This window comes from Mercenaria mercenaria, chromosome 14 (assembly GCF_021730395.1).
Source record: "Mercenaria mercenaria strain notata chromosome 14, MADL_Memer_1, whole genome shotgun sequence".
NCBI lineage: Eukaryota > Metazoa > Mollusca > Bivalvia > Venerida > Veneridae > Mercenaria > Mercenaria mercenaria.
In genome coordinates, this window is record NC_069374.1 from 2,186,575 (window position 1) to 2,316,299 (window position 129,725).

General features: G+C 35.6%; 6 protein-coding genes across 15 annotated transcripts; 2 read left to right on the forward strand and 4 right to left on the reverse strand.

The window, feature by feature from the left end:
* Positions 1-12,118: 12,118 nt before the first annotated feature.
* On the reverse strand, positions 12,119-19,415 carry LOC123528314 (uncharacterized). 3 transcript variants are annotated; one of them, XR_006681959.2, is made up of 2 exons: positions 18,842-19,415; positions 12,119-13,151 (listed from the first exon to the last, which is right to left on the reverse strand). XR_006681959.2 is itself a non-coding variant. In XM_045308049.2 (2 exons), the coding sequence occupies exons 1-2, from the start codon at positions 18,286-18,288 to the stop codon at positions 12,450-12,452; spliced, it is 711 nt and encodes a 236-aa protein (XP_045163984.2). In that variant the 5' UTR covers positions 18,289-18,303; the 3' UTR covers positions 12,119-12,449. The 3 variants fall into 3 exon arrangements, 2 of the variants coding, with proteins under 2 accessions (XP_045163984.2, XP_045163983.2); XM_045308049.2 differs by lacking the exon at positions 18,842-19,415 and adding an exon at positions 18,280-18,303; XM_045308048.2 differs by lacking the exon at positions 18,842-19,415 and adding an exon at positions 17,217-18,243.
* Positions 19,416-19,638: 223 nt separating this feature from the next.
* On the forward strand, positions 19,639-20,715 carry LOC123528067 (histidine-rich glycoprotein-like). Its single transcript, XM_045307810.2, has one exon. The coding sequence runs from the start codon at positions 19,639-19,641 to the stop codon at positions 20,713-20,715; it is 1,077 nt and encodes a 358-aa protein (XP_045163745.2).
* A 15,452-nt stretch (positions 20,716-36,167) lies between these two features.
* LOC128548616 (uncharacterized) lies at positions 36,168-78,811 on the reverse strand. Its single transcript, XM_053523978.1, has 7 exons — positions 78,646-78,811; positions 70,360-70,633; positions 65,280-65,436; positions 65,119-65,210; positions 61,862-62,123; positions 40,811-42,333; positions 36,168-38,473 (listed from the first exon to the last, which is right to left on the reverse strand). The coding sequence occupies exons 2-6, from the start codon at positions 70,453-70,455 to the stop codon at positions 41,171-41,173; spliced, it is 1,770 nt and encodes a 589-aa protein (XP_053379953.1). The 5' UTR covers positions 70,456-70,633; positions 78,646-78,811; the 3' UTR covers positions 36,168-38,473; positions 40,811-41,170.
* Positions 78,812-87,495: 8,684 nt separating this feature from the next.
* On the forward strand, positions 87,496-126,592 carry LOC123526138 (uncharacterized). Of its 8 annotated transcripts, XM_053522817.1 has the most exons (9): positions 96,228-96,353; positions 96,644-96,813; positions 99,700-99,788; positions 104,470-104,584; positions 120,807-121,621; positions 121,880-122,049; positions 122,773-122,862; positions 123,320-123,434; positions 125,408-126,592. In XM_053522817.1, exons 5-9 carry the CDS (start codon positions 121,606-121,608, stop codon positions 125,908-125,910), a joined length of 894 nt encoding a protein of 297 aa, XP_053378792.1. In that variant the 5' UTR covers positions 96,228-96,353; positions 96,644-96,813; positions 99,700-99,788; positions 104,470-104,584; positions 120,807-121,605; the 3' UTR covers positions 125,911-126,592. The 8 variants fall into 8 exon arrangements, with proteins under 8 accessions (XP_053378796.1, XP_053378794.1, XP_045161090.1 ...); XM_053522818.1 differs by lacking the exon at positions 99,700-99,788; XM_053522821.1 differs by lacking the exons at positions 96,644-96,813; positions 99,700-99,788; positions 104,470-104,584; positions 120,807-121,621 and adding an exon at positions 87,496-87,541 and having other exon boundaries at positions 96,224-96,353.
* Positions 89,115-90,944, reverse strand: LOC128548617 (uncharacterized protein K02A2.6-like). The gene has a single exon (XM_053523979.1). It carries the CDS (start codon positions 90,942-90,944, stop codon positions 89,115-89,117), a length of 1,830 nt encoding a protein of 609 aa, XP_053379954.1.
* LOC123555933 (uncharacterized) lies at positions 91,005-93,110 on the reverse strand. Its single transcript, XM_053523980.1, has 2 exons — positions 92,048-93,110; positions 91,005-91,837 (listed from the first exon to the last, which is right to left on the reverse strand). The coding sequence occupies exons 1-2, from the start codon at positions 93,108-93,110 to the stop codon at positions 91,005-91,007; spliced, it is 1,896 nt and encodes a 631-aa protein (XP_053379955.1).
* Positions 126,593-129,725: the final 3,133 nt, after the last annotated feature.

The following is a 129,725-nucleotide window of genomic DNA, read 5'->3' on the forward strand; positions in this document are numbered from 1 at the left end:
TTACCACAGATATTCCAAGAACCGCAACCAATTACAGGGTCTCCTGGAAAAGTTGAAAAATCTAAAAGACAACAAGAATATATACCAGTAGATTGGGGAGATGAACCTGTTAGATGGATACCAGGAGATAAATTAAAAGAATTAGAAGATTATGGAAGAGAAAAGATGGGAATAACTGAAACAACTGATGATACAACTGAAGAATCAGAAGAAGAATTGGGAGCAAGACCAAAAGAATTTACAGTTAATTTTAATAAAGATATTGATTTAACACTTTTAGGTGAAAAATATAATACACCACAAGAAGTGTTTGAATTTTTTCACAGCAAATCTAAAGATCCAGATGAAAAAATGACTAGAGAAGAAGTAGAAAATATCATAGAAAAGGCATCAAAGGATATAAAAAAATTGGGTAATGATTCTGGTTCAATAACTAGAAAGAAAAACAAAACAAATTTCGATCTGAAGCAAAAGGAAATAATTATAGCCAAGTCGGATAATTTAAGAAAATATAGAGAAACGATTAAAGATATTCTTAATCAAGGAAAAAAGGAATAAAATATCATAATCCATATAAAGTTTCACCAAAAGGACAATATGGTAATTTAATTATTAACTTAAATAAACTTTATGGTCAAAACAAATTGGTTGCTCAGGATAGAATAACTGGAAAAGAAGTAATTAACACTAAAGTAGATGATGATTTAATTGATTTGATTAATAAAAGATATAACAATAATAAAAAACATTCAATTCATTCTAGAAAAATATTTAAAGAGTTAACAGAAAAATCAGGATTGCCTATCAATAAAAGATCTATGAAATTCAAAAAAGTAATTAGAGGACAAGGTTATGACGTTTGTCCGTGTAATCCGGAAGAATTGGTTAATGACTTTGAGTTAATTTGTGGTTAAATTAATGCTGGAAATAATAATGAAGAACTAAAAAGTGAAGGTATTAGCATAATTGATAAACTATTAAAAATGAATTCACTATTAACAAAAGAACATGAAATGTTATATAAAAATTATTTTTCTTGAATTTAAACTTTAATTATATATGAATGGAACAAAAAATAGTATTAAGTTCTGAAACAGTTAAAGATAATAACAAAAATACTCCGAGTGATTTTACAATCAGATTTAGTCGTTCTTTAATTTTAGATAAAAATAAAACTTATGTTGTTGGTTTGGATAGTATTAACACTATGACCTATTCTTGGCATAATATTAGTGATGAATATGACAATAAAAAAATTCGTTATAATAATGGTAAGGATTGGAAAAATATTATATTTACAAATGGTTCTTACAGTTACACAGATATTAATAATTATATTAGGGAAACATTAATAAGTAATGGCGATTATGAATTTGATAAATCAGACATTGTTCCAATAAGTTTGGAATTTGATTTAAGTAGTTTTAAGATTTTGATTTCAATTAAAGATAATTTTATGTTTGATTTAGAAAAATCAAATTTTCATACATTGCTTGGATTTGAGAAAAAAATTGTAAACAAAACTGAATGGGGAACTACAACATCAAATATAACTAACTCTGTGGATACAATTTACATTCATTGTGATCTTATTGATAATTCACTTGTTGATGGTAATTTCAGTGATATTATTTATGCTTTAAGTACTGCAGATTTAACAAGAGCTTATCCATTTACAAAAGAACCACAAAGAGTTGGATATTCTGAAATTAATAAATATATTGTAAATTCAATTAGAATATATATTACGGATGTATTTGGTAGAATAATTAATTTTAATGAGGTTGAAACAAGTTTTACACTAATTTTAAAAGAAATTAATTAAATAATTAAATAATTAATAAATTTTAGTTTTATATAATGTACAAAAAAGTTTATGACAAAAATAAAGGAATATTTATTTATGTTGATGCTCAGACTGAAGAAGAAATCATACACGGAACAGGAACAGGTATCTTTGACACTTTAACGAAATCAGCCGCATCTTCAATTAGCACAGCTGGAAAAAAAGCTTTGGAAACAGCAGGAAAAGCCGCACTAGAAAGTGGAACAAAAAAGGTTGGAACAGAAGTTGGAAATTTAGCTGCTAATAAAATTGTTGAAAAATTTAAAAAGAAACCTGCTCCGGCAGTTGGTAATTTAAGTGCCAAGGAATTACAAGAAAAGAATAACAGTAAAAATAATAATAAAAATAATAATGATAAAGAGGAGGATATTCATATGAGAATAAATAGAATATTGTCAGGATCTGGAACTTCAACTCAGCGTAAACGTATTAACAGATTAATTTATAAAAAATAAAATAATATATAATATATACATGTTTAGAACAAAACAATATTGTGAAAGATATGAATTAACTCCTATTCAATTAGATAGAGCCTTAATATCTGTCTTGGGAAATAATGTTAAGCAACAAAAAAAAAAACGGATATCATTTTACAATTAATGATAGAAGCTCACATTTTGATTGGTTTAATGCTTATTTTGAAGTAAGTTTTAAAGTAAATAAGCTTGCTAATGGTAATAATTATGGTGCCGATGGAAATGATAATCAAATTGCCCTAATTAATAATGCTGCTTCATTAATTGATCAGTTAGTGGTTAAACAAAATGGAAAAATTGTATATGATTGTAATAATTTATACAAAGTAACAAATGTAAAGAGTTTGGTTGAATTCTCTGAAGATTATGCAAAAACAACTGGAACAAACGAATATATTTATTTAGATACTACTGATACTGCTGAGAGCAGGAATGGTCAAGCTGGATATAATAGTTGTTTTGCTTCTAGGAAGTTATCAATCCAGGGTGGTAAAGAGGTAAATGCTAAAATTCCATTAAATAATTATTCATTTTTTCAGGGTTTAGAAACTAATATTATACCTCCAAGTCAAATTCAAATAACACTGCAGCTGACAGATGCTGACGAATTAATTTTTAGAGCTAATGCTGCTGATGCTGGTAGAGTAATTGTAACAAAATTAATTCTATGGGTTCCACGTTTGGTTTTTAATGAATTTGGACTTAATTTAATTTCTGAAAGATTTACAAAAGCAAGATGGTCATACCTACGGGAAATGGTGACGCAATCAACTGATACACAACAAACTAATATAACCTTTAGAATAACGGTTGGTGTAACAAAACCACAACATGTATTTGTTTATTTACAACGGCCTGATAAAAGTAATTCACAAGAACATAATCCACATTTATTAGATACATTTAAAGTTAATAAATATAATGAAAATTGCACTTTGAGCTCTTGTCGTCTTGAAGTAGGTAATGGTGTTTTTTATCCAGAAACAGAATACACAAGTATATCAAGAATATATGATGATGTAATTAATTATTATTATAAACAAAATAATAAGACTACTGGAAGTCTTTTAAATCGATCAAACGTTTATAGTTTATTTGGATTTGTTCATTTTAACTTAGAATATAAAAAGGAAGTAACTACAGAAGATCCTAAGCATATTACATTAACAGCTAAATTAAATATTCCACCGGCAGCTAATATTCGTGTTTACGCAATTGTATTGTATGAAGAAACAGTCGAAATAAATACTATTGGAAATGAACTTGTTATTGTTTAGAAATAAATTAGATATAAATAATATATAATGACATCAAATTATATTGAATATAAAGTTAACCTAACAGATGGACAAAAGAAAAAATTAGCACAAGCTTATAATAATAAAATTCCACATACTTTTAGATTAAAACATGAACAATTACATGGAAACTTCCCTTTACTATTAACAAAAACACAAATTAATCAAATTAAAAAAGCTGTTGCAAATAAGAAGGGATTAGAAATTAAAATTTCAAAAAAACAAATGTTCAGTCAAGGTCAAAATGGTTGATTTTTAGGAGCTTTGGTTGGTTTGTTAGGAAAAACAATTCTTCCAATGGCAGCGAAAATAGTTCCAAAAATATTAGCCCCTCTAGGCATCGGCGCTTTGTCTGGGCTGGCCAGTACTGGTGTTAGTAAAATACTTGGAAATGGTATGATTTCAGTAGCTAATGATAAGAGAAATATGATATCACCATATCTTACACCTAATCAAAGAAAGCAACTAGTAGGATCTGGAGTGATTAAATTAACACAAAAACAGAAACAAAATGGTGGGTTCCTGGGTATGCTGGCTGCTAGTCTAGGGATACCTTTGATTACATCTTTGTTAAGTGGTAAGGGACATGGTCAGGGTATACAGATTGATTCTCAGAGAAGACCTTACAGACGAATTCCTATAGTAAAAAAAAAAATAAAATTTATAAACAAACCAATTTCTAACTTTGAAATTGAACAATGGATTAAACAATTAAAAATTAAAAACTTTAGGGGTGTATTTAGTAGAAATAATTTACTAAAATTAAAAGTAAAGGACGAGTGTGGAAAAATCAATTTAGATGACTCTGTTGGGTCTGGAACACATTGGGTTTGTTACTTAAATAATATGTACTTTGATTCATTTGGACTTCCTCCACCAAAGGAAGTAATTAATTATATACCTGGGGTCAAGTATAACAGCATACAATATCAAGACAAAACAAGAACACTCTGTGGTTATTATTGTTTTTTTTTTCATTAAAATGTTACAAGATAAAATACCGTTGTATGATTTATTGTATAAAATACTAAAAGTAAACAATCAAAGAGTAAATGAACAAACAATTATAAATTATTTTAATAAAATGAGTTAAAATGTATTAAAATGTATCAAGAACGTAATATTCTTTACTACTAACAAAAATGTATCATAAGCGTTATATTCCATACTACTCCCAAAAGCGTATACGGAAGTGACGTGCGTTTACACTGTAAACGTTACTATAAATAGAAGTATAGATATATAAAAATAAACTTGAACGGAAGTGACGTGCGTTTACAGTGTAAACGTTACTATAAATAAATGTATAGATATATAGAAATTCCACTAATGTTAAAAATAAAATTGAACATGGTATACGGAAGTGACGTGCGTTTACAGTGTAAACGTTACTATAAATAAATGTGAACATTGTACATGGAAATTCCACTAATGTGAAAAATAAACTTGAACGGAAGTGACGTGCGTTTACAGTGTAAACGTAACTATAAATAAATGTGAACATTGTACATGGAATCCTTACATAGATTTCTACTGTTAAAAGCTGATTTTGTTACCAATTCAACTCTGTACATATTTCTTCGATTAATTTCCTATTTTTGATTAAAGTTCCAGTGTTTAAAGCACACTTCAATAAATTCTTATGTTTCTCAATTAATTCATAAACTAAAGCCAGGTTTCGACAGTAGGAATCTGTGTAATGTACACCTCTGAGATGAAAATAAAGTCCCAGATCACAATCCTTTGGGCAAACTGATCTTAAATTTTTAATAATAAATCCAATATGATGTGTACAATAAACAATATTCCGTTTGTTTCTGTATATCTGCTTGTCTAAATTTCTAATGCTTTCAATACATTTGTCCTCGCTTGAAATATCCACATTAAAATTTTCTAAAACCTCCTCTTGTCCGAATGATTTCGTAATTTCTTCTTTAAGCTTTGCTTTTAACGTACTCCTTGTTTGTCGCTTTGTTGGCTTACATGTATCAACCAATTTCTTGTAATACTTTGAACTGAATGTTGTAGCTCATTCTTGGCATACAAAATCTTCTTTGTAATTATCTTTTAAATGGGTTGTTAATTCCGTCAAATCTTTTAACAGGTCTGCTGTTGTATTTTTATCCCTAAAAAGAAACACAATCTAAAGAAATACATAAGTATAAGCAGGTAAAAATAAATTTATCTCTAAGAAACACAAAATAATATTTCTAAAGTTAGTGAATGAGATCCGTCAAAGATCTGCTAAAGCTTGAACATAGTGGTGCAAATGTGTTTTAAAAAGTAACTTACATTGTAATCGTTTTCCTTGTTTCTGTTCTATCGTTGTATGTATTATAAGTCAGCAAAGAATGTTCTGGTGCTAATCAGTTAGGTTTGTGTTGCAAAATACGACCATTTTTCAGAAAATATCACGTAAATCCCATATAACATTTTCAGATAATACGTCAGTTATTTATAACCAGATTTTCCGAAAATACGATAAAACGAAAATAAAGGAAATATGTCAGTTATTTATAACCAGGTTTTCCGAAAATACGGGAAAACGAAAGTAAAGTTAAAACCTGTGGATTTTAAATTGTCCGGCATTAGTTGGTTCGGACCGGGGACTGAATGTTAAATTAGGTGAAACTGTTTCCGCACAAACAATTATTATACTACTGATCTTTTTTGTCTGGTTTCGAACCTCTTTGATCTGCGAATATACCAATTATATACATTGACGTGCGTACACCTTGGCTACACTTGAAAGTCTTAGTAATTTCGGGTACCTTGGTAGACAGGACATACATTGATGTACTGGTATAGTTATCTTGAATTAATTAAAGCATAGTAATGATATTGTGACCTTTGATCGAATTCGTTGAAGCCAGATATCAACAAACATACTAATTATGCCTTTGTATGAAGAGGTACACGCCTAAAATAGTCATGTAATGTGACCAAATCAGTAACAAGTCAGTGCTAGTCACGACTACTAAGCTTGCTCGAACAGAATGGCTACAGCGGTGTTTTAGGGATCAGCTATAATAGTAGTAGTACCTTCATTCAGAAGGCACTTCTTTCCTACCTATCATCGGACACTAAACCAAGTGCTTGGAGGATGACCGCGGGGGTGGCTTAAAACTTGGTTATTGACACGAATGTCAAAATCAAAGGCCTGAATGGCCTGAGTCGGCTAATGATTGATGTACTGACAGTATAGTCTACCAGTTTCAGTTTGTTTTTAGTTTTTTTCTTAAAATTTCTTAACACAGCTCGATATTTACCCAAAATATTATATCCGGATACGATTACACTTTTCTCCAGTTTGAACAATATATTTTACAAATTGTGATGATACGAAGACATTTAGCAGCAATTGGCAGTATCTGACATTGAAGTTTACGGTTAAATTACCTCTTATTCAAATTTTTTCATAAAAAAAGTTATTTCGTTTCGTGAAAGCAGCCAAACATAGACGATCTACTTTCGATTTCAAAACTACAAGAAAATACAATTTAATGTTTCGCCGATTTGTTTATTTCTCGAAAAATAAGAATTAAAATCATTTTTAATATCAGTAGTAACTAAACAAACCAGTAAGAGCTTCTTCTTCCGATAATTTATCCGTTTACTGACTGCAAAATTCAACCCACGCAAAGTTTATAGAAATCATACGATGCGTGTTTACGTGTAATGTGGGAGAATTAAGGCTGATCGGCTCTGTTACCTAACGCATCCAGACGATTCAGATTTTGTTTTTAAAAAAGCATTGTGTGCATTTCTGTAATTTTATATACGTTTTTATACGCTTAGAAATTATTAGACATGCGTATTTGCATTATTTCTATACGTAATTTACGCTAATACGCATCTTATCTGGAGCCCTGTGGAACTATTTTTTGTCTTTCGCTGGATGTTACCCAAGCTTTGTAAGCCTGCGCAATTCTTAAAATGCACATTTATGCTTAATGAGTTACATTCGAGAATTGCACAATTACAAGTCATAAATATGACAGATTACATCGTATATTGGTCATAGCAAAGGGAATTGACACAACTTAACTTCATTCATGCAGTGAACTGTTTGCAGTTTGAGAAATCTAATGGAACTACATCCCTTCACTGTGTTATTTGGTCCATTTAGAGAATCGTTGAATAGCAAGGACTCGTCAAAAGGCTTTCAGCCTTTAACCGACTCAAAAAGCATAAAACTTGTTCAGAACCATCTTATATCGAATTAAGCAGATACGATTTTTTAAAATAAGCTGAAACATTGATAATTAAGCCTACTGTAGAGTTCCTGGGTTCTGTACCAGTACAAACATGTTCTCTGCAAGTAACTGTCAACTTTCCTGCATGAATATGAGGCCCCTGGATGGAGTTTGTTCTTCAGTTTCAGTTTGTATTTATATGCTTCTGAAATGTTCACAAAAAGTTTAATTATCGGGCATTGGATGAGACTACTGCTGTTTTACGCTTTTCAAAATTTTCCAGTAGTCACGTGGTTTATTTATACTGATTTCACGTAATTTTCGTTCGTTACTAGATTCATATTGCCTTACGTAAGTGTTCATTGTTTGCTTGTAAAATTTGCTAGTTCTCGCAAGCTCTTGTTTATATAGGTCATCTTTTATTTAGATTATATTTCTTGCTAGACTTACAAAGTCTGCTGAGATCAAATACTATGTAATAATAATCATAGAAAGAAAGAGTTGTTTGACGTGAAAATTGAACAGCATGTAAAACATGTATATTACTTTACGAAACAAATGTCAGTATTCTGATATAAACTTTGAATTCCGGAAAATGACTGCCTATAGGGGCCGCACTTCCGGACAGTCAAACGCCTTTAAAAACTCACCATTTTCAAAGAACTGTTACACATGTTCGTTTTGATGCATTTGCAGTAGCGTGCGAGTGGTGAAATTTCACATAACAAGGTGGAACATAATTTTCAGCAATTGTTTATCTTTTTTTCTTTACAAATGACATTTATTTTCAAAATGAGACAATTTTTTCTCGACGATTACTTATAATAATCGGAAAAGTTGCCTCCCTTTGAAAATGAATGCCATTTGTACTTAAAATAATCGGGAAAAGTTGTCTCCCTTTGAAAATGAACACCATTTGTAAAGAAATAACATTTTAGTAAAAAATGGTATGACCCGATTATCTTAAGACATGCTGCATGTTTTACGTTTAGGCCATGAACAGTCGCACGTTATGTTTTTCTTCTTGACAGTACCTGGTGGGAATTATGCAGTACAGATTACTATTTAGCGTGACTGTTGGAATGTTATTCAATGAAATATTTGAATGATTTGAATGATCTGATTGATCACTAATTCAATAACATCTGATTTTGTTGGGTTCTAACTTCAGTCCAACACAATTATAAGTCATACGGTGACGTAACAGTTTCTGATAGTGGAGAAAGCCCTTGGTGCCCTCAGGACCGAGGTAGTATCACCGACTTTCACAAACCAGCTTTTAAAACTTCTCTCAAAATGATAATCATTCTGTATCAATTGATAAATGTATTACCAAATAGGCTGCGAGTGCCCTACCACAGCTGGCATTTTAGAAAACTCATTCATGTCCCAATTTCAAGAAAAAACATAAGTAATTGCTGAGCTGAGTCTGTAATGTAATGACCGTTCAGGACATAGTTATAAAGTAACATAGTAACAGTCCAGTATTCTAAAATATTGCTCTCCGAAATATTGTTCTCTCTGTTTCATACACATGTATAATTGTATATTGCTTATCCTAAGGTTAACAAAGTACAGTTCTTCTCTGTACCAGGCATACAGGTAGCCAACTGGACGCTGGCATATTTCCTTTATACATTGCAGTTTCATGCAGATTCAGCAGTCCGCAGAATGTCGTATCACCATATTTGTAATAACGCTCGGACATGATAGCTAATTACCAACAATGCTCTTGGGTGTATTTCCTATATAACCCCTGATTAACCATGAAAAGCGCAGAACGGCACGGGGAACCGTATTGAATAGACTCTTTTAGTTATTTGGGCTAAAACACCTTGGGTTAGCTATCATTGTCCGTGCGTCTCACTTTTCCTTAAGAACCTGGGTTTAACTTTAAATAAAAACTGTTGACTTACAAAGTGTTGTTTACTACTCCTTGTCACCGGAGTTTATTACGTGACAAGTCCTTCTTTTGGCCTTTTATTTGTCTCCAATGTTTACTTTTTCGTCTTTATAAGAACCGTATATGACTATTTTATAGATCAAAACACAACGAAGGGGAAGTGGGACAGTTGCCCTGTATGTATATAGGCAAAACGTTTCCTACGAGCAGAATTCCTTTAAACTTTATGTACTGACTGAGAATCAAGTTTAAAACGAAAATATGTATTAAAAATCAAAGGTACCCAGGCTTGATCTTGAATTATCTGCCCTTGAAAATACTAAAAAGTCCAATTTTCAAGGGCAGATAATTCAAGATCAAGGCAAGAGAAGTTTGTATTTTAATTTTTATTTCTGCTTCAGACTTTTATTTGCAGTCAGTATACAAAGTTTAAAGAAATTCGGTCCCTGGGAAAGACTAGGACTTTGCGGTATCATTTTGTTATGTTCGTAGCTAAGGACATTTGCAACAGTCTCTATATTGACATCCAAGGGGCAAATATTTTCTACAGAAGGAATTTCTTCTTAAAACTTTTTTACTGACAGAGAATCAAAACGAGAAAAGAAATATGAAATAAAAAAAAAACAACATAGGAACCCAGCCGTCATCATGAATTATCTGCCCTTGAAAGTCGGAAAATACTGAAAAATCTACTTTCAAGGGCAGATAATTAAAGATCAAGCCTGGGTACCTAAGAATTTTTATATATATTTCCGTTTGAAACTTGATTCTCAGTCAGTACACAAAGTTTAAAGAAATTCTGCCCGTAGGAAAATTTTCGCCCTATATACATATAGGCAACTATCCCATTTCCCCTTGCGCGACAGGACAAATACCATTTACCATAGTATAACTTAGTTATAAATACAAAATTAAATAACAACAAGTTAAGCAAAAGCACGATTTTAAAATAACATACCTTACTAAGAAATTACTTATTATAAGTTTTCCCGTGAAAAGTACTATCAAATGGAAAGTAAATCATTTTAAAGCGGAGCAAATGAAATAACTAAAAAAAGGTACTTGAAACATCTGAACCACCTATGTTTTTTTTCACAGGAGATACTCCTTAGGCGATTTGAATTTTGCATAATCATTCCCTTTTCATCTCAAAACATTGGAGAATTAGAGCCAGAATTGGCCAACATATATGAATTATGACTGAAAAAAAATACTTAAAAAGTATATTCTAGTAGGTGGCCAGACTACGTTTGAACTGAGGATATTTGAAGACTGAAACAGATCGAATAATCAAAACAGACCTTAAACGATTACAGATATACATATAACATAAATTGAATATAGCATTTTTCACAGTTTATGATGGAACAGCATCGATGAACGATTATCATAACCTTGGAATACATTAGTGGCATCGACTAATCGCAAAGGATTCCGCAGGTTTTAAAACACGTAACCAAAACTAATGTTGTCACTACAACCAAATTTGTTTTATCACAAAAAATACTTTGCAAGATTTCCTATTAAAAGCTTCCTCGTTTTAAGCTGTCTAATTCTCTTAACATTCGATTTTCCAGGGTTGGTTAAACTATTATTGTGTTGCAAAGTGTATTTTAGATTCAACTGATATGTTAAATATCATAATTATAGCCCATTCGTTAGAAACGAATGTTCAGCCAATACTTGTAGTATGTGAACAACTGCGACTGAAACTTTCTTTTAAATCTAAAGCATAAAAACAGGCCAATTAATTCCAAAAAAAAATTTGCTAAAACTAATAAAAAACGAGCTGTCTCCATAGGATGACACATGCCCCCGATGGCACTTTGAATGAAGAGTTATGGCCGATGTTAGAGTTAAAGACCTTTGACCTACGGACCTGGGTCTTGCGCGTGACACGTCGTCTTACTGTGGTACACATTCATGCCAAGTTATTTGAAAATCCATCCATGGATGACAAAGATATGGACCGGACACGCCCATAAAAGCACTATTCTTAGTCTAAGTGACTTGACCTTTGACTACGACCGGTCTGCGCGCGACACGTCGTCTAGTGGACACATATGCCATTATTGAAAATCCATCATGATGACAATGTGACGACATGCCCATATGCACTATCCTTACGTCAAGTGTGACCTTGACTTGACTACGACGGCTGCGCGACACGTCGTCTTACTGTGGTACACATTCATGCCAAGTTATTTGAAAATCCGTCCATGGATGACAAAGATATGGACCGGACACGCCCATCAATGCACTATCCTTTAACGTCTAAGTGTGACCTTGACCTTTGAGCTACGGACCTGGGTCTTGCGCGCGACACGTCGTCTTACTGTGGTACACATTCATACCAAGTTATTTGAAAATCCATCCATGGATGACAAAGATATGGACCGGACACGGCCATGAATGCACTATCCTTTAACGTCTAGGTGTGACCTTGACCTTTGAGCTACGGACCTGGGTCTTGCGCGCGACACGTCGTCTTACTGTGGTACACATTCTTGCCAAGTTATTTGAAAATCCATCCATCGATGACAAAGATATGGACCGGACACGAAAATTGCGGACAGACTGACAGACCGACAGACCGACAGACGGTTCAAAAACTATATGCCTCCCTTCGGGGGCATAATAAAGAATAAATCTCTTTTTATCAGCAATCTCGTTGTCCTTGTAAACGGTGCTGTGTAACAACACAAATATAGACATTACAACAGTCTTTTAGTTGCATGCATTGCAGATTCTTTGGAAATAAGAAGAATATGTATTTCCGCATGCATAGATGCACATTGTGTCAGTTATTGGCGGACTCATTACACAACGATCACAAATTCTTCGGAAATAAGAAGATCTTGAAACAGTATTTCCGCAAGCATGGATGCACATTGTGTCAGTGACCGGTGGGTTATCTACACAACGATCACAAATTCTTCGGAAATTAGAAGAAATAGTATTTCCGCAGGCATGAATACACATTGTGTCAGTGACTGGCGGACTTTCTACACAACGATGGCACATTCTTTGAAAATTAGAAGAAACAGTATTTCCGCAAGCATGTATACACATCGTTTCGGTGACCGGCGGATTCACTACACAACGACCACATATTTGTAGATACCGACTGGATAAGGTATTTCCGCAAGCTTGTATACACATCAGATCCGATGTAGGTACACGTGATACACATATGTTACATATTTGTCGGGGGTAGCTATAATAAGTGTTTCCACAGGCATAACGGCACATTTCGTAGTCGACTGGTGGATCGGCAGCGCATGACTGGCACATACGTCTGAACCCGGATGAAAACGTGTTTCCACAAGCGTTTATACAAACTGTGGACGAATACGCTGCTCCTTCTGTTCGGATAAAAACAATCTGCAGGAGGACAAGTGCAAGGGTATTTGCCGCAGTTAGCCTCATCTGAAAAATAAAATGCTTTACAGGCGAAGCTAAACAAACTCATAGATAAAATCATTCTTTGCATTCAGGTAAAATAACTTTTGCGTTCTTCAACAATACTATACGGTCACGAACAAGTAATTAGGCCTTGAACATTGTTTGTTTGCTGTTGTCCAAGAAACACTTTTTTCAATGAATAGGTAACTGGTAGGGACTCTTTTTATACAAGCTGAAGATGACTAAATACTAAATATGAAAACATTGCCAGTTGGACTATCATACAATTGTAAAACCTGTATTATATATAGGTCTAGGCAGTAAGCCAAGAAAACGGCACAATCTGGATGTTTTTGGCAGATGATTTCATAAGACAAGTTGAAACTGGAACCAAATTTTTATTTGGGAAATTAGTTGAACTGCTGCTAAAGGGAAGTGACTGCTTAATACAGGTGGCATATAAGGCATGTTCAACTGTTAATCTAATTTAGATCGAGAAAAAGATCCATTTATGGCATTTGAATTGGATTATGTTTATCAATATATTTAGTTACAATTGACAAGCAATGTCAATTCCAAGACAGTTTTTTTCAAAGTTTGTTAAATCTTTGGTTTATGGGTTTTTATTTGTCCTTGCACATGGACAAATTAGCTCTTAATCGAGCGAGCGAAAAAACACCATTGTTTGGTCAATCCAGATGGAAAGACAACAAAACGGAACAAAACCTCTCTAATGAAAGCATGGTCTTTTTTACTAACAAAAGTTTTAGCAAAAATGTTTTAAGTTGAAAACAGGACATACGTTTGCCAATATGTAAGCCCGGTTTACGAAACTTGTGATGGCGCTTCGTCTTATTATGCCAAGAATGTGTGAAAAATCTAAAAACAGTTGGTGAGTGATTTCTGAGAAAAAAAAAGTATGAGGGGTGTACACTAGATACCAAGAAAAGTGCTCTCATTTCTTCACATATCTAGGTGGTAATTTCTAAACTAAAAAAATTCTTTGGACAAATAATAAATTATGTACATAATAATCCCATTGACAACATCATGTGAAATTATCGGCCCAACAGCGTCTCTTTTTTCTTTTTGCACTAGTAAAAAACAACAACATTTATTTTGCAATTTATTTATATCCCAAACTTTGTTTTTCTACTAGCATAAATATCTATGTGAAATGTAAGCGTTACGCCGATAAAGTCATGTGCTTCATTAATGTGTTAAGCAGTCATATTGTTTTTAAAACGAGTCTTGAATGGAGATCATAGATCATAAGAGTGTGGCTCTCACACTGATATATTTGGCTCGACTGGATGGTAACTGTTTAAGCGGTAGTTCCCGCCAAGAGCCAGATATTTCCATCCACACCTTTTCTTACATACCGTATTCTTCGAATATTTGAAGAAATGAAATTAAACGAATGCTTTTCATTTAAGCACTATTTGATTATATTAATTATGAATTTGCACATTCATCCATCAACTACAACATCTCCAGCAGCGACAAACACGGAAATATCCTGCTCAGGATGCAAGTATTGGAGAGTGTGTTTGTATGTGCGCTGGAGGGGGGGGGGGGGGGGGGGGGTGAAAGTGACCGGGAGAGTATTCTGACGAATTGCCTATCAGATTTCGGAAGACATGGCGAGCAGTGGCATTTTGAAAATTAAAGAACGATCAATGAATAACGGTTATGTTCTGAAATTTGTTATTTTAGAATTCCTACTTACGATGTTCTTATTCGTAATTTTCAATTTTCATCACAATAAGACCTAGAATAAAATTTTAACGGCACTTTCCATGGTATTTATGAACACCCCTCGTTAACAATTTGCAGTTATTTTTTAGAGTTTTAGACTTGTTGAAGATGCATCCTGTATGTTACATGGTCTAGATGATATTTCGATAGAACATGTTACATGCTCACGTACTGAAAATGTAAGTGTTTCTAACAGTGAAATTTTTTTGCAAGTGTAACGTTTGATGAAAGGAAATAAAAACTACGTAAGACAGTTTGAATATTTAATATGGTTGTAAAAGGACATTCATAAGTACAAACATACATTAACTATTTACACTACATTCAAAGCTTGCAAATTTTACTTACTAGATAATTTATTTTGCTATGTTTGTAGTAACTGCTACCCTGTTTAGAGAATTACTATTCATCCTGATTTAAAAAAAAATAATAATAATGCCCTCTTTTTCAACACCTGTAATACTTCTATAGCTGTAACATTTAGACATATTTAAAGCTGTAACTGTTTCATTTTTAATCCCCCGTCATGAGTGGTGGGGGTTATAGGAATGGTCTCCGTCCGTCCTTACGTCTGTCCGTAACATTTTGTGTTCGCTCTGTATCTCCTAAACCCCTTGAAGGATTTTCATGAAACTTGAATCAAATGATCAACTCATCAAGACGATGTGCAGAACCAATAAGTCAGCCATGTCGGCTCAAGGTCAAGGTCACAACTCAAGGTCAAAGGTTTGAGCCTTCCATTTCGTGTCCGCTCTGTATCTCCTAAACCCCTTGAAGGATAACCATGAAACTTAAATCAAATGATCACCTCATCAAGACAATGTGCAGAACCCATGCGTCAGCCATGTTGGCTTAAGGTCCAGGTCACAACTCAGGGTCAAATGTTTGAGCCACTATCCATAACAGCGGCTGGGGATATAGTTGTCTTTCAGACTGCCTTGTTACAACTGTTTCTCATTTGCATAATTCGGACTGTTTTACAGTCGTTCAACAGCTGTAAACTGAAGTATATAGCTGTGAAACTAATGTTGTTATATAAAATCTTCAGTTGTAAATTTGAAATATTCATGACTGAAATTTTGAACAAGAATATAGGTCTTTTACAGCTGTAAAATTTCGTACAGGAATAATTAAATTAAGTTTTCCTGCGGAAACGTTTCATGCTCCTGACCCCACAGGAGCTCGGTGTCATGATCGTATTTTTACTGCGCGGTTTTGCCTGTATACCGTGGCCGAAGGACTAAATTCAAAAGAGTATGGTCTTATTTTGCCCAAATCGTAACTTCATAAATTACCGTCAAGGTGACGGTAGACTGAAAAAAGTATACCCGACTTTGTGAGTAATTTTTAAAAGTTGAGACTATGGAAACTTTGGATTATATTCGTGAAGGCCGTAAGCTCCGCCAATACATAAAGGCCGGATAAGGCCGAAAAATCTGCGTTCCCGACCTCGAGCTCCAGTGCATGGCCCTCCTGAACAACGGACGTATTCCTTTCTAAGAACTAGATTGTTTCGAAAACCTGATTAAAATGTATACTTTTTTTTTAATTAACCAAAAAACAACGTCTTTCCAACGTTGTTGAAAAGACGTCTGTCTAACGTTGTTAAAAAGACGTCTTTTCAACATTGCAAAAAAGACGCCAACGCACCATTCATTATCAACCAAAAAACAACGTCTTCACAATGTTGGAGAAAGACGTCATAACAACGTTGGAACAACGTGGTGTGTTTGCTGGGTTATAACAAGCAAGTAAAGTATTATTCAAAATAATATGAAACAAATGATGTTAATGGCTAAGAAAATGTAAAAATTATTTTTTTTTACTGATGTCTTTTTACATGTTTTATATAATATTGGAATAGGATCCCTGTTATAATACGAAACATCATGTGTTATAAGAAACAGATATTCAGACACCCTCCCTATACATGTTTGTACATGCGAATTCACTTATCTCAGAGATTGTGCAATTTTATTTAAAAGATTATTACCAGTTTTCTATATTCTTATGCTTGGAGTCAGTTGAAACAATTTTAACGCAACCACCAAGACACAATAGTATAGTTGGGTGCCAAAAATAAGTACAGTCGTCGGATTTCTTCGTTGTTAATTTATATCACAATGCTAATCAGTAATTTAAATGTTCGCAAGAACATTCTGGTATGTGAATGTCTGACGGAATTAGAATTATGCGCTCTAAATAGTTTAACCACATCATCAAACAATGTATATGTGTAAATCCCAAAATAAAATGTACACATATAAACCCTTTCGGGGTTCAATATTGTGAGAATATTTTCTATGCTGACAAGCAATACAACTGCATTACCTTTTCTAATCTTATCATCTGTTGTTTTGTGTTTGTTGGGTTTAACATCGCATCGACACAGTTATAGGTCATATGGCGACTTTCCAGATTTGATAGTACCTCAGGTGCCCTTCAGTGCATTATTTCATCACGAGCGGGCACCTGGGTAGAACCACCGACCTTCCGTAAGCCAGCTGGGTGGCTTACTCACATAAGGAATTCAACGCTCCGAGTGAGGCTCGAACCAACATCGGCGAGTTGCAAGTGATTTAAAGTAAGCGACCTTAACCACTCGGCCACGAATGCCCCTAATTTTCTTTATTCTGCACTACTGTCCAATTAAAATCACACTGAGCAGCCTGTGGTTACTATAAACCAGATTAGTTATAGACTTTTGTTCATATTGAACAGAAAAGAATAATCAGGGAAAGTTTAGTCGGAGTCACTAGACTATATATGTGCACATGTATTTTCTATATTCAGTTCTTTGACTCTAGCCAACTGCCTCGTGTAAAAATGTAAATTGTAGATAAAAATCGGTTGTCTACAAGCTGCAGTAAATACAATCGGCTACTTTGTTCAAACCACTGTACCATAATCATCTTAATTTACTTTCATCATTCATTAACCTTTTCCTAAATTAAGTAAGTTAGTTAATAAATTTTACATGTATTTAACTACAGAGTATGGATGCATTTTATAATAATCGGTTTTCTACAGGCTGCATTATATGAATTGCAGGTTACTTGTTTCAGAGCCAACATCACTTGATCGCTGTCCAAGTTAAATTTTCTTACATATTTTGACAACAAACGTTCAAAATATCATAGACAATTTATTACCATTTATGTTACTAAGTCAGAATACATTAATCATTTGAACCACAAACAGTATTTAATTCTGTTACATCCTTTTAAACTTAACAAGTGGCAGGGTGTCCGTAGCCGAGTGATTAATGTCACTGTGTTGTCCTTTACGGACGTAGGTTCAAAACCTAACTTTAGGTGTAGAATTATTCATTTGAGGAAACGCTCCAGTTGGCTTACTGAATATAGGTGTTTCTAACCCAAGTGCCCGCTATTACCTGCAGCATGGCTGGAGGGGCACCTCTGGTCTTCCTACACCAACCAAAGATAGAAAAGTCGACATACAAGTTGTTGTGGCCCTAAACTCAACAAAATAGATATAGAAGTTTACCCATGAAAAATATCCGACTGGCCCAAATATTAGGACGTTATTGACAGCGCGATAACCTTTGATTAATGCTTTCTAGAAGGATGGCAACTATAAACTATAAGATAATGAAAAAAGCCATCTCATAAGCCTACTGAGTTACGCTAGTTGTGCACAAGACAACATTGTAATCTGTAATCGGCATTCCAATGATGGGCAGTCATTTTAAATAGGACATATGATAGGACAGGGAACGAAATTAACAATTAATAAGCATAAATACAATCAGAAATTCAAATAAGCGTCACGAGGTATTCTCATGTGACCATTAATTAATGTAGCTTGCTTCTTGAATATGATAGTAAAATCATTATAATTTGAAATGCAAAGAAAATGCACGGAAATAATGTAGCACTGGTAAAACTATATTTATCTTACATACAAAATAAGTAAAAAGGTACAACATGTCTTACCTCCGACAGAACAAGCTTCTCTGAATTCCTACAGTTATTCTTCAAGTTGTAAACACTTTTGTTTTCAACTGCTCACAAACATCTGTTTATACTGTATCAACCCGGATACAAAACAACAGTTTCGCAGAATTCACACACAAACATACACTTCAGGAATAACACATAAACAGAGGAAAACGAAAGTAAAACACAACGGAATTTTTTTAATCTATTCACGAGGAATACGTTTATTTAAACGTTTGATGTACAACTAACTTTGAGTGACGTCATCCAAGTTAAAAACGTACCAGTTATCAATGTTTACAAACAATAACATTCTGGCTGTCATTTAAGTACACAGGCTGAATAAATCCTTTTATGTATACAAACTATAACTCGTTTTTTGTATAAAGTCTGTGTAAAGTAAAATAATTCGCATGGCAAATTCTAAATCTACACAGCGTTTGTTTTTAAATGTGTAAAAGAATTAACTTCCTTATTTTGCAAAACGTAAAAAATAGTCATACTCTTAACAATAACAATCTGACATTACTGGAATTTTAAAAACGGTATTCGAATTTTGCAATATCCATAAGGCTAAAACACATTGTATCTTATACATTTGTATGAATAGATGTAAAAAGGACTGCATGACTCACTTAGAATAACCAAGCAACAGCACTGCCCTGTATAGGTTATACTGTCCACATTAATAGATTGGTTTTATACTGTAGATAATTCTAAATGACAAAACTTCGAATGTGAGGTATATTGGTATACATTTGAATAGAAAATTAAATGACAAGACCAGTTTAACAATGCAGGTTTTGTTGAGAGACAGAAAGAAAAAGGCCACTGTAAATGGTTATCATATCATACCATATCATATCATACCATATATACCACACCACACCGCACCACACCACGCCAAACAACACCACACAGCATCACACCACACCACACAACACCACATCACATCACACCACACCACACCACACCACATCACATCACATCACACCACACTACATCACACCACACCACACCACACCACACCACATCACACCACACTACATCACACCACACCACACCACACCACATCAGATCAGATCACATCACATCACATCACATCACACCACACCACACCACACCACACCACACTTCACTCACCACACCACATGACACCACACCACACCACACCACACTACATCACACCAAACCACACTACATCACACCACACTACATCACACCACACCACATCACTCCACACCACATCACTCCACACCACACCACACCACACTACATCACACACCACCACCACCAACTCCACCCATCACACACAACACCACACTACATCACACCACACACATCACACCACCACACACATCATCCACCACACACATCGCACCACACACACACAACACACTCACACACATCACACCACACCACCACACCACACACCACCCACACCACGCACCACATTCATCGCACCACACAACATCACAACACACCACTTCACACGACATCACACCACACCAACGCACCACACAACACCCACACACACCCACCCACCCACCGCACCGCACCGCACCCGCACGCACGCCGCCCCATCGCATCGCATCGCACCACACCACACCACATCATATCACATCATATCACCTCGCATCATATCACACCACATCACATCAGATCACATCACATCATATCACATCACATCGCATCACATCACATCGCATCATATCACATCACATAATATCACATCACATCACATCACATCATATCATATCATATCATATCATATCATGTCATATCATATCACATCACATCACATTACATCACATCCATCATATCACATCATATCACATCACATCACATCACATCATATCATATCAGGGTAGGGTATAATATGAATAGTGTTTTGTTTGTTGTTGTTTTTTCAGTCTGGTCTGGTGTCACTGCGAGACACTTGTAAACATAATGTAGATGGGAGATAAACAAAACTACTTAATGATATCTGTAAGCCGAGCTGCCATTTTTTCCATATTTACCCTGTATATTTACCATGCAGAAGGTAATTTAAAACAAATGTTGTATTTCGACCTTCAAGTAATTCATATTGGGTCTAAAAGTCATTTGGTGATTCTTTCCGTATATAGTACATAAAAACTGTATTTTAGTTTAATTTAAAAATACAAATTTATTTTAGCAAGCTTCAAGCTTATTAGAATCACTCTCGAGTCCGCTTCCTGGAAAAAAACAGTCCTAGTGTCATATGAGAAGCCTACTGGGGCTCGAGCATTTTCATGATTTTGAACAAATCTTTAATTTGAACTCAACAAATTAAGTTTACCTGAATGATCAAATATTTCATTCCATATTGTGATAACACTGACTTTTAGTGTATTTTTCACATGTTTTCATTATCATTTTTGTGTTCCATTTGTGTCTTTTGTATTACTTTTAAATATGTTAAAACTATACATGTTCCGCGCCATGAGAAAACCAACATAGTGGCTTTGCGACTAACATGGATACGCACAGTCTGGTCAGGATCCATGCTGTTCGCTTTCAAAGCCTATTGCAATTAGAGAAACTGTTAGCGAACAGCATGGATCCTGAGCAGACTGTGCGGATGCGCAGGCTGGTCTGGATCCATGCTGGTCGCAAAGCCACTATGTTGGTTTTCTCATGGCGCGGCTCATATACAGTGTATAAACACCTATTACTACTCCATCTTGATGTATTTGTTTCATAGAGGAATTATACGCATAACTTAACAGGAGTGTTTGTGTACCTAATCAGTCTCATCAAGGGTGAATGCGAGTATGAAAAAAATAGTTCAGTAAGTTTAAAAAACATCAATTACAATAATACATCTTTTCAGTTATAAATTCTAATTTTATTAATTTGTGTACGGTTGTGCAGGCTTATTACGATCTACACTGGTCGCAAAGGCAGAATCAACCGTGTCCAGCAAGATAAGGGCTAAGAACATAAGAAATCATAATAAAACAAATTTTATGCTTTTCGTTTATAATTACACTAGACTGATTAAACCTCTATGACGCATTATCATTTTATGGAGGAAAGATTTTTCTTGTGTAGCTATATCCTGTAAAATGGTTATAATCATCTAGATTATATTTTTGATATATACTGTAAGACACTGAAGGCTGATGATCGTGTTGTAGAAACAGTTCAAATTCAATCAACATGCGCTCAGAGATTTTCCTAACAGGATTTGTTTAATCAATCAATTACGATTGTATACTCTAGAATTCTCGAAAACAAAATCAACATTCATCAGTAAATAAGGTGCTGCCGGAAGTGTTATTGTTTAGTTTCAGTGTTGGAAGCAGTTCATCCCCATGTTGTAATATGTTTACCTTGGGAGAAAATAAAGATATCTGTTTGTCTGTCTGACAGAAAAGCTTTGTGGGACATTATTTCTGTAGAAACTGCCCAACAGCTTCAGGTAACAAAAAATTCCGGTAGCATCAAATTGTTCTGTGATTAACCGAAATAGCAAGAAAGATAAAAACTCAGATGAGCAGTTAGGTACTATGAACACTTAGGTACTAAGATATGTACACAATTTTACCTATTTTTAAAATTTTTACCATTAAAGGAAATAAACAGTTTTACCCACATGGCAGCAATGGATAACCCACCCACACCTGGTTTGCTGTTACTGTGAACAGAATATGTACAGATCAACAAAACATAAAGACGGTGTCACTTTTATTTAGATGAGGAAAAGATGCAGGCTATAAATTTGACAGCTCATAGTTCTTAGTTTAAATATATTTATTTCATGATCACAATTACCCGCCCGCTTAGCTCAATAGGGAGAGAGCCGATCTACGGATCTACGGATCGCGGGGTCGTGAGTTTGATCCTCGGGCGGGCCGTATGTTTCCCTGACGATTTGATAAAAGACATTGTGTCTTAAATCATTCGTCCTCCACCTCTAATTCATGTAGGGAAGTTGGCAGTTACTTACGGAGAACAGGTTTGTACTGGTACAGAATCCAGGCGCACTGGTAAGGTTAACTGCCTGAAATACTGTTGAAAAACGGCGTTAAACCCAACTCCTTGCAGATGGATTACAAACAATGATGGCAGGCACTGAATATAGATTGCCATGATATTTCGTGAGGAAAAAATAAGGATTACTATTAACAATTTTAAACCATTAATATTGACTCAGAGTTCGTGTTTTCAGCGTGCGTGCGTGTGTGTGTGCGTCTTCGTCGCTGAGTGTTTAAGGCCGGCGGTTATACCCATGTAAAATCCAAGGACACGTACCTGGTAAATTCCTCCGCACAACATAAATCTGAGAGTTGTCTTTGCGTATGTTAGGGTTTCACCTGGCGAGGGTAACTTTTATTTACACTGTCCTGTGACTTTGGAACATGGTGGGGTTAAGAGTGAGGTTAGGTGCACCAAAAACCGGTTGTGGTTTTGCCACTGACCGTTCCAAAGCGGTGCACTAACTTTGTTCCTTTATTTGTTTGTTTTGTCCTTGTGTGTTTGCTATGTGTGTGCGTGCGTGCGTGTACATGCTTGCGTGTGGTTTGCGCGCGTGTGGTGTGCGTGTGCACGTTTGGGGAGGCTGCGTTTTCAGCACAGGCTTTCCCTGTTGGATAACCTTCCTTGTTTTTTTTTTTGTTTGTTTTTTGTTTTTGTTTCTTTTTTGTTGTTTTTTTTTTGCGATATGTCCTATAATTATGACGGCGTGACATTCATATTCCATCCTCAAACATTTAACAAAACATACAAAAAAATCTTTGATCGCGACCATTTTGTATACATTTAAAATCTAAACAAAGGAAAACAATCTCTATAGTAACAATACCTGTAACTTTTTTGTTTGTTCAAATTAAACAGGAAGATGTTTTCGGAGATGTTTTCTTTGATTGTTATTCATTAGTCAAAACCTCCTCCAACTGGAAAAAAGAGGATTTAAGGAAGAAGAAACCGTTCTGTACAAGCTTTAAAACCTGGACTGACTAGGAGGTTTACTGAAGGTAAGTGTAATGAAGATTATTTTGACTTACAATAATGGTAATTAAATAGCAATAATAACAAGGGCTATCAAATAAAAGAATTATGGTAATAAACGTTATACTAGTATGCTCTTATGACTTTCCTTTAGATTTGATGATTAGCAGTCTTTTAGTACCGTGTGACGACCGCACAATGTCTTTCCGTACTAAGGGGTTATGGGTTCTTTTATTCATTGGTATTTTATTTTGCTGCATATCTAATTGTTTAAAATATATATTGTTCCAAATGTCCTGCAAAATCAGTTAAGTTCTCTTTGGTATAATAAAAATTATTGCAAACAGGCTACTTATTTAATTAAGTATGTGGCATCCTTACACATCTACAGTAACGTCTACTATTTTATTAACGGTTTTCATTAGATTCTTGATAATAAATTGAATTATAATCGCTGTCATTATCATGTTTTAATGTGAGTTTTAATAATATGCATGCTTCCAAAAACCGATAAATAATTGTTTCATTGCTCATGTAAGCATTGCTTTATTTTTCCGAAATCGTATTTATTCTGATAGTGCGTGACTGAAACACTTGCTGTTTTTAAATTTTCAGTTATGCAAAATCGGGCTTTAAGCAAGCTTTAAAGTTTATTATTTTAGTACACATACTAAAGTAAGTACATTGCGTATTACAAGACAGGCGGCGTATTACACCGACAGGCGGCGTATTACATGACAGGCGGCGTATTGTATCAATATAACGCGTCATGTGGTTGAAAATGTTACAAGATGATGGTGACACTTTATCGACTGAGAATTATGTTGGTAACAATCAAATTACATTTTTCAAGATTGGGAACTTTGACTTTCATGTCATTATTAATTGTAATTAATGGATAAAGTTTGCGATTTTGTAAATCATCGGGGCTACATTAAATAAAATACAAAATCTTCAAATTACGGAAATGTTTGTTGCTAGTTTTCCATCAAACAATGTCTGATATTCCTTTTACTGTCCTAAAAATTTCACAGACTGATTATCTTCTGTAGTTTTGAAACTACTTTATAGTTTATTCTCATCCATATTACAACCATTTATAATGTACAATTTACGTAACATTATTAATGCTGCACATGGCCACTCATAAAATGAGTTACGTGAGATTGATTATCACAGTACTCAATCAGTACTTAAAACATTATACATTTATCTACAAAGTAAAGACATTAACCAATCACCAAAAGCACACCATCACCCATACGGAGCTACAGCCCACGAAATGCCACAGCCACGGACCTGCATGCACAGAGCAACAGAACCCCATATCGGCGTCGGACATCTACTACAATATTTATCAATAGGCTATTATACGTAAATACCTTACTTTGATGGTACAACCGTTTCCACAAGAGCAACTTTACGCGCGTAAGAAGACGCACTACTCACGCGCGGTATTTCTGTTATTACTGAGAAAAGGGGAATCGGGTAGTGAAACCATTATCCGTGAAAATAGTTGTACTATAGTCCGTTTTATTTGACCTGGCGGGGCGGAGTTATCTCTGACATATGCAAATAATGGTAAACTCCATAAAAATGCTACATTGGTTACATGTACTACATACCCTGCACAAAAATGTAGTGGACCGTCGCGAAACCACGCCCCGCCAGGTCAAATAAAATGCACTATACCTTATTTACCACGAATTAAACCCTCAATTACCAATAATGATATAGTCGACTTTTCCGATAACGTTTTCGTTATCGTTTTATATTTATATACTGGTATATAGTAAAATTTAGAATTGTATTATCATGATGAATTATTTACAACGAATATGTAAACTATTAACACGCAAACAAACGTCTACCAAAACAAAAAAATCAAGTAACAAATGGTATCAAAATCGTGAATAAATGGTGAACAAATCGGGATTTGCCGATTTATTAACACCATTTGTTTACGATTCATTTAATGAATCGGAAGCAAATCGGGTTTAGCAGAGAAAGTCCCTCCCCAATTCATTGCAGCTAACTGATTTGTTTACCATTCATTAGAAACAGATATTTTGTGCAGTATAATTTATTACCGATTCATTATAAAGTAAAATTGTGACTTTTTGGGCGGGAAACATGAGAATATTGTCAGCCATCTTTAATGCATTTTGGCGGGATAACTGAAATACACATAGATACCACATGCATCCTCTAAAATACTGGAATTTTAACTGTCATGGAGTAAGTGCAAATGTTTGATTGTCAAATATAGTTGTAAAATGACATATTTAAGTGCATACATTAATTCTTTACACTATATTTGAAGCTGTTAAGTTTTTAGGAAATAATTACAAGGTTGTCATATGTTTTCATGACAACTTTAAAGACATTTTATAAATTAGATCTGATGCATATGTTCTAATATGTATCATATTTTTGAATTTAGCAATTGCTATACTGTAAATAGAATCTATATATTTCATGATGTTCTTTCCTTACTAGAACATTTAGTTTGCCATTTTTATAGTTAATGCTACCCTTTCTAGAGAATTACAGTTCGTCCTCAAACTTTTTGTACCCATGCTTTCGTCCCTTAAAAATAATGCTGAGTTATTAGTACGATTCATTAACGATTCATTAGCACGATTTATTACCGATTTATTAGTCCCACCCCTTTCCAAATTCCTTTCATTTCAACTTCAGCATACCCGATTTGTTACCGATTCATTATTTAGCAAAACAATTTAAAGTCCTGATTTGTTACCGATTTATTAAACGATTTGTTTACGATTTATTACACCGATTCATTCCAATCTTTTTTTTTGTTTGGGTACGTTCTAGCATCAAGTAGCAGGAATTTGGAACAATGTCGCGTAATATCGTTATTCGTGAAAAGGAATACAACTTTCTCAATATCTGACATAGTTGAAAAATTATTATCAAGCAGTTGTGCCCTTTGTAACAAATCATACCTTATTTCATTATACAGCGGGCAGTTAAATAAAACACGAAACTTATCACCAACAATATTCTGACTTGAACACAACATACATGTTCTGTATACAATTGACAGACCCTCTGTACCCCTGTCAGCCGTTTTATATAGTTCTTTAGTCGATCGTATAGTGGATTTTGTTTAGTACATAAAAAACATGAGGTACAAAGTTCTTTAAATATGATTTATTCATTCCAAATCCCGAAATTATCCTAAATTAATTAATACATAAAATCTCTCTCTCTAGATGCACATTTAAAATAAATGATTCTATCTTTCTTAAATTAATTTATCCATAGTTCCAAAATAGTCCTTTAAAATAAAATAAGTTTAATAATAATAATAATTATAATTTAGAATCTTAAATGCCAAAACTGAGAGACACCCATCATCTTACAGCTCTGCTCGAAAGCTAAGGCGCTCTGCAGAAAAGTGCTGCCTAGCTAACGTGCTCTCCCATCCTACCTCCTAAACCCGCATATCAGTCTGTCAAGTCAATGAGACAAGAGTTATATAGCAAAACCGTAAAGGATGATGTGTCAACTGCTGACCATTTCTCATGCCACCTTAGTGGAATTAGTATATAATATATTCTAACAAGGTATATTTAAGGAAATCAATCCAGTAACATCTTATAATAAGGATAGATATCTGCACGCCGAATAGATACCACGGTAGCACTTCTCGTGCTTTATCTAAACTTGCTGACACTTAAATTAGTCTTGCCTTTACTATAGTCTGGCTACTTTAAAGAAAATCCAATCGTTGAAGCCTTTTTCGTAGTATTTTCTAGGTATACTATGAAGACACTGGAATATTGCAGAACAGAGTTGTTTGCGCTGCACAAAGTTTGGACCAGAAAGTTATTTTTGAACCTTGGGAACAAAAAGAAGTCACACGGGGCAAGGTCAGGCGAATAAGGAGGGTGATGGAGGAAGCACAACAACCTTTTCCTGCTTCAGAAAGTCTTGTACAATAGACGCCTTGTGTGATGGCGCATTTTCATGTAGCAATCTGACATTGGCCAAACCAGTTGCGGGTCTTCACGTTTTGAAATATTTCTTCAGTTTTCGAATTTACGGATTTGCCTTTAGGTACAGCAACCTGAATGGCAGGACCCTAAGTTGCGAAGAATATGGCATACATTACCTTCTTGACACTCATGGTCTTTTGCCAAAAGTAAACCTATGTCTCGTCACATGTGACGACATTTGCGAAAGATCGTGCATTGTAATTTGGAAACTGTTTAAGCAACAAGTTTGCGCATTGCACGCGTGCCTTTTTCTGATCATCTGTTAATAGATGGGGAATTCATCTAGCACAGATCTTTCTCATTTTCAAATTACGTTTCAGAATTGTATGAGCTGCTTTTATGAGATGCCAACCATACTAGCTATTTATAATATAAATGAACGTTTCACCAGGAATACGAATGAAAATATATACAAACAACTGATCAATACTTTTATCATTGACCAAACTTTATTTATTTTGGATGAACAGCTTAAATGCACGACAAATCAGTATTGAAATCGCAATGTATTGGTTTTAATTTTAAAGAGTCAACCCGCTTTTGGTATGCCGTTCAGAACTCTCCAAATTAATTTATTCATTGTTAGGCTTTGAAAATAATATCTGTTTTTTAGACGGATAAGAGTTCGCAAGTAAGACACCGAACGGTATCCACTTGATTGCGTTGAATAGCGACCCACTCGAAACGGCGTAGCATTAGGTTTTCGGGCGATTGTTCAGAAACAACCCTGAATAATTCTATGAAAATACACACGCTTTGTTTAAAGAGGTAGCCCTTTACATAAAAGTTACTTGTTCCTGAAAAACACTAAATTTGAGGCGATATTGTCAAAAACTGTCAAAAATCTTCTTCCCCGCCGGACTGTACAAAAGTGTTTGAATAAACGGCACAAATCTCAGCTAAATAGACACATGTGCTAAAATATAGACACATTTGCGCTCCAGGTGCACCCATCGGTTTCATTTGATTCGTTATTTAACGGGTCGAAATTCCTTTAAATCATACTTACAATACCGGAATTTTGTAGTATCGGCCATATTTCTCCATCTGATCGGCGTAAAATTCACCGCTCAAACAACGTTGGATCCACTTGATCTGGTAAAGCTATGGCCAGTGTGTAAATGGCATTCGAGGAATTACAGTTTTGCAAAAGTTTTCAAATCCTACTTCAGTTTTTAACATTCTATAATTTCTAAGTTTATTTCCGCCTACTCATTTTCACTGTTACATGTGATTTCGTAGACGACCTGACAAAAAGGTGAGATCAATCATAAAAAATTTGACCACACTCAATATCATTTAGATGTGTTTTCACTCTATACATGAAGTTTCTACAATTTCCTTTAGCATTATCATACCCATACCAAAAGAGTCACTATTCCAGCCTCTAATATTCCAAAATCCGCCATATAGGTAATAATGTTTTCTTCTGGTTCCGTCACCCGCTGTTCTATAGTTGTAACTTTGCCGAGTTGCTGCAGTGTATGATTTCCTTTTGTGAATCCCCTATCACTGTCTCTACGAGGTACACCAAAGGGAATGTCACGGTCATACCCGAACCTCGTATCATATCTATCATTAGCACTGTAGGACTGATTACCACCATCCCTGTTGTCATGTCTACCATTGTCATAAGATGAATATAATTATCGCGATAATAATGGTCTCTTTCTCCTGTTCGAGAATTCTTTAGACCCGCTAATATTGTCGAACGAGTTACCTTCCGTATGATCATTCCAGCGCTTATCCTGATGAGTAGGACGCTCATCCCGCCGCCCATTGTTTGTTGAATATCTTCCTATACGCTGTAGTCTGACTCTGGAAACAATTACGCGATTTATAAGCATTTACAAATTAGCTGACAGCAATCGTTCCTGTCTGGATTGTATGTTATAGAACGTTTTTATGTACAACACCCTGTAAATAATTGCACCAATTATTGAACTATGAGTTCCTTGTTTTGTAGATCATATACTTCTGGAAGACATTGAGGTGCATTAATTGACAAGAAACAGTTGCGCTGTAGTGAGAAACATGCAAGGACCAATTTGGATTTCAATCGTTTTCGTACTCTTCCGCACTAAACTCGTTAATGGAGGTAACGTTTATTTTCTACCTGTTGTTCTGACAGATTTAATGTTAAATAATTGTAATACACATTCACTATGCGATGCATGCATTTATAAACTCATTTACAATATAGAAAATATTCATAGGTTTGTATTACTTGGCCTTAGGGCGACTCAAAAATCATGAAGTTCTTGTACAGAGGTCTATGCTGAGGCAGTTGAAAGCAATTTTAAGCTATATGTGATAATTAGTGTCCAGAATTTATATTACTGTTAACAACTATGTTCTCTATCACAGCTATGTGCGACACTCGACCATACCACTACAACACGCAAATCTGCTGTAATGGTGTCATCAGTAGTAGAGCAATGGGTGGGTCTTGTTGTGGCACTCGACCATACCACTACAATACGCAAATCTGCTGCAACGGTGTCATCAGTAGTAGAGCAATGGGTGGGTCTTGTTGTGGCACTCGACCATACCACTACAATACGCAAATCTGCTGCAACGGTGTCATCAGTAGTAGAGCAATGGGTGGGTCTTGTTGTGGCACTCGACCATACCACTACAATACGCAAATCTGCTGCAACGGTGTCATCAGTAGTAAAGCAATGGGTGGGTCCTGTTGTGGCACTCGACCATACCACTACAATACGCAAATCTGCTGCAACGGTGTCATCAGTAGTAAAGCAATGGGTGGGTCTTGTTGTGGCACTCGACCATACCACTACAACACGCAAATCTGCTGTAACGGTGTCATCAGTAGTAGAGGATGGGGAATGTCTTGTTGACGCACTTCAACCCAAGCAAGAGCGAGTACTATAAAGGGCGTGTCTGCTATATAATAAGCTGAAACATCATATCTAGACTACCAAGAAAGCTGATTTGATAACTATTTTTTTATTGTATAATTTTGTAATTACTAGTACAAACGAATGCGTTTGAACGATAAGAACAATCATAAATAAATTTTACTGTTTTGTAAACTGTTACTGTAACGTCGCCATTACATAACTGTTATACTGTTGAAAAAAACGCGTTAAAACAAAACAAAAAACAAAGTTACTGTAACAATATATTTAAAAGTACGTACTATAAAAGAAGAGCTAATGAGCCGTTGATTGCTTTTTTGTATATCTAAAGAAGAAGTTATTGTATTTGATATTTGATTGCCGAGTCAAAGTTGAAAAAAGGGTTTAGTTTTCGATTTATTTAAGTAATTTTCCACGGTTTTATTGCACATTTTTGAAAAAAAAAATCCATGCTGTCTCTAAATTTGTTTTTCAGATTATTAAAAAAAAGACGACTGAAGTTGCAAAGTTGACATAATTATCTAATTTTAGTCACAAATATACAATGGATCTTCGTATTTATCTAATGTTCTATTTCCCTTAATTTTTAAAAAGTTATCCATCCAAGTGAGTCTTAAAGTAAAGAATTTCAAACTAGAAACGTTGAAAAAACTGAAGTCTCACAATGCCGTTTCACTTAAATTGAAATAGAACATCAATCTATAGAATAAAATAGGGTTCAGTGTTGTTATATTTTCTGATCTGGGGTTTATGGAGTCCATTCAATATATGTGCAATACAGTTCTTCTTAAGCCTGTGCTACGGGGCGTGAGAGGTAATGAAATGTGAAAAGGTAAGGTGGTGTTGCACATTTCATTACCTCTCGTGAACAGACTCGATCAAACCGAGTCCGCTATTATTCTTCTTGGTTGCATACTTTGCTCCAAAAGGATCTTTTTACAGTAGCTCGATCTGGGATGCTGTATTCGGCTCGAGTGGATTTTTGCCAGATTGACTCTCACGAGACGCACAAGCGCCGTGTATGATCCGACATTGAAAATCCACGAGAGTCGAAAACCATATTCCCAATCCCGTTTGCAAATCCTATGTGAGCCCCATATAGAAAACAATAAGGGGCCCATATGGGTCCCATATAATTTGCTAGCTGCGAGTTGCTTTTTATTGCTTGGCGATACTTCGTTCACTTGTTTCTACATAAAATTCGAAAGACCACAATTTCTACGGATTCTTCCGTATTAGTTCAAACAATTAATTTTGAATAAACACTTTCGAAACTTTGACGGAAGCAAGTGTTTCCATTTGCCTCATTACAATTATTAGCTTTACTTCGTTATAAGAGTTAAGCTTCATCTGTCATCAAATATCGTTTCTAAAGACAGTTTTGGAGAATGCGTGTACCACGCTGTAGTTAGTTACAGCTTTAAAATAAATTTCAGCTCTTCAAGAGACAAAACACATGTGTAGTATGATATCTGAATTTTGTTTGCATCATCATTTCATAACACCTTTGCTAAAATATTTATTTCTAATGTCTGCAATATATCATATCAGTTCATAACTAGATATTAACTAAAGTACATTATTTAGCTACATCTGACAAATAAAACATCATTTTGTCAATGGCGTGATTGTACGAGGGCAACTTATTAGAGATCATTTGGTTAGTTTTCGGCCAAATTTATGTCCCGATACTTTTAGAAGTACCTGGGGAACCTCGAAGGGGCTGTGGCATCGTCGGAGTGTCTGCGGCTCTTTTCCAAAATTTTGGCATAACGTTCAAATTCGGAATTATCTGGACACATTTTATGTTTTGGAAGATCAAATGTCATTTAAAAATATAATTTATGACGGTACCGACGATAGGTTTTGGTCGAGGTTACATTAGTGGTGTCTGCCTTAGGAATAGAATAGTGATCTAACTTGTAAATTTGTTAGTCCGGATTTGTACTTTCTAGTAGAATGGTGATAGTTGCTGGTGATCGTTGTTCTGTTTGTTGACGGTCCTCTATAGATGGTGATGATGTGACTGATTTTTTAGTAGTTGGTTATTCCTTTGGGGTATGTTTGTTGGTAAGTCTTCTGGAGTAATGTTTACTTCTGGTAGTGGTGACGGTGTTTTATGTCTAATTACCATGGAGAGATGTTGGTTAGAAAAGATCCAGTAAGGTCGTTTAGGGTGGGTCTGGTTGGTGTGTGGTAATTCGAAGGGGTGTGGAGACTGTATCATGGTTCGGTATATGTGGTGTATCATGTGACTTCTCCTGTGTAAGTGCTTGTTCTGATAGAAGATAGAAATGCTTCCAGAGTGTCAGGAACGGATGTATTATAAACGATAGAAGTAGCATCAGGCTGTAAAGAAATACCTTGAAGAGTTGTCTGTTGAGTGTAAGAAATATTGTTGACTAGTAGATGAACTGTGGATTTCACAGTATTGGTAAATGCAGTGTCTCGCACTCTTCGAAGAATGGTATAAAGAGTTGTTCTACTGTACGAACATCAATATTCTTGGTATGGTGGTGTTTTGCAACCAAGTGCCTCCTTTGCACATCTGTTATCTTCTTTGGTAGAACATACTGTCTTCCAGTACACAAAGAGCCCATCACTTGTGAACAGGGGGTCATTTTTATGCTTAGTTAGTTGTAATTCTGTGTTGTAGTAAAGGTCACAGGGCTGGCAATGGAAAGCAATATTGGTCATGGTATTAAAAACTAAGAACAGAACCAGTGGAAGGTCTCTTTGACATGCTGAAAAAGATAACAATGAAAACAACATGTTTAACAACGAGCCTTTTTTGTAAATAAAATAATTTTATTCAAGACTGTTGATTTTTTGCTATCTTTTTACTTGTACTGTTTGTATTACCATTTACAATTGCTGCCATGTATCTTTTTCTGTATTTAAGGTTGAAATCTTGTTAAGAAGAATCAGCTTTACAATTGTACATCTGATTACTAAGTCGCTGGTTGTAATTTTATCACCAGTAGGATGCACATGTATGTACAGTAAAAAGTGCCTTTGGCACATTTACGCAAATCGGTATATGCCACATGGAATGGCTACACGGAATTACACATCTAAGTTTTGGGCTAAGTCATTTCTTTTTGGTAAACACCATGGTCCATACTAGGTCATTTTGTTAGCGATCAACTATAAATGGGTATCATATTCATGTTTCTGTTGTTTTTCTGCTGTTAGCATTGCTTGACGTGCTTGCTCATGGCATTTTCTAAGCTCCTGTTGGGTGATCATTTGACCCAAGTTTCATAAAAATCCTTCAAGGGGTTTAGGAGATAAAGAGTGGACACAAAATACAGAGCTCAAACCTTGACCTTGAGTTGTGACCTTGACTTTGCACCAACATGGCTGACTCGTGAGTTCTGCACATTGTCTTGATGAGGTGATCATTTTGGGTAAGTTTCATGAAAATCCTTCAAGGGTTTAGGAGATACAGAGCAGACACAAAATATTAAGAACGGAGGGAAGGACGGAGACCATTCCATAATAACCCACCACCACCAGTGGTGGGGGATTAAAAACTGCTTTGGAGGTAAAACTGTAATGAACTGACTGAAACAATAAAGCACTTTTAAATTTTGAAGGAAACAATTGGCATCACCTTTCTGGTTCTAACTATCCACTTCCATTATTTCAAAATAACCACTGTTCATTTTAGCTATCATTAAAATAAATATCCTGAATGAAACTAAATATTTCGCTGTCACATCCAAAAGGTAGGGTTGAGAAAACACTAGGCAGCGTTCGACACTAACGGTGTCCCGGGATCCCGAGGACACCAAAAATCCGCAAGGGATCCTAAAGTTCACAATTTCGGTGTTCCGTCGGGACTCTTGATTTTCAGATAAAATATGATTCTAAAAAAATGAAATTCCCCAGTCTTGTTCGCTCAAACATCGGTCTTATGCTAAGCCAGGGCGTTCAGTTGACCCGAGGTCCCGGGTTTTGACCCGCAAAAATCGAGAAAAACTCGTATTTTACCCGCATAAATTACGGCACGTGCGTCGGCTTGACTCGCGGAAATTTACTTAGATGCGTTCCGAGTTCGATAGTTCTGCCCCCTGTCAATCAAAATCCCAGTGAATTTCAATATTGTTCGCCGGCACAAGCGGAAATATGGCAGTAGGCGGAGCGTCGTATGTTAATTAGCTACCGACAGATGTCAGTCACGCCACGCGCCAAATGACACGTGCTTATCTCGCGGTTTGTATTTAGTACAATATGCCATGTCATTATCAAAGGTGTTTATTGATCAATGTTTACAAGTTAATTGATAAACAATGCAGCCTTAGATTATCGTGTTTGTACCATTATTTTGTGTGCTCGATACGATTACATGAGCCGGTCGGCTGTTACGGTCTATAACAAATTTATTATCATTGGCCGAGGCTTTGTTTGGGCAAAACAAATTAAATAAGCAGAAATTATACGTGGTATGATGAGAAAATAAAGTTAAAACAGTTATCCGTTCTAGAACTTTAACTGTTACTTTTGTTTTTCGTATTTGTCACTCGCTTTCTAGACCGACATTTTCGAACATTTTTATCATTTCTTACAAGATTTTTCTAGTACAAACTAAGATAAAAAGCCAATAAAACGTCTGCATTTACCAAAAATATTATCACTGTTGCCAAAGCAGCTCTTGTTTAGAAGAATTTGCTGATAATAAAAGCATGCAAACACTAAACCCCACCCACTTTTAGGCAATGTGCAAAATAAAACAACTAAAATATGAAATGTTTAAGAAAATCTGTTATGACCAATGTACTAGTTTTAGATAAAGTCTGTGGGAGTTGCATTAATAAGGCCTAAAAAATCTTTGTATCTGGTAACATGCTCAAAAAATTAGGGTAGGTAGGTCGGAACAATTTTTTTTTTGAATTTTTTTTTATTTAAGGGAGACTTTTCGGAATTTTTTTATGTCAAAAAAATGATTACAAATAAGGGGGTTATAAGGGGGAATGAACTAGGCGGCATACATTTAGACGAACTACAACAAATGGCAGAGGAGTGCGATAGTAGTGAAGATGAGGGGGAAGAGGACTTGGACAGAAATGGCATTATTCTTTTACAGCAAAAGTCATACTAGCTACTGTTGTCATTGATGTAAAATGGAAATAAAGTGGAAATAAAATACATTTAGTACTGTAAACAGTTGTGTTTGTTAGATTTTAGTTTTTTTCATGTTCTTACCACATTTTGTTATCAGGGACTCCTAATTTTCAGCAGGGATTCCTAAATTTCCCAGCAGGTATTCCTTCGGGATACCTGGCAAAAAAGTTAGTGTCGAACGCTGCTAGGATATATCTAACTGTTCCAAACCAGCTTTAAACAAATACTCATGTTGTTTTAAAGATAAAGCAATCAATATTCACCTAACTTTTGCTCTCTGAGTTATAAAGCAGAGAAAAAATAGCCCACAAGAATTCTAACAAATTTATTACAAAACTTTAGATTCATACAAAAATTTCATCATGCATACACTAGAAACATTTATAACTGTCCTGTAAAACACCAACATATAGGAAGCACCACTGGCAATAGACCAGAAAAAAAACAACAACACTGTACAATATGTTATACCCTACCCTAAGGCAATCTGACTAAAGTACATCTCCTATTACACTACACTTAGGATCTGAAAACGAGCTATTGATAGCCTCGTTCTGACGACCCTTCTGCTAGCCAATCAAAACCTAACTTACAACATATCTACAATTCGTATGCCATAAGATGTCAGATAGCCAGTTAGCTCAGTCGGTAGGGCATTTGCTCTGTAAGCAAGGGGTCCTGGGTTCAAGCCCTAGACAGAGTGCAAATTTTTTTACTCTTTGACATTCGAACAAGTCGTCTGGTTGGTTCAAATAAAAATATATTTGTGAAAATAAAAATAGCAATATTGGAAATCCAAAATATACAGAAGACGAATGTGAATGGGTCATTCTCAGATCTTCGTTTAGAAGATCAAGTACTTTAGTCAGACTGACCCTAAAGTATACTATAATAACCACCTTCATGAACGTAAAATGTTCTAACCTATTTCAATCATGCATTTCTCACCTAAAAAGTGATTCTTTGCATACAGAACAAGGAGTTCCATAAAGAGAGGTAATCAAAAACCTAGATTCAATAAAACTTCCAACTAAATGAACCTGTGAATTATGCAAACCTTTCACAAATATATGATGTCAAGTTTTAATGATTTTTGTTTGGAAATGAATCCAGGAAGATATTGTCAAAACTGTTAAGACTAGTGTACCTCACAGACTTTCAAATCATATAAGCAATATTCTAACATGGCTCTATTTGACTGCCAGTTAAACAAAGAAGAAAGTCAAGCTCTATATTTTACAATAAGCAACGGCTGACGCGCAAACCGGTAGTGTGGTTTGTCATCCTATTTACCACGGTACATCATTCAGATGCTTACATATTAAACCACTCAGGTTAACGCCCTCGTAGTTCAATTCCTGCCTATCTGAACTCTGAACCGTGATAAATTAGCCGAAAAACCACTACAAGGCCTTGATTATTCGTTAAATCTACACTAATCTGCAACTACAATAATCCACATATGCACTGTTATAAACCAGATAAAACTCTATTAACAAGACAGTTTTTATAAATGTTTGTTCTATCATACAAACATCAATTATTCAAAGCACTGTCATTTAATAAACATTTAGGAACTTGGGAATCATTTCATTGACAGTTGGGAGGAGGGGTGGGGGGTTCTTTTGTAACAATGACAAAAAGTTGCGAATTTCTAAATCAAAAGGTAAAATGAATGGGTATTTTATCAGTTTGTTAGGATTTAAGTACAAAGGCTCAAAACCAACAAACAATACACAAAAGTCACTATAAAAAAGCAACATTACTGGTCCACCACAGTGTACATTTCACATCTCAACAAAAACACAAAAACCCTAAGTCTGTATATTTACCACATCTCTGCATGTGCGCCTTTTTTTCGGTCCTATAATGACATAGCATGCATTTACTATCTTCCTACCCTGACAGAAAACCTTTAGAAGTCTGTTTACAATTCAAATTTCAAACAATGTACTGTGAACCAGACCTTTCTATATGTATCCAATGCACTTTCACATCTGATAAAAGTTTTTTCAACAAAATATCTACTACAAGTATTCTGTTCTCATCTTTATCAGACAAGCTAGTCCATCTCCATCGAGATTTTTAACTTCTTTCAAGCAATACCTAGGTCTATATAGCATTCAAGTCTCTGACAAGTAAGTATGCTCCAACATATGTGTATCTTTATATATCTGGCAATTTAACATCTTTCACACAATACCTAGTTCTATGAAGAATTCAAATCTCTTGACAAGTATGCTCATACAATATATGTGTATCTATTTGGCATTTTCACAAATGTAGCAGAATACCTAAATCTATATGGTATAATGTGAATCTCCAACACGTATTTCAAGACCAGTGCTATGTATAAGTATTTGGCAACTGTAAATCATCAACAACAGAATATTCTCCTGCATGCTTGCTGATACGATGTGACATAAGAGATGATTTTCTCGAGAACGACGACTGACATATGCTACATTTGAATGGCTTCTCTCCAGTGTGACGGCGTATATGTCGCACAAGAATCACATTCTGTCCAAAGACCTTGTCGCAATACGGGCACGGGAAACAGGACACCCCTTTACCTCTAGGTGACCTCGTCTGACCTGGTACATTGCATGGGTACAGGACTGAAAATAGGAAATAAAATGTTTTAGTTTCTGGAATACAAAACACAGTTTAAAAAAGAGTACAACTATTAACAAGAATAGGTTAAATATATAGCAATGTGCTAAGGTAAGCTCCACTGTTTTTCAAGAACAGACTTTTCCACAGGCAGATTCCTTCAATGGCTCTAGAAAATGATATATGAGCCGCGCCATGAGAAAACCAACATAGTGGCTTTGCGACCAGCATGGATCCAGACCAGCCTGCGCATCCGCGCAGTCTGGTCAGGATCCATGCTGTTCGCTTTCAGAGCCTATAGCAATTAGAGAAACTGTTAGCGAACAGCATGGATCCTGACCAGACTGCGCGGATGCGCAGGCTGGTCAGGATCCATGCTGGTTGCCAACCCACTATGTTGGTTTTCTCATGGCACGGCTCATATCTAGAACAGCTCATTGAACACTTTCTCAGGTTTTGATATAACCCCAGTGTCAGCCTTATAGTGACTCAATACCACATCAAAGTTGACAATATTTCAACACACAATTAGTTATCTCAGTACCAAAAAAGGGATTTATACAGGCATATTAATTTGCTCAATCATTAGAATTTGCATTGGGGAAATGTTTAATGTGGATTTTGAGACAACTATGCCAATACAAACAAGAGCTGTCCGTATGACACCCAATGCTTGTCTATTAAAGTTGTTGTCCAAGATACAGGAATATTACCTTAAAATATCTATAGAGTTTCAATCCAGTATCTGCATTAGTTTTGGAGATAGTAATTTGCATGCAAAACTTTAACCAGAAATTGTTAAGTTCATAAGGGGACATAACTTTGCAAAATACATATTGGAGTTATGGGACTTCATCCAGTGAGGTTGGTAATTGACCTAGAAAAAGAAAAAGTAAGTTTCAAAGCTATAATTTTATGCCTTTAAGTAATAGCTAATATGTATGTATTTTTAACCAGGATTTTCTAAGTCCAAAAGAGAGCATAATTTGCCCAAAATGCATGTTAGAGTTATGGGACTTGCTGCTATCACCTAGTTTTATATTGTGAAGTTTCAATTCAATATCTGCATTAGTTCTTGAGATAGTAACTTGCAAGCAAAACTTTAACCAGGATTTTCTAAGTCCAAAAAGGGGGCATAATTTGACCAAAATATATGTCAGAGTTATACTGGGACTTGACCGAGTGAGGTTGATAATTGACCTAGAATAAGAAAAAATATGTTTAAAGCTATATACCTTTAAATAATAGCTGTGTATACTTGCATGCAAAACTTTAACCACGGTTTGATGCCGAAGCCGATGCCATTGTGAGTAGAATAGCTCAGACTTATAATTCTTTGAATAGTCCAGCTAAAAATTATAACCTATTAATACACCCCCATATCAAACAGTCATATAAGCCAAACCAAAAGATCTTGAAAGAAAACTAGGTAAGCTTATAATGCATTCATTAACTCTTAGTCTGCTAAATTTCTAAAATGGACTGGTCCATCATTCAATTTGGGCAATACCATTTATTAATGGAAGGGGTGTTCATTGAATATTTACTGACTGAATAGCAAACAGTGCAGACCATAATCAGACTGGACGGACATGCAGGCTGATCTTGGTCTGCACTGGTCGCAAAGGCAGAATCACTTGCAGCCAGCAGGCTAAAGGTTAATTTGGTTGATATTGTTCTTCGAATTTATAAAACTTTTACCAAAATATCATTTACCTCTGCTTGTTAATCAAAATTTTCCAATAAATTAACTACCCTTTCTAAGATGGTGTTTTGTAACCCATGAACTGTTCATGACTATAGCCTAGATTTGACTATGTATTTTCTTCATTCAAATACAAAACCTTTTCTGTATTATTTTACTAAAAGAAAAACCCCAAAAAATTAATCAGATAAGAGAACTAAATATTGGATGAAAATTTTTATGTTCCTTTTATTTGTCTGATTGCCAGTGATTGGGGTTACAATGAATGGAAATCCCACCTTTTTGTATATCAAGCCATAACCCTACTTCCACCCAATGACACTAAAAACTTGAAGACATCAAAGACAAACATCTTATCAAAGAATGGCATATACAATCAACAAAAGTATTCTACAAAATAGTAAAATTTTATTGAACTGTAAAGTTACAGTAAGTTAATGTTAAAACAAACTATTTAAAACAATTGTTAATACTGAACAAATAAAACTGTAAAACTTTGCAAATGAAACTAAAATAATGTGATGAAACTTTAAAAGTAATCCTAAAACAAGTGTCAGTCATTGAACAAAAAATAAAACTTTAAAACATAAAATCCACGATTTCAAAGTTCTCAACTGCATTTAAGTTTCGCTTCTACCTTCACACATATTATCCCACTATAATTCTTTTCTGTTCTATCATTATAAATGCTACAAAGGTCAATATTCTTCCAATGTCTTTTCTAAACACACTCAAATCTATACAAGGCTATGACCTAGTTTATAATACAGTTTTTCCACAAATGTCATGCATACAAACAAAGCAGTAGTAGTCTATATTATCAGCTGCATACATGTTGATGCAGATTCTGAATATATTCTGATTTTAACAAATGGATGGCATGGAAACTCACTGTACAATTGCTGACGTCAGCACACCTGGGTGTTCAAAGTACACATTCACAGAGATTTTACTACAGACAGACTTTATGTTCTTGGTGCATGTGTTAGTGAAGATTTTAGTATGGTAAACCCAGATGTTCTCTGCGCATGTGTTGATCAAGCTCTTTCATTCTCATAAACTCCAGTGAACAGTGACTGCATGCGTAAGGTTTCACTTTTGTATGCCTCCACATATGACGTTTCAAAGCTATATCTGTAGTATACCTCATTGGACAATATGGGCAATGGTATTTCCATCCAAACACCATTGGATGGCCTGCCTTGTTTATTCCAAGCCCATTTAGGTATGCTTTAGCAAAACTCCTATTTGTACCCACTTTAGGAGACATCACTGTACCTATCTGTGACTGTATTTTGGTCTCTGAGCCTGAATAAAGCTCCTTTTTGCTCTTTTTCGATCGCTTTCGCTTTTTCTTCTTGCCTTTTACCCTCAGACATAAATCCTGATTCTCCATATACCTCTGTGTTTGTGGTTTCTCAATTGTTAGATTATCAACTGCCTCTCTACCATGTTCTATACTTTCAGAAACTTCATCATTTTGTCCTTCTGGCACACTGTGCTTCCAATCAACTACTGCATCAGCAGTCTCATTCTGTCTTTCTGTCTGACTTCTTATCTGTGCAACAACATCATCCACATATTCCCTTATACTCCTTCTCTGCTTGTCAGTGTGCTTCTTTCGCTTTCCTACAATGACTGTCCTCTTCCATTCACTTTCACCATTCTTTGGAATATCACTATTGTCCATAACTATCTTTTTCGACTGTTCTCCATACTCCTTATCTTCTTGATCAATGTATCTAGTTGTGCTCTCTTGACCAGGTTTCCATCTATATACAGCAGTCTTGCTTTGAACTTCGGTACAATGGTTTCTGCCATAAAATTCTCCTGTTCTTTCATCATTGCTCCTACTTCTACTTACAAACATATGGTTGGAAGTTTGTGTTCCTGACCAGTATTTTCTAACTGCCACATCATTCAGACCAAACTCATCTTGATCTACTGGCTCAGTTTTCACTTGTGCTTCATCCAGTGGATTTCTGAATTCTCTGTCTACCAGTTCATTTCCCTGGTCAAATAGTGAGTCTGTATGCAATGGTTTTGGTATTATCAGTGTAGTCATCCCAAGGTTGAAAGTAACTTTCTTTTTAGACATGTGTTCTTTCTTGACCTGTGGTTCAGTGGCATTAGACATGCTGTAAGGGTAACTCCACCTTCCTGAAATTTGAAAATTCATGAATCTATCATTTACAGTTGGGCTTTCTCCTTCTTTAATTTTTAATACAGTAAAACACTGCCTAGCTCCGTCATCAATTGTCCAGGCACTCAAGTCTTCAGCATTCGTACATTCCAATATTATTTCACTTATATTCCATATGTTTGGAGTGCTTGAAATCCTGGATATTTCGACATTTTGTTTACAAGTAAGTGAATCTAAGCCATCAGTGTTTTACTGTTGTTGAAACACAAAACAAAAAGTTAGATGTAATAAATGAAACATTGTTAGTAAAAACAATTTGCAGTGAAAGTGATATTTATTAGAAACTAAAATATAAGACTTAGTGAAAACTCTAACCTTTCACTTTATAAGGTCATCTTGAAGCCATCAATATTAAAAACCATATGATGGACTTATTCATATTATTTTGTTGGGTTTGAACGTCGCACCAACACAATTACAGGTCATATGACGACTTTCCAGCTTTGATGGTGGGGGAAGACCCCAGGTGCCCTCCGCACAATCATTATTTCATCATGAGCGGGAATCTGGTAAGCGAGAAGGATGGCTTCCTCACATGAAGAATTCAACGCCCCGAATGAGGCTCGAACCCAAATCGCTGAGGGGCAAGTGATTTGAAGTCAGCGACCTTAACCACTCAGCCACAGAGGGCCCTCCACCACCACCAACTCCAACCGTATGATAGAGGAACAAAAAATGGCTCTGTGTCACCATTCAAAGCTAGATCATACGAACAGTGCATGTTTCTGGAAATGTTTTATGAAAATCCATTCCTACATTCATTATAACAATTTTAACATAGCAAAGATAATCACTTTGTGCAATAAGGCAGACCATATGGACACAGCCGATAGAGGTCAATGGCTGCTAATTCCACAACTTCCAACACTGCCCGGTTCAGCAAAGGTTACAGGCCAACTTAAATCAAACATTACGAGACAAGTATGACACATGCCTCCCTAGAAAAGAATGTTCATATTACCCTTAAACATCACTACATTTGTTTTTACATTCAACACATGAATCCAAATTATAGCAAAATTCTCGATGATTCAGCATAAAGCCAAAACAAGAGCACCGCCTTGCGGGTGCTGACGCTCATCTGATTTTTTTTGTGTAATAGAAATATTGTCCTACCCATGATTTTCTAAGTCTAAAAAGGGCCATCATTCTTGCAAAAAGCAGGATAGAGTTATGTTTCTTGATGTACAGTGTCCACTTATGATGGTGAAAAACTGTTGCAAGTTTTAAAGCAATAGCTTTGATAGTTTATGAGAAAAGTTGACTTAAACATAATACTCAACCAAGAAATGATTTTCTAAGTCCAAAAGGGGCAATAATTATTGCAAAAAGCAGGATGGAGTTATGTTGCTTGCTGTACAGGGTCAGCTTATGATGGTGAACAAGTGTTGCAAGTTTCAAAGCAATAGCTTTGATAGTTTAAGAGAAAAGTTGACTTAAACATAAAACTTAACCAAGAAATCTGATATTTTCTAAGTCCAAAAGGGGCCATAAATCTTGCAAAAAGCAGGACGGAGTTATGTTGCTTGCTGTACAGGGTCAGCTTATGATGGTGTACAAGTGTTGCAAGTTTTAAAGCAATAGCTTTGATAGTTTAGGATAAAAGCTGACCTAAACATAAAACTTAACCAAGAAAACTGATTTTCTAAGTCCAAAAGGGGCAATAAATCTTGCAAAAAGCAAGATGGAGTTATGTTTCTTGATGTACAGGGTCTGCTTATGATGGTGAACAAGTATTCCAAGTTTCAAAGCAATAGCTTTGATAGTTTAGAAGAAAAGTTGACCTAAACATAAAACTTAACCAAGAAATCTGATATTTTCTAAGTACAAAAGGGGCCATAAATCTTGCAAAAAGCAAGATGGAGTTATGTTTGTTGCTATACAGGGTCAGCTAATGATGGTGAACAAGTATTCCAAGTTTCAAAGCAATAGCTTTGATAGTTTAGAAGAAAAGTTGACCTAAACATAAAACTTAACCAAGAAATCTGATATTTTCTAAGTACAAAAGGGGCCATAAATCTTGCAAAAAGCAAGATGGAGCTATGTTTCTTGCTATACAGGGTCAGCTTATGATGGTGAACAAGTATTCCAAGTTTCAAAGCAATAGCTTTGATAGTTTAGGAGAAAAGCTGACCTAAACATAAAACTTAACCAGGCAACGCCGACGCCGACGCCAACGCCGACGCCGACGCCGACAACCGCTCAAGTGATGACAATAACTCATCATTTTTTTTCAAAAAATCAGATAAGCTAAAAATGGAACATTTTGCATTGGTAGGCATTTTCTGTGTGTCTGCAGATAGCACATATTTTACTATGTACAATATCAAAACGACACTGCCATATATACAATTCTTCTGCAAATTTGCAACTAAATAATCCTGAGGCAGTGACATGATAAAAGTGAAGGTAGCACATTTCAGTGGTCTAATGGTAAAAGCTAGAACACCATTGTGCTCCAACTAAAATAATTTTCCTTCAATATTTCAAAACAAAGTCCTTTGTAGTGTTTTACTCTTTGCATGATAAAAAAACAATGAAATCTTCTGAAACAACAGCACCTGTTCTGTATCTTGCATTATCCACGGAATACAACTCCCATTGTTTGGACTTTAGCACATGCTATTTTAAATAGGTCATTTTAGAGAGAGAGAGTTTCTAAAAAAAATTTAAGCTATGAGCTTCCTACTCAATCCTCTATATTATATTATGTAACACTGTAACAATTGCAATTATGTTGAATAAATATTGTTTAAACAAAACAGGTTATTAAACTCCCCCCACCCACCCCCTGCAAATTAAAGGTTTTCATTTCTTTTGCAGCACTATATATAAACTGTGAATTCTTTTTAAAATTGTATAATATGACTAAGTCTTGTATTACCAGCATAATCCAATAACTACTGAAATATCCACACCAGCAGTTAGTACTGTATCCAGCCTGTATCCAGCCTGTATCTCTCTTATTCAGCTTCAACCAGCGAAATGTGGAACTTACTGCGAGAGCAGTTCAGCATAAAGTCATGGTGAAAAATTTTGTTCGTTTTTTTTTTCATCCTGAATCACCTGGTGTTCCACTTATATTGTTAAGATTTCTTGAACAAATATATATGTAATAATACAGCTGCTCTCAAAATTCATGAGAAGTATAAACTTGTTTCTCCTTAACTCTTAGCCTGCTGGTGGCAATTGATTCTGCCTTTGCGACCAGTGCAGACCAAAATCAGCCTGCACATCCGTGCAGTCTGATCATGGTCTACACTGTTCGTTATTCAGTCAGTAAATTTTCAGTGAACTCCCCTTCAAATAATAAATGGTATTGCCCAAATTGAATGATGGATCAGTCCATTTTAGAAATTTAGCAGGGTAACGGTTAAGTTGGTTCTCCTTAAACACCACAGTGGACTCCACTGCTACACAAATTGATTCAATAATAACAACAACAACAACTGCAATATTTTGTACAATATTTCCACGAATTGTTCAGATATACAATGGTTACATAAAACTCTACTGCATTTTAGAACATTCTTAACATGTATCACAGACTGTACAAAAATTATCCCATGTCGGCCATCATTTCAAATTGGGAAATTTATGCCTGTTAACTGCCTTTTTCGGGAAAATGTTATTTCAGTTAGAAAATGGGTTGTGTATCAATTGTAAACAGTATTTACAAATAAGTAATAAAATATGCCTTATTTTTGAGACATTTATGAATTCATTAACAGTTTTAATCTTTGGCATTTCTGAACTTGTCAGCCAACAATTTTCTTTACACTAAAATGAAACAATTTTTTTTCACAATGGCAGACATTCAATCAATCTACTTTAATATTTTCCATTATGTGACATTTTTAATCCATCCAAGAAAATAATTGAAGAAACTTCAAGAAATAAACACTGGATATACATTGTAAACATGAAATTTAAGTGATCTCCATTGGAAGTAGTCCATAACAGATAAGACTAGAATAACTATGTTACTAAGTGCTGTCATGCGAACAGCATAAGGACAGCATAAATGACAAAAACAAAACCTAACATGAGGGCAAAGATGGCCCTAGGGGCCAAGATGGCCCTAGGTCGCTCACCTGAGAAACATACCATAACAGTGTAAACATGTTTGACCAAGTGATTTCATGGAAACAAATGTTCTGGCCAATTTCCATTAGGATTGGACCAAAAATGTGGTCTCCTGAGTTAAAACAAGTATTTTCTTTGACATGACTTAGTGACCTTGTTTTTTGACCCCAGATGACCCATATTCAAACCTGACCTAAATTTCATCAAGTCAATCATTCTGACAAAATTTCATGAAGATCAATTGAAAAATACAGCCTCTATTGCATACACAAGGTTTTTCTTTGTTGTGACCTTTTTAATCCCAGATGACCCATATTCGAACATGACCTAGATTTCATCAAGGCAATCATTCTAACCAAATTTTATGAAGATTAATTGATAAATACAGCCTCTATCGCATACACAAGGTTTTTCTTTGATTTGACCTAGTAACCTAGTTTTTGACCCCAGATGACCCACATTCGAACTCAACCTAGATTTCATCAAGGCAATCATATTGACAAAATTTCATGAAGATCAATTGAAAAAGACAGCCTCTATCGCATACATAAGTTTCTTCTTTGATTTGACCTAGTGACCTAATTTTTCATCTCAGATGACCCATATTCGAACTTGACCTGGATTTCATCAAGGCAATCATTCTGACAAAATTTTATGAAGATCAATTGAAAAAAAAACAGCTTCTATCGCATATACAATCTTTTTCTTTGATTTGACCTATGATTTGACCTAATGACCTAATTTTTCATCCCAGATGACCCATATTCGAACTTGACCTGGCCTTCATCAAGGCAATCATTCTGACAAAATTTTATGAAGATCAATTGAAAAAAAAAACAGCTTCTATGCATATACAATCTTTTTCTTTGATTTGACCTAGTGACCTAGTTTTTCATCCCAGATGACCCATATCTGATCTTGACCTAGATTTCAACCAGGCAATCATTCTGACCAAATTTCATGAAGATCAATTGATAAATACAGCCTCTATCGCATAAACAATGTTTTTCTTTCATTTGACCTAGCAACCTAGTTTTTGACCCCAGATGACCCACATTTGACCTCGACCAAGTTTCATCAAGGCAATCATTCTGACCAAATTTCATGAAGATCAATTGAAAAATACAGCCTCTATCGCATAAACAAGGTTTTTCTTTGATTTGCTCTAGTGACCTACTTTTAACCCCAGATGACCCATATTCAACTTGACCTAGATTTCATCAAGGCAATCATTCTGACCAAATTTTATGAAGATCTGAAAAATACAGCTTTTTTGCATAGACAAGGTTTTTCTTTGATTTGACCTAGTGACCTAGTTTCTGACCCAAGATGACCCATATTGGAACTCACCCTAGATTTCATCAAGGCAATCATTTCGGCCAAATTTCATGAAGTTCAGTTGAAAATTACAGCCTCTATCGCATACACAAGGTTTTTCTTTGATTTTACTTAGTGACCTACTTTTTGACCCCAGATGACCCATATTCGAACTCAACCTACATTTCATCAAGTCAATCATTCTGACCAAATTTCATGAAGATCAATTGAAAAATACAGCCTCTATCGCATACACAAGGTTTTTCTTTATTTGACCTAGTGACCTAGTTTTTAACCCCAAACGACCCATATTCAACCTCAACCTTGATTTCATCAAGGCAATCATTCTGACCATATTTCATGAAGATCAACTGAAAAATACAGCCTCTATTGCGTACACATGGTTTTTCTTTGATTTGACCTAGTGACCTAGTTCTGACCCCAGATGACCCATATTCGAACTAGACCTAGATTTTATCAACTTCAAGGCAATCATTCTGACCAAATTTCATGAAGATCATTGAAAAATACAGCCTCTATCGCGTACACAAGCTAAATGTTGATGGACGACAGACGTCAGACAGACGACAGACATAGAGCAGACATCGGGCGATCACGATAACTTACATGAGCAGCTAAAAATTTAGAAAATATTACCCTCTGGAAAGTTCCTCTGCCACAATTGGGAATAACTAACTTTTTTTCAAGGGGAAAGTAGTAGAATATCGACTTCTCATGTATGGATGAAAAGCCCTGATGTTTTTAAATTTGTTCTAAAGAACCGTAAAAATGTACATTTAGTACTACTTCAAAAATCTTGCAAATACTATGTAGTACTACTATTCATCTGCAACAAATAATACTTGCAATTCACTACACAATTATTCCTCATAATTATAGGGCTTGTTTGAGAAAAAAGTGTTCAAAAAAACTCAAGAGACATAAAATATCTGCCATTGTGTAAAGGGCAAGGTCATTTTAATGTATTCATAGCTTTTAAAATGTAACTAAAAGAGTGGTTTGAAGACACGTATGCCCCCCATAATGTTCTGTCCCATTTTCTGTTCCAAGATCACCAAGACTTTGACCTTTGACCTACTGACCTCAACTGAGCACAGGCAATCATCCTATGAAGTTGGCTGGCAGTAGGCTCAAAGGCTCTTAAGTTTCTGAGCACAAACCACTTTCGCAAGGTCACTGTGACATTGTCCTTTAACCTACTGAACTCCAAAATGATATGAATTATCTACTGACCACAGACATCCAATGTTATTGTAGTTTCTGTAGGAACTGTAGGCTGAAGTGTTCTTTTCTTACTCAGCTGAAACCATTTTCAGTCTAAAGGTCAATGTGACCTTGACCTTTGATATACTGATCCCAAAAACAGTACATGTAATCTACTGACTACAGTTAATCATCCTATGAAGTTTGAAGGCAGTAGGCCTGATGGTTCTTAAGTTACAGATTGGACATAATTTTATATCTTGAGGTTACTGTGGCCTTGATCTACTTTTACCCAAAATGCACAAGCAATGATCCTATGAAGTTTGACGCAGGTAGGCCAAAGGCTTCTTTTCTTATTCTGCAGAAACCATTTTCAGTCTAAAGGTCACTGTGACCTTGACCTTTGACCTACAGACCCCAAAAACAACTGGGGCCATCTACAGACCACAGGCAATGACTCTATCAAGTCTAACCATTGTTAAATAAAGTTTATTTAGTTACTGATTTGAAACCAAATGGACTGTTGACAAACTGACAGACTGACCGACAATGAGCAAACAAAATACCTCATCTTCTTCAAAATGGGGTGGAGTGGGGGCATAATAATTTGCAGCATTAGTCTTAGATCCATTCACACTGATTCATTTGGGTCAGCTGAAGCTTATTAAAATTTTGCGTTCAGAGAAAGCAAAATACAAGCCTAAAGGGTTACAAGTCATGAAAAAGTTCAATTCTGTTAAGTTTCAGCACTTTCAGCCACAACAATGTACAAAAATGCTCCCTTGAAAGGGTTTATCATATCTTAAAATCCCAAAAAGACGGCAAAACCCTCACGAAGATTACACATATGCGAAAAACCCCCAAATATTTGCTGGAAAAACTCCTACAATACTAAAGTATAACATTTTGGATAGCATGACATTTTGCCAGCTGTACCAACGGGTTGGAGCAAAGCAAAACTTTAATTTTTTTTAAAAAAAGGTATTACATAATTATTTTTATATACATTTTTTTTTTTTGGGAAAGCTGTACCCATAAAATTTTAGTGAAAAAAACCCTGTTTGTAAGAAATATATCCCCCCAAAATCAAGCCGTTCATGGGAAAAAGGGTGTGTTTTTTTTTCTTTTCCAAGTATGCTCGGGCCTTCACCTTTCCCAATGTAAATAAAAAAACGTAACATATCATAATAACAGACACTAGAGCTGCTTTTGAGAAAAGCATAATATGGCTCCCACAACTGCCCAAAAACATCAAAAAAGTAGTATAATGTCAACCATGTACCAAGACCTCAACGCCTTATCGATTTTGGGTGCTTTGAATAAAAAAGCAAGTTTTAAGGACCAATTTCCCCGAAGTCCTGCCCCATTTTGGCTATTATGTATTTGGGGCCTGGGGGTCTTATGGCAAACTTTTTTTTCAATTTGGTAAAGATAAAATGTTCAATTAAGTGCGAACAAGATTTGTGCAAAACAAACAAACCAGACGGGAGAAAAATCAGATGCCCAAAAACACCACGTGGGGTGGGGGACATAATTTTCGATCCAAGATTTTTCACTATCGATCAAAAACTTTTTTTTTTCTAGGTTATGGTCACCTATAACATTGACCTCTGACCTACTGTTACCAAACATTTTAAGAATCATCTACAGAATTTAGAAAGCCACAGTCTCTCATGTGACCTGGATTTCCTGCCCCCAAAACAAAGGGGTCAAAAATCCCAAAAGCAACCATTCTTTGAAGTTTGACCACATAGCCAAAAGTTTTTCTCATTTAAAGGATTAAAAACCAAAAGGGAAAATCTGACTACACCCCAAAACCAACCGCTGACATAAGAAAACCATTATATACATTCTTCTCCAAAGGGAGGCATAATGAAAGAATTCAAAGGGAATCTTGGGCCCTTAAGTACAAGCAATTTTTCATTTTTTTTTTTTCCCCATTTTCTGCATATTTTGAACAGTGTTTTATCATGCTAAAAAAAAAAGGGCTCCTAACCCAACTAAAAGAGGGTGACCAAAAAAATATCCTGAACTGTAAAATTATGTACCAAAAAAACGTAGTGTGAAAATTTTTTCTTTTCTGAATATATAAAATTTTTTACAAATTTTAGTCTTTTTTTACATAAATTAAAATTTTTATTTGAAAATTTGTGCTGTTTATGTGCTAAATGGTAATGATTCTACAATAAAGATCCTCGTATCATAAATGCTAATTCTGTGGTCCTTGTTACCCAACTTTGAACATAAAATATATTGTCTTCATGTCAATACATTTATCAATTAGTTTTATTACCTTAATCTGGGGTAATTCCTTAACCTGATTATAAATAATTCAGCCCCCAAACACTGCTGTTACATTTTTAATTAACCCTTTAAAGCTTGTACAAAAAGTTCCAAAATACACCAAAATTTTTCCTTTCCCAAAAAACAAAGGGAGACAACATGCTAAATCCCACCTAAGATAGTTTGTCCAACCCTTTCTCTTTTTTCTTCTCCCAAAGCCCCTGGGGGGCAAATAACCGGTATTTTTTCCTTTTCAAAACTGATTCCAGTACAAAAATGATTTCATGTACTGCTGAGGACAATGATGCTCAACTATTCAAGCCCTTATCAAGTACAAAAAACTTTCCCCTCAATAAATAAACCTTGCACTGCATGCAATCAAATCACCCGGAACAGGTCTGAACCCACAAACCCCACTAGGGTTACGGGATCCCAGTTTTACAGCAAAGCAAATGATGGACTGAACACTCGGAAAACTGACGTTTTTAAACCAACCAAGGGTCAAAACTTTTATAGAAAACAGGCAAAATTTTACTTTTATTTACAATGTAGTACATACAAATTTCTTTTGGCAATACAAAAATTTTTAATGCAAAAACTTTTGTTCCTCTGACTTTTTTAGTAACTGTAAGCTTGATGGAAGGATCCCTTGTTAAATTTCAGCAAAATGACCGGCGCCATGAAAAACCAACATAGGGGTTTTGCGACCCCCAAAAGATCCGGACCAACCTCGCCCATGCAATTGTTCGGAACCCATGCTGGTGCTTTTTGGCCATTGGGGACGTCAGGGGTGTAACTTTTTAAAGTTATCCTTTTAAAAAACCCTTTTTTGAGTTATGCTTATATTTCCATAACTTGTTTCCTTATCTAAAATTTACAAAGCCCTCCTATGCCAATTCCCTTTTTGAATAAAAAACTAAGAATTTTTTTCCTGAATCCTTGAACTTTTGTCTTTCCACTATGCGTAAAATTTTTTTCGGAAGGCGAAAAAGTTTAAAATGAAAAATTTTTAAAGCTTTAAAACTATTAACATCCCATTAAAGCTTTCAGGTTGATCAATAAAAGAAAAATTGGTTAACCACAGTTTGCTACTAATTACACTTTAAAGGTAAATTGTGAAGAAAAAGATTTTTTTTTTTAAAAATTTACCGATTTTAACATATTTATAACAATACAGGTTTGAATGTTTTTTTAAATTATTTTGAAAAAAAACGAAATAGGTTACTAATTTTAAACAGTTTACACTCCTGACTGTTGGGAAAAAGGAAACTGTTAGCAAACAGCAGGACCTTACCAAACTGCAGGAGAAACAGGCGGGTTTGGTCCAGCTTGTCCAAAGCACTCATCAAACCACGCATTCTGCACATTTAGATTTATCCTTTTAAGTCATTTGAAACTAACAAAAATAAAAATTAAAGGGCGTCGAAACCTGAAAAATTACATCATGATAGATTTTTACTATGTGCTGAATGTAAAACGATGTAATTTTTTTTTTTGAAAATTGAAAATAGAATTCAAAAAAAATTCAAAAGGTGTTCCGTTTTTTAAATGGTAACCGGAAAAAAAACATTTTTAATCTGTTTTTAAATGCTTGGAGTGAAATTCTTGTCCGATTTTGAAAATTTTTTGCCCAACGGTTCGGGTTTGGGGCCGAAAAACGCGTTTAATTTAATTAAAAATTTCTTTTCGCTTTTTAAAATGTAAACAACAGTAGTGCTCGTAGCGAAACGATTGAAAACAAAACACGGTATGAAAAATTTTTATTTGTTTTATTTTTATTTTTTTAAAAAAGAAAATTTAATCATGTAAAAGTACATATAAAAAACGAGGGGTTTTGAAAAGAAAGTTAAAATGCCTTGGTTTTTGGTCAATTTAGATTTAAAATAATTAAAATTTTCTAACGTCGGTTTTTTGTCTATTTTTTCAACGGGTACCCTTTTGCAACGAAATGTTTTTATGCTCTGAAGCCGAAACCCGTTTACCTCTAAATAAATGTAAAAAATCATATCTTATATTGGTAATAACTAATACTTTTTTTAGTAAAAACGGTATATGTTTAGCAAAAAAAATAATTTTTTTTCTGCCGACGTTCAAAAACGATAACAAAAGTTCTTTCTTGACGTTTTTTGCTCCAAGTTCGATCAAATGCGTACAAAATTTTGGGGGGGATATAGTAATAAAAAAGCTAAAACTTTTGTAATTAAATTTTTTCGATAAAGGGTTTAAAAACCTCCTAAGGTTTTCCCCGGGCAAAAGGTTACAGTGGAAAAAAAAAAAAAAAAAGAAAAAACAAACAAGGTCAAAAACATAAAAGCTCTTTTTCCCAAGTCTAAAAAGGAAGCCAACAAATAAGAAATCCCTAAAGATCAAGAGAAACAAAATAAAATTTCACAAAAGAAAGAACACATCAGACTTTAACAAAAGAAAGAGTACTAAATTCGGACAAAAAACATACTGAAACAGAAAGCAGCATAACGTCCTAACCCATTTAAAACAGAATCAAAAAGCGGGGGCCGTGAATGTGAAAAAGATACTATTAAGATTTACCCCTAGAAAAAAATCTGAAATTATATTGCTTTAATATGGGCAAACAGTCCTAACTCCTTAAAAAAAAGACGGCCCCCTTGAATTTGAAAAGGTGTTTAAGGTAAAGGGGAAAAAAAAATTCTGAAAAGGTCGCAGAGGGCTGTTTTTTTAAACGTACAAACTTTTTTAGGTATTATCAAAGGTTTATCAACGGATGCAAAAACAAAAACCGGGAAGTCGTTCATTATAGGAAAAAATTTGAAAAAAATAAACACAAACTCCCCTAAGAAATCATTCCAGTTTAAATAGGCACTGTTGAACAAAGGTTTGAAATTAATAAAAAATAATCAGTGGCGAAGCTTTTAAAACACCCCACGCGCAAGACAAAAAAAGACAAATTGAGCAAAGGCCCCCCGAATAAAATAGCGGAATAGGGGTAAAAAACAGTCAACCTTCAATGAAAAAAGGGAAGGGTTTTAGAGAACCTTTGGGTTCCGAAAACAACATGAACTCCAAAACTATCTTAACTCAACACAATCGGGTTTTAAATTTTTAAAATTTTTTAAAGGGAAAATCCCGTATAAAAATGGGCCAACGGCTCTTTGAATCTCAAAAACCCCTCCCTTTAAAATTGCAAAAAAAAAAGAAAAAACCCTGTTTATGTAAACAGCCTTGAAGTTTCCAGCTTATTTAAAAAAGCAAAAGAGTGCAGAAAGTCCATTTTGGACAAACCCCAAAATTTAAAAATGTTATTTTTTTGGGGGAAATTTTTGTCTGATATTTGAAAATTTCATCCCGCCTGTATCAATAAATGAGAAAAATTTTAGAATGCTGTTTAAAACGTTTTGTAAAAAATGGGGTGTAAGAACATAAATTGTGCACAAGAATTGGACGATAGTACTGTTTTGTAACCTGGAACAGGAATGAGTAAAAATTTTAAGGTAAAAAACAGAAAAGGTAAGAAAAAAAAAAAAGTTTGTAAAAGTTTTTTTCCACAATGAAAAAAAAATGGGGGATTACACAAAAACTCGCTTTAAATTTTTTAAACTAACAATTTTTTTTGTCATTGGCAGAGACAACAACTACTTGTACGTAGAAAATTTACCAGAAGGGCATGTTGTCATGGTACATGATTACTCGGGGTTTCAAGTGTAAACTTCAGCGAGATTCAACCCGATTTTTTCAAAATGAAGTATCTATACAGTAACTTTTTTTATACCATCATGAAACAAAAATACTGAATCAACTCGACGCAGTACCAAACACGAAAAAAATACTTTTTGTAATTTTTGAAAGTATACTCTGACAGAATAAAAAAATTTCACCTTTTTCGAAAACTTTGATCAAAATCTTCCCGAAAGATCAGTTAAGTACGATTTAAAATATGTCGAATTTCCGTGGCTGTAGTCAGCAAAAAAAAACTAAGTTTTGAATGGTGAGTCGCTTCCAGTCAGTTTCAACTGCCAACCCAAAAAGAATTTCTTGAAAGCCCCCATGGAAAAGGTGAGCGGACCCCGGGGGGTACCTTTTTAAAAACAAAACACGTTGTAATTTGAGAATCGAAATTCAAAAGCAAAAGTTTTGAAATTTTTGGTATTTAATAAAACTTCCGTAATCCATCAATTTCTTCATCAAGCCAGAAGGGGATCAAACTAAAAGGGGTTTGTTTTTTCTATTTGGGGACAGCGAAATAAAAACAAGTATCGTTAAAGGTTAAGCGTAAAAGAAAACAGAAAATTACCTGCATACCTCAATGTCCGGTAATCCGGTATCATAGAAGGGAAAATATCCTGAAAGCCCTTCGTGTACTGCCCAAAGATTTTGAGAACTTGTTACAAGGGTAAAATTTGACCCCGGGGAGAAACGACACTTTGAAAAGTTTTTAAAATCTACTAATATTGTGTAAGTTTATTTAAAGATTGTGACTATGTAAACCCAAGCGGTTTATCAAAAAAACCCTTAAATCTAGTTATATACGCACTCGATATAAAAAATCTAAAAATTTGAAACTTTTTAATCAAACAATGCCCAATAAATGCGCGTTTGTTGTCCTGAATTTTTGATTTAGTATTTTTTCCCGTAGTTAGATCACCAGTGTAAATGTAGCCCTTTTTTCAATCCCATGTCTTTCTTTCGAAGGTCTTTAATACTGGTCCCAGCCCTTACATTTCCAGTCATAGTCTCTTCTCAAAATTTTATTTTAAATTTTACTTCCCTTATGTTAAACAGGTACCTTTTCTTGCTGCCGTTGTAAGGTCGAAAATAAGCCAGATATTCAAAAGGGAGCAGCTTAAACAGGAGCTATCTAAAATAAAGATTATACAAGGGGGGGGGGGGGGGGGGGGGGGGGAAATACATTGTATAAAAAAAAAACTTATTATACTATAGCTGTCTTGGGTTTTTAACATTTGTAAGGTAAAAATTTTTACATTTTTGACAGGCCAAAATTTTTAAACACTTGATCAAAATTTAAATTTACATTCCTTTTTTTACACCTTTAAAAATTGCGAGGGTTTTAAAGAGTTCAAAAGTTGTTTTTGGAACACAAAAATAGTTGTAAAACTAATTTTTTTAAAACAAAAAAATATACACAAGCATACTCCTGTTGTATTGTGGTGTGTGGCATGGAAGCCGCTCCCCCGTTTGTTTTCTTTTTCCTGTTGATTTTTTTTAAACATATTTTTGTTAAACCTAAACTTTGTGGTGGGGGGCAGTAAGCCTCAACCCCAGTTCTACCATGTAAAAATTTTCATTTTTTGGGAAAAAGCTTGTTTGTAAACATTTTCACTAGATTGCAACAAAATATGTAATTATATTGGGAATATAACATTTTTTTGATATTTGGTTATAGAGTTACATTTTATAAACAAAACAATTTTGTAATATGAAGTATTTTAAAATGTTCCGATGAGCATTTTACTGTACATTTTCGTTGTCAAAAATAGACCTGTATACAGAAAATTTAAACATGAAAAGTAAAAATCAAACGTTTTTTTTCCATTTTTTTTCTTTTTTTGGAGGTGGTACTTTTCATTTTTAGGTAACGTTAGATAAATTATTCATCCCGAACACATGAGACCATTTATAAAAAAGGGAAGAAAAAACGGAGTTTTCCGGCAACCGTAAGGGGAAGAAGCTTAGCAAAATTAATCCTTTTTCCGGGGGAAAGTTTTTTGGATTTTCGATTGGCGAAAAAAAAAATTAAATGCTCATTCTGCATTTTATTTTGATCATATTTTAGCCCCCCCTAATTCCCGCGTTTGTCAGACTCCCCTGTCTGTTTTAGCATGCCGGGCCAAAAAATAGATGTATTTGGTTCCCGTTCCTTTTTCTCAAGCTGGTATCGTTTTTCCGATAAAGGAATCCGGGAAGTACATGTACCAGGGGGAGGAGGTTTTTATTTTTTAAATTTTCGAGGTCAGTGATTTATTGTATTTAAAAAAAAAACAATAAGGAAAGAAAATTATGCCGAAGTCTCGTAATAAACGAATTGGCATAAGTAAAAGCTGCTATGAAAAATTTTACTTTTTTTCATTTTTTTTTATTTAAATAAAAATGTAAGGGGACGTACAAAGAGCATTAAAAGACAAACCACTTAAATTGTACTTCAACCGTTTCTTTTTTTTGGAGAGGGGGGGATTATGGGTTTTTATATGTTCTTTGCGCCAAAAAAAATTTTGCGTCAACACGTTGTTTAAAAGATTCATAAAATTTCAGAATAGCGGCTTTTGAGCACATGTTGGTTTTTTCATGGCGCGGCTCATTTATTTTATGTTACCTAGAACAATTTGAAATGCCAACTTTTAAAGGGAAAATTTTCTCAATCAAAAGGGCCCAAAAATTTTTTTGATATTTTAACAAGTAAATTTTTATGAGCAACCCTTTTTATCCAATAATGTAGTTGTGACGAGATAAAAATTGACAGTAAAAATGCCTTTAAAAATTTTTTTAAAAAAAAAACTACCAAAAAAATGCAAAAAGTATGTGACAGGAAAAAAATCAATAACCTTTGGAGAAAAAGTGAACAAGCAAAACACAACCAGACTTGGGGAATGAAAAAATGCAGCCAAACCCCCCCCCCAGACTGGGGTAATGGCCCCGGCCCCCAGATTGTTTAAAACAAAATTTTTTTTTAGTACCGGAAATTAATGCTAATTTCTTTAAAAATGCTTGAAACTTTAATTTCTGACAGACAAAATGACGGAAACGCTGAGAATTAGTTTTTTTTACACTTTTTACTAGGAAAAACCAAAAAAAGGTTTTTAAACGCTTTACTCAAAATAAACTGCTTTTAAATTTTAAGTGTCATATATTCAATGCACATTAAAAAAGTTTTTCCTCCATAGTGGTATTGGTAATGCGGGAAAATTTTTTTATTTCCTTGGGGGTTTTTGGGGTTTTATTCCGACACACACCTTTTCCGATTTGACAGTTTTTTAAAATATTCAGAAACAAAAAACTCATTTTTTAATGTGCATAATAGACCAAACTTCATTGAAAAGAAAAATTATTTTTAGCCAAAAATTTTAGGGCATGCCTTTAAAAACCCTTCAAACAGTCATACAAACCCAAAAAAAAACCTTAAAGATTTAAAAAAATTTGATTAACTGGGTTTTTTTCAGAGAAACAGCTTAAGTCAGTTGCCCCAAAAATTACACCAACATTTAAATTTAAAAAAGGGCTTTAATTTCTATTGGAAAGATTCAATTAAAGTATTAACTTGGATATTTTTAGTACACTTTTGACTGTGAAGCCTGTGAGAAGTTTTAACTATTACATATATACGTGTTTTCTAGATTTAATCATTGGTTCTATATTAAGTTTTAAAACAAAGGGGTTTGAAAATGGTGTTTTAGGAAAGCACATAGGTGAGTAGAATAGTCTTTAAACCAAACCAGTTGTAGAGCTAGCAAATGGACCCGTGCAATAGCCTTCTTAAAGACTTTTTTGAATAGCGAACAAATAACTAAATATGAGCAGGATTTTTTAGAGTGTAGACATGACTCCCTACTCATGTCAACTTGCAGGTATTCAGCTGTCGTAGCTACTAGGAACTGACCTATTTTAAAATTTAGTTAAGGAACAGGAAACAATTTCAATTTCCCTAATATTAAATTTTATGTAGTTAATTAAATTTTTTTAACAGGGAAAATGTGTGTGATATAACAGTAGTTAAACAAGAAAACTTGTGACACAAACTGAATCTGCCTGCATTCAACATCTTACCCCCTTCAAAAATAAGTATCTAATCCCCGACTGGTTAAAAAAATAATTTCAGAAAGTTGAAAACATCAAATTACCACAGTTTTTAAATTTTTTAAAAAAAGGAACAATAAAAAAAAACTGATTTTAAAACTCGCTTTCACATTCCTTTTTGTGAATTGATCACAAGGTAAAATCCCGACAGTTTTTACAATGCTTTCATTTTACAGAAACATAAATCAACTTATACAACAAAGTATAAATTATGCAAATCAGAAGGAAAAATTTTAACCAAAACAGTACATTTTGTCTAAATATAACAAAAGGCCCAAATGGGCCTAAGTTCTCAGAGGGCTGCGACCTTTAAGACCCTTTTTTCTGGCAAATTTGGGGAATTCCAATTTTGCATTTACTAAAAGTTATTAAAAAAAATTTTTCTATTTTTGCTGTGGCACCTCCAAAAATCAGCTAAGCAAACAGATTTATTTTGACAAACTTAAGAGAGGCCTTCGGGTTCATTCGACCCAAATTAGTGAAGACCATGAAATGGTTTAAAAGAAAATCATTTTAAAAATTTTTTTTCAATTTTACCCTGGTGCCCCTTTCAGGATCAAGCGAAACCTTTCAACAAATCTGAGAAAGACCAAACAACTAGGGAAAACACCAATAAGGGGACAAACCATCAATAGTTTATGACAATAACTGTTTAAAGGTTTTGTTTCATTTTTTTGCTATAGGGGGCTTCAACTGTTAAATGGGGCCAAATACTTTCTTGAAACAATTTTTGGGGAAGACTTATAATGCACAAAAGACCAAGGGATTAAAAACCCAAAAATTCACAAACAGTTTCTGAATTATTTCTAATTTACCTCCAAAGACACAAAAAATTCCCCAATTTGAAAGACTTTTGGGTTAGGACCTTTCAATGATGCACGACCAAATTTAATAAGATCCATAAAGCAGTTTATGAAGAACTCGTTTAAATGCATTTCTGTATTAGCTTTAGCAGCCTCTAACAAGGGCAATGTCCCTCAATTTGAATAAATTTGAAATAGGACCTTATAATAACGTTACAGACCAAGCTGGATAAAGTTCCAACAAGTGGATTGATGAGAAAAAGTTGTTTAAAGGTTTTTCTGTTTCTAGCCCCTTAAAAAAGAGCAAGCTGAACAATTTAACAAATATGACAGGTCCATACAAGGATGCACTGGCCAAATTTGGGTTTTTTCTGCAAAAAAAATTTTTAGCAGACAATGTTTAAGTCAAAAGCACCAAGACTAGGGGGACCACTTTTATCTATACTTAAGTCACCCGAACTTTGTTCGGTGAGCTAACAAGGCAAAAAAGCCCCCTCTGAAGAAGGAGAAAAAGACAACAACAAAAATCTTGTAAAAATGAATTCAGATAAAGAAATTCGATATGCAGGGCCAATTCTTTTTCTAAATATTTTCAGTGAATTACATTTTCTGATTCTTGGAAACCAGTCTCTCAACTAGAGAATCTAATTCATTCTTTCAGAGCACAACCATAAAATTGTACAATAGCAAGGCTGCACTGAGAGACTGCTCTCCAAATTCAGCTTCTTTTTTCCTTTGGAAAATTTCCCTTTTACCTTAACTATAAAAAGGGGATTAAAATGGAAAAAAAGCACGGAATCTTTTTTTATCTAATATTCCAAAAAAAAAGGGTCACTTTTTTTTTGGACACACACTTTTTATGGGACTAGAATGTCGAGCCCGTTATTTTTTGTGAAAAACCCCCGTATGACCCCAGACATTTTAGCAATTAAAAGAAATTGCTGCAACAGTTAATTATGACCCAACCGTCCCCCAAAAAGACCCTTTTAAACCCCTAAATGAACCCTTTACCAGGGAGGGAAAACCAAAACCAAGGAACTTTGTCTATGGCTTTACCAATGAGGCCAATATTTCTGCCAAATAAAGAATTATTGCTCAATGCAAGTTATGACTAAGACAATATCTACATGACCTTTGGCCTCAAGCGTGACCTAGACGTTTCAAGTTCTTGACACTCTGTTTCACTGTGGCAAACATTTCTCCCAAGGAAAAAAAACTTGCACCATGAATGTCAAAGGACTCGGACAAGCTCTTAACAAGACCTTTAACCTCAAAGTAAAAACTCTGATAGAATGCTGGAGGGTTTCACGCACTGTTATTTAGGAAATATTTCGATGGTCGGAAACACTTTTAGCTGGGACCCTGAAATGACCTTTATTTTGCGGAAAGGGGCCAGGTTTTTCCTTAACTCGTCTCATCTAAGCAAAATTTCTGCGGAAAAAAAATGACTTCTCCAAGCAATTCACAATAAAAACCTGGACAAGACAATGACCCACAGTGGGGTGTGACCTTGACCCCCCTGAGAAGAAACTGAATTTCTCATTGCTGAAGGCAAGTAATTTAGTAAAAAAAGACTAATCTTTTAAATTTTCCAAACAATTCTAGAAAATTTCATTCAGTGAGTTCTGACCATTTTTGAATACACTTTTATGTCCCATTTCTTTCCTTTTTGAAAATTCTAAATTTTTTTCAAAAAATACCGTTCCAGCAATTTTTCCGTAAATTGGGAAAAAAACCCAAAATTTTGAAATTTTAAATAGTAAAAATAAAACAAAATTTAGTTTTCCAAAAAAAAAACAAGAAAAAATATTTTAACCAAAACTGCAAAAATTTTAATGTTTTTCTTTTTACCCATTTTGAGCTTGTAAAATGCAATTTTTTCAAAGAGTTCAGACAACAAAACATATTTCCTGTTACCATGGTAACTGGCTTCCCAAATGATGAAACATGATGACATTTGACAGAGAAAGGTAGAAACTAAAGAACTTACTGTAGCCACCCTGGTCTCCGGTCTCATTTGAGGCTCCCTCACCTACACCACTGGTGCCCAGCACCTGACCCTGACCCCAAGTGTCTGCAGACACAGATGTTTTTCCTGGCTCAACACCAGTTATTTCCAGCTCCATCTCACTTTCAGTGATTGGTTCAATTTTAATACTAGCTGCAGTTGAGTCCTCATTTTCACTGTTTTGTTCAGTAAAATCATCATCATTTTGATTTTCATTTGTATCACTTGCCTTGTTCCCCAGATGCTGGTGTGACAAAAAAGGAAGAGATTCGGGAATGAAACATGCCACAACCAAGTTTGTTTGTCTGGGAATTACACCTTTTTTCCCCAGTTTCTAATTTCACATTAAAACCCGAGGAAACTGTCCTTTTCCGTTTGTGCTAAAGTTTGCGATGGAGCCTGTGAAGCCGGGGGTGTAAAAGAATTCCCGGAGGTCCCCCCTACGCCTCTGAAGTGATACAGGGTGTACCTTGGACTTTATGTGACAAACCCCGGAGGGTGTAAGCCTGTCGCTGGACCCCAGATTAGGCGCTGGTATGGAGAAACCCCGCCTCAGAATTTCCGTCTGGAGGGCCCGTAAAAGAGGTAAAAAAAGACTCTCTTTTTTATTTTTATCTTATGGCAGCATTGAAAAAACTTTTTTAAACAAAACGGCCTTCTCGGTTACCATTTTTTATAGAATTAATATTATTTAATCATTTACTAAAATTGATAAATTTTTGTCAAAGTTTGGGCTTAATTTCAGCTTGAGCATTTGATCCCGATCCACAAATCAAAGCCAAAGATTAAAAGATAAAAACCCTGAACTCATCACAAGGGCAAAACAGAGACAGTCATCTTAATACACTGGTCATGCTAATATAAATGTGTATACACAAGTCTAATTACAATACAAAATCAGGAAATCTGTCATCAAAACATTAACAACCATGAAAACTAGAAAATGTTTTTGTAAAAAAGCGCATGTCCCCCCAATGCAAAGTCCTTTAAAGGGACAAGTCAAAAGGGGTCAGACGAAAATCAAAGGAAAAACTGAGGTTGGGTGCAAAATAGGATCCTACTTGGCATGTCCAGCTCCCCTAAATTTCAAACTGTGGGCCCAGGGGTTTTCAATTTTACTTTTAGGCTCCTGTGCCTTGACCTTTTACAATGACCTCAAAAAAAAAATAGGGGTTTCTACTCTGTATTTTCCCAAACATCCATTAAGTTTTTAAAAATTGTAGGTCAGTGGTTTTCAATTATTTTCCAAAAAAAAAGATTTTACAGAACAGGCCACGTGACCTTGCCTTTACTAAATGAACCCAAATCATGGGTCATCTATCTGCATTTTCAATCCACCTTAAGTTCAAACATTCTGGGGCAAGTGGTTGTAAGTTTTGATCGGGAAAGGTACAAAGTTCAGGCCCCTGGACCTTTACCTTTTAAAGGGGACCCCAAAAACAATAAGGGGCATTTACTCTCAATGAACAATCATCCTTTAGGTTTTTAACTTTTGGGGCGAGAGGTTTTCAAGTTGTGATTGGAAATGGTTTTCCATGTTCACCCCCGTGGTTGACCTTTAACAGAGTGACCCTAAAATCGTTAGGGGTTTTCTACTCCGCATGACCAAACATCCACGAAGTTTTACATTCTGGGGCAAGTGGTTCTCAATTATGACCGGAAAAGGGTTTTTTAATGTTCGGCCCCCGTGACCTTTTACCTTTCACAGAGGAACCCAAAAATCGTTAGGGGGATCACTCTTTTGCCCCAAAACCAAAAGTTTAACATTTGGGGCAAAATGGTTTCCCATTTTGATCAGAAATGGTTTTTAATGTTAGGCCCTGTGACCTTGACCCTTTTACGGAGGACCCCAAAACATAGGGGCGTCTACTCCAGACCAACTCCATCAAGTTTCAACATTCTGGGGCGGTGGTTCTCTAGTTATGATTTGGGAAAAAGGGTTTTCAAGTTCAGGCCCCTGGACCTTGACCTTTTATGGAGTGACCCCAAAATCATAGGGGTCTTTCTCTCATGACCAATCACCTATGAATTTAAAAATTCTGGGTCAAAGGTTCCTAGTTTTGATCGGAAATGGTTTTTTAAATTTTGGCCCCTGTGCCTTTACCTTGACGGAGTGACCCCAAAACAAAAGGGTATCTACTCTTTATGACAATCATCCTATGAAGTTTCAACATTTTGGGGAGGTTTTTTCCTAGTTCTGATTGGAAAAGGTTTTTTAATGTTCAGGCCCCTGTGACCTTGACCTTTTAAAGGGGTGACCCCAAAAACAAAGGGTCATCTACTCTTTAGACCAAACATCCTATAAGTTTCAACCAACGGGTCAAGGGTTTCTTTTATTGATCGGAAAATGGTTTTCAATGTTAGGCCCCTGTGACCTTGACCTTTGACGGAGGGACCCCAAAACAAAAGGGGTCACTAATTTTATGACCAATCTCCCAGAATTTCAACATTCTGGTCGTGGTTCTTAAATTATTGACGGAAATGGTTTTTTTAAAATTCAGGGGCCCCCTTTACCTTGACCCTTTTATGGAGTGACCCCAAAAAAAATTTTTGGGGGCATCTACCCAGCAGCCCTTACCCATTAAGTTTTAAGGTTCTAGGACAAAGGGTTTTTCCATTATTGCCGGAAAAAGAAGTGTGACGGCGGACGGACAGGGCAAAAAATATGTCCCTGGGGAGCAAATTAATTTAGGTATGCATGTTGCCTGAGAAAGATAAAATTCTTTGGGGGCATTCCAAACCCTCATTCATAAGCGCGACGGCAAAATGACATCACATTAGATTTCTTTTCCCTTTTCATCACAAAACTTTACTTTACGAAAAATTGATGACCATATTTAACCCCAAGCCCGCTGGGAGCAAGTGTTTTGCCTTTGCGCCAATACAGAGAAGTCAGCCGCACTCTGTACAGCTGATTTAAAGGCTGCCGTTTGCTATTATCAATAAATATCCAACAAGATTTTTTGGAAGTGTTTTGAAAAAAGGAATGTTTCTGTAGTCAATATGACATTTGCCAAGAACCCATCCCCAAAAATTACGGGGAACTTTTACCAAGGCAAAAATAAATCCAAAAAATTCTACACAATCTGAACACTCCCCTTTAGGCCTACATTGCTTTCCCTACTTTTTAATGCAATGAAACAAAACCTTAAGCTGGGGGGTTCCTGCAGAAATATTTTAACAAAGGCAAACAAATGAACCCCGCCTTTTGCAAGCCAAAATTTATATCTTGAACTTACTCCAGAAAAATTGAACATCCCTTCAGTTTTTGGGGCTTTCCCAAACTGAAGAACCAACCCGTTCCACAGTAAAATACTTGAACCTTTAGCATCTGAAAATCTGACCAAAATTTCCCCAATTTTCAATGCACTTTGAAATCTTTTAATTCTTTAGAACTTACTTTTCAGACAAAACGCCAAGAACTGTGATTTAATCTCGTCTCTTCCATCAAGAAATCCTTTCCCTGTGTTAGAGCCAAGATGTGATAAAGTGCCGTCATGTACGCTTGCAGTCAATATAATTGTTTCTTCTCCAGTATGATCAGACAACTGCTCAATCTGAAAAACAGTTGAAATGGTAAAAAAATACATGTGAACCTGTCCAAACAATCACCCAAGTTCAGGAGGCACGTGCGTTAAAGATATATTCTATGTCCATCTTTCAGCTAAAATATTTACGAACTAGAAGATGCTTTTTGTAGAAAAGCACATGTCTCCTCCAAAGCATAGTAGTAATAGGCAAGAAGTAAATCGGGGACAGAAACGAACCAAAGAACTTTTGATGGTTGGCTTTACTACTGAAAGCAAAAGGATCATCTACTAGGCATTCCAATCATCCTATGAATTTCAAGTTCTTGGTCAAGTGGTTCCAGTTTAAAAGATTTAAAACGTTTTTTCCTGTTCTGGCCCCTGTGACCTTACCCCTTTGATTTTAATGACCCCCAAAAAAATTTGGGTGCATCAGATCACTGACATGTCCCAAACATCCTACAAATTTTCAACATTCGGGGTCAATGGTTCCCAATTATTTACAAAAAAGGTTTTAAATGTTCAAAACCCTGGACCCGGCCTTTGATGGGTGAAACCCCAAAAACAAAAGGGGCAACAAATCCTAAGCCCTACCACTCTATAAGGTTTAAGGTTTTAAGTTGAAGGTTTTTTTCCCGGTAAAGATCGGCAAGACGTGAAGGGGGGACACAGAATGCATAGGCCCCCACAAAAATGTGTGTGTGTGGAGGGGGGCATTAAAAGGTACAGTTACCTATTGTTCCCAAAGCCACCTAAGTTTGCAAATGTAAGCAAGGACAGACAGATGTACGGACAGGGCAAAAACTACTGATTTAAATCTAGAAAATTCCCATCAAATAAGCTGCAATAACAATTTAATGTTACATAGTAACAGCTGTTTGTTAAAAAAAACTTTCAGATTTTAGCAGTCAGGGGTGTAACTGTTTCAAGTTATCGCATTTTATAACCCATTTGAGTTATTGGTTAAACTTTCATAACTTGTTTCAGTTATCATAAAATATTACAAAGCCCTCCTATGCCAATTTCTCATTTTGAATGTGACTAATGCAATTATTTCCTGAATCCTTGACCTTTTATCTTTCCAGCTATGCAGTAAAATGTTTTACACAAGGCTGATAAAGTTTCCCCAAAAGCTTTAAAGCTATAAAACTCTTAATATCTCATTATTATCCAATTATGCTTATCAGGTCATGCTCAGACTAAAAGAGAATTTGATTAACCTCAGTTTGCTACTAATTTCGCTTTAAAGGTCACTTTGTGAGAACAGCAAAAAGACTTTTTTTGAATAACTTACCCGAGTTAACTATATTTTATAACTAATACAGGTTATAAAATGCTTGAAAAAGTAACTGAAATAGGTTACATAACTTAAAACCCCTGACTGTTTAGTGGCACTTAATTTACATATATATATTCATTTTGTGTTTACTTGTAAATGTGTATTATTTAACCATTACACACACACACACCCTCTCAGTTTCTAAAATGGATTGGTTCATCTGACATTCAATTTGTGCAGTACCACTGGTTTATCAAAGGGGTGTTCACAGAAAATTTACTGACTGAATAGCAAATAGTGCAGACTGATCTTGATCTGCACTGGTTGCAAAGGCAGAATCACTTGCAGCCAGCAGGCTAAACGTTAAACCTAACATGTCAGTACTGTTATGTGTAAATAAATATATGTACTATTAAATCACTATTCATATTTTCACATACAAAATTTTGGCATAATCATTAAGCAGCCAAAGGGTTCTGCCGAGGATCAAAAATGGATAGAGGAAATTTTTGACTGTCTAAAAGTTGTTGTCCCCAAGATTTTGAAAATGTCCCCACATTATTCATACCAAGGGGCATAAAAACATACTGGTAAAATGAATAATCTAAGCTGACTATTTTTATAACCAAGCAAGACATTGCTGTGTAGGAGGTTTGCCAGGACAACAAAAGCTGTCTGAAAACAACCAGTACTCAACTATTCAAATTGTTGTCCCAGAAGCAGGAATATTATCCTAAATGTTAAAATATCTAAAGAGTTTCAATCCAGTATCTGCATTAGTTTTGGAGATAGTAACTTACATGTAAAACTTTAACCAGAAGCTTTTTAGTTCAAAAGGGGACATAACTTTGCAAAACGTCAGACTAATGGGACTTGATGCTATGACCTATTTTTATAAACCAGAAGAAACTTCAGAACTTTTCAATTCAATATTTATATCAGTTTTTGAGATAGTAACTTGTGTGTGAAACTTCAACCAGGATTTTCTTAGACCACAAGAGGGCATTATTTGGCCAAAATACATGTCAGATGTTATGGGACATGATGCTGTTACCTAGTTGTATAACCCCAAAGACACATGTAAAGATTCAATAACTGCCTGCATTAGTTTTGGAGATAGTAACTTGCGTGCAAAACTTTAACCAGGACTTTCCAAGTCCAAAAGAATGCATAATTTGGCCAAAGTACATGATAGAGTTAGGTGACTTGATCCAGTGAGGTTTGTTATTGGAAGCTTAGCTATATGCCTTTAAATGATAGCTGTGAATATTTGCATTAAAAAGTTTAAACAAGGTGTGACACTGACGCCAGGGTGAGTAGAATAGGTTTGACTATTCTTTGAATAGTAGAGCTAAACAAGAGGGCCATGATGGCACTATATCGCTCACCTGGCAGGCCTTTTTTTCATCAATTTGGGAATGCCACCAACACCGGTGGAATTGGGAAAATGCTCTCAGAAATTGTCTTAATTGGGACAATTTGCAAATTACCAAAATCTACATAAATGTGTTTTTGTGTGAAATATTGATGAACTGCATTTCAGTAATTGTTCAACAGTATTATAATTTACCTAAATACACATACAAATAAGCAAAACTATCTTAAAACAGCAAAAACCCTAAAAGGTATAATCATTTGGGAATTTTAAATTCAACTTTGGGAAAAAAACATACTTTTTTGCATTGGGATTACCTTCTTTTACAGGAGGTAGATTTATAGGGGAAAAAAGCCCTGCCTGGGTACCATTGCTCTTAATGATAAGATCAAGTTTTGATATAGATCACATAGGAATACACATTAAATATCATCAGGATTAATATATTCTTGTAACAGTCCCTTTTGACCTATGGCACGTACTAGTCAGGGCCAATCTCCATACCAAGTTTGAGGGTCCTAGGCTCAAATGCTGCATTTTTATATTAGGATGACTATTCCTTACCCTGGAAGACTTAAATAACATTTACCCTGGAAGACTTAAATAACATTTAAAACCGATCTCATTAGAAGCTGCTAACATATATTCATTTACATAAAAAATAAAGGGATGTAATCTGTCATAAATTCAGTCAAAAGTTATCTACCCTGATTGTCCGAGTCCATCTGATGGCATAAATGACATTTCAAATCAGTATCTTCATTGGTTATTGAGATACATCCATTTTAATTTGATAAAAGGCAGGTAATTTGACACAAAATCAGTCCATAGTTATCTACCCTGATTGTCTCAGTCCAACTAATAGACAATAATGAAAATTCAAATAAGTCCTATAAATACTTACTGAGAAAAATCCATTTTTATTAAAATCAGGGGAGGTAAATCATGTATTGGTATATGCATGTAGAAGATACAGAGTACAAGCCTTTACAACAATATATTAGAAAAGTAAGTAAAAGTAGAAATTTCTTACCATGGAAGACATAAATAATGTTTCAAACTAATCTTATTAGAAGCTGCTAGGTATATTCATTTACATAAAAGATAAAGGGAGGTAATTTGTTATAAATTCAGTCAATATGTATCTTCACTGATTGCCCAAGTCCATCTGATAGCATAATTGAAATTTCAGATCAGTATCTTCATTAGTTATGGAGATATACCCATTTTAATTTGAAATAAAGGGAGTTAATTTGATACAAAATCAGTCCATAGTTATCTACCCTGATTGTCTGAGTCCAACTAATGACAATAATGAAATTTCAAATGAGTCATATAAGTACTTACTGATACAAATTTTGATTAAAATCAGGGGAGGTAATCAGATGTAAGATAACTCCAGAACCTATGACTGGATCTGACAGATTCATCATGGAATCCAAAATTTATTGTTGTTGAAGATATTTTGCAAGTTTGATTCAAATCAAACCATAAATGAAGTCTTTTTATGACTGCACAAGCCAAAAATAGAAAATTTTGGCCCTTTAAAGGGCCACAACTCACCATGATGGTATCTGGCCAGTTTTCGAATGGAACCAAGATATTACGCCAATACAAGTTGTGTGCAAGTTTGAGTAAAGTTAATTGCAAAATTTTGTCTCTATCATGTTCACAAGCAAAAAATAGCAAATTTTGGCCCTTCAAGGGGCAATAACTCTGAAACCCATGATGGGATCCAGCCAGTTTTCGAAAGGAACCGAGATATTATGCCAATACAACTTGTGTGCACGTTTTATTAAAGTTGATTGCAAAAGTGGTCTCTATCGTGTTCACAAGCCAAAAATGGCAAATTTTGGCCCTTTAAGGGGCCATAACTCTGGAACCCATGATGGGTTTTGGCCAGTTTTCGAAATGAATTGAGATATTATGCCAATACAAATTGTGTGAAAGTTTGATTAAAGTTGTTTCTAAAATGTTGTCTCTATCGTGTTCACAAGCCAAAAATAGCAACTTCTGGCCCTCTATGGGGCCATAACTCTGGAACCCATGATGATGGGATCTGGCCAGTTTTCGAAAGGAACCGAGATATTATGCCCATACAAGTTGAGTGCAAGTTTAATTAAAATCAAATATAAAATTAGGTCTCTATCGTGTTCACAAAGAAATTGTGGACAGACAACGGACGTAGGGCGACCACAAAAGCTCACCCTGTCACTACGTGACAGGTGAGCTAAAAATACTGTTGCTGCAAAGAATACATCAAACAGTTGGAAAAACTGAGTCAAATAAACAAACTTACCAGTAATTGTATCTGTGACTTGAGTACAGATTTGAGTATTGCCTTGTAACCCGGTATATCTTTCAGAATTTCTAAATCTGAGGACATTCCAGCCATCTTAATTTCTCTTGAAATTTCTGTATAGAATCCCTCCTATCTGTTCTGTAGTTCTGCCTATACGAACATGTAAACTGGCCAGTCTATAAGGTGTCAGCTTCTGCACCAGATCATGTCACAATTCTCACTCTCTTTGCACCATGGAACTATTTTCAGTTAAAATTGATGAGTGGGAGTTCTGGAAAAAAGCAATAATAATCAATATTATTTATCTACTTATTCTGATTTCAAGGTATTGCAACACCTGCATCTTTTGAAATATACAAATGGATCTGAAATTAAGACACCATAAGAACTATGTCACTCTTAAAGCAATAGTATGAATGAAAGTTCAAATAATTAATACATGTAGAAACGATCTAGAAAAATGTATACCGCACACCTAATGACTACTTTCTATTATCTTGATTATTGTTATTCTAAATTAAATCTAGACCAGGCAAACTTCCTAAATGTGAAGGGCTGTAAGCACTCTTTACACTGGTGAAATTATAATTTACTTTGACCAGGCACTATTTCTTTTTTTTTTTTTAAATAAAACATGTCAAGAAAAAATTTGAATCTGAATTTCCCTGGGAGGTGTTGCCACTGGACAATACACTCATTCTTTGTAAATCATGTGGTTGTAATAATAAATTCAAAAGAAGCGAAAATGTCCTGCCTACATAGCAGACAAATTATCCTCGCCTGCCATGATTTTCAATAAAACTGCAGATGTAAAGAACTTTTTCATTAGCAAAGATGATTTCTGTTTTCATCAGTGGACACACTGGTCAAGCAGGCTGAGAAAAGTTCCTAGTAAGGGTGCGTATCGGTCAAAATGATCGATACAATATTTGTATTGATACAAAATGATCGATTTTAGATATATCATATAATATTTTCTAACGGAATAATAACAGAGTACAAGACTATAATATTAGTGCAATATTAACTTTACTATTATTGATTAATAACTTTAAGGTAGGTCTATTCTGGTACAAAATCACATGACTCGGATACATTTTTTTTTAGGAAAATCATGCAGTCTAATGCATTTGCATCCAACATCGACCTTTCTGCAAACAGTATACCTCCAGAGGTGGAGAGAACTCGCTCTGCAGTCTGCACCTCCAATAGTTTTATCAAAGTACGACCAGACTTTACTTTTTGGTGGCAGCATGCTTATGACAGAGATTTATTCTTAATTTGTTTAGTACACTTAGAATTTGCAGACGACAAAATCATCATCGCAAAAATTACCATTCTGTTCTGGGTCCCGTATACTACATTTTTCCGATGGTGTTGAAAGCTGATTGGCTGTCAGGTGTTACGTTGTAAAAAAGCATTTCTAGAGTAAACAGATTACGCTTACTGGAGGACAGCTATTACTGTGGCCATTTATCATGTAGTTAATTTGTTTTTAATTGATATTTTGATCGATACAGGAACGTTTGATCCGTTGTATCGATCGAACCCTGAATACCGGTATAACAGAGGTGAAAGCCTGGTGTTTAGTGTGTCCTTAGGCAAGGCACTTTATCACGATTGCCTCATTCAACCCAGCTGAAAAATGGGTATAGGGATGGTATAACTGGTTTTAGATTAACTGTTTTTAAAATAGGGAGCTAATGTTCATTGTTTCACAAAGCGCCAGTCACTAAAATTTACCTTTTTAATGTTTACCTTTTTACCTTTTCGCCAAATATTCCCAATGCCAAAAAGTATGTATTTTTCCCAAAATGAGTGCAAAAATTCCCAATCTAAATTCTGAAAAAAATTCACCAAAATTGCACAAACATTGACCAAGATATGGACAATTTTGTCATGGAAGTATGTTAAAGAAGGTGTACAATGTGAAACAAGTGTATGAGGAAGTGCTTAAACACATCCTTAATATATCCTATGGGTCTAAAATTTAATATTTCCCTATTTGGAACATTTATGTGCCAAAATTCCCAATTTTGGGGGTATAGGCTATGTCCCAAATTAGCTAATAAAAACCTGAAATGATTTATTCTGATAGAGAGAAAACTACCGCTTTGTATGCCATTGCTCGCTTGTGGTGCATAAACAGTTTGCAGCAAGATTTTTCCTGAAAGATTATACACTTGCTCAAGAGACAGTCAACCATTGAATATAACTGATAAGAAAATATTTCTGTTTAAAAATTGCAGACATAGTATTAGAAGCAATGTACATGTATGCCAAAATTCTGAAATTGACCTTGTTAAAGGCAAAATTTTTGTCAAAGGCGCAAAAAAATTTGAAAATGACTTTTTGGCCTTTCATTTTTAACAGAAAACATTATTACTGTATTATATTTAAGCTAATATGGCTCATGGAGCCATACTCAGGGCCCACACTGTCAGTTGCAATTATCGCCATTTGCGATTATTTTATATAAATGGCGAATAGTTTTATATTTTGGTAAATCAAGTAAAACACAAAATCATTTTCAGGGTGGATGTACGAGAATTTTCTGGCGAACATTTATATCTCGTGTGTGTTAAAGATAACCTAATAGAAATATTTTAACAAGAGCTGTCCGTAAGACAGCCAAGCTCGACTATTCGAAATATTGTCACAGAAGCAGGAAATTATTACCCAAAATGTTAAATATCAAAAGAGTTTAAGTTCGAAAGGGGACATAATTTGACCAAAATACATATCAGAGTTATGGGACTTGATGCTATCAACTAGTTTTATAACCCCGAAGAAACATGTTAGGTTTAAATTCAATATCTGCATTAGTTTTGGAGATAGTAACTTGCATGTAAACTTTAACCAGAATTTTCTAAGTCCAAAAGGGGGCATAATTTGTTCAAAATACATGTTAAGAGTTATGGAACTTGACCTAGTGAGGCTGGTAATTGACCTAGAAAAGGAATAAATAAGATTCAAAGCTATATGCCTTTTGGTAATAGCTGTATGTACTTGCACACAAAACTTTAACCAGAATTTTCTAAGTCCAAAAGGGGGCATAATTTGCCCAAAATACATGTCAGAGTTATGGGACTTGATTCTATCAACTAGTTTTATAACCCTGAAGACACATGTGAAGTTTCAATTTAATATCTATATTAGTTTTGGAGATAGTAACTTGCATGTAAAACTTTAACCAGGATTTTCTAAGTCCAAAAGGGGGCATAATTTGCCCAAAATACATGTCAGAGTTATGGGACTTGTCCCAGTGAGGTAGGTAACTGATCTAGAAAAAGAAAAAATAAGTTTCAAATCTATATGCCTTTTAGTAATAGCTGTATGTACTTGCACGCAAAACTTTAACCAGAATTTTCTAAGTCCAAAAGGGGGCATAATTTGTTCAAAATACATGTTAAGAGTTATGGAACTTGACCTAGTGAGGCTGGTAATTGACCTAGAAAAGGAATAAATAAGATTCAAAGCTATATGCCTTTTGGTAATAGCTGTATGTACTTGCACGCAAAACTTTAACCAGAATTTTCTAAGTCCAAAAGGGGGCATAATTTGCCCAAAATACATGTCAGAGTTATGGGACTTGATTCTATCAACTAGTTTTATAACCCCGAAGACACATGTAAAGTTTCAATTCAATATCTGTATTAGTTTTGGAGATAGTAACTTGCATGTAAAACTTTAACCAGGATTTTCTAAGTCCAAAAGGGGGCATAATTTGCTCAAAATACATGTCAGAGTTATGGGACTTGTCCAGTGAGGTAGGTAACTGATCTAGAAAAAGAAAAAATAAGTTCAAATCTATATGCCTTTTAGTAATAGCTGTATGTACTTGCAACGCAAAACTTTAACCAGATTTCTAATCCAAAAGGGGCATAATTTGTCAAAATACATGTAAGAGTTAGGAACTTGACCTAGTGAGGTGGTAATTGACCTAGAAAAGGAATAAATAAGATTCAAAGCTATATGCCTTTTGGTAATAGCTGTATGTACTTGCACACAAAACTTTAACCAGAATTTTCAGTCCAAAAGGGGGCATATTTGCCCAAATACATGTCAAGTTATGGGACTTGATTCTATCAACTAGTTTATAACCCGAAGACAAGTAAAGTTTCAATCAATATCTGTATAGTTTTGGAGATGACTGCATGTAAAATTAACCGATTTCTAAGTCCAAAGCTAATTGTCAAAATACATGTCAGAGTTATGGGACTTGACCCAGTGAGGTAGGTAATTGATCTAGAAAAAGAAAAAATAAGTTTCAAATCTATATGCCTTTTAGTAATAGCTGTATGTACTTGCACGCAAAACTTTAACCCCAAAGACACATGTGAAGTTTCAATTCAATATCTGCATTAGTTTTGGAGAGTAAAACTTTAACCAGGATTTTCTAAGTCCAAAAGGGGGCATAATTTGCTCAAAATACATGTTAGAGTTATGGAACTTGACCCAGTGAGGTTGGTAATTGACCTAGAAAAAGAATAAATAAGTTTCAAAGCTATATGCCTTTAAATGACAGCTGTATGTACTTGCATGCAAAAACTTAACCAAGGTGTGACGCCGACGCCAGGGTGAGTGGAATAGCTAGACTATTCTTCGAATAGTCAAGCTAAAAACGGCATCCGCTTGGTATATTCTTAAAGTTCATGACCATGTTTTGCACTGTGTTGCAATTTTTAAACAAATTTTACTGTGCCGTTTTTTTTTATAAATTTTGTATAATTTATGATATTTCGTCAAGCTCAAGCATTTGTCAAGTAGAGACAAATTTCAAGTTTCAAGTCGTGTAATGGCGGACAGGTTTTTAACACTAGTTTTTCACTTGACATGGCCACAGAGGTCAAAATTAAAGCTTGTTTCTGTTTAAATTTCATTGTGGATATATTTTTGACATTTTGGTAGGAAAAATGATTGCATATCGTGAACTGAAAGTTTGAAACTCAAATTTTAGTACAAGTAGTACTTCCAAGGCACAGCAGTGTGATTTTGATGTGATTTTACAGTAAGCAAATGTGACAAAAGATATCTCTCTTAGAAGATACATGACCCCTACTTTTCTCTTCATTTTATATATCAGTTTTTTCATAGCCCTTTAAAATGAGATAAGGATTTGTTCTCCAAAATGGGTCTAGCTATGTTTGGTAGCTCTTTAGAAAATGACAGTTTTATAATATAGGGAATGCTATTTACTGGTGTGTGTACTCTAATACCTTAAGCCACTGCTGAGAGATGAGAGATAAATTATTTTAAAAACTAGCTTAGACAGGTTTTACCACTGTCGTATGATAAGTGTCTATGCTGGAATATATGATGATTATAAAAAAATGTTACACATGCGCGTAGTAGCTTTGGGTGGGGACAAGGGATCGAATTTAACATTTTTTCCCACTAGCCATTTTTTGCTCGGGACATTTTTTCCACTAGCAAAATGGTGGGCTCCACTAACACTAGTAACAGTTTACGTGCTACATTTATTAAGTTGTTTTGTTGCTGTTTGGTTTCCTATAAATGTTAAATGTTTAGCTTTGTTTCCCACATTTTCGAGTTTCGGACAGATGCCGTGGAGTCAGAGTCTGACTGGGATCAACTTTCTGGATTTTGGAAGTATGAACCAAAATACTTGATGTTTCTTTTGACTTTTAGCTGGACTCGGAAGTTTCAGGTTCTTACGGGTCACTGTCTGTGGTGTCCCTAACATTTTCATTCTTAAGACCATTATTTCTAAACAAAATGGATTAATTATCATGATTATGAATGCTTAACTACTGTTTTCCTAAAAGTTTCGAACTGTCAACATCACACAGCCGCTATTGAAATTAAATGTCATTTAAAAAAGTTATTTATCAAAAAATATTTGAAAACTACAATATGAAAATTGTTAGTTTAATTTAGAAAATCCTGTGAAAAAGTTGTTAAAGTTAAAAATTACAATCCAATGAAAAGATTGTTTTACAACAGATTTTAACTAGAAAATGCTTTTGTAAAAAAGCGCATGTCTCCCCCAATGCAAAGTCCTATAGGCACGAAGTCAATAGGGGTCACGAGCGAAAGTCAAAGAGACACTGATGGTTGGCTGCAATAGGGATCATCTACTTGGCATGTCCAGTCATCCCGCTAAATTTCAACACCAGTGGCCTAGTGGTTCTCAAGTCACTGTTCAGGCTCCTGTGACCTTGACCTTTGATCAAGTGACCTCAAAATAAATAGGGGTCATCTACTCTGCATGTCCAATCATCCTATTAAGTTTCAACATTGTAGGTCAAGTGGTTCTCAAGTTATTTCCAAAAAACGATTTTACATGAACAGGCCACTGTGACCTTGACCTTTATTAGACTGGCCCCAAAATCAATAGGGGTCATCTACTCTGCATGTTCAATCATCCTATGAAATTTCAACATTCTGGGTCAAGTGATTCTCAAGTTATTGATGGGAACTGGTTATCAATGTTCAGGCCCCTGTGACCTTGACCTTTAACGGAGTGACCCCAAAAACAATAAGGGTCATTTACTCTGCATGACCAATCATCCTATGAAGTTTCATCATTCTGGGTCAAGTGGTTCTCAAGTTACTGACCGGAAATGGTTTTCAATGTTCGGGCCCCTGTGACCTTGACCTTTCAGAGTGACCCCAAAATTGATAGGGGTCATCTACTTTGCATGTACAATCATCCTATCAAGTTTCAACATTCTGGTCAAGTGGTTCTCTAGTTATTGATCAGAAATGGTTTTCAATGTTCAGGCCCCTGTGACCTTGACCTTTGACGGAGTGACCCCAAAAACAATAGGGATCGTCTACTCTTTATGACCAATCATCCTATCAAGTTTCAACATTCTGGGTCAGGTGGTTCTCTAGTTATTGATTGGAAATGGTTTTCAATGTTCAGGCCCCTGTGACCTTGACCTTTGACGGAGTGACCCCAAAAACAATAGGGGTCTTCTACTCTTTATGACCAATCATCCTATGAAGTTTCAACATTCTGGGTCAGGTGGTTCTCTAGTTACTGATTGGAAATGGTTTTCAATGTTCAGGCCCCTGTGACCTTGACCTTTGACGGAGTGACCCCAAAATCAATAGGGGTCATCTACTCTTCATGACCAATCATCCTATGAAGTTTCAACATTCTGGGTCAAGTGGTTCTCTAGTTATTGATCGGAAATGGTTTTCAATGTTCAGGCCCTGTGACCTTGACCTTTGACGGAGTGACCCCAAAATCAATAGGGGTCATCTACTCTTCATGACCAATCATCCTATGAAGTTTCAACATTCTGGGTCAAGTGGTTCTCTAGTTATTGATCGGAAATGGTTTTCAATGTTCAAGCCCCTGTGACCTTGACCTTTGATGGAGTGACCCCAAAAACAATAGGGGTCGTCTACTCCAGCAGCCCTACAACCCTATGAAGTTTGAAGGTTCTAGGTCAAATGGTTCTCCAGTTATTGATCGGAAATGAAGTGTGACGTACGGACGGACGGACAGGGCAAAAACAATATGTCTCCTGGGGGAGACATAATGAATGACGTCACTGCGATCTAGCCATTATTGATTTCGGCAAACTTCTGTTTTATTGGCTGAATAATGCAGTGATTTATTCGAGATGATTAAAAGTAAATCTTTAGTATGTATTCACACAAAATTTTGTTTGCATATGAGTATCAATATCTTCAGTAAATTACAGGTATCCTTTAAATTCCTTACTTATTTATCAGGAAATCTATTATCTGTTACCAGACTGCTAGACACATCTACATCTCTTACTTCCAACAATCATTAGCGATTATGACTGGAAGGCGCTTGTCTGGGCAGTGTTAAAAAATGAGAAAACTAATTAGGTGCAAAGAATAAAAATTAACAGGTTAGTTAAAAACATAGTGAAGGAAGTTACTGCAGATGCACTTCCTTAAATATATCTGCGTCTTAAAGCGGTCACATGATTATCAGTAAAATAACTACCACAAAGGCGTTTCTAAAGCCCAAAGGACAGATTTAGCAAATTCATCGATTTGGGAATGTGATGGCAATTTTTGAATGTTGGGACTAAATTCGATTTCTGTGGGCAGTAAGGCATGTGTTCCACACCCAGTGTCTGAAAAATTCTACAAGTGACGTTTCAAGTTAATTGTAAAAACAGATTACATACTTAAGAATAATTATGGAAAGAAACCTAGTGAAACACAACTTTTTTGCTCACTCTCCACCCACCCGATGCTGCATATCGGTGAAATTGACCTAATTTCTCCGCTCCTAAAACGTGGCTAGATGTGGGAAGTAGTGTTTACCTTCGGTTATGAATAATTGCATGTGAAAAATATTGGAGCATCACAACAACAGACCCATCAAAATTCACATAAGAGCGAGTAACTTCCGTGCATTTTTTAATTTTTTAAATCATTTTTTTTTTCGACGAGCGCTTCCGATTTCTTTGTCTTTGAAGAGCAACAAAGGGAGAGATAAAAAGTGTGACTATTTGCTTTTTGCCGTATTGCACCGTTCCACTTTGTACAGTAAATTTCTGAGAAAACGACCCTAATGTACGTCGAAAAAGCAACAGACCCTTAATCAGCACCAGAGATGCCAGCGATCCTCATAACTGTTAAAGGTGTGGGCAAGGAATTATAGTGGTTTCGTCAAATCACCGGTTCCTGGGCAAGTTACTAATGGGGCTAAATTCAAATAAAGCCTCTGGTCCTGATAAAATTTTCCCAAGATTATACTTAAGGAGCTTCACCAAGAGATAGCCCAAATCATCACAAAGGTATTCCAACTGTCTCTTGAAACAGGTCGACAATCCCAAAAGACTGGAAGAGAGCAATCGTTGCACCAGTTTACAAGAAAGGTCCAAAATCCAAGGCTAGTAACTACAGGCCCATATCCCTAACATATTGCCTCTAAATTAATGGAAGATATTATTGTCCCATTTTGACAGAAATAATCTCCTTACCCAGTACCAACTTGGCTTCTGGTCAAAGCATAGCTGTGAATCACAACTTATAAGCTTCACACAAGAGGTATTTGACAATATTGAGAATGGCCAACAGACTGACGTCATCGTCATGGACTTCAGTAAAGCCTTTGACAAGGTTGACCACCATAAATTGATTCATAAGCTCGATACCCTGGGAGTCCACCCATTAGCATCTCAGTGGAACAAGTCATTTCTCAAGGACCGTTCCGAAAGAGTAGTTGTGGATGGCTTCACCTCAGATGAACTTCTTGTTCTTTCCGGGGTTCCACAAGGATCATTGGCCCCTGTCTCTTTCTAGCTTACATAAATGACATCCCAGAATCCATCAAAAGTAAGTCACGACTTTTTGCAGATGACACTATCGTCTATCTGTCGGTTAAATTTTCCATTGATTCTCAGTCGCTATTAAATGATCTTCATTCCCTAGAAGCCTGGGAAAAGGACTGGTCAATGGAGTTCAATCCAGATAAGTGTGAGGTGTTGAGGATTGCTGGGAAAAAATAACCTATCATCTACAATTATACACTCCATAATATATCACTAAAAACTACAGAAGCTGCTAAATACCTGGGCGTTACACTAAGTAAAGATCTCAGCTGATCAAAACACATTGATAACATCACATTGAAAGCAAATAATTCATTTAGATTTATCAAAGGAAATGTCAAAACAAACAACAGAAAAGTAAAACAAACAGCTTACAACACTTATGTCCGCACACAGCTTGAATACTGTTCCACTATATGGCACCATTGGAGAAAATCCCTCACATACACAATTGAACGAGTACAACGATCTGCAGCTCGATACGTATGTAACAACTATGGTCAAACAAGCAGTGTCACACAAATGCTTAATGATCTCAGCTGGCAATCCCTTGAACAACGCCGCATAAAATATTCCCTCATATTTTTTAAATAAGGTACAGCCTTATTGCAGTTGACCATAACCACCTCACACATACAAAGAACCTGAACTGCTTGATCCCACAATCTCACACGCAATACCATTCAAATTCCCTTTTTCCAAGAACAAATCGTTCCTGAAATGGTCTCCCCCTACATATACAGTCCAGCCAAAGTTTTATTCTATTCACTGAGAGGCTGGCAACTGTAACTTTCTAATCTACATGTATATCTATGTTTTTATCTTAGTAATTGTAGTTCTTTTTAACTTTGCACCTAATGAGCTTGCTCATCTTTTAACTGTCTGCCCCAGACAAAGCGCCTCCCAGTTATAATCAGAATTGATTGTAGGGCAGTACACAGTAGATATAGATGTAGATGTAGATGATCACTCAAATTTTAGATCATTACTCAACGGAATGACAGGTCACAGTAGTGAAGCAAGACGCTTGAGGAAGAGTAATTTACTACAATAAGTACTTGAACAGATTTGGGTTTCGCACTGCAAGGTGAAACTCCAGGACTGGTCCAACTCGTAACGTACAACTTCTGTTACATTTAAGTCTGATGTTAGTTCAACTCAGCCTGTGGGAGATGAATTTGGACAAGGAATTTAAGCAGGGAGTTGTTATATGTTATAGTCCCATGATTTAACCAATCGAATATCAAGTCACTCACGTCACAAAAAGGAAACATCCTCTACCAACAAATACCCACTTCACGACACAATTCTCAAATTGGTGGCATCAGCTAGATACCTGGACGTTGACATATCAAATGTCATATCATTGGACGAGAACGCTAACAAGTCAACCAAGAAAGCAAACAAAAATCTTAGATTCCTTTGAAGATATGTAAATTAAACTTTGAACCACGTAAGACCTTGGCTTGCCAGACCATTGGAATATGCATAATCATATCGTTAATATCGTTACCTATACCTATATGTTATTATTAAACAAAGTTCATATAACATCACTTCACTTAGGTAGGCTCAAAACTATTACCACTGAAACATTCTAAATCATTCATAATTTGTCACCAGAAAATTTTCTACACTAAACGTCAAATTACATAAATTAGAAATGCCCAGGGTGAAGACTGCCATGCAGGTATGGCAAAAATCATTTCACTGTGAGGTTGTAGAACAGTCTGCCAAATGATATTAGGATCACTGATAATTGCAAGGAATTCGTCAGACTTGGCCGCACCTGGACTGGCCTCAAATGTAAATGTGCCATTTGTTTATAGTTTCTGCTTTAGTTGCTTTCCATGTGTTTCTTAGAGTTTGTTTAGTTTATATTGTGCTTTGCATACAATGCATATATTATATAATATTAGTGCCTTTAAATGTACCTATTTATTATTCTTGTGTGCGTAATCCTTGTTGTTTCTTTTTTTCAACTTCGTTTTAGCCTGTTGTATGCTGTGTTTTATGTTGCTTTAATATGTATGTGATTCCTTCTTATTTGCTTAGTGTCAGCTATGTTTTATGTTGCTTATAATGTGTATGCAATTTCTTACAGCTGTTTTAATTATGTTGAGTTTATTTACTTAATTTTATATGTTGTACTTGTGTGATGACACCCTGTTACAGAACAATACTGGTAGATGCCCTGTTATAGATTTTGAACAATTAATGCACGAGTCGCAATTTATTATTACGAGTTCTAGTAATAACCCCGAATTTTCAGAGAAACCTTTTTTTCAGGTCGGAGACCTTTATTAGACATGGAATCTTTATAAAAACAGTCATTTCATTAATAAACATTGATTATTCATTAAAAACAACTTGTAATTTCAAATAAACTTTACAAGAAACACTTTTTCATCAAAGTTTGCTTAAGAACTATAATGCTTAAAAAATTACCAAATAATTTGGATTTTGAACTTAAGCCTTATATGACCTACACAATTCAGAAAAAAATTCAAATTGGTAATAAATGGGAAAAAATTGTTTGCTACCAGAATGTTTATCTTCTATTATAGTGAATTTAGCTTTTTTTGAAACACATTTATTACTTTGTTCAAAAGAGGTTGTGAAACCACAGATTTTTGAGAAAATGGGCAATTTTTGCCATACTTAGGTCACATAGGAATGTTTTTAATTCTGAGCACAGTCATTGATCATAAAATATTTTACCCATTGACCCCGCTTTTCACAGAATTTATGGTTATTTTTTGGTTGTGGTCGATAGCTGTGCCCATATTGAAAATTTCTGATTTGTTTAAAAATTCAGATAAAAAATGAATGTTTCCCATACCTGTAATGGTAAAAGTATTTTCATTTACGTCAAAGATATTCTTTGATAATGAATAAATGGTAAAATATTGAATGCAATTTGATAAATCAATACTTCTTGGTGTAAGAACATTTGGAATTTTCTCCATTTAGAGACGTTCAGTTTTCAGGCAATTTTTTAGCGAAAGTGAACCTTCTCTTTTGATACAAATAAGATAATTTACTATCTTTGAAATAAATTTGCACATTCTAAAATGAGTGTTTTAATTATTCTTTCATTGATTTTCATTGCTTCTTTCGATGTATGTCGAACGAAAGACTGTGTTTAGATCGAAAGAATGTCTCTCAATCCCGGAGAAGTCTCTGACCTGTTTGAAGTGGGTTTTGGCAATGCAAACATTACAAATATTAATGTGTCGAATCATTTACTACAAATGTCAAAGGATAGCATATTGAGAACAATTATATTTTTACCTTCATTTTGCACTGCTGACGATGATATTTGCGGCCCACGTGCCAGCCATGTGGAAAAAATGTAGAGGAGATGAAATCGGTAGCAATAGAGTTTTTTTGGAATATTTTGTCATGGAACGGTGGTTAAATTTAGATCAGATGGAGGTGTAGATATGTCAGAAAGGTCTAGGACTTCGTTGCTTGTAAACATAAGGACAATCCATAGATTTAAAGATTTAAAGACTATAAATTTACAGTCCGTGCAAGCCGCATATGAAATTTGTTGAAAGTACAATTTAACTCAAAACCGCATTTTGAAATCATTTTATTATTGACAGATTGCATGCACAAATAAGGGTGATTTGAGATTTCCAGCCAATATTGATGACTAAATTGTTTGAAAATGTGAAAAAAATAAAGTGATCGAAACTGTCTGAAATTCTCCTGTTGATTTTATCTATGAATACAATAAGTGAAACATTTCATTTCGAGCTGCGGTTTTGAGTCAAACTGCAATTTTAACAGATTTGATACACCGGGTCTGTAAATTTAGAGAATTGTTCAGCTTATTACAGAATATTTGTAAAAACAACGAAGTCTTAGACCTGTCTAAAAAGGAGAATATTGGGGATATTGAGTAGATGAATACTTTCATTATTTATGTCAGATTATCAAATCACGCGGACCAAAAGTGCCTGTCGCGTGGCCTGGATCCCCATCCAACATGTACACTACAACTCCATCCCCATTGTTAGGTTATGTAAGAACACCGAGAATACTGGGACAGCGAGTAGTCCTTGCTCCTTTGGGTGTCAATTTTGAATGAATTACCGCGTGTGGTATTTTATTCTAAATATCGATAGTCTAATGACGATGCAGATTTTAGTTGTGGGACCTCTCCCAATATGCCTATTTCTACTGAGAAGATCTTTTTTGAAAGAAGATAACTGTAAATATAGATATTTTCGAGCACTTAACTTATTCTGATTGCTGAATAAAGATACTATCGCACATCTTTACATCCCGACACTTATTTTTTTGTTGCGAATTATATTTGTCAGTGTAGACACGTGCCTACAGTGCCCGTAGGAGTTGCCAATATATCACGTGGCTATGAAAATCGCCTTACATTTGCAAAAACGATATTTTTTTTTCAGTTTCGATTAATAATTTTTATATATAGTAAAAACGTTAGTATCAAATCTCTTAAAAACTTACAATTACTTGAATTATTCCCGGAGTCATTAGTTTTGACGCCCTCAAGCAGTCTAACGTGTATTTCATTAGTAATATAGATCAATTATATAAATAAATAGTATTGTTATAAACTATAACATGTCTCAATTTACTTTATTTCTGTTTCGTGGATTTTATGGGCTAAAACATGTTAATATTTGCATTACTGCTGACTGACCATCGAGGCATCCGTATTTGTTGAGACTCATGACGCATTTTGAATGGCTGGTTTTCTTAATCAAAAAGCATGTATGGCCAAAATTATATCAGGCTGTTATAATTATATGTGAATGCAGTCGAGACCTGAATGAACAAGTTAAGATTAATCTTTTTCAGTGACCATTTTATTATTTCTTTGTAAAATGTGATTTTTTTGTTCACTTTACATATTTTTAATAGGAAGTAGTCATTCATTATCAAAACAGTGAGGACACAAAAATATTAAAGCCTTTCTCACAGCTTTCACTTTGGTTCTTTCAGTAAAATCCTATTAGAAACATGATCTTTTTCTTATAGCAGAGTGAAAAGAACATTTGACCTTTGACCTCCTATTGTGACCTTGAACTTTGAGCCAGGGGTCCGGGATTTGCGCATGACACGTCGTCTCTTCATGCCGAGTAATATTAAAATCCCTTGATGGATGACAGAGCTATGGACCGGACACGAAATTGCGGACGGACGGTATGACAGAATGACGTAATGACAGAATGATGGAATGACGGACGGAAAAACGCATTCCTATAGTCCCCGAAACTGGTTTTCAATCCGTAGGGGACTATCTTTTTTATAATAAACTTATGTTTTGATGGGAGTTTGACTCGGTTTCCCTCTTGACATGCTTGAAGGGTTACTATGTTACATTTATGTATGTTTTCAATTTACAGTTGTTGGTGGTTGTTGGTGGTTGTTGTTGGGTTTATAGGTCATATGGCGACTCTCCAGTTTTGATGGTGGAGGAAGACCCCAGGTGCCCCTTCGTGCATTATTTCATCACGAGCAGGCACCTGGGTAGTAATACTTTATTTTTTATATTTATGTAAATATTCAATTTACTAATGCTGGTGTTTCTGTTCTTTTTCAGATCGCAATTTTGGTCTTTTTAATAGGGTAGGTATCTATGTGTTTGTATTCGCCTTGCTTTGTGATCTTATATTTATGTATACTGTCACTTACTAATGCTAGTGTTTTCGGTCTTTTTCTATCAGGATAGACTGCGAATTTTGCAACTATTGGACGCGTTTTTTTCGTTTGTTCGGTTTCTACCCGCGTTTGTAATGTTCATAACTATGCCTATAACATAGTGTGGAAGAAGAACAAAATTTTGTGCAAACAACCATTCAGTGAAACTGTTTTGACGAAGAAACAGTGAGAGCACTAAAAGTGAAATCATTCAATGTGTACAAATGTGAGCATCCTGGTGAGGTTGCTGTATACGCCAATGTGTGTTATCCTTACACTATAGATACACTTCAGAAGTACCCTCGCCTAGACAGTAGTCATAGAAGTAGTACACTACATGTGTGTGTGAGAGAGAGATTGATTTTTAATAATCATGATAATTTTGGCTCTAGTCTACGAAATAACATATTAATCACAATCCATCCACGTTCGACCTTAAATAAGTGTTTTACACTTGTTAAATTCTTCCATTTTACCGTTTATTTATGAATTTCTGGATGTCTTTGGTAATCCACAGAAGCCTTGAAATCAAGTTCTATATAAATGGACGAATAATTATACCCCCCACAAAACGAAGTTTGGTGTGTGTGTGTGGGGGGGGGGGCGTATAAAGGAGTGACGGTCCGTTGGTTTTCATGGTTTCCAGTTGATAACTCATAAAAGGCTTGACCGATTTAAAGATTTTTAGTACACAGGTGTAACATCAGAAAATACAGGCCAAGTTCGAATTTGGGACCAGTAGGTCAAAGGTCAAGGTCACACCGACCCTAAACATTTGAACGGTTTCTGGATGATAACTTGAGAACGTTTGGGTCTAGGATCATAAATTTTGGTACACAGGTATAACATCATAAAATACAGGTAAAATTCGACTTTGGGGTCTGTAGGTAAAAGGTCAAGGTCTTAGTAACTTGGAACACTTAAATGGTTTCTGTACGGTAACTTGAGAACGCTTGGGCCTTGGATCATAAATTTTGGTAAACAGGTGTAAAATCATGAAAAACAGGTCAAGTTCTACTTTGAGGTAAGTAGGTCAAAGGTCAAGGTCACAGTGACTCGGAACAGTTAAACGATTTCCAGATGATAACTTGAGAACGCTTAGGTCTAGGATCATAACTTTTTGTACACAGGTGTATCATGACAAAATACAGGTCAAATTAGACTTTGAGGCTAGAAGGTCAAAGGTCAAGGTCATAATAACACGAAACAGTTAAACGGTTTCCGATGATAACTTGAGAACGCTTAGGCCTAGGTTCATGAAAATTGATAGGGAGGTTGGTTATGACCAGCAGATGATGATTTTGAGGTCAGTAGGTCACAAGTCAAGGTCACAGTGATCCGGAACATTCAAACGGTTTTCGGACAATAATTTCAGAACTCTTGGGCCCAGGATCACGAAACTTAATACGGAGGTTGGTCATGACCAGCAGATGACCTGTATTGATTTTGAATTCCAAAGGTCAAAGGTCAGAGTGACCCGGAACATTTAAACCTTTTTTGGACAACAACTTGAGAATGCTGCCTTGGGCCGAGGATCATGAAACTTCATAGGGAGGTTTCATAAGTAGTTTAAAATGCCTGTTGTAAAATGTGACTTTTCTTATTAATTTTTGTTTAGTGTCAGCTAATTTTTTTATGTTGCTTTAAATGTGTTCCAATCTGTATGTGGTAAATTGCTTTCCCTTTCCTTTTATTTGCTAGTACCTATGTGCTATTTTGTTTTAATGTGCTGTAACATGTATGTGATATTTGTGATTTGTTTCTTATCTACTTAGAGCCAGATGCTTTATTTGTTTTAATGTGCTTTAACATGTATGCATTTTATTACAGATTATTTTTTACTTATGTTGGGCTTATTTACATGTGTTTGTCGGAAAATAGCGTTAAGCTAGTGTTATATGTTTTATACTTATCCGACGTTAAATAAATCTTCTTGTATCTTGTATCTTGTTGATCATGACCAGAAGATGACCTCTATTGATTTTGAGGTCATTTGGTCAAAGGTCAAGCAAGTTCAGCTTTGAAATTGGCTTAGTTCTGTGACAAGGCCATATAGTGGGGGTATAATTCGTCACTCCTGTGACAACTCTGGTTATGTGTAGTAGACGCACATTGCAGTTTTTTTTATCTGAGTTTCTTCCCTTTGTTACTAGTACGCCATTTTCCTCCCAATGTAAACACTGGAAAATATAGTAGTAAGTGTACGTAGTTTAAATAAATGAATAATAAAGAAAACTCCGATTATACTATATCTTTGAGTTGGGTCATGTTGAATATTTGGTGATAGAACTGAAAACTTACACGGTAAGTGCAAAGTTGTAATGATCAGTGGTTCAACTTGAACAGTTGAAATAGCAACAACCACCACGTTTTTGTTGGTTTCGATTACAAGATGAATTTTTTTTTTAATCTTGTATGTGTATGAACGACGAATCAATTGTGTTTTTGAACATAAAATTTACTGATGAAGTTTTATTTGGTATTAAAAGTCATGTCCTAGATTTTGACACATAATTTTTCAGTTTAGTGACCTCAGCTAAGCATACAGTATCTTTGTCCACAGGAGTCTGAAATTCTATCAATAAGACCAAAGAAGTCTATCTTTACAAAAAATACCCCCTAGTTTATTTTATATATATAGGGGGAATTTTTTGTAAAGATAGACTTCTATGGTCTTATTGATAAAATTTCAGACTCCTGTGCTTTGTCATAGTATATGTAATTGATTTATTTTAACATGACATATTAATATATTGCAAAGGAAGATTTCCCTAATTTCTTTAGAGTGTTTATGCAGCCATTCAGTAAAAGAAATGAAAATGAAATTTTAGCCCCATTCAAATACATGGTACTTCCACTTTTGAAAACACAATAAGCTAGGTTTAAGAAGTGTTTTCAAAAGTTTAAATTTTTGGGGGGTCACATTTTTTTGGAAATTGTGAATCGGGTGTTTGCAAGAGTTGTCTCTGTGGTTGTTGCTACTTAAAACGCCACACCGACACAGGCATGTAGATGGTATATATATATTATTTGGAAGGGCTTGTCATGTACTTGAAGAAAGAAACAACACCGAGTGACTAGCTCTAGAGTATATTATATACTGACCAAGCATACATACAAACATACAACTATATTATGAGTAGATGTATATACCAACTTATAAGACAATACATCACATCCCCTTTTCTTTATATAATAGGATTAAAATTAAATTTTAATTAAATTTTAAATTAACTCAAAGTAGTTAGATTTTACAGTAAAGCAAATTCTAAAAAATTCTCATGTCCTTGGATGAACTTCACAGCTGTATTAATCAACTAACTTCCACTGATAATGTAAACCATTAACTAGCGATAAAACTGTCTTGTGTGTGGGCAGTGCTATAAATCCAGGCAATTATAAACTCATTTTCACTGTGTTCAGTCAGATAAGATAGTTCTGTAATAAAGTTAATCTTGAGAAACAATGAACTTGGAATGATATCAATGATAATTTAAGTATGAAATAATTAAGTATAGTTTCTCTGGAATCTGTTCCGTTAGATATGAATAATTAAGAAAAAATTGTAAATTCTCTGTTTGTACATTTTGTAGATTTGACCAGCTTAGAAAGTTAACATTCATTCAACATTTTTACATAAATGCAATTACATAAAAGCTGATTAATTAATAAGCACTATTAAATCCATCGAAGCGAATTTAAATCCATCAAATAGAATTTTTTGCACTTTGTGATATTCTATGATTTATGATTAAAACTTTTAACATTTTAACCACTAGAAATAACACTTTTCATCTTATCTACTGCACTAACAACATAATCACGAAATCTGCTTGGCTGCTTGATTTCTCTACCAGATCTCGTCGTAATCGTAGGTTTTGGCAGGTTTTCCGAGATGTGTGTGTCTGTATGTTGTTGTTGTTCTGGCTCGGATGCGTTTTGCATATTTTGCGTATTGTTATCTAAGGATGCTTGTGGCGGAATATCAGGCTCAATTTGAACCGGTACCTTGCTAGATCTCAAATGTCTGCGATTTCGCCTATATTGTTTTCCATCCTTGTTCTCCACAATATAAGATCTCGGAGTGTCATGTTTCGATTTCACTTTTCCTTCTTGCCATTTATCATTATGACGAAACATTACATTTTCACCATTTTGAAGTGGTTTCAAGGCTTTTCTTTGCGCATGCCGATCATAATAAAATTTCTGTTTCTGCTGACGTTTTGAGAGTTTCTCTGATATTTCTTTAGAATTGTCAGGTTTCAATAGTTCCTTAGCAATGGGTAACTTCGTTTTCAATCTTCGGTTCAGGAACAATTGTGCAGGTGACAGACCTACTCCATCTAGTTCCGTATTTTTGTAATCCATTACTGCTAAATTTGGATCAAGATCATTCTTGTTGACTAACCGTTTGATAGTTTGAATACAACGCTCCACTTGACCATTTGAACTTGGAAAGTTCGGACTCGAGGTTGTGTGTTTAAATCCATAGCTTTTAGCGAACTGTTCAAATTCAAAACTTGTAAAGTTTCTGGCATTGTCACTTATCACCTCGTCTGGTATTCCATATCTCGACATATGTGATTTTAAATATCCAATCACACACTGACTTGTCGTATTTTCTAACTTTGAAATTTCAGGCCATTTAGAGTAATAACATACTGAGATTAGATACGAATGTCCCTTTCTCTCGAAAATATCAATTCCTATTTTACTCCATGGTCTGTCAGGAATTTCATGTGGAATTAGAGGTTCCTTTGGATTCCTCGATTGGTATCGAGCACATATTCCACAACGGCTGACTTTTTCTTCAATGTCTTTGGTCATCGAAGGCCAAAACAAAGCATCTCTAGCTTTTGCTTTGCATTTCACTGTCCCAAGATGCGTTTCGTGTATTCTTTCGATCATGACTTTTCGCATTGCTCTTGGAATTATCAACTTTGTTCCTTTGAACAATAAGTTCTCGATTTGCGTAATTTCATCTCTATAGTTCCAATATGCACGTATTTGCATATCTACTTCATATCTCTTATCAGGCCATCCATGTTTTACTACATGTTTCAGCATGTTCATTTCATTGTCATATTTCATGGCAGATTCTATTGCTTCTCTGTCACTGTCTGAGACAGAAATATAGTCACACAACAATATGTCATAATCTTCAACAGAACATTGGTCACTGTCACTCAAGTATGATCTGCTAAGTGCATCAGCGAGATACATATACTTCCCAGGTGTATAAATAACATTCAGATTGTATCTTGTCAACTCGAATCGCATTTTCTGAAGTCTAGCTGGAATTTCATGAATTTGTTTCAGAAATATCGACTGAAGGGGTTTATGATCAGTTTCACATAAGATCTTTTCTTGCCCATATAAGTAGTGATGAAATTTCTTGCAACAAAATACTATCGAAAGCATTTCTTTTTCCAACTGACTGTAATTCATTTGAGTTTTTGTTAGAGCACAACTTGCAAATGCTAACGGCTTGCCACGTTGGAGGATCGCACATCCCAGTCCTTTAGAACTGCTATCGCATTGCAGCGTAACGTCTAGCTTCGGGTCGTAGTATGCTAACACAGGTGTATTGGTAATCATGCGTTTTAATTCGTTCAAACATTCATCTTCTTGTTGTCCCCAGTAGAAAATAACATCTTTTTAAAGAATTCTACGAAGAATTTCAGTTTTCTCCGATAACATTGGAAGAAATTTACTTAGGTATTGAATAAATCCAATGAAAGTTTTCACTTGTTGTTTGTTTTGAGGAGGTTTCATGTCCAACACAGCTCTTATTTTCTCAGGGTCCGGTTTTAATCCATCACTTGTCAAAGTATGTCCAACATATGACACAGAGCTTTTCCTTATGTCACATTTGTCCTTGCTAAGCTTAAGATTATTATCTTCTAATCTTTGCAAAACTTCTTTTAGTCTTTGATCATGTTCTTCCGTATTTGTGCCTGTGACTAATATGTCATCCATAATGACTTCAACGCCATCTATATCATCCAGAATTTCAGAAATCACGTTTTGAAATACCTCACTGGCTGATTTTATTCCGAATGGCATTCTCAAAAATCGAAATTTTCCAAAGCACGAGTTGAAGGTGCATAATTTCGAACTTTCTTCATCTAGCTCAACTTGCCAAAATGAAGATACACAGTCAAGCTTCGAGAATACTTTAGCATTTGGAATTCTTGTGACTACATCTTCTATTGTTTTCAATGGATAGTGTGGCCTTTTGATACATTTGTTCAAATCGGATGGATCCAAGCAGATCCTAAGAGAACCGTTCGGTTTCACTACAGTCACCATATTGTTTACCCAGTCCGTAGGCTCATTTTCTTTTACAATTATTCCTTCTTCAAGCATTCTGTCGAGTTCGTCCTTGACTCTCGAACGCAGTTTTACTGGCACATTTCTCGGCGGGTTTACAACAGGTTTTGCATCTTTTTCTATTTCAACATGATGCTTTTTCGGAAGGCATCCTATACCTTTGAATAAATTTGGAAATTTATCTTCAACAAATTCATTTCTTGTACTGACATTTTGTTTTGTTTCGTCCTGTACACCATACACTCGCTTTACCAGTCCTAGCGCGATGCATGACTCAACGCCAAGTACCGTAGGTGCTTTTTCATGAATGATATGAAATTTAATCTCGTGGGAACTATCATTGATGATACAAGGTAAAGCCAACGTACCTATGGGCTTCATCGTGTGTCCACTATAAGATTTCAAGTTAACCCTTGTATTCTTGATATTTCCTTTAATTCCCAGTTTTTTCAAAATTTTCACACTCATAACATTGCACTTTGCACCTGTATCCAGTTGCATAGGTATGCAAATTCCATTCACTCTTACTTGTACTGTCATGTCATGTGTAACAGAATTTACACTTTTGTCACTTGTCGAAATTTCCATATATTCAAATTCTCCGCTGGTATCACTGTCACTCTCTGAAAAGTCGTCCATCATGTGTACTTTACCGTATCTAGATTTCCTCTGGGATTTTGATTTACACATTTTCTCAAAATGTCCGGGTTTCTTACATTTCCTACAAGTTTTTCCATTAGCAGGGCACGTAGCTGTGGTATGCTGGTATCCACATTTAAGGCATATCCTTGGTTGAAAGTATTTCGCTCCTGATTGTTTTGGTTGAAATGTTTTTTTCTTTGATACTGGAGGTTTTCGTTTGATTCCATGCAAGGATTTGTCTTCCGACTCCATTTCTTTTACTTGTGTTTGAGATATTTCATGAGTTCTGGCAATGTCCAAACAATCTTGCAGTTTTAAATCTGAACCTTTTCTAATTAAGCTTTCCCTAATTTTATGCGATTTTACTCCAAACACTATGTGGTCTCGCACAGTTTCATCATATCTGTCTTCTGGGTAGCCACAATCTCTTATCAATAATTTCAAATCTGTGACAAATTGTTCAAAAGTTTCATCTTGTTTCTGTACTCTTGATTTCAACAGATATCGTGAATAGATAACGTTCGACTTTGGTTCACAATATTCTTCTAATTTTGTGAAATGGGGTTCCAATTTCTTTTTTTCATCATTACTTAGAGTCCATGTAGAATAAATATCTCTTCCTTTCTCTCCTACCCATAACATCAAATAATTGACTTTCTGTTCTTCCGACTTCGAATTTAAAGGTCCACCAAACATAAAATTACAGTGCGTTTTGAACTTTTTAAATTCCGTTTTTAAGTCTCTAGAATCCCAGTTGATAGAAGGTGTTTTCACTTTATATTCATCCATCTTTTTATAATGGTGAATTAACAAATAATCAGTTTTTTACATTTCTGACACCATGTCATGTACTTGAAGAAAGAAACAACACCGAGTGACTAGCTCTAGAGTATATTATATACTGACCAAGCATACATACAAACATACAACTATATTATGAGTAGATGTATATACCAACTTATAAGACAATACATCACAGGGCTTATATTTAATTTTGGATCGATTCAGGATGAATGAGGTTTTTATCTGTCTGGTCATATTTCTTTTTCGTCCTTGGTACAATACTCGTGCCTGTCAATTAGCTTTTAGAGGACATACACGTATGTTCTGACCACAATGAGCTCTTGCAAGCATTAATGTAGACACGGGTTGTTACCTGGGTAGAACTACCGACCTTTCAGGCTTCCTGAAAGTACGTACTCTACATCCATAGCGAGATTTCAAACCTACAGGGATGCGAGACATGTGATTTGAATTCAGCGACCGCAAGTAGAGTAGTCTGTTTACGGAGGTCCCCAAATTGGTATGCCATGCTGGTTTATTTATAATCTTGAAGACTTCCATACTGATTAAACTTTTAAAACCTTTCTAAGCAGTGATTTTAACGAAAAAAGATGGGCTAGACATACGACCTTGAGTCGCTTCGAACTGCTTTTAAATGAATATATACAATGATATACAGGTGTTGATGTTTATAGCATATCTGTTTATATAAATGCACGTCTACATTGGATTCACTCTTGTGTTAAGTTGCATATTCAAAGGTAGAGGTAGTCGGAAGGTCAACTCAAAACAGACATTGAAGTAGATTTTATCAGTAAATGCGATATGTTTACACTGATCAAAACAGATTGGGTACCTGATCTGATAATAAGTATAATGAAAGTGGAAAGTTAAACAGTGTAATGGCAAACAGTGTAAAGGCGACTGTGATATATCATTGAAAGTCCTGTTAAGATAGTTCCTCAAGTGTCGTGCCTTAGCGGTCTATTTCTTCCCGTTAAATTAACATAGAATAAAACCTAGCTTCGGCAATGAAGAACATTTATGGCAGCTCTGTCTGTAGTGAGCTGATTGAATTAAAAATTCAAACAATATATTCATGCAAAATAATGTTTTATATAGTGTGTTTTCAGTACTTTAAAATATATATGTGATAAATAAATGAGAAATAGCATAAAATGTTGAGACCACATCTCCAGCTGAAAAATACCAAACATCCAGTTTTGAGATTCTAAACTTCATACATACACGTTGTTATTCATTTCAACCTGTAGATGTTAACCTACGGTCACTGGTTCAACACGACAAAAACGAAAATGTTGCAGGCTCGGTTTGATGGAGCCTGTTCATGAGCGGTAGTGGAAATGCATGCTACTGTCCACGCCCTCTAGTCCCGGGTTGAGCCAAAGAAGTATAAAATACACCTCTCCCACATAAAATGATAACAACAATTTAGAATTTTAGTCGTTGTTGTACAAGAGTAGAAAGAAACTTAATTGTGTCTTAAAATTGAGATTTTTTGCGAATATTCGCTGAAGTATCAACAAATCAGATATAAAATGACATAAGATAACGATTCATATATTATTCATTTATCTTAATGAAGAATATAAAATAATTAGTTATAAGTAGCACTGGAATTAAAAAAAAATAATTTGCCTACCTACCTACCTACCTATCCGGCTTCACAGGGTAGGGTCGGGAGACAGCAAACAAAGACTTTTTTAAATGTGGCCTTATTGAAGTATTACACTGGCAATACGGCCGACACGTAATAAACCGAATCGGGTCTAATTTTCAAACGACAACTGTTGATTTATTAGACTTTCAATCATAAAGTCATTCATTCCCCTGTAGAAAATACTAATAACATTAGAAAAAAACACCATTATTAAAGGTCAAATACTAAGGAAAGTGAACATCTTAATTTCTTTTAAAAAGCACAGAAACTATTTCATTTTATTGGAAAATGAAAGTTGGTATGTAGAAATTCGAAATAAATCGCAGTAAATGTACAATTATTTTTCTATGAAGTATGAAGAAAGTTAAAAAGACCTGGAGGGTCATTCTGTCGATTCATTGAAATTTCAACATAATACACATACATTTCTTTGAGTTCCAAAGACCTTCTGTAAATTTTGACCTGCCAATCTTCCTTATTTAGTGTCTTGCAGAAGTCTATGCACTGGCTATGAAAAAAATTGCCAACTCACTTTCCTTTAGTAATGGACCTTTAATTATAAACAAACGGTCTGATAGACGTTTTTCTTGACATAAGTTTTTATCCTTCTCCTGTCTGTTTCATACACCGGTAAAACGAGATCTCATTCAGCTGCCACGTGATGTTGGCGAGATTTGCTCTATATGCCTTCCAAGTTGCCGATCTATTTATTTTTACATCTCTTTGGTTGAGCAGAACTCAACATTTACACATGCTACATGAACAAAATCAATTTAGAAATATACGCAGATGTATTCATACGGAGGTGCATATGGAACCTTCAATGACCCTCTAGCGTGTAATTCCATGAAAAGCGGCGTATGGTCCCCATTGAAAATAATAGGTTTGCCCTAAACGAGAAAAAATGGGCAGAACTATGTCAACTTTATGATTGTTTAAACCACACGAAATAAGAAGTAAAAATTAATAATATCACTTTAAGACCATAAAAAATGCTGTAACTATGTATTGTTATTATCATATTTCAAAGATGTGGCCCATGTCCAATTTATATTGTGATATTGTTACTTGTGGAGAACAGCTTATCACTGATAAGGAATCCGGTAAATGACCGAAGTATGTAACTGAAACACTATCATAATGTTAAAAAACTAAACGAACAAACAAACAGTTTCACTGTGTTGTGAAAAGTCGCATTAATTCAAATGGTATAGTAAAGCCCAAGAAAAGCCTCCCGGTGCATTATTTTTAAGACACGATAGACACATAGGTAGAACCACACCGAGTGCATAATACACCCAAGTGTGTTTCGAATCCATGGCGGTGTAACCAGTGAACTAAACCACTAGACCACAGAGGCCCCTGTATGTTGCCTGTGAATGAACTGTATGATGCTCAAACTTAAATATCAAGTTGATTGGTTTTCTGTTTATTTCAGTTGCTGACCTGTGTTAAATGTTTATGTGAAAAAAAGAAGAACGTGAAAATCATGTGGTGTGACAAGTTTGAACATTTGAACTGACAGAGGTCACCCTGGTGTTGTCCGTAGACAATGTATCCTGCACAAGGTTTAACTTTCTTACATGTTTCACGCTACAAATTGTAACAAATGAAATCGCTAGTGGTAGTTTTAAAAACCCAGTGTTGAAAATATATGTTTTGGAGCAATGGTTTGTATGATATAAATTCCAAGTCCAACCTTAAAATATATTTGTTTCTACTCCCATAACCCATGCCAGTAGAGGATATTAAAATTAGACAAACAATTCATCGTCAATTCATTTTGACGTCTTAGATACTTACTAAAGCTACATTTCCGCCTACATGCAGAGGTATGAAATGTTAGTCTTTCTTACAGGTATTGAGGGAAAGAGGTCTCGACTGACGAGACGTATCTGTATACTGGCCGGAGTAATGTTACTGATGTCCCTGGTGGCGATCGTAGTCGGTATTGTGTCTGTCGCTGTGTCAGAAGCGGCATGGGACTTCCCGTTCAGTGCTGGGGCAGCTATGGTCGCAGGAATACCGGTATGTATCGGGGTATCTACTGCCAGTAGGGGCAAACAATCTCTTGCTTACTTTTGTAAATGCGGACACAGTCCATCTATATTCAGCATTTTTTCTGGCTTTCCTCAATTTCAACTTTGCAATTTTGCATTTGAATTTGAAAGGAGGGTTTGTCTTCCCGTGGTGAAGAAAGCAGTTGTTAGTGTAACTTTGTGGTAACTGTTTTGCCCTACATTAGTGTTTTAGTATTGTAGACAAAATCATCCTGAGGTTACACATGGGCAAGGGGAGGCCTATTTCAGGGTTTAATAATCGATATTTTAATAACGATACGTATCTGTTATGCCCCCCCCCCCCCTTCGAAGAAGGAGGAGTATATTGTTTAGCAGATGTCGGTCGATCGGTCTGTCTGTCTGTCGGTCGGTCTGTATGTAGACCAATCCGTTTCCGGATGATAACTTAAGAACGCTTTGGCCTAGGATCATGAAAGTTAATCGGAAGGTTGGTCATCATCAGCAGATGACTCCTATTGATTTTGAGATCTGTATGTCAAAGGTCAAGGTCACAGTGACCCTAAACAGTTAAACGGTTTTCGGATGATAACGCAAGAACGCTTCTGCTTAGGATCATGAAAGTTTACAGAAAGGTTGGTCATGACCAGCAGATGACCCCTATTGAGTTTGAGGTCTGCATTTCAAAGATCAAGGTCACAGTGACATGGAACAGTTAAACGGTTTCCGTATGATAACTCAAGATTGCTTGGGCTTAGGATCGTGAAAGTTGATTGGGAAGTTAGTCGTCACCAGCAGATGACCCCTATCGATTTTTAGATTAGTAGGTCAAAGGTCAAAGTCACAGTGGCCAGGAACAATTAAACAGTTTCTGGACGATTACTTGAAAACGCTTGGGCCAAATGTCATGAAAGATGATAGAGAGGTTCATCTTGACAGCAGATGACCCCTATTGATTTTGAGGTCAGTAGGTCAAAGGTCAAGGTTACAGTGACCCGGAACATTTAAACCGTTTTCAGACAATTACTTTAGAATGCTTGGGCCTAGTCTCATGAAACTTGATAGGGAGGTTGGTCATGACCAGTAGATGATCCCAGTATAGATTCTGAGGTCAGTAGGTCAAAGGTCAAGGTCACATTGACCCGGAACATGTAAACCCTTTCCGGCCGATACCTTGAGAACGCTTGGGCCTAGGATCACGAAACTTAATTTGGAGGTTGATCATGACCAGCAGATGACCCCTGTTGATTTTGAGGTCAATAGGTCAAAGGTCAAGGTCACATTGAACCAGAACAGTAGAACTTTTGTTTACAGTGAGCAAATAATTTCTGTTCCTTGTGCAATTACTGAATGCATCAATGGGGGCATTTCATGTTCGACGAGCTTTGTTTTGTTAAGTTTCAGTAATATTTCAGTCCGGAAGCTTTGTTTTAAAGCGACTAACCTACACATTGTGATTTATGCTTTTTAAAATAAGTTATCGCCGAAAGGCAAAATTCCGCCACTGTTTCATATATTTACATGACACTTAATGATTTATTAGTCTTTAGTTTCCCGAATTGCGGGAACATTCGAGTTGTCGTAGTTTTTCTAGCGCACTTTTAAAAACCGTTGCAAAGCTTTATTTTTTAAACATTGATATAAATATAGAACGATACGCGACACACGTTCATCACGTGGGCAGCAAACCAAAACTGCGCATGCGTATATTTTGCTTACGTCACTAATAATAGAGCCCACAAGTACAGGTATCGCACAATATAATTTTAGCAATATATAAATAAATAATCAGTAGCGCTCTAAAAATACATGATGGAAATCAATAATCGTTGGCGTGATGGCGCAGTAGGTTGAGCGGATGGATATACATTCATATTGTAGTGATAGTTTTGACGGTTCGAACCTTGCATTTGACCAATATTTTTTGCATTTATATACTTCCTGTAAGTTTGTTTTTCTCTGGTTTCTAATTCATTGTTTTGTTTCCTATTTTCGTATAAAATTGGTAGTATCTTTAACTCAATCGATACTGAAATTATGACCGGGCAATGCTTTTATTAAAGTGAAGTGTAAGATTGTTATACAATTTTAAAACTAACCAGTAAATCTTAAAAATTATCACAGGAAAGCTTGAAAAACATAAGATCATATTCTTAAAAGGCGGAGTGTATTTAAACATAATTACGTGTAAATAGTGACACACATGTATGTAAGTCAGTGAACAAGTTAGAACTAGATTAACTAACTCGTTTTATTTTCGTTGAATCGCATTGAAGGAAAACAAATTAAATACGGTTTTAAAAACAAAATTTTTACGGGTCTGGGAATCGAACTCCCAACGAAAAAGTATAATACAAATACCATAACCGCTCGGTCGACGAGGAATGACTGACTGCATCGTAAACGTAGTGTATTGGTGGAGTTTAAAGGTATTGTTTTGTTCGGTTACATTTCAAAACGCCATAATACTACGCGATACGTGTTATCATGTACTAACTGTCACGTGATGTTTGCAAGATGCTCGCTGAGCGGAATTCCGTCTTTTTTTAAACCGGGAAACACTTATCAGAAATAGAAGACGAATATTTTTATCTTTAATATATCTTTAATTTAATTTATTATGAAAGCAACGATTTGTGACAGAATGCGATGAAAAATACAATGTTAGAACATCAAATATGCAACATTAAGGTGTATATAGAAAACGTTCTATTTTATAAAATCTCGCACAACGATGTGTGGGTTAGTCGCTTTAAAGTTATGTTCTTTAAAGACGATATGTACCAGTGTCAGACATTTGTGTGTCTCCGTTGATTATAATAATACTTTCAAATTTTCTATATTTATTTATGATGTCTATATGATTTTCTTACTGACTCAATGTTGTACTAAACAGGCATTTCTGCTGTCATTTTGCTCGATGTGTATGTGCTACGAGGGGAATAAAACGGTGAAAGCAGCACAACCGGTTGTTTTGATTGCTGTGTAAGTATATCTTATACAAATAAATGTATCCAGCTGCCACCTCTGTGTTGACTCAAAAGGCAAAACACAAGGTTAAAGTGAACACTGTACTAAATCGCTGCTAGAATCCTTCTGCTTTTGCAGTTTCTGCTCAGAATCTATACTGAGTACATTTAGAAATGCAACACTTGGACCACAGTCAATATTTTTTAACCTGATAATTGACAAGAAAACTGCACTTACTTGATTTTTGGGGGACGAGGAGGTGGGGAGTTGGTTTTGGATGATGGTCAGGTTTCTACATGATTTTACAATTACTACTACATAAACTTCAAATATACATGTACAAGGAAAGTATGAAAATATCGAGGGAAAAACGTTGCGTTTCTAGATGTACTGAGTATATATAGCCCATATATAATAGACAGAGGCGTACCTGGACGACTTTGAACTGTACGCCAGATGTCAATAGCATAGCTACGAACCAAGCAGAGATACTGCTAGTGTGGGATAGGTGAGGGAGGGGTCTCCAGAGACTTTCAGCAAGAAGGCACTCGTTCCCTGATAGATATTTCATGAACGGGAAGGGCTAGAGATTTGGGGTTGGTCTCATTTTGTAGCTAAATGTACACGGGAAAAAGTGATAGGTAGTTTGTTTAACTGTCCAGAGAATATATTTCACAACGGCCCGTGAAGTGAACCCATTGCTCGCAGGCTCGATTCTCGAGATTCTGGCCTTCAGTAGACATATGTATCTTTTGAAGGGAGGGGGGAAGAATTTCACTACATATTTTTTTTTCATTTTGGACTCATGTCGGATGAAAACAAGGGTTTATATCAGTCTGGCCATATTTTTTGTCCCAGGTCCGATACTGGTGCCTGTGCTTTTATCCGTTCTTTCTGTGTGCATGCGTGTTTCTAATTGTGGCAGGCCTTTTTGGCGATCTGTGTCTCTGATTGTGCTTGCTTAAATTTGCTCTATGCTTCCAGGATATCTACACTTTCCTTTTTATTTTTATCTATATTCACGATTAGTAACCATCGTGACCAAAATGTCACTAAACGCGAAAGATATTGGACAGATATGGCGAACAGTTTACACGTGTGATCATATGTTTTGTGTATAATAGTGAAAATTTACTTTACCATATAAATGCATTTAAATGTATAAGATAACGGTGCACACGATACAGAAAATTAGCGCCCCAAAACAGTTCAGGAAAGTGTTTCTGCACAATGCCTCTTTCCACATTTCCTATTAACAATTGCAACGATAATATATTTTTTTATGATATTAAAATAATTTTAACCGCACCATGAGAAAACCAACAAAATACATTAGCGACCAGCATGGATCCAGACCAGCCTGCGCAACCGCGCAGTCTTGTCAGCATCCATGCATGCTGTTCTCTAACGGTTTCTCTAAATGTAATAGCCTTTGAAAGCGAACAGCATGGATCCTGACCAGACTGCGCGGATATTCAGGCTGTTCTGGATCCATGCTAGTCGCAAACGTACTATGCTGGTTTTCTTAGGCGCGGGTTGGGTCATAAGTCGCTAAAGAGAATCACATGTTTGGACTTCCGTTAAAATGGCGGCTGAAACGCTTTTGTTTCGCGCAAGGAAATAATCTGCATTTGCAGTCTTCCGAAGATCTTTGGGAGCTGAAATGAGAAGATAACATAAGAGTATAAGTCAACAGCATGGATCCTGACCAGACTGCGCGGATATTCAGGCTGTTCTGGATCCATGCTGGTCGCAAACGCACTATGCTGATTTTCTTAGGCGCGGGTTGGGTCATAAGTCGCTAAAGGGAATCACTTGTTTGGACTTCCGTTAAAATGGCGGCTGAAACGCTTTTGTTTCGCGCAAAGAAACAATCTGCATTTGCAGTCTTCCGAAGATCTTTGGGAGCTGAAATAAGAGTATAAGTCAATGAAGCTATATATTGTGAGAAGCTTCTTTCATGGCTGATATGCAGCGGAAATTTTCTGAACTTTATTGCTGTGTGGAGCACTGTTGATATTGACATTTAGTGCATTACATATTGACGTTCAATTCCTCGTGAAAAACGTTCAACACACCTTCACGCATAAACATTTTCAAAGTATACTACTCAACAAAAGTTACACCGCTATATTATGAGCACTAATATAGGTACAACTGTAACATGCAAACAAGAGAGATTTATCATCACCGGACGACAATTAAATCTCATGGTATTCCAGATGTTAAAAGTGACGCTGAAATGGATTCTTCAGAAGTTCCATTGCTACTCCACTCAAGGGATCCGTTGAAGCGGAAATCTGTACAATGTTAAATTCAACGTTAGAGTCAATCGTTAAAGGCGTGGTAGATGGTCTCCAAACACAAATTAACTTCCTCCAAACTGAAAATCAAGCTCTGAAAGCTGAAAATATAGATTTAGTTAACCACCTGTAAATTCCTGAAGAACAATCTGGTACTACAGAGCAGTACAGTTGTCGCGACAATCTGCGTATTTCTAGAGTGATGGAAAATTACAGCGAAAACACAGACCACTACACCTTGGGCATGGCACAGGCCATATGCTCCGACTTAAGTTTACCCGAGATATCTATATCACATTATGCGGGCAAACCTAGGGTATCAGGAAAACCTTTCGACGTCTTAGTTAAAATCACCTCTCGGCGTTTACGTGATAAAATTCTATAAAAAGCATATGCTCCTCAAATCAAAGGGTTACGATGGTGTCTTTGTCAATGAAGATCTCACAAGATTTAGATCTGAGCTCTTGTTTGAAACACGACAACTTGTCAAACGCAAAATCATTCTCATTGCATTTGCATCCGAAGGAGCCATTCTGGTAAAGGTTTGTTAAAAGATAAAAAAAGTTTCAGTACGCAGAATTCACTCAAAACGTGATTTGACACATTGCCTGTCAGACTAACTTTTGTCTGCATGACAATATACCGTCAATAGTTCTATTGTATATGAAAAACAATCATATAAATTTAGTGTACCTTACATTTCATTGATACCTATATAGTTGTACTGGCTTAGATAGTAAATTGTTATACACATACATACCGTGATGGTCTTAAGTACTCATTGATGATATACTAAAATATACGTAAGCGAGTTTGTCACAGCTGTCAATAAATTTGATAGTGCTATACAAATTTTGACAAAAAACTTCATTTCCTATTTAATTGTATAATAAGCCGTCAAACCTACCCTTCTTGCTTGTAGTCCATTGAAGTGTTCTTAATTCTTATCTTGAAACTTGAAAATCAAGTCTCGTGCGCATTCAGTTGTTCTTATTACATTTAATTTCATTGGATCGTGCACGTACAACGTTCAATGATATCCATTTTTGTTACAAAATTATTCAATGGTCACTTCTTTTACAGACATTGCTGAACACTTGTTATGTTATGTTGCTAAGTGTTACGACCAAAGATTTGATATCAGTGTTTTTTCCACAATGATTAGGCGGCAAAAGTGCCTAGATATGATGGATTTCTGGTTATCTAGGGGAGGAGCTTGGGCGCTTCGCTAGGGGTTTTTACCCAATTGTATCTTTTTGTTTTGTGATTTTATATATACTTCATTGGTTTTTTTTGTGTAATACATTAAATAATGTTGGGGTAAATTTTCTAAAGTAGTTTTTTTTTGTTGTTAGTGTGAAACTGTCCCTAGTCGGTCGGGATTCGAACTAACTTACAGTTGTATTGGGTTAGTTCAATTGTTCATTGATGATGTACTTCTGCAACAATATATAAATGTAAATATTCATAAAAGGGACATGTCACAGTCATCCATAGTCGGTATGCATTTGTATACAAAAACACCCAAGATCACCAAGATATACTGTAATAAAAAAGTAAGGATATAAAACCAGGATCGTATTGGTCTGAAAGTCTGCTTAATTGCCAGTGATAAAAGTATTTGTTTAATTTAAAATAAAAATTTGAATAGGAGGATCGCATGTTCCAGAATATGATTTGTTTTCTTTAGATGTTGTTTAAAGACGCACCGGAAAAATAATAGTATTCTTTTGTGTTTCCATGAAGATAATTATACATGCAGGTCTCAAGTTACTAATGTGTTTTTCCTTGTTGACATATCACATAGCCACTTTTGCGATACTCTTATTTTCCTGTGTTACTACTGTGTTCTCCTTTTACGAGAAGAACTCCGTAAGACTTGTATTTCGTTCTAATCCTTTCCATCAACTGTACTTGTAAACTTAGTATGTTAATAGCAAACGCAGCCACACAGGGCGCCAAATTCATCCTCTACTAGTACAGACACAGACCTATCTGACCAGCGGGAAAGAGTGAGATTAAGCGCCCAGAACAGAGAGAAATCCTTTTTATAAGGCTTGTTCCGCTAACTAAGCCTAGATCTTGGCGGATAGATACTGATAAGTCTGGTTCATTAACGTGCCCGGTGTATAGCACTGAAACACGCGAAGCCGTCTTTCCTGGGAAGAACCAGTACAGGCCTCTTAGTTAGATGGGAGACACACAAGAGCATCTCAGAAATTTCTAGTGCGTGGACCGGGATTCAAAACCCGGACCTCTGGATTGATAGAGCGTGGTACCACTAAGCCACCTGCCCACCTGTGTATAATTATGTATATTGTTGGGAATAAATATGTTTAAACCAGAGGAATCACAAAAGCTCATTTTATATACACTGTGACTTTCTGTTTCAGACTATGACGATGGTGATCTGGTTCTGTATCACAATACTGGCGATCTGTTTCGGCTTTGGCCTTGGCGGAATCTACGGGGTTGTTGCGTGTACAAATCAGGCAGAAAGGGTAAAAGGTAACTGTATAAATAGTGTTCTTTAGATATTTTGACTGTTTGTCCAGCCGGCTCGTTTCATGACAACATGGCTAAATTAATCACTGCAATGGTACCACCTACATGTAGCTTTAATGTCGATGTTTGTCATATGGTCTTTAGCTGTATATAAAGAACTTAAAAGAAAAATAATAATGCATGTGTTCTAATTGACACATTAGATGAATTGTTTTCACATTTAGTACTATCATTTTAATATTGTTTTTCCATTTAATATACATGTATGCATGCCATATCAATAGCAATACGAAAGACAAAGGTCACGAAATACTTAAAATGAGAACGACAAATTAATTTTTAGAAATGTTAACAGAAGTGACAGAGGAATAAAAATGTAAGAAAATTTCAGCTGATGTAAATTATAAACAAGGAGAGAAATATTTTGACAATACTGGCAAGTAGGCGAAATGATGAAACAAGAGGGCCATCATGGCCCTATATCGCTCACCTGTTATCATTGCACTTGAGGACAAGAAGGTCCTCAGAAAAAATATCTAAATCCAAAGGACAGGAACAACTAAGGGAAGAAATTTAACCAAAAAGAAAACACAATTCTTACAAGGTATAGATATGTCAAAATACACCTAAAAATTGGAGATACCATCCATGTTGTACCACAGAAAAGTGGTCTCGGGTTTTCCCTATGGCCAATAATAAAAAAGTTACTAAAATAAGCTATTTATAGTAACGTAAAAGGGAAGTAATTAAAAAAAAACTATTGTAAGTGAACAAAAGAAGGATCTGCCAAATAAATCTGTTGGCGTACATGAAATTTCAGATCAGTATCTTCATTAGTTACGGAGATATACCCATTTTAATTTGAAATAAAGGGAGGTAATTTGACATAAAATCAGTCCATAGTTATCTACCCTGATTGTCTCAGTCCAACTAATAACAATAATGAAATTTCAAATAAGTCCTACAGGGGTCCTGAAATATTTTCAGAGTCTACTTGTCCACGGACAAGTTGGGCCCACAAATCCACTTGTCCGTACCAAAGAAGAACTTGTCCGTACTTTTTAGTTTAAAAAGGAAAGGATCAGCATTATCATTACTGAATAAACAAATAATACAAACATACACTTCTGTTGACTTCTATTTTAACTTATATAAAGTTTTAATGTTATGACTAGAACCATCCTTTTGAAAATATGTTATAACTAGCAAGCTTAGTGACTAGAACATCCACTTGAAAATATGTTATGACCAGCAAGTTTAGTGAGTAGAGAATAATTAAGAACACTTGAACACATGCCATTGACAAAATAATCTCAGTATGCAGAACTTCTACCCTCACTGAATACTGCACTGGTCCTTCAGGGGTCCTGAAATAAGCTGTCCGAGTTGTTAAAGTCAAAACAATCGACTCGAAAAATTAAGCCACAAATTTTGGCTACTAAACTTTTTTACATAGCGTACCTAGCTAATGGATTTTCTGAAAATCCAAAATGAAAGTAGATAACGGGATCCCAGACTGGCACTCATTTCAACTCACGGTTTAATTTTCCAATAATGATCATTAAATGTAGTAAACCAGTCCACGTGTCTATAAATGGCTGCATACATTTTTGTTTTGATAATTAAGGGTCATATATGATCACAAACAGATTAGATACTGCTTAGGCATGCGGAGATCACAGATGACGCCGATTAGTTCCGTTTTTATAAAATGTTTTCCACGGAAATTTTACTTGTCCCCGGACAAGCCAGCTTCTAAAAACTGCTTGTCCGGACCGAGGAATCCACGAATCGGACAACTCGGACAGCTTATTTCAGGACCCCTGTCCTATAAGTACTTATTGATATAAATCCATTTTGATTACAATCAGGGGAGGTAATCAGATATAAAATAACTCTGGAACCTACGACTGGATCTGATTTATCATGGAATCCAAGATTTATTGTTGTTAAAGATATTTTGGAAGTTTGTATCAAATCAAACCATAAATGAAGTCTCTATATGGCTGCAAAAGCCAAAATAGCCGATTTTGGACCTTAAAGGGGCCATAACTCTGGAACCCATGATGGAATCTGGCCAGTTCAAGAAAGATCTTGTGGTGATACAAGTTGTGTGCAAGTTTGGTTAAAATCAAATCATAAATGAAGCTGCTATTGTACAGACAAGGTCAAAATAGCTAATTTTGGCCCTTTCAGGGGCCATTACTCTGGACCCCATTATGGGATCTGGCCGGTTCAAGAAAGGAACCGAGATCTTATGGTGACACAAGTTTTGTGCAAGTTTGATTAAATTCAAATCATAAAGGAAGCTGCTATTGTGCAGACAAGGTCAAAATAGCTAATTCTGGCCCTTTCAGGGGCCATAACTCTGGAACCCATACAGGAATCTGGCCAGTTCAAGAAAGGAACCAAGATCTTATGGTGATACAAGTTGTGTGCAAGTTTGGTTAAAATAAAATAATAAATGAAGCTGCTATTGTGCAGACAAGGTCAAAATAGCTAATTCTGGCCATTTCAGGGGCCATTACTCTGGAACCCATAATGGAATCTGGCCAGCTCAAGAAAGGAACCAAGATCTTATGGTGATACAAGTTGTGTGCCAGTTTGGTAAAAACCAAATCATAAATAAAGCTGCTATTGTGCAGACAAGGTCAAAATAGCTAATTTTGGCCTTTTCAGGGGCCATAACTCTGGAACCCATAATGGGATCTGGCCAGTTCAAGAAAGGAACCGTGATCTTGTGATGATACAAGTTGTGTGCAAGTTTGGTTAAAATAAAATCATAAATGAAACCACTATCGTGCAGACAAGAAATTGTTGACGCACGCACGCACGGACGGACGGACGCACAGACGACGGACGAAGGGTGATCACAAAAGCTCACCTTGTCACTATGTCACAGGTGAGCTAAAAACATGAAAATGAACAAGATGCAAAAGTGGGAAAATTGCAGTGTGATAAAAAGAGGACCTATCAGAAATACGCAATACGAAACCGGATTTCGGATCAGTCGTATTATTATCCTCTGCCGAAGGCGACATTTGGTGTTGTCCGTTAGGTTGTTCGTCCGTCCGTCCTTCCGCGCTTCCGTCTGTCCTTCGGAAATTGAAAATGCTTATAATTCAAAATTGTTTAGCTAGAATCACCAAACCTCACAATTATTACTTAGCATATGACCTTTGCTCACATGTAATATTGTACCCGTTTACTCAGTAAAAGTGGAGCTTTCATCTCTTGATCTGGTAAAAGAAAAGGGATTTTAACTGTGTCTATGTAAGCTATGGATCTTCATTAAACTTAATTAATACAAATATAGTTCATAATTAGGCGGTGTTGCACGCCAACTTTCATCCTGATCTTTTTAGTAACTGCATAATAATTGCCCTTAATCTGTATAGTGAATTTTCACTATACAGGATGCCGAATTACATGAAATACAATGATATCTGGCTTTGAAGCTTAACAGATAACAAGGATGCACAAAATGAACATATATATCAATACTCACAGCCGACGAGAGTCTGGATGAAAGTAGATTTCAATGTATATAATGGAACACAGCAAATATGGCTTCTTCTCAAGATGGCTAGAACTTTCAGAATGCCTCTCATTGGCTGATCCCGCTCGTGACCTCGCTTGACCTCACTAGCGCCCTCTACTCTGCACCGGTCTCAGACCACTATTCACTACATCTGTTTTAAAATTCATAAATTCCACATAAAAAAGTAACCCATTGATGGATTTAATACAAACATAGAACACTATACGGCAGTTTTGCACATGCGACGTTTTTCAGGAGTTTTCAGGTATCTCAGTAAATTTTAGAGTTATGTTTAAGTTCCATAATGCTTTTAATTTTATGCTAAAAACAGGTAATGCCGCTGTCCAAAAAGAGACTACATATAATTGAATAGTTAGAAAAAAACACTACTTTCAATATTACACATAAAGGGCGATAATCAAAATAGTGCATTTTGTATTACTTTCTATTGTATTAATTATATAGTCAAACCTATGACAAAAACGTGAGAAAACAATTATCAAACATTCGATTTAACAAGAAAATAATATTTTCATATTCATAACAAAAATATGGCAGACACATTTTTATTCAAAGACATTATGACCCTTTAAAGTCAATGAACCAACACACCATGGCACATAACATAGGACCTATTGTACGTAACTTGTATATATATATATCGAAATTAAATATATTTTAAAATATACTCCCCTCATTCACAAAACACCCTATTCTATTCGGCCGAGGATTTCAATTCACCGATTTTTCGTGTACACAATATAATCTAGCATTCCAATAAAGTGTGACTGTAGCGTCAAATGAGTGATCTGTTCAGTATCAAAGTCCATGCGTTAAATGTAACTCTCCTTCTTTTTTCAAAGTTTTGAAGGGTCTGAAGGGGCATTTATCAGTGTTCTAGATGTACGTATTAAGATAAGTATTTACTTGTTTGTTTTTATTTTGCATTTCAGTTTGTCTCGATTCTGCCGATTCAAAGATGGCCCTCTCTGTTGTGACGATAATAATAACTATAGTTTTATTCGTTTTATCATTAGCAATATTTTTTACCTGCTGTTGTAATGCAGCAACATTTGGTGTTCCGTTGCTGGTAGAAACTGCTGACAGCTACTCCTACGGTAGTTATTACAATAGACCAGATATTAGTATATATAGCAGACGAGAAAATCGACAAGAAAGTGCTATACAGAACGCCCTGCCAGACGCAAGGAGGCAACAACCTCGTCCGCGCTCACCTATTGAAAATATAAGTTATATCAATGAAATTGGGCCATCTGCGCCCCGACAAGAAAGTTTCGAAGATGTAGATACTGGTCCAAGTTCATTTGAACCTTATTCTTCCGGTAGAGGTGCGAACTCATATTCTGACCCACCGCCGTCTTATGACGAAGTTATGAGAAAGGAACAGTCCTCCGAAACAGCAGTGTAGTTAAAAATAAATTATATCAGAACTTTAAAATTATGACAGCCCATGTTGATGATGTCACTGCATGGTAAAACTTGACCCACAACATTGTTAAAACCGATATGCAACATCTTAAACTTGACGTCAGACATTGTGTCAGACAGGAATAAGTAGATGTTACACATGGTCTTTTTTATCGTTTTACATGTTTATAGAATTTTACCAATTTTAAATCGTTTCTTTTGGGTTACTTCAGGTCGAAAATTAGAATTACTTCCTTAGTCTTACAAAACTACATGCTACTAAAGCACAATATTTTAGTAAATCAAACGGTTGCAGGTAGCGAAATAACAACTGGAGTCTGTATGTAAGTTTTATAAACAAAATTAGATTATTGCAAACTGATATGACAATATGAGTTAGAAAAAATAAAATGATTCATATATTTGTATGTAAATGGTCATAGTTCATTTATAATACAGAATAATACATACAATTTTAAATTTATTTCGATATGTTGTACGTTTGTCAAAGGTGTTAATGAACTTGAAATTGCAATGTTTTCATGCTTATTACAGGATAGAGGCTACGATTTGAAATCTAGAACAATAAATAGAAAATGCAGACTTTCTACAAAGCCACCAGCTGAAACCTTCATTATGGCTTCGTTTTCATGATGTGGGATCAATCCCTGGCTGACTTGAGTAACTTTGTAAATGCCCTTAATTAATGAATTGCATAGCTCTATTTAATTCACGTATGAAATTTCAACGGAGCAGGTGTCATTCCTAGATGATCTTACGAATACCAGTAATAGCATATGCACCAACGTGTATGTTTAAAATACTAACATCCACCAATATATACTTCTTTTAATCCTCCATTGCATATAATACATATATAAAAATCAGACATTACAATGAAATATGATGATATATACCTTATAAACAATATTCACAATGAGTATGAATAATGAGACAAAATTATATATAACTTACAAACACAATAATTTTAACAATGAAACATGACAATATTTAACTTACAAAGGAAGCGTATTTACAATGAATATAAACACTGAAATGTTAACGAAGCTTTAGCTTCATCACAAACAATAATAGTTTAACCAACATGACTGAAGAAAAAAATTGTTATAAACATATGAGCATTTAATCAGATAATGTAATTGATATTACATTTTACACATTGCAAAATGTTACACAAGATGAAACCCTGCTGTACAATAACACCTCTGTTCATGTCGATAATGTACCTTGTTATTGAATATAATCCTTCTCATCCTAACACTGGCAGTATCATACATAAATACTGGGATTTATTTAAGCTGTCGGCAAATGTCTCAGTCCAATAGTTGCATCCCTATAGACCCGTCTTACCATATGAGCGTGGTAAAAATCTTAAAGACTTTATTCTCAAGTCCAGATATTCGGCACTGCCCCCTACCCCGTCAGCGCCCGTTCCAGCAAATGCTTCCGACCTAGGTGTACACAATGTACCATTGTATCAGCGATTCTCCCAAATATTTTCATTCTGCGCCAAACATCGCCTTTTTCATGTATATGGTGTATTTCAAACCTAAAAATTTCATCTAAAATACCGGTTTAGACATTGTGATTTGGAAGGATGACAGAGAAATGATTGATAGTTATAGTCCCAATCTGACTAAAGTACTTGATCTTCTAAAGGAAGATCTGAGAATGACCCATTCACATTGTATATTTTGGATTTCCAATATTGCTATTTTTATTTTCGCAAATCTATTATTATTTGATTAGACGACTTGTTCAAATGTCAAAGAGTAAGAAAAATGTCAATCCAGGGCTCGAACCCGGGACCCCTTGCTTACAGAGCAAGTGGCCAACCGACTAAGCTAACCGGCTATCTGACACATTACGACATAAGAATTGTAAATATCAAAAATCAAGGCTAACTATAGATTTGCAAAATGTAAGTTAAGCTCTGATTTGCTAGTGAAAGGGTCGTCAGAACGAGGCTATCAATAGCTCGTTCTCAGATCCTAAACGTTGCGTAAAAGGAGATGTACTTTAGTCAGATTGGTTATAGTCCATAAAGATACTAGCTTTGTTTTGCAATATTTTCAAAGAAATGTGGCTATAAACTTTATAATTGTCGAAATTGGCGTAAAGTTTAACATTCATTTCGCCATTTTTCCTTAAAATTTAATGCCATCTTTTCAGAATTTTAAATCGGCTTTGGAAACTTCATTTATTACTTGATAAGGTCAGTGAGGTGATTTTAATGAAATGAGGAGAATACTAACCCCACTAAAGTTTTCAATCAACTTTGTATCGATCCTGCGCCGAACATAGCATCATGTGCCGAATATATCCGTTTACCTAGTGTATAGTGGTGTGACTACACATTTTACAGTACTGATCACAATATTGATGATTTTATATTTGGTACATAAATGTCTGCGCTGTTATGGTTTACGCTGTAGTGTAACTGCGATTGAGAACCGGGGCATTCCCTTTGTATATTCATCCTTGTTCTACTTTCCTCTTCAACCTCCTCCCCACCATTCCCCCTTTCTACCCCTTACTGTTTCTATTCTTTAAATTTAAATGTACTTGTTGGATTTTTGATATGGAGAGCTATCCTACTCAATTCCGGCGTCGGCGTCCTTCCGCGTCCCACCTTGGTTAATGTTTTTTTTACACTTCCTCTTTTTAACCAGGTTTTCAACGAAAACCTGAGTTATTAGATTGGGGTAGATGTCGGTCGGGCGGGCGGGCGGCGGCGATGGCGGCGTCAAACTGGAGTTTCCGGTCAATAACTTTTGTTTCGGTAAAGATATTTGAATAAAACTTGGTATGTATGTAGCTTATATCAAGACAAAGGCTGGGATTGATTTTGGGGTTTCTGGGGTCAAGGTCAAGGTCACTGTTACTTAAAATAGAAAAAGGGTTTCCGGTCAATAACTTTTGTTTCGTAAAGATATTTGAATAAAACTTGGTATGTATGTAGCTTATATCAAGACAAAGGCTAGGATTAATTTTGGGGTTTCTGGGGTCAAGGTCAAGGTCACTGTTACTTAAAATAGAAAAAGGGTTTCCGGTCAATAACTTAACTTAGGAATTAGCTATCATGATGAAACTTGGTGTATAGAAAACTTATATGAAGTTGTAGCTTGGGATTGATTTTGGGGTTTCTGGGATCAAGGTCAAGGTTACTAAAAATAGGGTTAGGGTTAGGTTAGGGTTAGGGTACGCATATCTTCTACATGCATGGAGGGATTTCGATGAAAGTTGACACAATTGTTCACCATCATGAAACGGAGTGTCATGCGCAAGAACCAGGTCCCTAGGTCTAAGGTCAAGGTCACACTTAGAGGTCAAAGGATACAAGAATGAAAACTTTGTCCGGAGCATATCTTCTTCATGCATAGAGGGATTTTGATGTCACTTGGCACAATTATACACCATCATGAGACGAAGTGTCTTGCGCAGTTCCCTTCTTTAGAATTACTTCCCTTTTTTGTTACTATAAATAGCTTATATTGTAACTTTTTCATTACTAGACGTAGGGAAAAATCGAGACCACTTTTCTGTAGTACAACATGCATGTTACATCCAATTTTGAGGTGTATTTTGACCAATCTCTACCTGGTAAGGATTTCTGTGTGGACTTACATTTTTTTTTTTGTATTTTTTTTAAGATTAACTTCCCTTAGTTGTTACTATAAATAACTTATATTGTAACTTTTTTATAATTGACCGTAGGGAAAAACCAAGACCACTTTTCTGTGGTACAACATAGTTGTTACTTTCTAATTTTAGGTGTATTTTAAGGTATCTCTACCTGGTAAGGAGTTTTTTTGTGGATTTAGCAAAACAAAAGAATTACAATGATTACTAAACAACCACAAAATTAAAATTACATCTGCAAATACAGGTGTTAGAGTAAAGAAATTTGCTGTGACGGGCGTATATTGTGACATTCTGGCACTCTTGTTTATTCTTATGAAAAGTGTTGAAAACCTGGTTTCGTGGCATTGCCGCGTTTCTTGTTTCTCCTTATTACTGTAATTACTGGATGGATTTGCTTCTGACTTCAAATAATTATTCCTCATCATCACCCACATCATCTGGCCTAAGGGCCATAGCTCTTACACAAACATTTCATGAATTATCCCCCTTTTTACTTAGAATTTCATGTTAAAGTTTTAATGCACCTTCAATCTATCTCAGTTATCCCTAAATGGATTTGATTCAAACTGAAAGTAGTTGTTCCACATCATCTCCCACATCATATGATACAAGGACTATAACGCTGGTACCAATATTAAATGAATTATCCCCCTTTTACATAGTATTTAAGGTTAAAGTTTTGATGCACTTTCACTCTATCTCAGTTACGCTTAAATGGATTTGATTCAAACTGGAAGTTGTTGTTCCACATCATATGACACAAGGCACATAACTCTGGTACCAATATTTAATGAATTACCCCCCTTTTACTTAGAATTTAAGGTTAAAGTTTTGATGCACTTTCACTCTATCTCAAATATTACTAAATGGATTTGATTCAAACTTAAAATACTTGTTCAACATCATCACTCACATCATAATTATGACACAAGGTCCATAACTCTTGCACCACAATTTTATTTATTATCCCACCCCCACTTTTTACTTATAATTTCAGGTTAAACTTTTGATGCACTTTCACTCTGTCTGTTACTACTAAATGGGTTTGATTCAAACTTAAAAAAAAATTGTTCCACCTTATTTCCCACGTCATATGACACAAGGTGCATAATTCTGACACCACTTTTTCATGGATTATTCCCTTTTTTACTTAGAATTAAAGGTAAATTTTGATGCATATTCACTATACATTTTTGTAACGCGGTTATTATGGAATGGATTTGATTCAAACTTGAAGTAGATATTCCACATCATCACCCACATCATATGACACAAGGTGCGTAACTTTGCACCAATATTTATTGAATTATGCTCAGAATTGTACTTATATAGTGTCTTGATACACTCCTATTACTTAATATTTTGAAAAAGGCTCAAGCTATTGTGCAATATCTTCGTCACACCATTGGGGTCATTAAACACTCCAGCAACAGCTCCAGTTTCCTTAGATGTGCCCAGTTTCACTATCCAGCATCAAAATAATCGGGCGTGCTGTCTTCTGTGACAGCTTTTCTATTACCACCCTTTATTGCTGTTTCAAATCGCTTGACTGCAGTTTTTCAATAATTTGTAATCTTATTTAGGTTATTATCTATTTGTTTTTTTTTTCTCGGTAATTAGATTTCTATTTATGTGTGGTTGGCTTTTGAATTACTGTTATTATTATTATTATTATAAGTATTGAGAATTCTCAAGTATACTTCACGTGTATATTTTAAATTTATCATGTAGATATGTTAAGGTGTTAGAAGCGTAATGGAGTACCTCCTTTTGAAGAGTATTCAATTTCTACCATAAAAGAGAAAAAGTGGAAACTTTACAGGTCGCTCAACACGACAAATACGAAAATGTTACAGGCTCGGTTTGATTGAGCCTGTTATGGACGGTAGTGGAAATGCATGCTACCGTCCACGCCCTCTAGCCCCGGGTTGAGCAGAACTCAACATTTACACATGATAAAAGTATAAAAAGTAATTTAGAGACATCCGCAGATGTATTCAAACGGCGGTGAACATGGAACCTTCAATGATACATGGGTTGTGGCGTGTAATTCCATGAAAAGCGGCGTTCGGTCCCCAGATGAAGTAATAGGTTTGCCACAAACGAGAAAACAATGGGCAGAACTAAACAAACTGGAGGATCTGAGGTTACGGAGCCTGCATATCACAGGAACTGTCAAAAGACAAAATAAAAAAGCAGGCACTATATCCATGGGGTGATTATACAATACCCAAGGCTATGAAAGCGGCAGTGTTGGAACCACCCAGACCGAAACGGTCATGCTGAGAAAGTAAACAGTACCAATAAAACAACATAAAAGTCGTGCTGAACGGTCTGAAAAGATCGAAATATAACAGCCCTGATTGAATGTACGGGGAGACATTTTACGGCCGCCACACGGCACAAACAGCGCTGCTGTGATAATAAAATAGAAAAAGTGGAAACTTCACAGGTCGCTCAACATGACAAATACGAAAATGTTGCAGGCTCGGTTAAAAACCTACTAAAAACCTACTTTTACTGCAGTTCTCAGGGGGATGGGGCGTAGGTTCAAGCCCTACAGAGACCAATTTTTTTCCTCTTTATTGTCCCTTTTTTTTAGAAAGTTTTTACTTCTTTCAAGACTTATAATTGATTTATTGTACAAAAATGGAAAAAAAAATTGATAAGCGACTTCTTTCTGTTCAAAGTGAATTTACTACTTAAACAGAAGGGGTAGAGTTACACATCTTTAAAAAATATTGAGTTACATGCGGTAAAAGTTCTCTATTTTGCTTTCACTCTTTATATTACATATCGTGGAAGAAATTTAGGTAGGTTTTACGTCTGCCCCAAGGTTACTTTTGAATAAAGTAAGCAAAATTCAAACAGAAACACATGGTTCGATCTTATTTTTTTAGTGTTGAAGTTAGAATTCTGTCTCATTAAATCCGTTTACTTGAGGCACCCTAGACAAAATGACATTGACATTTTTATTTTGTGTTTTATAATTGTTTACGAGAAGTTTGCTGTATTAAAATTAATAGTAAAATGAGTTCTCAGCAAACGTTTTGGATAGTGGCCATCACTTTGAAATTTGTCTCTATTTGAGCTTGAGGAGATACCATAAGTTATACAAAATTTATAAAAAACGGCACGGTAAAAGTTGTTAAAAAATTGCAAAAACAGTGCGAAACACGATCACCTTTAAGAATATACCAAGCAAATGCCATTTTGTAAACATTACTATTAGGCATGTAATACCGTAAGTTTTATTTTTCCTCGGCTTCATATTGAAGAAATATATTTTTCGATAAATACCCGCCGTTACGTATCATTATGATCCCTATCTATATGTACGATAATATAAATATATTCTTTATTTGTGCTTTTTGTCACGTTGATGTTGGCGTCCAACTTGACGTACGTCGTTTGCATTGTACGTTATTATTTCTGACGAAGACATGAAAATCTAAACTAGTAAGAATGTGTTGTATTGGTGATTTAAATCTTTTTTTTTATGTACTTTATTAATGAAATTCTAAATACGACAGCCTCTTAAAAAGACTAAAAGTAGTACACATGAATATATATTGAAAAAAAAATAGAAGTAGCAAGCATGGTATTTCTATATTGCATGCCAGCAACAAGTACATGTACAACGTTTATATATTGTTCTGTATGCTTTTAGTCGCATAAATAAATTTAGCATATAAATTAGATCATCTACTGTACTTCTATTCACGTCTTTCTGTTATATGCCTACTCTGAGAATGGCATGACTCTAGTAAGCACTAAGTGATTGCTCAGTGCATGATTGACATTGTGTAAATTACAGTCAAATATTTGAAGAAATTACGAAAAAAAAGAGAAGATATTTATTGTCTGTTTTTTCGATCCAATGTAAGAAGACGCGTTGGAGTTTCTCCCCTTTGTTACTTTTACGCCATTTGCCTCCCAAATGTAAACACTGGAAAATATTGAGACATAGTAATTCTTAAACTACAATTTAAGTAAGTGCACGTAGTTCAAATGAATAAAAACACAAACTCCGATTATTCAAGATCTGAAACTTTTGAGGTTAAATTTGAGTCATGTTGAATATTTGGTGACAGGACTTAAAACTTACACGGTAAGTTGTATAGATCGAATTACAGTGTGATATTTTCTTAAAAGTTTAGGTTAAAATTATACTTACATCACACCGACACAGGCACGAGTATCAGACCATGTAGATGGTAAATATTGTTTGAAAGGGCATATATTATACTGATTCAGGATGAAAACAGAGGTTCTTATAGCACGAGATTGTGTTTTTATACAAAGCCGTAGCATTTTCTATTTTTAGAACTGATAAGACATGGATCAGGTCGGCAGACGCATAACGTATACGCCTTTTGTAAAAAGTGATTGTTTTTTTTTTACGACCTAAACTTTCTTAGAACACAAATTATATGGATAAAATAAAAATAAATAATTTAAAAAAAAAGCAATTTATTATTAAATTAATTTTAATTGTTATTTCGAAATAAAATGGATTATGAACGCTTAACTTACAGTGTTTTTCTAAAAGTTTTGATTTCATTTTAAAGACGTCACGGCGATCTCTCCTTATAATGGACGGATAACTTTTGACTGTCGCTGTCACATTAGGGGGATGTCCATGACAACTATTAACAGTTCATTAAAGAAGTCATCCCGATAAGTAAAAAAAAAAAAGAGAGTAAGGCTAGTTTTTATCTGTTTGGTCATTTTTTTTCTTCCTAGGTCCGATATTGCCTATCTTAGAAGTCACATGTAGATACCTAGTCTTATGCGTTTATAATATTAACAGTCAGTAGAAGACTGTGTAAAGTGAGTCGCTCATACGGCTAGAGGTGTGACGTAGCATCCCTTTCACTAGTCAAAGAAGGCTCAACACCCAGTGCAACATTTTGTTTTGTGTTCAGTTCACTTTCTATATTAGGCAGGGTTTAATTGTGAAAGAAGACACAAGTAGGTCCTTTAAGCATTATTGTAGACACGGGTTGTTACCTAGGTAGAACTACCGACCATTAAGGCTTCCTGAAAGTACTCACCATCCATAGCGAGATTTCAAACCCACAGGTATGCGAGACAAGTGGTTTGAATTCAGCGACCTTAAGTAACCAGTCTGTTACGGAGGTCCCCAAAATTGGTAGGCCATGATGGTTTATTTATAATCTTTAAGACTTCGATACCGATTAAACTTGTAAAACTTTTCTAAGCAGTGATTTTAACGGAAAAGATGGGATAGATTTACGACCTAGAGTCGCTCAGAACTGCTTTTAAATGAATCTATACATGTGATAATGTTATGTTTATAGCAGCCCGGCCGCTTAGCTCAGTAGGTAAGAGCGTTGGTCTACGGATCGCGGGATCGTCAGTTCGATCCTCGGGCGGGGCGTATATTCTCCCTGAATCTTTGATAAACGACATCGTGTCTGAAATCATTAGTCCTCCACCTCTGATTCATGTGGGGAAGTTGGCACTTACTTGCGGAGAACAGGTTTGTACTGGTACAGAATCCAGGAAAAACTGGTTAGGTTAACTACCACCGTTACATGACTGAAATACTGTTAAAATGGCGTTAAATCCAAAACAAAAGCAACAAATGTTTATAGCATACTGTTATGCCAGGAATTGACCGAATGTCTACATTGATTATATCAAGGTACATTAGATACAACCTATTATTGAAAAGGGGTGTTCTTAAACGCTTCAGCTATTTGCATTCATAAATTTAAAATTGACAGCTACACTAAGCACCCCATATTTCTACAATGAAATAATCGATATGAATAATCTGCCTAAGGTCAACCATCGCGGTCAAGTTGCGACTACTATAGCATACCTGTTTATGCACAGGAATTATCGCGACATGTCTACATTGGATTCATATTCAAAGGTACAGGTAGTCGGATGGTCAACCCAAAACAAATATTAAAGTAGATTTTATCGGTAAATGCGATGTGTTTACACTTATTAAAACATATTAATAAGTATAATGAAATTGTAAAGGTAAACAGTGTAAAGGCAAATGTGATAAATAGTGTCATTTAAAGTCTCTGCACGTTAGATAAACCGGAAGTGATGGCATAACGTCATTTATCCGGAAAACGTAGAATAAAGCCTGTATTCGGCGTACGGAAATGAAAACAATTTTTTATTAAATCGAAACCTGTGAGTAAATTTATTACAATGGTACTGTTGCTATATTTCTAATGTCAAAAAATGATATTAAAACATATGACACGTTAAAACATTTACAAAATGTCTTAAAATCAGCGTGAAATATCCAGTTCAATTTAATCTTGGTCACATATCTCAAAAATAAGCACATGAACCTATAAATTTTATTTCACCAAATTATAGGACATGTATTTATTTACAACTGTGAGAAGTTTCATCAAAATCTACTTTGTAGAATGTTTTCTATTCGCGAAAATGTTATGAAATTTATGATTTTCCCATAGACTCCCATTATGAAATATTGCGTGAGGTCCAAAGTTTTCAAATCGGTATATCAAAAAAAATCAAGCACACGACCTTATTCTTTTTATTTGCTGAATTTTCTAGGTCTATTCTGAAGTTTTGAAAAATCAGAGTTTAACCAAATTTTACATTGTAGAAAAAATTTCGATCCAAACGTGCAGAACTACCTTAAGATAGTTCCTCAAGTGTAAGATAGTTCCTCAAATGTCGGGCCTTATTAATGGACAGTATTTTTCCGATAAATTAACATCTTCTATCAGCTCTCTACAGACAGTTTTGCCATAAATTTTCTTCAATGCGACTAAGCCGAACCAGGATTTTATAGATCATCTATAAAGCTGAGCTGATAGAACTAACAACGTTACTGTCCTTCTAAATGTTAATATAATTGATGCAAATAAGTGTTTTCACGTACGGTGATTTATTCCGATAACGCAATAATACCAGCTTCAAAATAGTCATTTACAGCCGTATCATTTAGAATCAGTTTTCAGAAAATAAAAATTTGACAAAAAATCTAAACATTATATTCATGAGTAATAATGTTTTACATGTTGTGTTTTCAGTACTTTAAAGTGTAGGCCCTGTATGTAACACACAAATGAAAAATAGCATAATATGTTACATTTTGTTTTTAAAATTGTGCTTTCACGCGCTGATATTTTCCTGACAAAAACCCTCTAGTTTTGAGACCACATCTCCAGCTGAAAATATCAAACGTCTAGTTTTGAGATTCTTAACTTCACACATACACGTGGTTATTCATTTCTACATTGTAGATGTTTACATATGGCCACAAGTTCAGAGAAATTGGATTGGGAATGCTATGTCAACAAACAGTTCCTCTGTGTTGTGAATTTAATTTAAATGGTATGGTAAAACCCCCCAAAAAACTCTAGATGCATTATTTTTAAGACACGGTGACACCTAGGTAGAACCACACCGAGTGCATTATACCTCCCAAGTGTGGCTCGAATCCACGGCGGTGTAACCAATGAACTAAACCACTTGGCCAGAGGACCGTGTATGTTGCCTGAGAATGAACTGTATGATGCTCAAACTTAGATATCAAGTTGATTGGTTCTCTGTTTATTTCAGTTGCTGACTTGTGTTAAATGTTTATGTGGAAAAAGAAGAACGTGAAACTCATGTGGTGTGACAAATTGGAACATTTGAACTGACAGAGGTCACCCTGGTGTTGCTTATGACAAGTTGGAACACTGGAACTGACAGAGGTTGACAAGTTGGTACATTGAATCTGTCAGAGGTCACCCTGGTGTTGCTTGTGACAAGTTGTAACATTGGAACTGACAGAGGTTGACAAGTTGGTACATTGGAACTGTCAGAGGTCACCCTGGTGTTGCTTGTGACAAGTTGTAACATTGGAACTGACAGAGGTTGACAAGTTGGTACATTGGAACTGTCAGAGGTCACCCTGGTGTTGCTTGTGAGAAGTTGTAACATTGGAACTGACAGAGGCTGACAAGTTGGTACATTGGAACTGACAGAGGTCACCCTGGTGTTGCTTGTGACAAGTTGTAACATTGGAACTGAGAGCGGTTGACAAGTTGGTACATTGGAACTGACAGAGGTCACCCTGGTGTTGCTCGGTGACAAGTTGTAACATTGGAACTGACAGGGGTCACCCTGGTGTTGCTCGGTGACAAGTTGGAACATTGGAACTGACAGGGGTTGACAAGTTGGAACATTGGAACTGACAGAGGTCACCCTGGTGTTGCTTGTGACATGTTGGAACATTGAAACTGACAGAGGTCACCGTGGTGTTGCTCGGTGACAAGTTGGAACATTGGAACTGACAGAGGTCACCGTGGTGTTGCTCGGTGACAAGTTGGAACATTGGAACTGACTGAGGTCACCCTGGTAATGCTTGGTGACAATGTGTCCTGCACAAGGTTTAACTTTCTTACATATTTCACGCTATAAATTGTAACAGATGAAATATACAAAGTCAGTTCAAAGCAATGGTTTGTATGATATGAATACTAAGTTCAACCTTACAATATCTTTGTTTCTGCTTCCATAACCCATGCCTTAAGAGGATGGTTAGATAGTAGCGATTTTTATACAATATATTTTGATGTCTTAGATACTTAGTAAAGCCTACATTTCCGCCTACATGCAGAGGTATGAAATGTTAGTCTTTCTTACAGGTATTGAGGGCAAGAGGTCTCGACTGACGAGACGTATCTGTATACTAGCCGGAGTAACGTTACTGATGTCCCTGGTGGCGATCATAGTCGGTATTGTGTCTGTCGCTGTGTCAGGATCGGCATCAGACTTCCCGTTCAGTGCTGGGGCAGCTATGGTCGCAGGAATACCGGTATGTATCGGGGTATCTGCAAAGTCTCCTACCAGTGCCGGCAAACAATCTCTCGCTTACTTTTGCAAATGCGGACACAGTCCATCTATATTCAGCATTTCTTCCTGACTTTCCTCAATTTCAAATTTGCAATAATAACAAAAGCATTTATGGTTTTAAATGAATTTGAATTTGAAAGCAGTGCTTCGTCTGCCGGTGGTGAAGAAAACAGTTATTAGCGGAACTTTGTGTGGAACTGTTTTGACTCACATTGGTGTTCTAGTGTTCTAGAAAAATCTTCAAGTGTCTATGAAAAGGCAATGGTAAGCCTCTTCAGGGTTTAATTATCGATATCAATAATTACTACATGTATTTGTTTTGTAAAGTTTTAGTAGTATGTTAGTCCGATAACTTCATTTCAAGTTCCATCCAGCTGGCTTACGGAAGGTCGGTGGTTCTACCCAGGTGCCCGCTCTTGATGAAATTATGCACGGAGGGGCACCTGGGGTCTTCCTCCACCATTAAAGCTGGAAAGTTGCCATATGACCTAAAATTGTGTCGGTGCGACGTTAAACCCAACAAAATAAATAAATAAATCATTTCAAGTTCAGTTGTTTCAAGATAATATGTAGCAGTGTCAGACAATAGTGTGGCTTTGTTATTTATAATAATAATATCAAATTTTCTACAGTTATTTATGATGTATAAATGATTTTCTTACTGACTCAATGTTGTACTAAACAGGCATTTCTGCTGTCATTTTGCCCGATGTATATGTACTACGAGGGGGCTAAAACGAGTGGACAGAGCACAACCGGTTGCTTTGATTGCTGTGTAAGTATTCCAGATAAAAAATAAATGAGTCCAATGGCCACGTCTGTGTTGGCTAAAAAGGCAAAACACAAGACTAAAGTGAAAACATTAATAAATCGCTGCTAAGAAACTTGCTTTTGCAGTTTCTGTTCAGAATCTTTATAGTAAACAATTACGATAGTAACACAAATGTCACAAAACGCGAATAGATATTGGACGAGTAAGGCGAACTGTTTGCACATGTGAGTATATGTTATGTGTATAATGGTGAAAGTTTACTTTACCACATCAATGCATTTAAATGTGTTGGGTAACGGTGTACACGATACAGTAAATGCCTCCTTCGGTCCTTCCACATTTCCTATTACCAGTTGCGACGATTTTTTTTTCATTTTATGGTATTAAAATAATTTATAGTTTCTTGTGACATATGGCTAAAAGGAATAACAAATGCTTTTATATACACTTTCTTTTGCAGACGATTCTGATGGTGGTCTGGTTCAGTATCACAATACTGGCGATCTGTTTCGGCTTCGGCCTTGGCGGAATCTACGGGGTTGTTGCGTGTACAAATCAGGCAGAAAGGATAAAAGGTAAAGGTATCATAGTGGTCTTATATATATACATGTATATTTGTCAGTTTGTCCAGCCGGCTTGTCTGATGTACCAAGATACAACATGTTGTCACCTTAGCGCAAAAAGTGAGTAAGTCCTGCTTTAAGTCAGTTAAGTTACCCACCTTTTGCACTGAGGTGACGATGTCAGAATTAATGACATGAAGGGTATATACCACCTAGCTTTAATGTAAACCTTTAGCTGTGTATCAAAACTAAGGTATGTGTTTTAGTCGACACATTAGATGAATTGTTTTCACATTTTACTACTATCGTTTTAATATCCTTCTGTTTAATATCTATGCATATTAATAAAAATAAGAGAGACAAAGGTCACGAAATAATTCAACTAGGAACGGCAAATTAATTTATATAAATGTTAACAAAAGTAAATTTTAGAAAGTTTCAGCTGAAGTAAAGTATAAACAATAAGAGAAACCATCCGGCTGGCTTACGGAAGGCCGATGGTTCTACCCAGGTGCCCGCTCGTGGTAAAATAATGCACGGAGGGGAACCTTCGGTCTTCCTCCCCGATCAAAGCTGGAAAGTCGCCATAAGACATATGCTTGTGTTGGTGCAACGTTAAACCCAACAAAAATAGATAAATATTTTGAACTTACTAGTCAGTAGGCAAAATGCTGAAAACATTAAAATGAAACGAGATGCAAAAGTGGAAAAATGTATTTTGATAAAAAGAGAATGACTGCCAGTAACCTATCAGACAGACACAACACGGACTCCACACAAACCCGATATCGGATCAGTTATACTTTTTTATCCTCCGCCGAAGGCGAAAGGATATACATTTGGTATTGTCCGTCCGTTCCTCCGTTCGTGCTTCCGTCTGTCCGTCGGGAATTGAAAATAATTCAAGACGTATTTTAGCTAGAATCACCAAACCTGACAGTTATTTGCATATGACCTTTGCTCACATGTAGTATTATACCCGTTGACTCAGTAAAAGCAGAGTTTCCCCCATGATTTGGTAAAAGAAGGGGCATTTTTTACTATCTAAGTAAGCTATAGATTGATCTTCATCAAACTTAATACAAATATAGTTCATGATACGGCGGTGTTCCTCGCCAACATTCATCCTGATCTCAGTCACTGCTTAGTTATTGCCCTTGGTTTGTTTTAAAATTCATAAATTCTACATAACAAAGTAACTCATTGATGGATCATGATGACATTTAATACAAAATTAGAACACTATACGGCAGTTGTGCACATGCACCGTTTGTCAGGATTTTTGCAGGTATCTTAGAACATTTAAGAGTTATATCTAAAGTTCCATCAGGCTTTTAATTTTATGTTAAAACAGATGTTGTTGCTGTCCAAATAGAGACTACATATAATTAAATAGTTAGAAAAACACTACTTCCAGTATTACACATGTAATTATGAAGTCAAGTTCATAAAGGGAGTGAATCAAAACAATGCGTTTTATATTGCTTTCTATCATGTTAATTATGTAGTCAAACCTTTGATAAATACATGAGAAAACAATTATCAAACATTCGATTTATCAAGACAATAATATATTTAATGTTTATAACAAAAAAATGTGGCAGACACATTTTAATCAAAGATATTGTGACTTTAAATCAGCCCATGAACAAACACAGCATGGCACATAATATGGGACCTATTGTACGTAACTTGCGTACATATATTGAAATTAAATATCTTTCAAAATAAAGTCCCCTCATTTACAAAACACCCAATTTGGATATAAATTCACCGAGTTTGCATGTATGCAGTATAATCTGGCAGTAACCAACCTATTCCAATATGCGACGGTAGCATAAAAAATGTGATCTGCCCAGTATCGAAGCCGATGTGTTACATGTAACTCTCCTTTTTTCAAAGTTTTGAACGGTCAGAAGTCAGCTTTGTCAGTGTTCTAGATGTATGATAAGTACTTACTTGTTTGTTTTTATTTTGCATTTCAGTTTGTCTCGATTCTGCCGATTCAAAGATGGCCCTCTCTGTTGTGACGATAGTAATAACTTTAGTTTTATTCGTTCTGTCATTAGCAATATTTTTTACCTGCTGTTGTAATGCAGCAACATTTGGTATGCCGTTGATGGTAGAAACTGCTGACAGCTACTCCTATGGTAATTATTACAATAGACCAGATATTAGTTTATATAACAGACGAGAAAATCGACAAGAAAGTGCTATACAGAACGCCCTGCCAGACGCAAGGAGGCAACAACCTCGTCCGCGCTCACCTGTTGAAAATATCAGTTATAACAATGAAATTGGTAACAGAACTATGACAGAGCCATCTGCGCCCCATTTAAGTGGTACCAGACAAGAAAGCTTTGAAGATATAGATACTGGTTCATTTGAACCTTATTCTTCCGGTAGAAGTGCGAGCTCATACTCGGATCCACCGCCGTCTTATGATGAAGTTATGAGAAAGGAACAGTCCTCTGAAACAGCAGTGTAGTTAAAAAAATTATTATATCAGAAATTTAAAATTATGACAGCCCATATTGATGTTGTAAAACTTGGCTAAAGGCATTGTTAATTTCGACATGCAACATCTTTAAAAGCTTGGCGCTACAGGATTTAGTAGATGTTAATTTTAAATGTTTATAGAATTCTAATTATTTTAAATCAGTTCTTCTGGTTTAACTTAGGTCGAATATTAGTATTGGTGCCCAAGTTTTTCAAAAATACATGCTACCAAATCATAACATCTGAGTAACTCAAACGGTTTGAGGTAGAAAAAAACAACAATTAATTAGTTTATACGTAAAACTTATAAACAAAATGAGAACATTGCAAATTGATAGGAGTTAGTAAAAAGGAAAATTTTATCCATATAAACGGTCATAATACATATATAATACAGAATAATACATACATTTGTTAATAATGTTGGATATGTAGAAATTGTACCGTCGTCAAAAATGTTTATGAACTTGCAATCTCAAAGTTTTCATACTTATTAAAAGATAGAGGCTATGATTTGAAATCTAAAGCATTTACCCTTACCCTGCTAAATTTCTATAATGACCTTGTCCATCTTTCTAAGTGATTTCTGAGTGTATGATTAACATGACGTTGTGTAAATTACAGTCAAGTTTGTACATCTGAAGAAATTATTAAATAAATGAGAAAATATCTATCTGCCTACCTACCTATTACATGTACATATATGTTTTTGTTTGTTTTCGGACATTTAAAATCGTTGAGATCGAGGATTAACTTAGCCACTTGGCAAGAGTTTACCAGTGAACATGCTTCCAATCTGTGACTTTTGCGTAGTTGTACAGTTGTCAGCGGCTTCGTTCCATTCTGTAACTGACAGGTAATTACTTGAAGAGTATGGTAGATACGCAGATGTATACCCCTTCGTTCCAGTCTCTGACTGATATGGTTACGTTTAGATTGCAAATCAATGGCAGACCTGTACGACTGATTAATTCGAAAAAAAAAACAAAGACAAAATATCAAACAGGGAATGCCACGTACCAAAAACGCAGCCTCCCCAAAACGAAACCCACAACACGCAGACGTGCACAGCACAAACACACACACGCGCGCGCACACACAAAGCCAACACATGAGGACAAAACGAACAAACAAAGGAACACAGTGGGGCACCGCCTTGGAACGGTCAGTGGCAAAAACACCACTGGGGAGCTTAAACCGGTTTATGGTGCGCACCCAACCTCACTCTTACCCCCGGTCTCAGTTAGTCATGGATTGGAACAAAGCGGGAGATACCTGCACGGGTAGCAAATTCTTGACGTAATTATCTCAGTCACAGATTGGAAATAGAGGGCAGATATCTGCACGACCAATGAACTCTTCACGGAAGTTTCTCGGTCAATCAGAGATTGCAATAAGGGCCATATACCTTCATGCCCACCAAACTGTTCAATCTCTAAACTTTAAAAGACTAAGAAGTCAAGAGTTTGTCAGTCGTACAGGTGTCTGTCACTTGGTTCCAATCTGTGACTGACTGAGGCAATTACATCAAGAGTTTGTCAGGTATGTGCCACTCAGTTCAAATATGTGACTGACTGAGATTATTACATCAAGCATTGGACTACATAACAATCTGTAAGTAAGGCTGCTGCGTTAATGTGAATAATTTATTGCAAGTCTGAATGTTGATGAATAAGATCTTTTGTTAATCTTCATACTATAATTCAAAGGTCTGCAAATGCTCGTAACAAAGCAAATGTATGAAATTATTAAGTGGTTATCGCAAGTCAGAAGTAAGAACACATGTAGGCCTCCGTGGCCGGCTGGTTATCGCAAGCCGGAAGTAAGAACGCATGTAGGCCTCCGTGGCCGGCTGGTTATCGCAAGCCAGAAGTAGGCCTCCGTGGCCGGCTGGTTATCGCAAGCCGGAAGTAAGAACGCGTGTAGGCCTCCGTGGCCGGCTGGTTATCGCAAGCCGGAAGTAAGAACGCGTGTAGGCCTCCGTGGCCGGCTGGTTATCGCAAGCCGGAAGTAAGAACGCGTGCAGGCCTCCGTGGCCGGCTGGTTATCGCAAGCCGGAAGTAAGAACGCGTGCAGGCCTCCGTGGCCGGCTGGTTATCGCAAGCCGGAAGTAAGAACGCGTGCAGGCCTCCGTGGCCGGCTGGTTATCGTAAGCCGAAAGTAAGAACGCGTGCAGGCCTCCGTGGCCGGCTGGTTATCGCAAGCCGGAAGTAAGAACGCGTCCCGTTTATTTATAAATTTCTAGATGTCTTTGGTAATCCACGGAAGAGCTAAAATCAAGTTTTATATATGTTTGTTACCTGTTTTGGACGAATTGTGTGTAATCCAATGTAAGTAGACGCGTTGGAGTTTCTCGCCTTTGTTATAATTATTTTTCTTGCATTAAACATGACCCCCACTTTTCTTTTGATTTTGATTTAGCACTGACAATATCCTTCAAGAAAATGTAGGTTACAGACATTTAAAATGGGTCCTGATTTGTGCTGCGGCCACTGGAAAATATGTCAGTTTTATATAGAATAAAGAACAACAACTATTTAGTGTGTTATAACCTGTAAACATTGGAAAATTTTCTCGATATCGACATTATAGAATAAATCCCGTTTTCCGGTATTAGCCACCAATAAACACCCGTTCCCGGTTTTACGGTGAGGGGGTATCGACCATTATGCTATATAGCGGTAGTGTTTCGATTTTCTTTCTTTCTTCCTTCCTTTAATGACTTCAATCATTATTGATCATAACGTCATGCGGGTGGCAATTTGTACAGTCAGAAGAGTTGATAAAAACAAACAACTACCCATATACAGTTAATAAAAATAAGTAATTTTAATGCCAAAATCGCTCTGACAGCCAAATTATATGTTTTAAAAAGGGTAGCCGACACAACCTGTTCAAACTATGTACAAGGCTACATTACCTAACATTGTCATAATGGCCTTCTTAAAGTGTACTAATGGAGACAGTTGACTCAGACAGGCCATTCCAGACTGGTATTAACCTAGGAAAGAAGGAGTACTTAAACAATCTGTATGTGGAGAAGGTCTATAGTACTGGAAGGGATGACCGTGTCTGGTTTTAAGTGACCTATTTGTAATAGGGGTCAAATACCAATCCTTATCGATACAGACTAGATTGTTATAAATTTTGTAGAAAACGGTTAAACTTGAGACCTCTCTTCTATGTTCTAGACTATCCAAATCTAGTTCTGTCAACATCCTTTTATTCTTTATTCAAGGTTTAAGCAAAGAAAATGAATAAACAAGTATTGCAGATTATCATGAAACATTGTTGTAATTATGATGTAGCAAAAATATCCAGGTGTCAAACTTCCGTTATAATGGAGCATTGTTATGTTTAAGTTGTTTTAAAAGGATTGTTGAGGATTGAAAAATGGATGTGTCTTTTTTTCTTCTCTTCTTACTGCTTACTGATAATCTCACACCTCAACTTAGTAATGTCTCAGCCTCAAAATACCATTGCTTCAATGCTTTTCTTGCAACCCATTTTCTGGCAATGACGGAGATTGATAGATGTTTGCTCTCTATCTGTTCTATAACATGATTAAGTATCATCCAATCATAGCCGTCATGCCAGATATAGAGGATTGTTTCACGTTGAGGTTCTCTTCTTTATCCACTTTTCACCAGCGCTAATACTTTCTATTTTATGTTCAGTAATAGCTTCAGGTTGTGTTTCTAGCTGTATTAAACACCCACAAAGAATCCAGTCGCCAGGTAAGCACTTTATCAAAAATGTGCGTTGGACATACTACTCTCTTATAGTTATGTTTGTACTTGAATT

Coding starts and splice junctions, on each gene's coding strand:
- LOC123555933 (XM_053523980.1), bottom strand. CDS start 93,110: ATGGATGAATATAAAGTGAAAACACCTTCTATCAACTGGGATTCTAGA. Junction 91,838..92,047: donor ACACACGATGAAGCCCATAG/GTACGTTGGCTT, acceptor ATTTATTCAAAG/GTATAGGATGCCTTCCGAAA.
- LOC128548616 (XM_053523978.1), bottom strand. CDS start 70,455: ATGGCTGGAATGTCCTCAGATTTAGAAATTCTGAAAGATATACCGGGT. Junction 65,437..70,359: donor AGTCACAGATACAATTACTG/GTAAGTTTGTTT, acceptor ACTGTTTTTCAG/ATTGAGCAGTTGTCTGATCA. Junction 42,334..61,861: donor CGGAGACCAGGGTGGCTACA/GTAAGTTCTTTA, acceptor TTCAAATTTCAG/GAAGGTGGAGTTACCCTTAC.
- LOC128548617 (XM_053523979.1), bottom strand. CDS start 90,944: ATGATTACCAATACACCTGTGTTAGCATACTACGACCCGAAGCTAGAC.
- LOC123526138 (XM_053522821.1), top strand. Junction 122,050..122,772: donor CTATGGTCGCAGGAATACCG/GTATGTATCGGG, acceptor TGTACTAAACAG/GCATTTCTGCTGTCATTTTG. Junction 123,435..125,407: donor TCAGGCAGAAAGGATAAAAG/GTAAAGGTATCA, acceptor TTTGCATTTCAG/TTTGTCTCGATTCTGCCGAT.
- LOC123528067 (XM_045307810.2), top strand. CDS start 19,639: ATGCAGGTTTTGTTGAGAGACAGAAAGAAAAAGGCCACTGTAAATGGT.
- LOC123528314 (XM_045308048.2), bottom strand. CDS start 17,288: ATGACCTATAACTGTGTCGATGCGATGTTAAACCCAACAAACACAAAA. Junction 13,152..17,216: donor AGATGATAAGATTAGAAAAG/GTAATGCAGTTG, acceptor TTTATTTTTCAG/ATGAGGCTAACTGCGGCAAA.